The following is a 126,301-nucleotide window of genomic DNA, read 5'->3' as shown; positions in this document are numbered from 1 at the left end:
AGTGGGAGGAGTTGGATCTAGATCTAGGGGGTGGAGATGGGTAGGTTTAGATCCAGGGGGCAGAGACAGATAGGTTTAGGGATATGTAAAGTGGGAGGAGTTGGATCTAGATCCAACCTCGCCCCCTGGATCTTGTGTTCTGCAATGAGGACCATCTCGAAATTTCAGCGAATTTTTTCCTGGGAAAAAAGTTCCTGGGACAAATTGTTCCAGGTACTTTCAGTGGAAAAGTGGCTAATGAATAATTTTGTGACTCTTTCAAAGAGTTACATCATTATGCCAGTAGGTGGTGACTAGTGAGCATCTTTTTGAGTATTATGAGTGATTCTTTCAATCATACACTGACAAAGTCATTCAAAATCACAGAAACAAAACGCCTAACTAATTTAGAATACTAAAATGAAATAATTTAAAGGACAACAGCAAACAATATCTTGACACACTATCAATCAAAACAGTGTAAGATACTTTAAATTGCACTGTTTATTTAAGATAAATGACTCTTGGAATCAATTTAAAATTGAATTAAAAAATCTGGAATTGGAATCAAAACAGCACTTTTATGGTTCTGTTCCTCTCTTTCAGCGAAGGCCATTATCACAGTGTTCAATTTATACCAGAGTGAGTCATAACATCCATTGATTAGATTTATATATCTTTGGGGACAGTGCTTTGCTTCTATGTCTGGGCAAACTGGCATCTCTGCGCTCCAATGAAGTGGCACGCTGTCAGTTACCAACAGTTCCATTAATTAACCCATGCAGCATTTTGAAGCACTCATTCTGATGTATTGAATTTGAGAGGCGCCCTAGTGATCTTCTGTCATCTCATCACATGTTAATTTCATGATACTTCTTTATGCCAATAGCTACACACTCACACACAATAATTGACATTCTTCATACAGAGAGCAGCTATGAAGCAGCATTCCCTGCACATCCTCGCCCTGAATAAATTACCTCACACTCCATAAATTTTCCCAGATGTTAAGAGTCACCTTGAGAATAGCTCTCCGAATCCTATCAGTAGAGGAGGAGTGTGTGAGGAAAGAGAGAGAAATGGCTTGAGGCTTGAGAGAGAAAGAGGACAAGTCCAGCAGACAAACACAAAGTGAAGAAAACAAAGATTAGAACTGTAATGGGAAAAAAGCTTGTGTACACATGTAATCACAATACGGCTGCCAATTTAATGCATTCAATGTATTTATTTATACAGTACAAAAAATGCATTAAATAAACGGCAAATGCTCAGCCAACTGAGGAGGTTCGACTCAAAAAATCCACATCTCAAACTAAAACTAACAACAACAACAAAAATAAATAAAAAAGTAACACCTCAGCAGAAAATGCCCTAAATGAAAAGCATATTCTTGTAAATTCTGCAGTCAGGGTGCAAACTGTCATCTCTTTGAATTATATTCATTTTGGAGGTTTTCTCAGCAAATATTGATATGTGATTAATTAAGATTAATTATTCGGCATGTCACGTAATTAAATCGATTAGATTATTAAATCAGTTGACTTCCCTAACTCGCAATAAATCAGAGACATCATTGGAGACAGTGAGCTGCAAAGGAGTGTTTCTAATATATCCAAATATGTCCTCTTCATTTCTCATGCAAATAGAGCATGAATATTTCTTGGCAACACACTGGTACTAATTTATATCATGTCTTCCAGGGTTTGAACTTCAGCCCAGACCTTTAACCAGAGCATCACCACTACACCTCTATGAGGGTACAGCTGCTTATGAACTACAGAGGGTACATTTATAGGCCATAGTCAGAGTAGACATATTATTTAAGGGAACAGTTCACTCAAAAAAAAAAGAGAATTATGTCATAATTCATTATCATGTCATTCCAACCCTGTGTGACTTTCTTTCATCTGTGGGACACAAAAGGAGATGGTTAGCTGAATGTTGACACTGCTCGTTATAGGCTATACAATGAAAGGTTTTTTTGTTTTTTTTTTCTCTCGCAGTGATGCCATAGAAGAACTGTTTTATTTTTCCCAAAGAATCTTTCAGTGACTTTACAATTCTTACAAAAAAAATTTTTTTTTCTTAGTGTAATAAAGCAATAAGCCCCATGAAGCCATGGTTTACAGTGAATTTATAACAGCTAAGAGGGTTTTAGGCACGACAACACCCCTTAGTTGTTATAAATTCATGGGGCTTATTGCTTTTATAAAACGGTTACCACACAATACAAATATTAAAGCCAGAAAATATGTATCAATGCAACTTTCATGAAGTAAAATCACTAAAAGGCTTCCTTCCACTGGAAAAAATAGTCCCTGACCATGAACAGCAACAGAAGTTACATTTATTATGCCATTAGATGGCGGCAAAGATTTGCATGTCACTCAGTCGCAAAGACTTTTATATTGAAACTTGTTATGAACACGGAACAAGACGCAACTGACAAATGCTTTGATTAGAGCTGTCAGTGTCAGCAGGGCACAGGAAAACCCATTAAATGTTAAAAGGACAAGATATTGCAGCGGACATTCAAATGGATTTTTTATTATGAATATAAAGGAAAATGCTAAATCTGAATGCAGGTAATACACTCGGTCACTCGATATCTCTCTCTCACAATACTCTTCTGCAGCTTCAATGAACAAAATCAATTGAGAACAAACATATGTTTACGTTGCTAAGAGTGGTTGCTAATACAGATGCAGCAACATACACATTCAGTGGCGCAGGTGTGTAATGCAGTGTTTTCGGGAATTTTACAACGGCTTCGAACGCGGTTCAGCCAATCAGAATCAAGGGCCGGAACTATCCGTTTTATAAAGAACATTTTAATAATGGTCCGTGTACGTTTTGATAGTTTGTTTTCCAATTTGAAATGAAATACGCAGAAACGAGAAAACGGTCGTTTCCCGTTTTTTCGTTTGTTAAAAAAAAACGGAGAAACGAGATTTTGACTCGATTTTCGTTTTTTCGGGTCACGGATAGAAAACAGAAACACGACTTCAAAACTCGTTTTCCACACGTGGGCGGTCATTACACGCCCCTTTCAGCCGATTGGTCAATCAAATCTGAGCCAGTGACGTCATCTTCAGTTCGTTCAACAAAATAACAGTCCTCTGTCGCTATATCAGTAGATGTCATAAATCGGCTTTCTTCTGTGCAACCTAACGCGTATTTCACAGAAATAGTTTGCACAGATAAAAAAAGTTTAAAAAACCTACAGTAAATTTAATTAAGTCTGTTTTTAAGCTGTCATTGTGTTTTTAAAATGTAAAATGTAAATGCCTCTACATCTGTTACCAAGCGCATGACATCCTTTGGCTACTACCGCCGATCAATAGACTATAATGATAGACTATTCTCTATTATAGATCAGTGGCTACTGCACTCATTTTTTTTCTTATTTTAATGTTTTGTTTATATTTTATACATTTAAATTCAATCATTTAGCAGACGCTTTCCTTGCAGTAGACTATGCAGTCATATTAGAAAATAGGCTATCCACTAGGTGGCAACACCTAATAACGGTATCACCATCGGGGGGCTTTTTAGTTTTCCTTAGCTTATAAATGGCCATGCAGATTTTATCTCTTAAATTAAACACTTTTATGAACACAGTGAACATTATCATATGTCACAGTTTACTTGCTATCCTCACTTTTTCTGTCTTTCCTTCGCTTTTGAATGAATTAGCTATAAATGGCCCTGAACATTTTACTTTCAATTTCGATTTAACGGCTATTGGCGATTCTGCGTCAATTGCTTTAGTGGACAACAGCAAAACAAAAACTCTCGTATATTAAACATAGAACTTTTATTATCTTTGTAATTATTTTATTATCTTTTATCATCCTATTTTATTTTGTAAATATTCGTGGCTTAAACAGCGGGAAAACTTACTGTATGCAGTTCTGTGGATGTTTTGAAAAACTTAAACTAAACGAAAATTATTGTTGCCTTGTCAATATAATTTCTGTTTTCCCCCCCTGACTTTCAACTGATGCGATCATCGTTTCATTAACCGACAAGATTATATTAAATTAGAATTAAACGAAATTTGATAAATGTCTGTGAATCATTAAAAAAATCCCAGGGGTTTAGTTTTAGCCTATGAACAAATAGCAGAAAAAACAACAGAACATGAGGATTCATCATCATCACGCACCTGCCGCGCTTCTGTGAACGAAAAAAAAATGATTAAATTATATAAAAGGAATAAATAGCATATGTCTATGCACGAAATGTATTTCACTTAAGTAATTAACATATTACCAAAATGAAAGGGGAAAAAATGCGACAATATGAGTGTCGGTTCATTTTTGAGAAGTTCACAGAAAGGAAACTTTTTGTTTATTTTACGAGCAATGTTTTGTTTTTATTGTGAGTGTACAAAAATAATAGGCCTATTTAACCATTCACAGATTCGAATGGTGTTACATTGACCATAAATGTCTGAGTATTTTAAGTTGTTTCCGCTTTTATAAGAAAATTCCAGTGAACGCGTCGGCGCCTCACTCACACACAGCATCAGTTTTAGTAACTTGACATCACAGCCTGTAACTGTCAAAATAACATACATTCAACCAAATATGTAAAAAGTTATACTGCTCATTTTAAGTAGTCTGTGTAGGCTACAATAAAAGCGTTTAAATAATAAATATAGTTTAGCCTCCAAATCGTGAATATTGAAACATTTGGATTTGTGTCAAATTAGAGAGAACGCCGGTTTCTGTTTCAGTTCAGTTTTAAACTAATTCGTTTTGGCTTAACATTTATATATTATTTTTGTCATAACTAAAATAGCTATGTAGCTGTAATTTTGATCTTTAATGTTTGATCTTTAGATATTCCCTCAATCTTTTAACCAAAGGGTTATTAACATTAGCCTATATTCAGCAGGCAATGTTAGGCTAAATAAAATAAATAAATAGAGATGAGCTATTGTTCGTTTTTAAAAATTTCTTACACTACGTATTTATTGTGATTTAATCTATTTATTCAAAATAGAATAAAATAAAAACTGTAGTTTTTTTTTTTTTTTTAATCTGCGCTTTTCATCCGCTCCTCTGTGTGGGTAGTGCAGTTTCACTATGCATTACAACAGTCTGTGTGCTGATTAACATTTCTGAAATAAATATTCTGTGAAATACGCGTTAGGTTGCACAGAAGAAAGCCGATTTATGACATCTACTGATATAGCGGCAGAGGACTGTTATTTTGTTGAACGAACTGGAGACGACGTCACTGGCTCAGATTTGATTGACCAATCGGCTGAAAGGGGCGTGTATGACCGCCCACATGTGGAAAACGAGTTTTGAAGTCGTGTTTCTGTTTTCTATCCGTGACCCGAAAAAACGAAAATCGAGTCAAAATCTCGTTTTTCCGTTTTTTTTAACAAACGAAAAAACGGAAAACGACCTTTTTCTCGTTTCTGCGTATTTCATTTCAAATTGGAAAACAAACTATCAAAACGTACACGGACCAATAATCTGCTATAAAGAACCTTTTGTGCAATGGAAAGGTTGCATTGATGTTAAAGGGTCTGTGTACGTTTTGATAGTTTGTTTTCCAATTTGAAATTGGAATAAATAGAATAAATCACAATAAATAAGTAGTGTAAGCAATTTTGAAAAACGAACAATAGCTCATCTCTCTTTATTTATTTATTTTATATAGCCTAACATTGCCTGCTGAATATAGGCTAATGTTAATAACCCTTTGGTTAAAAGATTGAGGGAATATGTAAAGATCAAACATTAAAGATCAAAATTACAGCTACATAGCTATTTTAGTTATGACAAAAATAATATATAAATGTTAAGCCAAAACGAATTAATTTAAAGCTGAATTGAAACAGAATCCGGCGTTATAACTACCTCTCTAATTTGACACAAATCCAAATGTTTCAATATTCACGATTCACTATTTATTATTTAAACGCTTTTATTGTAGCCTACACAGACTACTTAAAATGAGCAGTATAACTTTTTATATATTTGGTTGAATGTAGCCTGGCTATGTTATTTTGACAGTTAACAGGCTGTGATGTCAAGTTACTAAAACTGATGTTGCGCGTGAGGCGCTGACGCGTTCACTTGAATTTTCTTATCCTAAAAGCGGAAACAACTTAAAATACTCAGACATTTATGGTCAAATATATGTAACACCATTCGAATCTGTGAAGGGTTAAATAGGCCTATTATTTTTGTACACTCACAATAAAAACAAAACATTGCTCGTAAAATAAACAAAGAAATGTTCTGCCGTCTCGGTTTCCTTTCTATGAACTTCTCAAAAATGAACGACACTCATATTGTCGCATTTTTTCCCCCTTTCATTTTGGTAATATGTTAATTACTTAAGTGAAATAAATTTCGCGCATAGACATAGGCTATTTATTCCTTTTATATAATTGAATCCTTTGTTCTCCGTTCACAGAAGCGCAGCAGGTGCGTGATGATGATGAATCCTCATGTTCTGTTGTTTATTCTGCTATTTGTTCATGTAGGCTAAAACTAAACCCCTGGGATTTTTTAATGATTCACAGACATTTATCAAATTTCGTTTAATTCTAATTTAATATAATCTTGTCGGTTAATGAAACGATGATCGCATCAGTTGAAAGTCAGGGGGGAAAAACAGAAATTATATTGACAAAGCAACAATAATTTTCGTTTAGTTTAAGTTTTTCAAAACATCCACAGAACTGCATACAGTAAATTTTCCCGCTGTTTAAGCCACGAATATTTAGGCTACAAAATAAAATAATTACAAACATGATAAAAGATAATAAAATAATTACAAAGATAATAAAAGTTCTATGTTTAATATACGAGAGTTTTTGTTTTGCTGTTGTCCACTAAAGCAATTGACGCAGAATCGCCAATAGCCGTTAAATCGAAATTGAAAGTAAAATGTTATAGCTAATTCATTCAAAAGCGAAGGAAAGACAGAAAAAGTGAGGATAGCAAGAAAACTGTGACATATAATAATGTTCACTGTGTTCATAAAAGTGTTTAATTTAAGAGATAAAATCTGTATGGCCATTTATAAGCTAAGGAAAACTAAAAAGCCCCCCGATGGTGATAACGTTATTAGGTGTTGCCACCTAGTGCCTACTTTCTAATATGACTGCATAGTCTACTGCAAGGAATGCGTCTGCTAAATGATTGAATTTAAATGTATAAAATGTAAACAAAACATTAAAATAAGAAAAAAAAAAATGAGTGCAGTATCCACTGATCTATAATAGAGAATAGTCTATCATTATGTATAGCCTATTGATCGGTGGTAGTAGCCCAAAGGATGTCATGCGCTTGGTAACAGATGTAGAGGCATTTACATTTTACATTTTAAAAACACAATGACAGCTTAAAAACAGACTTAATTAAATTTACTGTAGGTTTTTTTAACTTTTTTTTATCTGTGCAAACATATTTCTGTGAAATACGCGTTAGGTTGAACAGAAGAAAGCCGATTGATGACATCTACTGAGGACTATTATTTTGTTGAACGAACTGAAGATGACGTCATTGGCTCAGATTTGATAGACCAATCGGCTGAAAGGGGCGTGTAATGACCGCCCACATGTGAAAAACGAGTTTTGAAGTCGTGTTTCCGTTTTCTATCCTTGACCCGAAAAAAAAGAAAATGGAGTCAAAATCTCGTTTTTCCGTTTTTTTTAACAAACGAAAAAACGGGAAACGACCGTTTTCTCGTTTCTGCGTATTTCATTTCAAATTGGAAAACAAACTATCAAAACGTACACGGACCTTAAAGGTTCTTCACTGAACAATTGATGCCAATATGGAAACTTTATTTTTAAGAATGGTAGTGACTGCAGGGGGCTGTTGAAAAAGTACAAGAAGTGCCATAAAAGCACCATAAAAATATATGCCTCATGTACATTTGTGAAGAACAAACTGAAATCTAAGTAATTTGTGCATATATTGTGCAGATCTGGTGCATCAATGTATCAATTTTTGGGTGAACTAATCTGACGTGAAAAAATAGTTGTAATGTTTTGAGGTCCTAGATCTCATCAAATTGTTGTTTTTTAAATGGTTTCAATGATGACAATATTCAACAAGACTATAGTTTTATCCGTCACAGCCTAGTTTTCATCCATGACAAATTAAACATGGCGTCTACTCTGACTAATGTCTATATGGAGCTTCTTCTGAAGATTCCTGCTGATGTCAGCATTGATTGATCACCATTTGCATAGCATAAGCATGAAATCTAATTACTGCCCACTGTTATCATCTCTGAAGTCCACGCTCTCCGAGTTGAAAGCATCATAGGGTGGGTTCCTGGAAACCATTAGATGAGTGTTACAGGAAACTCTAATGTCTTTATTTGGCACTGATGCCTAATGCAGAGGCCACCAACTGTTTCAGGTCATGTGATGGAGCCTAACGCCAGGCGGACGTCCAGCTGCTCCGGGCCATTGGGCTTAATCTCTTGAGCATGGCAGACCGTTTACACGTAAGTACATTTACATACATACATGTGGGTGGACATGTGTATCTACTGATGGACTGGGGTGGGCTGAGGAGAACCAACGACACAAATCCTCCTCCCTTCAGCTTTCTGTTCCCATTTTATTCCAATTGACACACACGCCCCTGGTGTGATCATTACCAAGATCTCTCATTAAGAAAGGCTGTTTCAAGGTCGCCACCGAGAAGAATGTTATCTTCCGTTTCCTGATTAATTTTTCATTCCATGTCATGACATTTTCATTAACCTTTGTTTGGTAAAATTGAGTTTTTCATTAGGGTTATTCCAGTTATGCAGCACCTTTTTTTTCTTTTTCTTTTTTTACTTTTTTGGTCTACTCTGTTCTGATTGGTCATATGGCCCAGTCTGTTGTGACTGGTCTCCTCTGCTCTGATTGGTCAGATGTGCCTCATATGTGTGAAAAGTAATATTTGAAAAAGGATAATAGGGGCTCTTTAAGGAATATAATAGGATCAACATTACAGAGAACCATAAATATAGTAGTAGTCTTGTGACATCGTTGATCCGAATCATGATTCGATACGCTGATTCATTTGTGCTCCGATGCTTCATGAAGCAGTGTTTTGAAATCAGCCATCACTAAATAAGTCGTTATTTTGTTTTTTTGGTGCTCCAAAAAATATATTATTAAAATTGAACCACTGTACTCACATGAGCTGATTTAAATATGTTTTTAGTACCTTTATGGATCTTGAGAGAGGAAATGTCATTGCTCCCTATGTAGGCCTCACGGAGCCATCAGATTTCAATAAAATATCTTAATTTGTGTTCCGAAGATTTAGGAAGGTCGGGTGTGGAACGACATGAGGGTGAGTAATACATTTTCAGAATTTTCATTTTTGGGTGAACTAAGCCTTTAAATATTTGGTAGATTTTTGGGTGCACTATTCCTTTAAAATATATTACAAAGACAAGATGAAAAACCCTATGGAAGAAAACAAACAAACAAACAAACAATTAAACCAATTTCTCCAAAAGAAATATTGAAATAATTTTAAAAAGAAGCATCTTAAATATTCCTTCAGGTTTTTTTAATAGAAATTGATTCAAATTAATAAAGCAATAATTCAAAATTTATCCCAGCGTTCCGATTTGACTTACATGATTTAAAACCTGACATCTTAACGTTTTTTTAGACATAAGTGTAATTTTTTTGTCATTAGTATTCACTAAGTTACAGTTCATTTTCTGAGAACTATCAGATTGGAGTTGGTTCAGAGGGAGACGAGAAATCACGCATCATGTTAGTTTTCTTTATTTTACAAAAAGCACAACATTTTGTTTTTACTCTGAGTGTACACAAATGAAAGAAGATATTCCACAGATTAAAATGGTGTATAACTCTTAATTGTATGTGCAACATTGACGGAGTATTTTGAGTCTCTTTCACACTGATAAGAAAAAAACCACGGTGGTATCGCCGGCGATACCCTCAGACCTCAGAGTGTTAACTGTGAAAATTAACAAATGTGTTTTTTCAAAAACTGTGAGTTTAATATTTTATCCAATATATTCACAAGTATGGAAACACAAACATGTACTGCACAGCAATAATGACCTGTTACTCAAATTCTACTTCTGATTTTCACTCAGTTTCTGGTAAGGTACACTTGTTATTTAAGAATTCCCCACATTTAAGAAGTCAGTGATTAAGTGAGTAACACCCCGCCATTCATACACGTTCCATCCATTATGTCTCCCTCTAATTATTATAGCAGAGAAAAAATGAGGCCAGATTGTTTAAATGCTCATACATTTTTTTTTTTTTTTGCTTAATTTACAACTTTTAAATTATTCAAGTGTAATGAATTTAATAATAAATAAAAAAAATACAGAAAACAAATACCTGCTGCACTTCGGAGCTCCTAAAGGGACATGGTGAAGGAAAAATATGACATGGGAGGAAAAGATATACAAAGAAACTTAGAGTACGCTCACAAAGAACTCGGAAGTTTCTTGAGTGAATGCAAAGTGTCTCGGGAGAACACAAACATTTTGCGAGCAAATGCAAAGTTTCTTGGGGGAACCAAAAACATTTGCAAGAGAACACAAAAGTATGGAGCCCCAAAAGGGATATGGTGGTGGAAAAAATATGAGATGGGAGGAAAGAATATATTTCAAAACTTTTGCATTCTCTCACAAAAGTTTTGTTTTCCCCCGAGAAACTTTGTATTCGCTCACCAAACTTTTGTGCTCCCCTGAGAAATTTTGCAGAAAGGAAACATTTTGTGAGCAAACGCAAAGTTTCTCAGAGGAACACAAAACATTTGCAAGAGAACACAAATATACACTGACATATAATTTTTACTCAGATCTGATATATTTTTTTCCATCACCCTTAAAAGTTTCCATACAAAAGCATTGACATAGCCTATAAATAAAATAACAAATATCTTAATTTTAAGTGTATCAAAATAAACTACAAAATACAGCAAACTACTGTATTTTTGTATTTTAAAAATACTACAAAGGGAGCATGTAATTTTTTCTCAAACCTTCCATCAGTTGTCCCATTTGATCTATCCCTTCACCATTACATTGACTCAGTTGATTAAGTAAATAATGTTTGATAGCAACAGCTTTTCTCTGCCAGAGTCATGCAATAAATCTGACATATGCAACCAGTTAAAGGCACAATATGTAGGATTTTTAGATTAAAATATCCAAAAACCACTAGAACAATGTTATATATTTTGTTGACTTGTGACATTATCCCAAATGTTTCCAAGAATGCTTAAATCCACAGAAATAAGCAATTTTAACCATGCAGGACACGGACCGTGTCTGTGCGTCGCCTATCAATAACATCATTACCATCATTACCATTACCCATCATTATCCGGTTTTATTTTGTAGAAACCATGGAAACATCAAAGACGCCTTAGTATATTATGTATTTTATTAGACAGATGGGGAACTGTTTGGATACATTAATTGACAGAAAACTAATCATTGTTATATAGCTCAACACTGTAAATCTTTTTGTTTGAATCTTGTTTTCTTGATTTACCGTGAGTACCATGTTTTATGTTTTACCTCTGCTTACAGTAACGTTAATAATCTCATCCATGAACATGATTTCTGCCTGAGTCCCGTCCCAATTCTTTTCCACCGGCTGTAGACGTGAAGACAACACCTCCCATGATTCTGCGAAATCAAGGCGTCATCAAGCTGCGCATTTGTTTTGAATAAGTGACCTCTAGCGGCAAACATTTACATATTGTGGCTTTAACTGATCAAATATTCACAAATCCCTGTGATGAACGTTAGTTTTAAAGTAACCAACAGTTTAATGTTTGCAAATGACTCATAATTGTATTCTAATTTAGTTACTTGGTGTTTGGTAATGAAGGGCCTACTTTGCATCAGCAACACTGACTCAATGACAGACAAGTCATTCATAAGAAGACAACTGATGGCACCTGTATTCATAGCAACTAGTTAATCATTTGATTGTTAATCCTAAATATAGGGGGCTGCTGCTCATTATAATAGTTTTCAAGAACATTATGTAAATTGGTCAACTATTTAGACTAGGCTACCAAAACAAACACCAAAACTTAACACGAACCATTAAAAATTATAGCAATTTATGCTAAAAATTGATGGAAAGCTGGCAGCCTGCATGTTTCTTACCTTCACCACCTTCTTCCATATGGATCAATTTTCTGTTCTGATCTCAACAAGTCTCAGAGGCCGCAATTTTATGATGTCATCATGTAGACTTTTTACAAAGTATTTTACAGTATTTAAAAAAATACAAAACACTAAAGTATTTCGATACAAAATACAAAGCCATTTTCATCAACCCTATCAAATACAAATTACAAAATACTCTTTTGTATTTGAAATACGTATTTGAAATACATGTATCATAAATACTGCCCATCCCTGTAAATGGGGTCTTAAATGTTTTGAGCTTGTCCACTTTCGACCACTTCTAGAGGTAGTCCAAAAACGCATTCGACCAGATTACCATCGTAGTGGAAACACTCAAGTGGCCGAATGTTTTTGAAAAACTTTATAGGAAGCACGTTAGCCAGACGGGACTTAAAGTTTGTTGGCTGGAGATCCAAGTTTGGTTTGAAGATGAAAAGCCTACCAAGCACAATGTTCTCTCACCGTTCCTGATTTCTAACACACGCTCACAGCATTATTCTTGGAGCTGTCAGAGCAGGAACGAACGCTGATGCTCTCCGTATATTTTTGTTTCACTCACTTCAAAATTGAACACACACGCATTTCTGATCCTTTTAGTCATTGATTTCTTTCACAAGGCCAAACACAGCTGATGATACATGCAGGAGAAACAGCAACATTAATCTACTGTAATACACAGACTCATTGTTCCACTTCACAAAGTTTACAAGCAGGATCGGCTGGCTCACAGAGGTCATAAAGTGTTTTTGTAATTTAGGGGGATGAAATGAAACTGAACTCAGATGTGAAAGGGTTGAGCAAATCCCTGATTAAACTTATGCCATCGTTACATTTTCAGTAATGCTTTTGGATACATTTAGCCTACTGTTGCTCAAAGTTACGGTTAGGGATTTAAACAAACCCCAACCTAAGTATTAAAGTTTGATGCGTAACACCTCCAGTTGTGTTTGTGCTACAGACCTCAAATCATCTGGAATTCCTCAAGTAATGTTAGGCCAGATTTAAACTTGCATGACTATCATGGCTCAACATAATGGCAGTATGTTTGGCCATATTCCTCTGCCCTCAAATGCTGTAAGGATATAAACACGTATTTTATTTAAGAGTCAATTTCAGCCTCCTGTGGACTCGATGGCATCATAATAAAGAGGCGCTCAGTTGAAGGAAGTGACCTGCTCTATGAAGGACAAACATTCATTTTCTTCCCTCCTGGCATGATGTTAGATGAGAGGAGAGAAATCCCATTGTTTGTACTATGGGATCAACGTGACTCCCCCTTATCGGTGTTCCACCTTTCTGCCAGGATCTGAAATGGACTAATAAAAGGCCTCAATGCACAGAGAAAGAGAGATATAGAGAGAAAGAGGTAAGGATGGAAGAAGTGATAGGAATGAAAGGAGGGAAGGTAAAGTAGAACAGAGCAGAAGCTAAAACAGGCTGAAAAAGTGATTACTGAACATTTAACAGGTCTAGCGACTTTATGTGAGTCGAAACTGCTGTTCTCCCTGCAGAGAAATCATTTTGAGGGAAAGGTCCATTACAGTATTCATCCCTCCCTATCACTGCTAAATGATCAGACACAAATCTCCCATCATTCCCACATACCATTGACCTTCATCAATGGAAGCACATTTTTCCTCCTTTCACAACACAGTTTATGTGAATACAATATATTGTATTGTATTGTATACACAGGAATACAATATATTTTAAGGGCTTATTACTTTTTTAGAGGCATAAATCCATGTTTTTTGTGTTTGAAACTATCATCTAACATAAAAATTATATGTAAGCATAAAGTAAAAGCAAGTGTTAAAGGGTTAGTTCACCCAAAAATGAAAATTCTGTCATTAATTACTCACCCTCATGTCGCTCCACACCCATAAGACCTTCATTCATCTTCTGAACACAAATTAAGATGAAATCCGATGGCTCAGTGAGGCCTGCATTGACAGCAAGTTAACTAAGACTTTCAAATGCCCAGAAAGCTACTAAAGACATATTTAAAACAGTTCATGTGAAATCAGTGGTTTGGAGCGTGACTGCCACATGAACCACTGAAATTTCGAAACACTTATGACATAACAAAACCTCGTTTACTGAAATCACGTGACTTTCACACTCCGAACCATGATTCGAAACAAAAGATTTGTAAAGCTTTGAAGCTTCATGAAGCAGTGTTATGAAATCGCCCTTCACTAGATATTGTTGAATAAAGTCGTTATTTTGGGTTTTTTTTGGCTCACAAAAAATATTCTCATCGCTTCATAATATTAAGGTTGAACCACTGTAGTCACATGAACTGTTTTAAATATGTCTTTAGTAGCTTTCTGGGCATCTGAAAGTGTTAATTATCTTACTGTCAATGGAGGCCTCACTGAGCCATCGGATTTCATCAAAAATATCTTAATTTGTGTTCTGAAGATGAACGAAGGTCTTACGGGTGTGGAACGGCATGAGGGTGAGTAATTAAGGACTACTAACTAACTAACTAACTAACCTAACTAACTAACTAACTAACCCTGTTACCACATTTGATTTATTGACTATTTATTTAAATAGAATATTTAATTTTGATTATACATTTTTACTGCTAGAACATAAATTACACAAAAGTTTAAACTTTTCTAAAATAAACTAAAATAATTAATAAAAATTAGGGATGCACCGATACCGATACTAGTATACCAAGCCCATGTAGCCTACTTGTTTGTACTCGAACTTGTAAAAATACCCCCGATACCAAAGACCGATACCTCACGTGACGTAACTGACAGTATTTCCGTGCACACAGACACCGGCGGCAGAAGCAGAAACAATGTCAGCCTCAGGTGTGCGGAAATACTTCAAAATGAATGACGACAACCCACACATTGCAAACTGCATGCAAATCGCACTGAATGACAGACCAGAAGCGCTCTCTTGTGCACATGATCCTCGTTCTCTCAGACAGTGATCAGTTCTCCTTGCTCCTGAATGGTCAAATGCACAAATAGTTGTCAAAATGTCCATCATGTGGAGTATCTCACATAAATACAGTCGATTATGGCTTAAATTAATAAATGTATAGGCATCGATATTGGTATCAGTGAGTACCAGGAAAAAAATATCGGTACTCGTACTCTGTCCTTAAAAAATGGTATCGGTGCATCCCTAATAATAATAATATAAAATGAAATAAGAAATGTATTTAAATAGGCTTATAATCATCAGTTTTACATCCTTAGTTTACCATTAAGCACCTCCTTTCACTATTGGTTAAAAAAAGAAAATTCTTTATCTTAAATCATACTTATTTTAAAACTTTTCAGGCCCTGTTCTACTTTATTTGTGGAAAGTACACAGATTAACTGACAATAGCAATTTTGACTGACGGCACAAACTTGTGTCTAACGATATGAGACATCATGTTCTCTCAGACTGTTTGACATAAACAACATATTTGGTTAAACATGAATTGTGTGTCTGTCCTCTAGGCATTTCATTTTTATTCCATTGTCAGATTCAATGACAGATTTGTCATGATGATTTTTTTCTTCCTAGAAAGGGACTGTTACTATTATTACCTGCTCTATGAACCCTGAGACATGTGGACGTGGAGCATCAGACAGAGAAACATAAACATCATGCTCTGTCGTGTATTTTTATTGCTTTCAGACGACTAGGGTTTTGGGCTACGTTTGGTTACAAAATAGACAAAGTCAAAAATTTGGAATCATAAAGAATGTAAAAACAGTAATCTTGTGAAATATTACAATTTAAAATAACTTTTCTATTGTGAGATATTTCAAAATGTAGTAATGATGCTGAAAATTCAGCTTTGCATCACAGGAATAGATTCTATCTTAAAAATATATTACAATAGAAAACAGTTTTTTTTTAATTGTAATATTTCACAATTTTACAGTAGTTTTGATCAAATAAATACAGCTTTGGTGAGCAGAAGAGATGAACAAGAAGGCAATACCAAACACAATCTGTCCCACAGTCCTGCCTGGAGACACTGTTCCTGGGCAGCGGTTTTGTGCCACTCCACTTTCAGTGTCCAACTGAAGAGGCTTCTCACAAGCCCAATGCCCTAATTAAAATGGATGAACATTGCTGCAAACGGCCTGCTATCATCTGTCAAACTCTTGCCGTGCTTTGACAAGCAAAGTAGAAATAATTGCCTTTTAGTGTAATGCTACAAATTCCAGTTATCCAAGGTGAGGCGTGCTGGCGGTTCGAGTTGCCAGATTGTGTGGAACTAAATGTTGGCCGGCGTTTCTTTTCCGATCGGCAGCTGCTCAAAAAGCAAAGCCGTGCCCGCAACTCCTTTCCGTCTATCATAATCACGTTTAACTAGTCTAACGTTGATAAAATGTTATTCCCGGTCATAATTTTCTCTTAATTTATCCATCAATCTGTCGTCGTTTTTTGCCATCGCCATTCGGTGCAACATTTTTAGTCCGGGAAAAGTTTTACTGTGCAGGTGCCAAAACAGCACCATCTGTCTCCTCTCGACCACTGTTGGTGGCACAGAAAACAATATCCATCCATGCCACGTCAGGAGTGAGTCAGGACCACAGAGGGAGGAAAACATAAGAGACCATAGATCGGGTGGTAAAAAAAGTATGGTGGTCTAACTGGGCTGCAACACAGTATCCATATTCATTGTGATCTCTGAATTTAGAGATCAGTCAGAATGTTCAACTAGTGTGGTCAAACGTTTCTAACGTTTTTTAGTTTTAATATTTTAGCAGCAGTGAAATATTAAAGCTGCAGTCTGTAAGTTCCATCTCTGTTTGAAACCTGCAATTGCAGTGGAATTATCATCTTTACACGGGTTGTGCATCGGCACGGCTCCTCAGTGAGGATGAAGCTAAAGGCCCCGATATACTTCAAACGAAGTTCTTTTTCGTTTTTCATTTAGGGGTAAAACGAAGTTCGAAATGCATGACCAGCGATATGCTGTAAACAAACATCTGACGCCGCCCACGCTGCTGAGAGCGATGTTTAGATGAATATATAAATATGCGCTGTACACTTTCTTCTCAGTAACAAAATAAACACAACAAAAATGAGAAAACAGCAAGCATTTTTTATAGAAAGCATAAGAAAAGCGTCTGATCATAACAACGTGGGTATGTGAGCTCTGCAAAGTAGCACTCCAGTCACATCATGTTTATTTGTATAGCACTTTATTCAATATGATTATTGCTTAAAATCAAGCAGCTTTACAGTATCAAACAAAGCACAACTTCATTTTGTACTATAAAGCGGCTATCCAGTGTGTTCATGTTTTCACCCGCGGAGATCTTACCTCAATGAATTCAACACACAAAATAAGTCAAAGAAGCGTTCCACGCGAGTGAAGGCGGAGCCTCGGCGCACACCTCCTGTTACGTTATCGTCACTGACCAATGGTAATACGAAGGTGTTTTGCAGCTGGAGTTAACTTTTCCTGAAAGTTCTCTTTGGCAAGCCGTTTCGAACTTCCAAAAAGAACACAAAACGAACTTCGTTTTGGCCTGATTTTGTTCAAAATGACGTTACATCATTTCGTTCTTTGATTTCGTTTGAAGTATATCGGGGCCTTAACGTTTGTTTCTGTCAGTCACGGCACCGGTGTGGATACTGTACTTCAGAATCACAGATTGTAGTCTTGGAAGTATGACCAAAATAAGAATTTTCACTGGAAAATGTCATCTGAACAAGTAAGTAATATGTCTGCCACTTTTGTTTTGACCAACTGAGGAAAAAAGCATTACAATAAATCGCGCTGCAATGGTGATTAAATCTAACGATCGCTTAGCTCGGATCACGTCAAACCGTGCAAATGTACTTATGTACTTGCTCAAAAATTGATTTGGGATCATTTTTAACCAAAAAAAGTTCTAGACTACATCTTTAAAGATATATAAAATATATCAAATTAAATATATTTATATATAAAATTAAATAAAATTCAGTTAGAAGTTACAGTTACAAATAAATCACTTATAAAATGATCATAGAGGATTTTACTGTGCTGACATTGATGTTGAAAATAAAAATTCTGTAATTTATTACTCACCCTCATGTCGTTCCACACCTGCAAGACCTTTGTTCATCTTCAGAACACAAATTAAGATATTTTTGATGAAATCCGATGGCTCAGTGAGACCTCCATTGAGAGCAAAGCCACCAAACCGCTCAAGATCCATAAATGTACTAAAAACATATTTAAAACAGTTTATGTGAGTTCAGTGGTTCTTCCTTAATAATATAAAGCGACGATTTTTGTGCGCCAAAAAACAAATAATGACTTTTCAACAATTTCTACCAGAAAGACTCGGGAGGCAAGATAACATAACAATGATATTTATTACCAAACAGCAAGCAGAATATAAAAGGTTAACATTCTTTGGCGTAGGCCCCATCCGTAGCTCACGTCCTGAGGTTTGCAGACTTTGCGTTTCCTGCCTGAAGCTGAAGGCAGGGGCGTAGCCGACCCCCTGGAAGTATGGACAGGGACCATCCTGGTGGTGGTGGGGAGGATGGAGGTGGAGGTTGGCGTCAGCATCTGCGAACTCAGACATGTGTAAGTACCGATCTTTTATACTCCAAGTGTTAGATAATGATTGGTTAGATCTGAACTAATAAGTGACGTAACATTTGAGTCTTCCCGGCAGAACTTGCGCTAGAGCTTCATATCTATGATGGCCGATTTCAAAACACTGCTTCATGAAGCTTCAGAGCTTTACGAATCGAATCAGTGGTTTGGAGCACCAAAGTCACGTGATTTCAGCAGTTTAGCTGTTTGATAGGAGAACCGAATCACTAATTCGAAAACAAAAGATTCGTAAATCTCAGAAGCAGTGTTTTGAAATCAGCCATCACGAGATACTGTTTAAAAGGGGCTTAGGGATGTGTCACATCAAATTCACTGAACAATAATTTTCAGTGAGGAAATTTCTTGTGAGGAATGTAGACCTATAGTATAGTTTGTGCAATTAAACATTAAAAAAAATGTAGCCTACTGATTTGTCAGTACTGGTCTATAGCGCACTACCTGCAAATCTTGATATTCCTACAGGCTGTTCCATTTTGCTCCATCCAGCTGTTTTTGAATGCAAAACCAGCTGTGTGAACAGCCCATAAGAAACACTCCTGACCTCAAATCACACTAAATATTACAGTGCATTCTTAAGGGGAACTAGATGATTAATCAAATCATTAGGACATTCCAACTATGTTCAGCAGCTACAAAGAAGAACATGCTATTGACTCCAGTTCAAAGCAAGGCTGAGGGGTGAGCCAATACAGGGATCCTTGATACTTACTGGCGAACAGCTGTTGGGCAGCAGGCAAGTTTCCCCCCCCCGTGAGCATCTGCCATTGCAAACTGATTACCCAGGGGTAGAGCAGCCTGTGCCACCCGCTCCAGACTAATCACATCTGTTGCTTTGATTAAGAGGCGAACAAGCTCTCAGCCTGGTCCTGGACCACCGAGGGGCTCAAGACTCATGTGGTTATGAGAGAGTGCAGAAGAAAGGATGGACGGAAGATGAGAGGCAAAGACATGTCTGTGAGTGTCAGATGGACAAGACTGGAAGGAGAAAGGTGTAGAAACGGAAAGGATGAGGAACACATCACTAATAAGTGTCCTAACAAATCACACCATAATAAAGTGACAAGCTATAAATACTTGCACTTCGGTGTTTAGCCGAATTTAACCTGCAATAAACAAGTGACAAGAAAACTTTCTTTCTAAAACTTTTTTCTATTTTAATATATTTTAAAATATAATTTATTCCTGTGATGTCAAAGCTGTATTTTCAGCATCATTAGTTTTCATTGTTGTCACATGATCCTTCAGAAATCATTCTAATATACTGATTTTAACACATCCCTGCTGAAGAAAAGTATGGATTTCCTAAAAGAAATTACTATCTCCATACTTGTAAACAGTAGATTGAAAGGTATATATTACATTTTAATATTATAATAGAAAAGTACGAATAAATCACAACAATGACAGTAAAAATCTGCCAATTCTGCATTACCTTATATTCCTTATACTGTATATTATTTCAAACATTGTTTGCACATCTATTTTTTTTTTTGTCAATAAACCTTAATATTTTATACATTTTGTCTGTTTAAGTTTTTAAATTTTACATATAAATTTTATATTCTTCAACTGCCATTCCATAATAGGAACAAAATAGACTAATATTGACTAAAATGTTAATCCTGACTACAAAAAAAAAAGTAAAAATGTTAAAGAGGACAATATTATGCTTTTTAATGTTGCTGTTTGAGCATGAAAAAGGTGTGCAAAGTTATAAAGAACAAAGTCACTCTAAAATTCCCTGAAACACCTCAATATAGTCTTGAGTTTTCGAGTTTTCTTCCATCACAGTATTACTCAGTATTTAAATAATTCCCAACAAAGGCATATGTACAAAAAAATGGTAGAGGTTTATAGACCAATAGTATAGCATAGTGGTGGTAGGAAAATGTGCAAAATCCACAGATTTTGGTCATCTGAGACAAATTTTGAGAATCCTAAAAGATTCCTACAATCCTAGGCTAAAATATGTAGTCTTTGATCGCTAGTTTGACATGTTCACAGACAGCCGATTAATGACCGTTGCGATAAAATTTTACCTTTACCTTTTACATTCTGGCAGTGTCAGAAGATTTGGCACACAGTCCTGCAGTGTGACTTCTCCTATGACGAACGTCAAATTGACTTCATTTTTCAAGACAAGTCGTGATCAAAATTAACGCTAGAGATTTCTTTGTTAGCCACCATTTCAGTCCCGCGTGTAATGCAGCTCACTGTCATCGAACGTGTGTGGGTTGATGATGTAAAAGTTTTCAAAGTAACTTCCCGTTTTTAACTCGTCTTGACTGTCATACAGTCTGACATATAGGACAGCTGAGATCCCAGGGTGTGACATGAGGATCATGTTCTTACAGTCTGACAAGCAACAATCGTAAAGGACTATTATAAATCGCACAGTGTGCACCCAGCTTAAGAGAAAAACGTTTTGTTGTGCCTTTGGATGTCAGAATCAGAATGCAAAAAATATAGGCTTCATTTTTATAGAATACCACCGTTTAAGACGTTTATGTTTCAAGCCACAGACTAGACTGATGAAACCTGCAATGATTAGTCTAATACAAATTATTCACATATGCAGTTCAAAGGGGACATTCATAGCAGTTACAGCATGAAATAAAATTTAAAGCTATAACATTTTGCATAGATAACTTTTAGACAGCCTATAACATTTTTATTTCACAATTCTGACTTTTTTTTCTTGCATTTGCGTATTAAAGGTGCCCAAGAACCAGTTTTTACAAGATGTAATATAAGTCTAAGGTGTCCCCTGAATGTGTCTGTGAAGTTTCAGCTCAAAATACCCCATAGATTTTTTTTTTATACATTTTTTTAACTGCCTATTTTGGGGCATCATTAACTATGCACCGATTCAGGCTGCGGCCCCTTTAAATCGCGCACTCCCTGCCCCCCGAGCTCTCGACTACAATACAATGCATTTACAAAGTTCACACAGCTAATATAACCCTCAAATGGATCTTTACAAGATGTTCGTCATGCATACTGCATGCATGCTTCGGATCATGTGAGTATAGTATTTATTTTGATGTTCACATTCGATTCTGAACGAGTTTGATGATGCTCTGTGGCTAAAGCTAACATTACACACTGTTGGAGAGATTTATAAAGAATGAAGTTGTGTTTATGAATTATACAGACTACAAGTGTTTAAAAATGAAAATAGCGACGGCTCTTGTCTCCGTGAATACAGTAAGAAACGATGGTAACTTTAACCACATTTAACAGTACATTAGCAACATGCTAACGAAAAATTTAGAAAGACAATTTACAAATATCACTAAAAATATCATGTTATCATGGATCATGTCAGTTATTATTGCTCCATCTGCCATTTTTCGCTATTGTTCTTGCTTGCTTACCTAGTCTGATGATTCAGCTGTGCACAGATCCAGACGTTAATACTGGCTGCCCTTGTCTAATGCCTTGAACATGGGCTGGCATATGCAAATATTGGGGGCGTACATATTAATGATCCCGACTGTTACGTAACAGTCAGTGTTATGCTGAGATTCACCTGTTCTTCAGAGGTCTTTTGCACAAATGAGATTTATAAGAAGGAGGAAACAATGGAGTTTGAGACTCACTGTATGTCATTTCCATGTACTGAACTCTTGTTATTTAACTATGCCGAGGTAAATTCAATTTTTGATTCTAGGGCACCTTTAATATCTCCCAGTTCGGACTTTATAATTCGCAATTGTGAGTTCATCTGAGGGGGGAAAAGTCAGAATTGCGGGATATAAACTTGCAATTCTGAGGGAAAATGACACAATAATGAGTATATCTCACAATTCTGTTTTTCCATCTAAGAAATGTGAGAAATAAACTCGGATTTGCGAGAAAAAAAGTCAGAATTGTGAGATATAAACTTGAAATTAACTTTTTTATTCTTTTATTCCATGGCTTCCACAGACTGCTACTGCAGAACTGTCATTTTCTGCCACCAGGCAGGCTCCGCCCACAAAAACGTCATCGCTGTTTGAACACACAAAATTGGTCTATTAATAGTGTGTTGTTGCCAAGTGACATTTCCCAAACATGCTCAAAGTGCTTGACCAATCATAACACACTGATCCAGCTGACCAATCAGAGCACACTGTGCTTTTCAGAAGGAGGGGCTTCATAGAGACAGGAACTAAACAGAGCATTACAGACAGACTGGGTGGAGAGGTGCTGCAACAAAAATGTCAAATATGTGGAAAATAATGTTTTGTTTTGTTTTTTCATTCAAGCATGAAAATCTATTCTAGTAGACCAAAGAACTAAATCAAGACTTTGAAAAAGGTCATAATATGGCCTCTTTAAACTGTCAGCATGCAATGCTGCATAGCTCTGCTGACAGTAATATCGGTATCGGCATACACTTGTATGCACATGCACAGTGTGCATGAATGGTCATATGACATGCGTTTTCAGGTTGTGTATTGTAGATCAATTCTGAAACGCTGTGGAAACGCTAGTGTAGACGAGGATCATTTTCATTTTAAAATGCTGCTTTAAAACGAAAACGCACTAGTGTAAACAGGCCCTTAAGCACCCTGAAAATGGTGCCTAGAGATTCTTCAAACAGTTCTAATCAAAATAGTGCCTAAATTTCAATGAGGACAGAAAAATTATTTGACAATGGAAATATCAAAACACAGTCCTACAGTACATCAGCATGTGGTTGTTGTGGCAGACATGCAAATACTGCAGAGCTTTTAAACTGGGCTTCCTGCTCATGCCATCAAACCTCTGCAGATGACTCTCTTTGTCTCACTCCACTGGTCACCTGTTCCTGCTCACATCAGCTTCAGAACAGCCACTAAATAACATACTGCACAGAAAATGACGATCAATACCCAACCTCTGAGCTCTTAATTACAATGAGATCGAACGTCACCTGGGATGGATCCACAAATTGGATGCAGCTGTTCCCCCAAGAGCACTTATCAGTTCACCCACTTAAACCGTTGAAAATAAATAGCTGCTAACAGAATCAGTCTCTCCTATTAAACCGAAATTCTTTCTCAGCTCCCCTAAAGACCTCTTCAATTTAGAGGATTGAGTCAGCACACACCTGCCAGACTTAACGCTCTCGGGAAGAGACCAAAAAAAGGTCAAAGCGAAGGAAATTGGTCTCGTATGTGTTCTGACATGAGCGGTTATCATCCTCACCCCCTGATGAAGGCTTATTCAGTTAATCACTACATTAACTTGGCAGTAACGTGGTCCAGGACTGCGTTTATAGATCAGTATCGCTTCATGTACAGTTACTCATTCTCATTTAGTCGCACCAAACAAGGTCTTAATGAAGGCTGTTTCCTGTTGTTCACAAATGCTTCACATACTATCATTACTCTATGCTAATGTGTGAATATTGATTTTTAATTGATTCTCTGGAAATACAAAGCTTTGCATGCGAAGAGTAAACAAACACGTAATGATTAATTAGCCCATTATTGTTCTGTTTGTTTTAATTAGCTAAAACAGCATATTTCTGAGGGGGAAATGAGAAACATGCACACACATTTTTTCTAATTAAGATGTTTAATGCCATGTAATGAAAAAAGGTGATTTTACTGCACATATATATATATATTTTAGGGGTGTGACGAGACAGGTAGCTCACGAGACGAGACGAGACACGAGATTGAGTTCACGAGACGAGACAAGATTTTTACACAGTGTTTTTAAGAAATCCTCAAAGATGAAATACATGATTAGAAAAATATTCTGCAGGTGTATTTGAAATGTTTTAACTAATCATCTTGTAATTAATGTCATTTCAGTTCAACTTTCTGAGTGTGAATTATCATATGCAGTAAAAGACAACAATATTAAAGCACTGTAAAACATTTTGCCGCAAACTGGCTTCTGTCCTGGAGTTTCTTCAGACCTTACTGTACATGATTTATGAGCTTCTACAACTTTTGACCTCCTAACTGAACTCCTTTCCACAAATTGACCATAGAAATAAAGAGTATAAATAAAAATGGTAAAACTTTACAATAAGGTCTCATTTATTAACATTAATGTATTAACCAACATCAACAATGAGCAATATCTTTCTCTACAGTATTTATTAATCTTTGTTAATGTTAGTTAAACATAAAAATAGTCATTCATGGTTGGTTCATGATAGTGCATTAAGTAATGTTAACAAAAACAACTTTTGATTTTAACAATGTATTAGTACATGTTTAAAGTAACATTAACAAAAATAGTGTATAAGTATTGTTCTTCCTTAGTTCATGTAAAGTCAACTAACGTTAACTAATGAAACCTTATTGTGTTACCATAAAAATAAATAACAGTTTTCTTTTAGTCTTAAGTGCAATCAATAAGTGCAACCATAATCAAAGCCCACAGCCCAGCCTAAGATAGCATTCATATTGGGAGATATTTGTATTCATCAGGGAGCCGCTTTCAAATGCGGGGTATTGACATCGCGTTTGAATGCGCGCCCGCGTTTACTTTCACTTTCGCGATCGCGCGTACTCCGTGAATAGGGAGCGGCGGCGACCGTTATCCAACTGAATTAAATGTTTTTTTTATTTCTATAAAAAGCAAAACGACAGTGGAGGCGTTATGTAAACGTAGCGGTGACATATTCTTTCCTAAATTCACCCTCACACTATCATGAGACTGCTTTTCGCCTCGACGAGAAATCTCGTCACAATTTAATCTCGCGAGATCTCGTCACACCCCTAATATATATATATATATATATATATATATATATATATAGTTTCATTTTAAAGCAAATTATACGCATTGAATGTCATACTAAATATACGATAAAATCACTAGCTTAAAAAACACTTACGATTGACATTTTTATGAGAATTGATCCAACATTGTAATAAATATATCAGTACATCTAGATGGATTTGCCTATCCATTAAAGAGAGCAGCAACAGAGAAGCATCATATCGATCTGATGTAATTTCTTGAATGACAAAGAGTTAGTGAGACAGAAAGATAGAGGTAGGAATATTACTGGAGAGAGAAATTACTGCATCAGGGAAATTACATAATAGCCTATAAAAAAAGTGACTTTCACTCTAGTTGCTGCATGACCTTTTCTCAGACATTTATCTGACAGCATAAATCCCACTTTTATGTCAGTAAAGCAGAAATTGATATTTCAATTTTTTGGGAGAAGTATCCGTTCACAAAGTTTTGGATGAGTTATTGACAACGTACTCTTATACTGCCACTCTCAAAGAGAGGAGACTAAACTGAGCGATGTTTGACTCAAGAGCTTACTCTCCATACGATGCTTGTTGGTCAGTAATGCTATAAGTTTTACATGACTTGCTTGTGAAGTGTTGCGGTTAAGCAACAGAACCGAAGAGAACATGAATATGAACATGTTTGCATATGTGCCCTGCATATTTCATCTGCCCTTGACTCACAATAACAACCTCTGGTTTCAAATCTAATTTAATCTTATTATCAAGGGTGTTGTTTTTCATCCTGCAGACTCCTCTATTTAGGGACTAAAGCAAAACTTGCTTGCTGAGTTGTTTCGGACAATACAGATAATTCATGAATAATTAAAAAAGGGAGTGAAAGCTAATATTCATTTCTTTTTCTAAGAAATAAAATATGTTATATTATTTTATTTGGCTAGGATGCATTTAATTGGTCAAAAGTGACAGTAAAGACTTTTACATTTCCGTTTCTAATAAATGCTGTTCTTTTGAACTTTTTTACATGTCCTGAAATAACAGAGAAAAAGACAAGCTTTCATTTCTCACCATGTTGGATTTAAAACGAAATTAAAATGCATGCTTCTGTAGTTCTCTGAACACTGTCTTTGATGTGACCAAGGAAACACACTTCTCTTTACTCCAGCCCTCGTACAGCTCTTAAATGACTCAATGTTACAACTTTGTGCACAAAATTGTACTTTATCAATCTTTTGGCTGTAGCTTGTTAGTTGTAATAACTTGGAAGCCACATCACCATGATGTGCTGTCCAATCAGAATTAACCTAGGGCTAAATTGAACATATGCATGTGAGAAAATCAAGTGGAGAAATGAAGTACCAAATATTTAGACAGGGATGGCAAATGGAAAATGTTCTGTGTCCAATGAAAGCGCACATGCCATTTTCATTTTGATTAGTGAAGCTTGGTTACATATTTGAACAAGACCCATACATGTATTAATTTACAATGAAGGAGGGACGTGAATCATATATATATATATATATATATATATATATATATATATATATATATATATATATATATATATATATATATACATACATACATACCAGAATATCATAGAAACTTGAGCTTAAAGGGATAGTTCACCCAAAAACTTAAGGGGGTGTAAATGATGACAGAATTTTCATTTTTGGGTGAACTATAACCCTTTCATTTAAAAACATCTAGCAACCACATAGTAACATGCTAAATGACACTCAGAACACCTTAGCATTAGGGATGGGAATATTTAAGCACCTCACAGTTTAATTTGATCTGATTCCAAAATGATTGCATAGGCATCTCAAATTTAAAGGTGGTATAGAGGATGTTTTCGTCGACTGAGTTTTTGAAATGAGCGTTTGAAATGATACACATTTTACGACTAGCTAAAACATTCTGACTGTGCTCAACATACAGCGATAGTTTCCTGCTCCTGAAGCAGATTTATATACTTTCACATGGAATTTGAACACCGACTGTAATCGCAGACTGAACGCAACTGGCTCTGACTGGACGCGTTTGAGCGCGATCAGCCATAAGTATCAATTTACATTCATAATCGGCTTTACAATCGTTAAGCCGCGCTGTGTGCGCTTAGTGGATTCATTATGTCGGACTCACCTCATAATCTGCAGTTGTTACTCCTGTCTCCTGACAAAAACATTGCATGCGGCGCATGAAAGTTACTAGAGCGCGCAGCCGCGCGTCTCTCACAAGGAACGTCATGGCAGTGATTGACAAGCCAGAGGGCCAATCCGCGCACGTCTCTCACAATGGCAGTGATTGACAAGCCAGAGGGCCAATCGTTTACGCGATGATCGCGTAAACGATTGGCTGATGTTTTTAAGGCCCTACCTCGTGCACAGATGATGTATATTAATAATATTCCTTTCAGTGCACCTAATAAATAGTCTTTTATCACTTAGTAAAGACAGTTTCAAGTAATATTGCAAAAATGTATAAAACAAAACATCCTCTTTACCACCTTTAAGGGTACTGGCAAATTAAAGTATAAAGATTAGTGCAGTCAAATCGATTAATCACATCCAACATAAAAGTTTGTATATATATATATATATATATATATACACATATATACATATACATATATATATATATATATATACACATACACACACACACACACAGACATTACATTATATTTATTATATTTATATGCGATTAATCGTAATTAATCGATTTGACTGCACTAAAAATAATACAATAATTTAAACAAGACAACTACAGCATTTATATGTTATATGGTGTAGTACTACATAAAACTTAAAAGTTATATGAGGTAGAAGTTTGTTCCTATTTTGCACATAAAGTATGTCAGCACCCTAGCACCTATAAAAACAGCCAGAACACCCTAGCAATCCCATAGTAACATGCTTAATATCAATTTCAACACCTTAGCAACAGTCTTTGCAACACACTAGTGACAAGTTTTGCACAAACAATTACCACTCAGATTTTCTTCAGAAAATGTAAAAAATCTACAACAAAGAAACCAGACACCCAACATGCAGTGTGTGCTCAGAGGGCCACTTTTAAGTGTAGCTCTTGTGAACAAATTAAATTAGTCAGCTTGGCTCATGCTCTAGCTCAGGTTGAGTACCTCTGCCCTACAACCTTCTTGATCAGCTTTCCTTACGACTTGGCAACAAAACATAGGTTACAACAAGGTCGAAGCAAAAGCCCTGCATCAGAACTTTTCAAGGTTTTTTTTTTTTTTTTTTGGAGCAGTCAGCTTTGCTGAAACAAAGTTTTCAAATGCTGGTCCACAGCATCCCTATGAAACTAGAGGATAATCTATGGAATGGCAGGCTGTATTAGAAATGATTTAACCTGCATGTCCTCCTTTGGCCCTGGGCACCAATACAGAGTATCGGCTTCCACGAGGGGCAGAGGAGAAGGGTGGGCATAAATTTGCACTCACCATTATGGATGAAGTAGCAGACAAAGAAATAGAAGTAACGGATTTTCAGACAGGCAAACATTTAGCATTACAGTCATAAATAACACCTATAAAACAAGGCCTTGGCTCAGACTCTCAGAAGGTTCTCAACAAATCAACTTTGCAGATTATTGGTGTTGCAAGGGCACAGTTTGTCCACACACATAAACCCGTTTGACAAAAGTGTATTTCTGGTCTCAAGCAAGTATGGGCCAAGAAAAAGATGCTTAATGCTCATTAGAGCTGGGAATATTTAGGCACCTCACAATTTAAATGATTTCGATTTCCGTTCGATTCCAAAATTACTGTCGATGCATTTCAGCTTTTCAGATGTCAAATCATTGGAATGTGTAAAAGATACATAAAAGTTCACTACCATTCAAAAGTTTGGGGTCGGTAAGACTTTTTAATGTTTTTGAAAGAAGAGCAGAATGATAGCACAGCTGCGCATAAAAATATTGCAAAATACACAACATAATGAGATAGTTGGTGCACATCTCGCTGGCTCATCTGTGACCAGACAGCAAGTCTTTGTGATGTATCGAGAGCCACAGTATCCAGGGTAATGTCGGCATACCGCCACGTAGGACAAACCACATCCAACAGGAATAACTATTGACGCACGAGGAAGCTGTCTGAAAGGGATGTCCATGTACTAATCCAGATTGTATCCAAAAAACATAAAACCACAGCTGTCCAAATCACTGCAGAACTCAATGTGCACCTCGACTCTCCTGATCCACCAAAACTGTTCATCTGGAGCTCCACAGAGTCAATATTCACAGTCAGGCTGCTATAGCCAAACCTTTGGTCACTTGTGCCAATGCCAAACGTCGATTTCAATGCTGCCAGCAGAGGAAATCTTGGACTGTGGACAATGTGAAACATGTATTGTTCTCTGATGAATCCACCTTGACTGTGAAGGACGTGTATCTGTGATTCCCAAGAAGAACTGATGCTGTATTGGCCACAAAAGGAGGCTCTTACACCATACTAATAAATTACTGTATAGTGTTTCAGTTTCATTGACCAACCCCTGTATATTGACCACTATAGGATGTATTCTTAGCTTCATATAGCCACAATGTGAGTCTTTATTAAAGTGTAGATATTAAAAAAATAGAGAGGCCAGCAGAATGCTGGATATATTCTCTACTCTTTTTGTTTAGTGATCATTTAATCAAGTGTCTGTTAAAGGTCATATAGCTGGAGGTCACATGACTCACCTGCTCTGACCCGTCTACACTCTCTGCTCCGAATGAGACAGAAGGACCTTTCTTTTCTCTCTGCACATCGAATCACTGTAACGACTGCCGCTGCTAGTCTTCCAGCACTCTGCACTTCACACTTCCTGTTAATTACTTTGGTCAATCAACACCTTTCCGGGCCACTTCCTTCTAAAGAAAATCTTTGTCCTCATTCCCCACTACACTGGAGGAGAATGCAGATACTGAGAAGAATAACAATGCATTCTGTTTCTCTTGTCTCCATTGTCATCTTAAAGAAGGGCAAATGTACTACTTTACTGTTTAAGTAAATTTGGATGCCTTAGCATTGTGCAACTCACAGGACTCAACCTGACTATCAGGTGGGTATTTACTCACAGGTTAAGTCAAAATCAGCTGTGACACTGTTGAATTATAGCCGCCAGTGATCAAATGCTGGAGGAAATCATTATTGATGGCCGTGACCTCTTGAGAATGTCAGGCCAACAGTCTAATAAACCTGAACAACTGGCTGAGGGAGAGAAGAGCAGACAAACAGCCCATGTAATTCACAAAAGAGCACCTAAACAAACTGATGAGGACAGCCAGCCAGTCATTGGAATCAATGACTGGAATTTGCTGTCTGTCAATAAGGAAGACCTTTATCTACTGGCTTTTTCCACCAACATGCTCTGAGGAACATAAATTCATTCTCCTGGTTGTCATAAAACAGAACATTACGTATCCTCACATCTTGCACTATGCAATGCATTTTCATTAAACCTTTACTTTTACTTCACTACATTCCAAATATGGATAAAGGTATTCGTACCGAAAATTTTCAGTACACGTCTTTCAGTTCGGTACACAGTCGGGCTCCAAGTTCACTATGCACAGACTCGATACTCAAGATGTCAGCACCATATTGCCACACTGGAGACTTCAGTTACTACAACGGAAGAGAGTGAAGGTGCGTCATCCATCTTTTTTTTTTACAGTCTATGGTATGGAGTTGTAACCCATTAAGCACTTTTAACCACCATTAACCACCAATAATCACATTAAGCTCTGTGTTTTGTTACTTTTCGATAAGAAACCGTCTCATCCCTCAAATTCTGTCCATTTTATCATGAAATTCAAACAATAAATGCCGTTTTGTCGCTCTTTGATGTGGCGTGACAGATCGCTGTATAGACGCCTCATCAGTTTAAGCGGCAACGCAGAGCGCGAGTGAATGCAATCATTTCTTCCTCTTTAATAATAGTTAACAACTTACTAAAACATATAATCGCTCAATCACTGTTTCAACCGCTGAATAAAACAGTTTGTAAACAATGTGTCACGTAGCATTTACCTCATAAATACCATACAGTGTACACAGTTTGTTAGTTCGCTAGAGAAATTAACTCTTTCGCTACATAAATGCACTATATTAGCTTATATATTCATTATATTTTACCTGTCTTGATTATTTAAAGGTGCCCTAGAATAAAAAATTGAATTTACCTCGGCATAGTTGAATAACAAGAGTTCAGTACATGGAAATGACATACAGTGAGTCTCAAACACCATTGTTTCCTCCTTCTTATATAAATCTCATTTGTTTAAAAGACCTCTGAAGAACAGGCGAATCTCAACATAACACCGACTGTTACGTAACAGTCGGGGTGTATGCCCCCAATATTTGCATATGCCAGCCCATGTTCCCAACATTATGAAAGGCATTAGACAAGGGCAGGCAGTATTAATGTCTGGATCTGTGCACAGCTGGATCATCAGACTAGGTAAGCAAGCAAGAACAATAGCGAAAAATGGCAGATGGAGCGATAATAACTGACATGATCCATGATAACATGATATTTTTAGTGATATTTGTAAATTGTCTTTCTAAATGTTTCGTTAGCATGTTGCTAATGTACTGTTAAATGTGGTTAAAGTTACCATCGTTTATTACTGTATTCACGGAGACAAGAGCCGTCGCTATTTTCATTTTTAAACACTTGCAGTCTGTATAATTCATAAACACAACTTCATTCTTTATAAATCTCTCCAACAGTGTAGCATTAGCCGTTAGCCACAGAGCACAGCCTCAAACTCATTCAGAATCAAATGAAAACATCCAAATAAATACCATACTTACGCGATTAGACATGCTGCATGACGAACACTTTGTAAAGATCCATTTTGAGGGTTATATTAGCTGTGTGAACTTTGTTTATGCAATGATAGAGTCGAGAGCTCGGGAGGGGGCGGAGAGCGCGCGATTTAAATTTCTAATTATGCCTCAAAATAGGCAGTTAAAAAAATTAATTAAAAAAAATCTATGGGGTATTTTGAGCTGCAACTTCACAGACACATTCAGGGGACTTATATTACATCTTGTAAAAAAACATTCGATGGCACCTTTAATGCATATGTTTAATGTATGTTTAAATCTGTCATGAAAACAAGCTGTGTAATGAATATTTTAACATCGAATTGGAGTAGAAACAGATTTAGTTAATGTTAATGCAAAAACTGGCTTAAATGCAATTTACATATTTGCATACAATTTTTATGTCTGTTGATTATTATATCTAAAAATAATAGCAAATAATTTAATAATTTGGGCTCTGTTGTTAATTATAACCTTTAATATATTATAGTAATGTGCAAGAAAGTTCTCTCTGTATATAACTCACAGCATTAGCAGAGATAGATTTTTAAGAAAATTTTAATTATAGGCTAATTGAATTTATTTAAAGACAGAGTCACAATTTGTTCATTAAATCACTGTTTTTTTTTAAAAAAAAGAACAAAAGCAATTTTATGTTTAGTTTTCTACCTCCTGCTTTACTGAATACGTACCGAACCGTGACTTCAATACCGAGGTACGTACCGAACCGTCATTTTTGTGTACCGGTACACCCCTAATTCCAAAGAATAATATCTGGCTTTTATCTCAACTATATCCCTCAACTATATATCCCAACTCATGTCCCTCAATTCTCCGAAAAGCCAAGCCGATGTTGATTCTAGTTTTATTACAAACTCTATCGCGTTAAAACTGGTGATTCCCCAGAGCGTGATCCATGTCAACCTTTCTTGCATGTTGTGACAACTAAATGATGCCACTCCCACACCATACACACGCGTCAAAGTAGCCGGAGCAACTTTTCATTATTTACGGATGTGACAAGTCACGCACGGCCCTTTGACATATGTACTCAAAGTCCCGCAAAAACCATCCTGTCAGGCCTAAAACATAAAACACTTATAACAGGCTTACCATACTGAATCAGAGTGAGACAAAAACAAGTTTTGGAAGAAGTATTAATAATGCATTGACTTATTATTTAAATGTTTTTAATTTTGAACAAAAAAGTTACATAGTGTACCTTCAAAGAATGAATGAATGTGTACACATTTGGGAAATATCAATATGACCTATAAAAGAAGTAGAAGGAAAAAACAAATATGTGGAGATGGGCTGCAGGAATGAAAGGCCATTATTCACAGTTAATAACCAAAGTCTACCATGAACATTGACCTCAAAATGCAGTTTTTCTTTGTAAGAAATGGGGCTTGGAATTGATGCTAGAAAATTGCATTCGCCAACTGAGTGTGGAATTTTTGAAAAAAGAGCACTCAAGATGAGGGCAGGTCAGGATGACTTCAACTAAGAGCACCCTAGTAATGATCTCAAGGCCATGCAATTAAAGGTGGAGTGGTGAATATTGAACAGGAACAAGATACTACTGAGAAGCTGACAGGTTTATGAATGTCACAATCTGAATGTGGTGAAGAAGCCCCTTGGGACCATTAGTCAACTCCATGTCAATGAGAAGAGAATGTGGCCATCTTGTCTATATTGTGAGCATAATTTTCAAATTCACCCTTAAGAAGAGGGTGAGATCTCTAAAGAAAGCTAGTTAACCTTTCCTGGCCTTTCTATCTTCTCAATGGCCTCATAAAGACACGCACATACTGTATAGTATGAATTATTCCCTCGAAATACTTTCACTTGTCTCACTGTCAAAATCAAGTGAGCCAAGGTTACAGTTGTCTCATTAACTAACATTAAACGTCATTAGTAACTGGTTTGAGGTGCAGCAGCTGCATTGAGAAGCAATTCCAAGTTAATACTGATGTTAGTATGTTGCTTACAGGGTTGTGCAGCATTCAGAAATTAATGCTTTTTCTGAAAGAAGTTTAAAAAGGTTTTTATGTGCTTTAAGGCAATTATATTATATTAATGTATTTAGGGCCCGAGCACCGATGGTTTTGAGGACCCAATTGTAATTGCTTGGTCAATTCACGCTACATTTCACGTACAAGTATGAAATTCGGTCGACACATGTAACAGCCCAATACCTACAAAAAATTGGCTTTTGTGCAGCATTCCAGCAAATTTCTTATCTGCACTAGAGAACTTCGAACCGTTATCGTCCCAAAAGTACATCTCAGCTAGCAGAAACATATTTGACACAGGACCTGTTAGGAGACGTTGACATGAAGGTTTAATTGAGGCCAAGAATTGTGTTTTGACTGGCAATATGGGAGCTTTGATTCCAATCTCACATACAAGCTGGTGAAATTATATAAAACTATTAACATCTGGTGTTCCCAAAAGTGGGCTCAGGACTGATTTACTTTGTTTTTCTGTCAAATTATTGATTTATTTTGACAACCAATATACCTTTTGAAAGCGTTAACATTTTAGATCTGAAAACAGTCCAAAAAATGAATATACTGTATGTATTAATCAATCATCTGCTTAGAAGCCACTGAAATAGTCCTGATATTGCCATGCATGTCAGGCCATGTGTGTATTCTGGTCACTGAATACACTTTTTGCATAATCTTTCCTCAGAGATAGCAGGAGCAACACAACCTCAGCGAAGGATATAATCGAACAGATTAATAAGATCAGCACAAAGAGAGGTTAAACACAAAGGTTAAACGCTCCTTTAGAGGTGTGAACGTTACAATCAATAGATGCCCTGTCAGCATGTTGAAAACACCAATGGACACCATACTGTACATGAGATTAGAGAAGTTTGTAAAAAGCCAGTAAAAAAGTTAATCTGCAAAAACTCCTTCACATGATTGCTTCTATTTCAATGGAAACTCAAAAATTCAGCGTGATCTTGAAATACCAAATACTGCATACATTGTAAAAAGAGTTTTAAGTAAAACATTATTGGAGTATGTTAGTCTTTCAGTCTTTCTAGACAAAAATTGCACCTTTAATTCCATGTGCTGATGTTTCTTTGTAATTATATGTGTAATTTACTAGCTATTTTTGAGTAAAAATTGTTTCTACACCAATTTTTTTCAGTGTATATAGTACCGAGAATCTGTGCAGATGGAGAAACAACTATGCAGTCTGCCATGTACCATCAATACAGACGAAACCTGTCTTGTTTGCTTATTTAGGTCAAAACTATTAATATCCGACATGAGCTCGAGGCTGTCGCTTTGACCCTTCTGTCGGACAACATCAATCCAAATGTTTTCTCTGAAGCTGCACCAGCCCAGATGGAGGCCCTCAAGAGGAATGGGGAATCCAGGGATGAGGCGCACATAGACACTCTCTAAACTTCCCAAAGGTTTCATCTTGAATTTTTATTTTTATGTTGCAATTAAAGGTGATGACCTGACCCTGGAGAAATTCAGACTTTATAACTTTGTTCCCCAATAAGCCCAATAAGCTGCCTAACTACTCTCCATAGACTGATCCAAAAGGTTGGCAAAAACATTATGCTGCTTCTTTTGGCCAAAATGTAAAGTATCATTGCATGTGAGTTCTAAAATGCATATGCTTATTAGTGCCACATCATTACTTAGCAACATGCTCACTTTGTTGGAATCTAATTGCACTTCTTTTTAAGCTATTGACTGGCAGGTTTTGAAACAAACCTTACTTATTTAGGGTGGCAGATGTGTGTTGTTAACTAACTGCAGAGTACCAATTTACAGCGTCTGTAAATTGGTACCCAGTGTTTACAATGTCCAAAAACATTCTAATAGAGGATTTGATGGCTGGCAGCATTTAGCATCCATTAACACTGACATAAGAATGACCCACACAATGAAGGTCAAAATTGTACTGTCACAGGATGCCACCTTTCCAACAAGCCAGTAAATAATTGCCCTGTTACAGCCATCCCAGTCAACTGAAAGCAGTGTTAATGTAAACAGGAAACACTTAGGAGACACAACAGTTCAGAATGTCAACTGCAGTGTGCCAAAAAACACAAACAAATGGAAAAGGTTAAAACAGGAATAAATAGCCTGGTTTGGGGATGGCCTGATCTCAATCAGATGTGTTTTTGTGGGGGTCAAAGGGGGAAGTGGGGGAAGTTATACGTAATCAGATGACTTTTTTCAAGTAACTAATAAAGTAATGCATTACTTTTAAATTTACAGGAAAATATCTGAGTTACTTTTTCAAATAAGTAACACAAGTTCTACTATTTATGGACAGACAGCTCTCCTGTCTTCAGAAATCGGGATAGAAATCGTAAGTACAGAGGCGTTGAGCGCGCTGTGTGAACATGATCGTTATTGTAGCTCTAGACTACATGTGAGCATTTACTCATTCCACTTGCACAAAAACACATTAAGTATTCCTGAAAATAAATAAAAACAGTGAAATGCAAACTCAGAATATTACGCAAACCTGCAATAATATGGTAAATAACACAAATATACTTTATGTATTTAATCTCACTTTATTAACCAATGTCTTTGCTGCTGACCTTCGATGATCCAATTCAACAACACTTATAAGCAAAAATGACTTTAGATAAACAGCACATTTCTTTCTTTTTAATTTTTTTTTTTTTTTTCCTTCAGCCTGAAGCTTATTCATTTCACTTTTGTTGGGAAAGCGCCTTTTATATTTGTCAAAAATAGAATTGTTTTTTTGTTTTTGTTATAAAAATATTAAAAAGCAAGCCCAGCCCAGATGACCAAAAAGTAATGCAAAAGTAACATAAATCATTACTTTTCATTAAAAGTGATGCAATTAGTTACTTTTTTTGGGATTAAAGAAATATTGTAATGCATTACATTCAAGTAACTTTCCCCAACACTGCTGAAGACACATTGTTTTTCAAATGTGACGCTCCAAAAACAGTGTGAGTCATGATACAGGGGCCTTAGGGGCCGTTCACACAGTATGCATTTTTGCATTACACTATGCTATGTAAACGTGCAAGAAGGACTTGTCTGACTGATGTGTCACAGTCAAAACACATCCATCGTGTTTACATAGAAAAACAATGGAAAAGCAGCACAGTTGAAGGCAAAAATGCGAGATGCATTGTAGTGAAATAAAAAAAATGCAAGACCTAGAGACTTTTTTAAAAAAGTTGAACTTCTTTTAACTGGAATGACATGCTGCAAAAGATGCAAAATGTGAGCGCAATGGTCAAACATATCTGTCTAGTGCATATTTACATAGAAAAAGAACAGAAAAGCAATGGAAAAATCTGAAGACCTTGTTTTCTTCTATTCCATTGCTCACATCTCATGATTTTAAAGTCGAGAAGCAGGTCAGTGGAACGTGAAAAAAAAAAACCCTGCAAGGTCTAGAGATATGTTTTTTAAAAGTTGAACTTGAGTGCCGTGTTTTTAGAATGCTTTCAAAACCTGTGAGATGTGAGTGCAATGGTCAAACACGTACATCAAGCGCATATTTACATAAAAAAACAATAAAAGCAGTGCAGTTGAATGAAAAAAAGAAGCCCTGTGTGAAAGGCCTCTATATTCGGCTGCAAATGTACACACTTTAAAAGGAATTAAATAATGCAAATACTCTAAAGAGTTTTTACTGTTACCGCATTAAATCAATGAAGCAAAGGGCTTGATTTACCCATTTTATCATCTACTCTGTACATGAAATCAACCTGCTATGTAAAACCAGTTACATGACTCAACTACCAGTCAATGGTCAAGCACTGTGACAGGGCGTTTGAGTGAATGTGTGTCCTCATTGTCCATGCAGGACACATACGTGCATTAGTGCTGACAGCGAGCTTTATCACTGAGATCAAATGCAGCTCTCTCTTCCTCCTCCTCACTCTCTCACTCTCTCCACACCTCCTCTGATGCTTTAAGCACCTGATCCTTCTTTATTTCAGCTGCTGCTTTTTCAAGGGACCAAAAGTAATTGGACAATTGACTCAAAGGCTGCTTCATGGAAAGGTGTGGGCTATTCCTTCGTTACTTCCTCATCAATTAAGCAGGGAAAAGGTCTGGAGTTGATTCTAAGTGTGACATCTGCATTCAGAAGCTGAATCCACATCACGCAGTCAAAGGGAAAGGGAAAGAAAAACCCCTTCACAACATCCAGCCAAGTGGAGAACAATCTTCAGGAGGTAGGTGTGTCATTGTAAAAGTCTACAATCAAGAGAAGACTTCACTAGAGCAGAGGGTTCACCACAAGGTGCAAACCATCCATTAGCCTCATGAATAGAAAGGCCAGATTAGACTTTGATAAAAAGCCTGACAGTTCTGAAAAGCTTTCCTAGGATGGATAAAACTAAGATCAGCCAGAATGACAGGGAAAATGGAGAAGGCTTGGAAGAGCTCATGATCCAAAGCATACAACATCAACTGTAAAACATGGTGGAGGCAGTGTATGGGCATGCATGGCTTCCAGTGGGTCAGATTCAGCCGAATGCAGCAAAGATGACTGGACAGCACTTCACAGGCCAGATGGACAATGACACAAAACATACCGCAAAAGCAACCCAAGAGTTTTTAATGATAAAGCAGAGGAATGTTCTACAATGGCCAAGTCAATCACCTGGTCTCATACTGATCAAGCATGCATTTTACTTGAGAAGACAAAACTAATGGCAGAAAGACCCACAAACAAACAAAAACTAATGGCAGCTGCAGTAAAGGCCTGGCAAAGCATCACAAAGGAGGAAACACAGTATTTGTTGATGTCCATCCAGGTTCCAGACTTCGAGCATTCATTGCCTGCAAAGGATTCTCAACAAAATATTAAAAATTATTATTTATGATTATATTAATTTGTCCAATTACTTTTGAGCACCTGAAAATATGGGGACTGTGTATAAAAATGGTTGCAATTTCTAAATGCTTCACAGGATATTTTTGTTCAACCCCCTGAATTAAAGCTGAAAGTCTGCACTTCAATTTTATCTTGATTGTTTCATTTTAATTCTATTATGGTGGCATAAAGAGACAAAATTATGAAAAACTACTTTAAATGATTTTTTTTTCCCATCATCAATCTAAACTCCACACACCATAATGACAAAGCAAAAAACATTTGTGACAACTTTGCAAATTTATAAAAAATAAAAAAAAATAAAAAAAGAAGAAAAAATTACATTGCAAAAATACCATTTTTCTGGAATACTTGAAATGTAGCTCAGGAGCATGCCAATTTTGTAGATGTTACTACACTTTGAGTGGAGTTAACCTGTAGCAAATTCAGTTGAAAGGGTATGATTTGGAAGGGCACACACCTCTCAATAAAAGGTCTAACAGCTGAAAAGGAACTGCCTGTAGAGCTCAGCGACAGAACTGTGTCAAGACACAGATCTGGGAAGAACTACTACTATTACTACTACTACAAAAAAAATATATATATATTCTGGTGTATTGAGGTTTACAGTAACATGCAGCCTTCATACTCCTTAATGGAAGAAGTTTGGAACAACCAAGACCTGGCCAAACTGAACAATCAATGGAAAAGGGCCTTGTTTATAGTGATGACCAGGAAGCTGATGGTCACACTGGTTCGAACTCCATGATCATATATGGAGATGGGAGAAACTTACAGAAAGACAAACATCACTGCAACCCATCTGGGCTTTATGGCAGTGGCCAGACTCAAGCCTCTCCTCAGTGAGAACACATGAAAGCCCACTTGGAATTTGCAAAAAAGCACCTGTATAGGCAGGAACACACCAAGCTGACGCCGACAAACTAGTGGCGATGAAAGCAGACTGCGGGGTTGGCTCACGTCGGCAGCGTCTGTGTCCAGAATTGGCCTGACACACCAAACCGACACTCGACAACTGACGGCCAAGTAGCACGTCCATTCTGCGCCTGCGTAAGATGAAATGCCTTTCCGTACCAGCAGGTGGCAGTATCTGAACAGCCAATCAGAATGATCAGATGGCCCGACGGGCCGACGAGTTCCGACGGCGATTCAACATGTCGAATCAGTCGGAAAAAACCCAACGAGGACCAACTTCAGCCGACGGTGTGGAACACATTGAGAAAACTTAGTCGGCCGACAAACAAAAACTGCCCGGCGGCTGACCGTCGGCTTGGTGTGTTCCTGCCTTATCCTTCTCAGACTGTTAGAAACAAGATTCTCTGGTCTGATGAATCTCAGTTCCAAGCATCATGTCTGGAGGAAACCAGGCCCTGCTCATTACCTGCACAATCCCATCCCAACAGTAAAGTGTGGTTGTATCAGCATCACGCTGTGGAGGTGCTTTTCAAAACCAAGGCCTGGGGGACTCGTCAGAGTAGCCTTAATGAAATTAGCATTAATAAGCCTTAATGAAAACCTAGTCTAGAGCACTCAGAACCTGGGCCTGGGCTTTGAAGTTTCACCTTCCAACAGGACAATGACCTTAAGCACACAGTTAAGACAATGCAAGAGTGTCTTTAAGTGGTGCAGCCAGAGCCTGGGCTTGAACCCAATCGAACATCACTGGAGAAACCTGAAATGTCTGTCCACTGACGGTAACCATCCAACCTGACAGAGCTTGAGAGGGTCTGAGGAGAAGAATAGCAGAAAATCACCAAATGCAGATGTGAAAAGCTTGTCGCATCATACCCAAAAACAATTTTCCTGTTGAAAAAATGAACAAGATGATTACTTATGGAACCAGATTGTTGTGCTCGCTCTGACTGAATATAATCAAAAGAGTTTTGAAAATATGACATGTTGGTTATATGTTAAAGCTGCAGTCCACGATTTTTCCTCTTTGTTGCCATCTCTTGTTTGAAACCTGCGATTGCAGTCATATGTGGAGCAGTTATCTGTACGTGCGTTGTGCCTCGGCACAGCTCGTTAGCGCGGATTAATCTAATACTTGCTGTCGATCACCGCACTGGTGTGGATACTGCACTTCAGAATCACAGATTCTACATCTTGAAAGTATCACCAACATAAGATTTTTCACTGGAAAATATCATCTGAACAAGTAAGTAACATTTCTGCCACTTTTGTTCTGACCAACTGAGGAAAAAAGCATTAGGCCTACAATAAATCGCACTGCCAATGATGATTAAATCTAACGATCGCTTAGCTCGGATCATGCTAAACTGTGCAAATTATTATTACTGTTATACTTTGTTCTCAAATCGTTAATGTTAACAACATCAGCATTGCTATGACTATGTGTATATTAGCGTTAACTGTAGATTTCAATTTCTGTAGCCACTCCACAGTCCAAAGTCTTTTGCTTTTTGACTACGGGTGAATCTCCAGTTGTCACTGATGATTGTCATTTGGACCTTTCTGGATTAAAAATCCACCATCAAAATGATAAATTTAATTATTTCAGCTGCTGTGAGAAAAGGCTATAAATGATCTGCTACCAGCTGCGTCCTCACGTGATAAAACCGATTAGCCTGGACTCCTTCCTTTCTGTTTACGGACGTGATGTAATGACGCACAGACGAACTGCTGCATGCACAAATTTCCTGCGGAAATCCACCATGTCGTTCTTATTTTAAAACATTATTACAAGCTTACCGTTGTGAATCGAGCTAAGATAATGAGATTGTTTTGAACACTGGCTGGTTATGTACTTGCTCAAAAATTGATTTTGGATCATTTTTAACCAAAAAAAGTTACGGACTGCAGCTTTAAGAATGTGTTAATGTTTTTTGAAGATGAAAAAAATCTAGAAAGCATATAATAGTTTCAAATAGTCCAATCATAGTCAATGGTGGGGATTGACAAACTGCGTGAGGTGATGCTAAACAGTGAACAAACATCGATAAACTGAAGTGCTCTGTTAGCGGGTTAATTAACTCACCTAAACGCATTCTATAGATATAAGATTGTTCAGATATATAACCCAACATTAATGTAATATTACAGAATCAGCATCTGTTTGTAGTACAAGTGAATTTGAACTAGCTAAGTTAATTTGCTTGTCATGCTTGTCAGGTTAGTTCACCCAAAAATGAAATTTCTGTTATTAATTACTCACCCTCATGTCATTCCAAACCAGTAAGACCTTCGTTCATCTTCAGAACACAAATTACGATATTTTTAATAAAATCTGAGCCAGTTCTGTACACTCAATTGACAGCTATGCAAAAAGTGCTGCGTAACACGTGAGAATTAACCTAATTAGTTTGATGAATATTTATAAGCCTAAATTAAATCTGTTCATCATGCAATCAAGTCTCTTCAGAAAGTGGACTAAACCACTCATATGGATTAGTTTTATGATCTCTTTGAACTTTTTGAAGCGTCAAAGTGATAGTTGCGTAGACTGTCATTGGAGGGACAGAAATCGCTCATATTTTAATAAAGTAACCTTTATTTGTGTTCCAAAGATGAACGAAGGTCTTACAGGTGTGGGACGACATGAGGGTGAGTAATTAATGACAGAAATGTCATTGTTTTGGGTGAACTAACCCTTTAAGTGACATTGTGCTCTTTCTAAATCAACACACTATTTTTGTCCACTAATATTAGATGCCATTTTAGACAGTGAAATTGACATTAAAATGAATAATGACATGACGAAATACTGACTAAATGTAAAGGATATTTTAATCAAAATAAAAACATCTAAAAAAATTAATTCCACCCTTCACTCAAAAATTCATGGCTCAAACAAAATCTCACGACACTGCTGTAAATACGATTGTTCATAAGGCAGCACTGCTGTGTTACAGATACATGGTCCATGTGTGCTTGTATCTCGCCTGAGAGCACAAGGCTGGTTTAACTGTCTGGAATAAACACCAGCCTCATACCATCAATCAACGCTGAGAGCAAGTGCATAAGTTAATTCAACCCCATGCAATACATTTGTATAAAAACTCTCAATAAAAAACATGGAGCGGTCATATATAATCATAAAAAATAAATCTACTGATCTATTAATTCACTGGTTGGGAACAGCAAAATCAATAGTTCAGTTTAGTTATTATTTATCAAAATGAACAATTGACTAATGCTACTATAAACAGAAACATTAAGCATCAATCATTAAATTTACAACGCTTTGCAATATTATTTATTGGAAAAGTCATATAAACCCACTGATTTGATTAACAGGTGGACAAAGACATAAATCTTTCATGTGGCCAGCTGAAAATCACACACACACACACACACACACACACACACACACACACACACACACACACACACACACACACACACAAAGGGCTAGAGGTGTTAGTTCACCCCAAAATTAAAGTTTAGTCATCATTTACTCACCCTCATGTCGGTCCAAACTCATATCTGGCCTAATGAAAGTAGATAACGTCCATGGCTTTAACTCCTCAAAAAGACAGAAAGCACAATAAAAGTAGTTCAAGCAGCCATATTATCGTTTTATGTGAAATTTTAGTCGTTATTCAGTATTGTATCGGCCCCAAAAAATTATATCGGTGCATCCCTACATAAACATATGTTTGTTCTCCATTGATTTTGTTCATTGAAGCTTATTACATTATGTAGAAGAGTATTGTGAGAGAGATAGCGAGTGACCGAGTGTATTACCTGCATTCACATTTAGCATTTTCCTTCAGGTCAGTCCTGTGTTCATTTTACTTCAGGTCAGTCCTGTGTTCATTTTACTTCAGGGCAGTCCTATGTTCATAAAAAATAAGCCCTGCTGACACTGACAGCTCTAGTCAAAGCATTTGTCATTTGCGTCTTGTTCCGTGTTCACAACAAGTTTCAATATAAAAGTCTTTGCGACTGAGTGACTCGCTCATAAAGACAATCTTTGCTGCTATCTAATGGCGTAATAATGTAACTTATTTTGCTGTTCACTGTCAAGGACTATTTCTTCTAGTGGAAGGAAGGCTTTTAGTGATTTTACTTCATGAAAGTTGCATACATATTTTTTGGCTTTAATATTTGAATTGTGTGTGGTAACCGTTTTATAAAAGCAATAAGCCCCGTGAAGCTGTGGTTTACAGTAAATTTATAACATTTTATTTTCATTTTGGGGTGTACGGGCAACACATTTGAACTTAAACACCAATCTCATGGATCAGTTTGTCACTATCTGTGTTTATCAACACGTTCTGATAAAAAGCATTTTTAAACCACTATGAAGAATATGATTAAGATGGTTTTAATACAGTGTCATGTAGAGAAGCACAGTCATAAATCAAACAATGACACGTTGTCCGGGCTCTCGCTTTGCTGTACTCAAGCGGCAGCTGTCTCACAGTTGATCAATAGACAGTGAGATGGTCTGCATTAAAAAACGGCTGGTTTACAACACTATCTGGTGAGCTAATGTCCTTATGAACCTTTATTAAACAAAACGTCCATATTTTTCACTAGATATTCACAAGTCAAAAATATTATCTATAATATTCTATGCAGTTTAACCTTGAAAAAATAAAAAAATATGATGTATAAGCAAACACAAATTATGCTTGCATTAAGAAATCATTCAACACTTAAGATTCCTGTATGCACATTCTTCCCTGTACTTTCGTTCTAAAACACAGATTGGCTATAGTTGATGTTCTCGTCCCGTGCTGAACTATATTAAGTCTAGTTTGTGCAGCAGGTGTGGATCAATATCCTTCTTTATTCAATCAATAGATCAGAGCTTAGGACATAAATGAATGCAGGTGAGGCTGTACGTTCACGCTTATTTTTCTGACCCGATGGAAGACGTCCATCTATGAAACTGATGGATGGAAAGTTAAGCATCTGGAATTCTGGTCAAGACCTTCATGTCATTTTTAATGGGCAAATATAAGACATGCAATAAAAAACAGATGCAGAATAAGAAGCTTATTTAAAATAAATAAAAAATACATTATAGTAAAGCAAGGTCTTTGATGAAATAGTAATTGGCCTCTCCACCATTAGCATGTACTACAGAAAGCGAGTAAATTCGTAAAAATGCCACATTTCATCCAATCAAACCAGCGCTGCTGGTCCAGCAGGGTGAAAAGCAGCAACCTGCACTGTCTTTTCAAGCAGCTCTGAGAATGTGGTGTAAATTAAAGCAAATTAAAGTAAAATAAGAGGCATCATCAACAACACCACAGCCCAGTACAGACATAAAAAGACAGGATGTCACAGGCATGCTGGGATTAAAATTCAGAGGTTTATGGTCACAATAAAGAGCTAGACCTGTTTATTTGGAGAACTTTGGAAAAGATACAAAATTGAGAAAATGAAAATGTCCTTGAATATATGTTCACTGTTGTCCTCTAGATGATTTTTGCAGTGTTTACAGTCTATAAATCTGTTACTAATACCAGTCTAAAAAAATATACTACTACTACTAATAACTATAATAATCATATATATACAGTGCCTATAGAAAGTCATCATACCCTGTGAAAATCTTTACCTTTTCTCACATTACACCCAAGAAATTAAAATAAAGTCTAACTTTTTATTTAATTTTTTTTTTTTTTGAGCTCTATGTACACATTACAACCCTCATCATCAAAGTAAGAATAACATTTTAAAACATTCTGGAGGTTTTAAAAATTGCAAAACTAGAATAACAGGGTTGGAAAAGTCATCAGTCCCCTGATTTAATATTTCGTAGAGCCACCTTTTGCTTTTATTACAGCCATTAATCTTTTTAGATATGTCTGTACTAGCTTTGCACACCTAGATTGGGGAATATTTGTCTATTCTTCCTTGCAGAATTGCTCAAGTTTAGTCAAATTCCGTGATGAGTGGAAATGGACTGCTCTCTTCAAGTCCATCCACAGATTTTCTATCAGATTTAAAGAGTTAGTTCACCCAAAAATTAAATTTCTGTCATTAATTACTCACCCTCATGTCATTCTTAACCCATAAGAACATCGTTCATCTTCACAACACAAATTAAAATATTTTTGTTGAAATCCGAGGGTTTTTTTTATCCCCCATAGAAAGCAATGAAATTACTGTCATTCAAGGTCCAGAAAAGTATTACATCATTAAAATAGTCAACATGACTGCATGAGTGCAGTGGTTCAACCTTAATGTTATGAAGTGACGAGAATACTTTTCGTGCGCAAAAACAAAACAAAAATAACGACTTTATTTTTACTCTTGCCTGTCAGTCTCCTACTCAGTTGACGCAGTGAACGCAGTGCAACACTTTCATGTTTACGTCCGAACGCTGAATGTTCAGAATGCCAGAATGTTTTAAAATGTTATTTTCACTTTGATGATGAGGGTTATAATGTGTACATACAGCACAGAAAAGTTAGACTTTATTTTATTTTAACTTTATTTTTATATTTGACAAAAGGTAAATATCTTAATAATAATATTCTTAATTCTTTTGCAGTTAACCTGTCTTTTCTTCTCCACCTGTTTTTGTCTGACCCTGCTGACCCAATGAGCATTTTGCTGTCCATTGGTCATGTCTTAACATTCCAATTTCTAGTAATGCATTAGTATTGCATCCTTCCATGGGCATTTTATAATTTTTGACTTTTCAGTCTGAAGTCAAATCTCTTTTTCGGTTCATTTTGCTTGTAAAAGAAAGGCAGCAGCTACAACCCGAATTCCGGAAATGTTGAGACGTTTTTTTTTTGTTTTTGTTTTTTAATAAAATGAAAACTAAAATACTTTCAAATCACATGAGTCAATATTTTATTCACAATAAAACAGAGATAACATAGTAAATGTTTAAACTGAGAAATGTTACAATTTTTTGCACAAAATGAGCTCATTTCAAATTTGATGCCTGCTACAGGTCTCAAAGTAGTTGGGACGGGGGCATGTTTACCATGGTGTAGCATCTCCTCTTCTTTTCAAAACAGTGTGAAGACGTCTGGGCATCGAGGTTATGAATTTCTGGAGTTTTGGTGTTGAAATTTAGTCCCATTCTTGCCTGATATAGGTTTCCAGCTGCTGAAGAGTTCGTAGTCGTCTTTTGTTTAATGATGTGCCAAATGTTCTCTATAGTTGAAAGATCTGGACTGCAGGCAGGCCAATTCAGCACCCGGACTCTTCTATGACGAAGCCATGCTGTTGTAATAGCTGCAGTATGAGGTTTTGGATTGTACTGCTGAAATGCACAAGGTCTTCCCTGAAATAGAAGTCATCTGGAGGGGAGCATATGTTGCTCTAAAACCTTTATATACCTTTCAGCATTCATAGTGCCTTCCAAAACATGCAAGCTGCCCATACCGTATGCACTTATGCACCCCCATACCATCAGAGATGCTGGCTTTTGAGCTGAACGCTGATAACACGCTGGAAGGTCTCCCTCCACTTTATCCCGGAGGACACGGCGTCTGTGATTTCCAACAAGTATGTCAAATTTGGACTCGTCTGACCATAGAACAATTTTCCACTTTGAAACAGTCCATTTTAAATGAGCCTTGGCCCACAGGACATGACGGCACTTCTGGATCATGTTCACATATGGCTTCCTTTTTGCATGATAGCACTTAAGTTGGCATCTGCAGATGACACGGCGGATTGTGTTTACCAACAGTGGTTTCTGGAAGTATTCCTGGGCCCTTTTAGTAATGTCATTGACACAATCATGCCGATGAGTGATACAGTGTCGTCTGAGGGCCCGAAGACCACGGGCATCCAATAAAGGTCTTCGGCCTTGTCCCTTACGCACAGAGATTTCTCTGAATCTTTTGATGTTATGCACTGTAGATGATGAGATTTGCAAAGCCTTTGCAATTTGATGTTGAGGAACATTGTTTTTAAAGACTTTCACAATTTTTTTATGCACTCTTTCACAGCTCTGCCCATCTTTACTTCTGAGAGACTCTGCCTCTCTAAGACATCCCTTTTATAGCTAATCATGCTACAGACCAGGGGCCGTATTCACAAAACATTTTATCTTACCACTAAGAGTTCTCCTAAATAGCAGTAAAAGTTCTTAGCTAAGAGTTTTCTCTTAAAACCTATTCACAAAGCTGCTGAGACAAACTTTTACTAAGGAATAGAGAAAAGTCTTAAGCTAAGAGCAAGGGCGGGGTTGACCTCGTTGCTATGGATGATGTCAACACACTTACTAACTATGCCCACAATGATTGGCTGATGGGGGAGAAGTCTCTGTCAGCGATTTAATCATAGGGATATTTTAGAACGAGATATCATGTTTTTATATTCAAATAAAGGTTTTAAAATACAAATGTTGCCATATTCAAAGAAAGTTTTTTTTAATAAAAATGTTGCCATATTGAAATAAAGATTTTAAAAAGTAAGTGTCGCAAATTAATCTAGTACATGTTCAGTTAATTGTCCGCCTCTTACATGTCTGCGTCTCAAGAGATTGCAGAATTCAAGTGACAAATGATGCTTTATAAACAAAGTTTTGGAGGAGCGCGTTCAAACGGTCTATCTAATCAGCTCGAGTGGAGGTATATATACACAGACGAGAGCCGACTTGCCTTACCTCGACAGTTTTCTGCATCCCTCCGCCAACCCGCTCCTCACTCTTGGCTGGGATATGGGGCGAACTCTGGGTTTGGGCTAAATCAATTCCAAGCTTGGAGTCTGGGCAAAATAAATTCCAAACAAATTCCAAGATCGGAGCCCTCGATCCCCTTGGACAGCACGGCAAATACGCTTATAAATATATATATATATATATATATATATATATATATATATATATATATATATATATATATATATATATATATATATATATATATATATATATATATATATACTATTTGATCATTTGTAAGTGTGAACCCGTGAAAACAACTGCCACAGGTAATAGTACATTATTTATATATTTATTTATTTATTGAAAATTTATTTTTGGCATTTTATTGTATTCCATAAATCAAAATATGTATTGCATTTATGAAGAAAAGGTGCAGCACCCAGCTTTATCGCTATTGCCTCAATGGTGAACAGTGTCTTTAGGTGGATTAAGATTGTTTGTGATTTGGTCTTAGTGACTTAGGAGTCCTCTTGACTACTCCTAATGTTTCACAGCTTTAGGAGCTAGTTTTAGCGAGTCCTAAGTCACTAAGACAAAATCAAAAACAGTTCCTAAAATGATTGTTGGTGCCAATCCGCCATAGCAATCCACCCAAAGACACTGTACACCACTGAGGCAATAGCGATAGAGCCTTGGGTGCTGAGCCTTTTCTTCATAAATGCGATACATATTATTACATATATGTATTGCCATAACCCTGGGGCCGTATTCACAAAATATCTTAAGGCTAAAAGTAGCTCCTAACTTGCTGATTTATGAGAAACTCTTAAAAATAATGGGCTTGTCAGTCATAAATTTATGACTCTTCACAAAGGATACTTCACAAAGCATTTTAGCACTAAATCTAGCTCCTAAATCTGTGAAAAGTTAGGAGTATAGAGAGGACTTCCTAAGTCACTAAGACCAAATCACCAATCACTAACAATCCTAAAATGGTTCCGACCAAGACACTGTACACCATTGAGGCAATAGGCGATAGAACCTTGGGTGCTGAAACATAAAGGTTCATTTATGTACAGGCAAAATGCATTGAATGATGGAGAATATAGAGCATTGTGGTCAAGTTGAAAATAATGCCCCATCTTCTGCGTTGATAGCCTTGTCGGCAGCTTGGGTGACCCGAGTTCGAGTTCTGGCTCATGGACCTTTCCCAATCCCGTCACCCCTTTCTCTCTCCCACTTTTCTTCCTAAAGGCCAGAACACACCAAGCCGACGCCGATGAACTAGTGGGGACGAAAGCAGACTGCGGAGTTGGCTTACGTCGGCAGCATCTGTGTCCAAAGTTGGCCTGACACACCAAACCGACGGTAAACAGCCGACGGCCAAGTAGCACGTCAGTTCTGCGCCTGCATGAGATGAAATGCCTTTCCATACCAGCAGGTGGCAGTGGCTGAACAGCCAATCAGAATGATCAGATGGCCCGACGGACTGACGAGCTCCGACGCTGATTCAACATTTCGAATCGGCTGAAAAAAAGCTGACGAGGACCAACTTCAGCCGACGGTGCGGAGCACACTGAGAAAACTTAGTCGGCCGGCAAAGAAAAAACTGCCCGACGGCCGACCGTCGGCTTGGTGTGTTCCTGCCTTTATACTCACTGTCCTTTCATAATAAAAAAGACAAAAATGGCAAAATTAAACATTTGAAAAAAAATTTGTAAAAAATAATGTCCGATTACATGTGGCAGTTGTTTTCACGAGTTCACACTTACAAATGACCAAATAGAGTAAAAGAGTAAAATAAGTGTATTTGGTGTTCTGTCCGGGAGGATCAAGGGCTCCAAGCTCAGAGTTGAGCTCAAACCCAGAGTACTCCCCTGTATCCTTAGAACAGCCGAGAGTGAGGAGTTGGGCTGGTGGAAGGATGCAGAAATCTGCAGAGGACTGAGATAACTAGGTGAGTCGGCTGTGTATATATATGCCTCCTCTCAAGCTGATTAGATAGACCATTTGAACGTGCTCCTCCCAAACTTTGTTTATAAAACATCCAAGATGCAGTCATGTACAGACTGACAATTAGTTGAACATGTACTTGAACTCTTAGCCAAGAACTTTTACTGCCATTCAGTAGATCTCTTAGTGGTAAGATAAAATGTTTTGTGAATACGGCTCCTGGCTCCTGGTCATTTAAAGCCAAACAGAAACCCATTTGTAACACTTGGATGGCTCATTAACTCATTGGGGCAAATCTGCTAATTAATGAGATCAATAATTATTTAATCACTCTGCACACAAGCTGATGTTATACCCCACAGAACTAAAGTTTTAATGTTTCTCTTTTGATTCATTGACCTCGACTGAATGAAGACCCAACAACACAGTGTATTATTCCACATCAACTGGTGAAAACCAAATGAAGAGGACAGAAAAAACAGTTGTCGCATTAAAAGTAGTACCAAATTTCTGAAATTATAAATTTTTCATGCCATGCTTTCTCCAGAAACACTATCCAAGCCCAGACTGAAGACACCTGCCAGACAAACAGCCAACTCCTACCGTAGCTAAAGGTAGCTCTATTTATCAGTGTGGAAGAGGGCGCTAAGAATTTAGACTTTTTCCACACACAGCAAAACTTAAATACAGGAAGATTGGAGATTGACAGTTACAGACACAAACCTCCCTTTCTGTCTTGTGTTTATAGCCCGAGATACACTGTATGATTTTTGGCTGTCCCAGACTAAAGATTGCCATTGTGAAACAATTGTGGCGATTTCTGTGATCGTGGCTCTTAATCAGTGGTCCTATGTCGTACAGTGAGAGGTTCAAAGACGGCCATTTTCCCAGTCTTGCGACCAAAGATGGCTTACGATAGTTTTCTGACAGTGTCAGAAATTCACCGTGATCAACGCAGTGTGCTGTTACGACCTACATCCACTGACCAGCCAATACAAATATGACATGAAATCAGTGCACTAAACCTTAAAACTTCTTAACTCAAGCTCTTTTCCCCTTGTTCTTTCACTGCTTCCTTTTTATTTTCAGCACACATGAAAACTACAACTGCCAAGTGTGATTCAACATGGTCTTGTTTACCACTAGCACATACTGATAACATTTTATTTTTCTATTGAAACATCGTAGCCTACAAGTCAACAGGTGTCATCATCGTACATCATCGTCTTAATAGAGCCATGTCGCACAGTGTAATGATCTAATAGGATTGCCAAAATCATGCAGTGTATCCCAGGCTTAAGACAAACACAGCTTTATAGCCATGATATGCATGCCAAGCATAAACATTGGGCAAACTTTTCCTTCATGCTGCTCCTGCAAAACAGTAGGACTTTACTCGCTGGTCTTGAAATATTGCAATATCTGCAAAATATTGCAGTTACTTTCCCATCATAGTCCTCAAAGGAATTAAAATTAGGAAGAAATGTTTGAGCCGTGAAGTTCGGCGATTTGTTGGGCAAAACCTCACTTCAAAAGACAGGCCTCATGTTACCCACATCTTAATCATTTTAAACTAACCAAAGTATCTGTAAAAAAAAAAAAAAAAAAAAAAAAAAAAAACTTTTAGCAAACCTAAAAGATGGAGTTAACCAAGCAACCCTTTCAAAATTACAATTTTATTGTGTTACAAAGAATCTTCACATGTGTTAACAGTTAAATGGATACGGGTTAAAAGAGAACTGACTCCTCAGGGTCATCCTGGTTTAAGGTGGCGTCGACAGAACTGGACCCCTCAGCGGCATCAAGGCTGAAGGTGGCATTCACAGAACTGGACACCTCAGTGACCTCCTGGCTGAAAGTGGCATTCACAGAACTAGACCCCTCAGCAAGGTCCTGGCTAAAGGTTGCTTTGATTGAACCGGACCCCTCAGCATCATCCTGGCTGAAAGTGGCATTCACAGAACCAGATCCCTCAGCTGCATCCTGGCTGAATGTGGCATTCAAAGAACTGGACCCCTCAGTGCCATCTTGGCTAAAGGTAGCATTTACAGAACCGGAGCCCCTCAGCACCGTCCTGGCTAAAAGTGGCATTCACAGAACCAGACCCCTCAGTGGCATCCTGGCTGAAAGTGGCATTCACAGAACCAGACCCCTCAGTGGCATCCTGGCTGAAAGTGGCATTCACAGAACCGGACCCCTCAGTGGCATCTTGGCTAAAGGTAGCATTTACAGAACCGAACCCCTCAGCATCGTCCTGGCTGAAAGTAGCATTCACAGAACCAGACCCCTTAGTGGCATCCTGGCTGAAAGTGGCATTCACAGAACCAGACCCCTCAGTGGCATCTTGGCTAAAGGTAGCATTTACAGAACCGGACCCCTCAGCATCGTCCTGGCTGAAAGTGGCATTCACAGAACTGGACACCTCAGTGACCTCCTGGCTGACAGTGGCATTCAAAGAACCAGACCCCTCAGCGAGGTCCTGGCTAAAGGTTGTGTTGATAGAACCGGACCCCTCAGCATCATCCTGGCTGAAAGTGGCATTCACAGAACCAAATCCCTCAGCTGCATCCTGGCTGAATGTGGCATTCAAAGAACCAGACCCCTCAGTGGCATCTTGGCTAAAGGTAGCATTTACAGAACCGGACCCCTCAGTATCGTCCTGGCTGAAAGTGGCATTCACAGAACCAGACTCCTCAGTGGCATCCTGGCTGAAAGTGGCATTCACAGAACCAGACCCCTCAGTGGCATCCTGGCTGAATGTGGCATTCAAAGAACCAGACCCCTCAGTGGCATCTTGGCTAAAGGTAGCATTTACAGAACCAGACCCCTCAGCATCATCCTGGCTGGAAGTGGCGTTGACAGGACTGGACCTCTCAGTATCGTCCTGGCTGAAAGTGACATTCACAGAACCAGACTCCTCAGTGGCATCCTGGCTGAATGTGGCATTCAAAGAACCAGACCCCTCAGTGGCATCTTGGCTAAAGGTAGCATTTACAGAACCAGATCCCTCATCATCATCCTGGCTGGAAGTGGCGTTGACAGGACTGGACCTCTCAGTATCGTCCTGGCTAAAGGTTGCGTTGACAGAACCGGACCCCTCAGCATCGTCCTGGCTGAAAGTGGCATTCACAGAACCAGACCCCTCAGCTGCATCCTGGCTGAAAGTGGCATTCACAGAACCAGACCCCTCAGCTGCATCCTGGCTGAATGTGGCATTCAAAGAACCAGACCCCTCAGTGGCATCTTGGCTAAAGGTAGCATTTACAGAACCGGACCCCTCAGCATCATCCTGGCTGGAAGTGGCGTTGACAGGACTTGACCTCTTAGTATCGTCCTGGCTGAAAGTGGCATTTACAGAACCAGACCTCTCAGTGGCGTCCTGGCTGAAAGTGGCATTCACAGAACCGGACCCCTCAGTATCGTCCTGGCTGAAAGTGGTATTCACAGAACCAGACCTCTCAGTGGAATCCTGGCTAAAGGTGCTGTTGACAGGACTGGACCCCTCAGCAGCATCCTGACTGAAGGAAGCGTTGACAGGACCGGACCCCACTTCATTGTCCAGGCTGAATGTGGCATTAAAAGAACCAGACCCCTCAGCAGCATCCTGGGTGAAGGTTGTGTTCACAGGACCAGAACCCTCAGCGGCATCTTGGCTGAAGGTAGCATTCACAGAACTCAACCCCTCAGAGTTTGAACCGGACACACCGACCTGATTGCCTGCAGAAAGATAGAGAAGTCTCACTAATAACAATATAAACAGGTTACTATAAACTATTTACTTGTATAACAAGAGTATTTTATATTAAGAAACACAAAGATCTACAAACATTTCTCCATCTACTCTCTCAATCACTCCAGGAGAAATCTAAAGATTCCTCTTCAACTGAGGAGCAGAATACTAAGAAACAGACATTAAAAGATACAAATATGTACATTTACTGCAAGCAAATAAAAAAGTAAACTCACCATGCCATATCAGTTGGGGATAAAGAACCACCAGAACTATAAGTTTAATCAAACCTATTCTATAACACAAACTAAACACTAAGAAAGCCAACCTAACCATGAAAGCTAAAATTTCAAACCCACAAGGTTTTTAAGTAGATAATAATTTGTTTTCATTGATCTCCACTGAATGAAGACCCATTAACACAAAGACATATACTGTAATACACAGTATAAAGAGGACAGAAAAAGCAAAATGGTCCAAATATATAAGTGGCCCTACTATATTTTAATACATATTCATTAAACAGTAGACAAACAATACATGGAGGATTTACTACATCTCCACAGATTCTAATATGTAAAACCAGGGAAACTTTAATTCAGTAAGCATCCAGGCTTTCCATTAAATTTTCAGTTTTTGTTAGTTAGTGAAAGAACAACACTATCATGTCAAATGTAGTACATTTAAGAATGTACAGTATATTTATATTATACTGGCAAAAAAAATATGAAAATGTTCTTGCACACTTTATATATGAGAAATATTTTTGGCTGCGTAGATTCAGTTTATGAAACAAGAAAAGAAAAAGGAGAAATCCACACACCAGCACAGATCCATTAAAAACTACTTCACTGAAGATTAACATAGAAAGTGACAACAAAATACCAAAGTACACTAACAAAAAAAACATATAAAATTACATACATATCAATAACACCTCAAAATAGTATGAAGGAATTGTTCAAAACAGACAGGACACTTTTAAACAGTAACACCTGTCTGAAAACAGCCTACACTTATAACTGAACACTTATTTAGATTCCTTTTAATCCTGTATGTCTGTCAAAACTGTATTAACTGAAAATCAAGTGGTAAACAGAGTGAACAAAAATCCATCAATGCATACATTTGAACTGGGTGTTAATGATGAAACAACATCACGATTGTTTGTTAATGGGAAGACCAGGTGATGCAAATCTGTGCCACTGCTAATCTTTAAAATGCCTGGTTAGATTGGCAAACTGAATGGTTGAACCTGTGGTCAAAATGATTTCTTTACTTATTATTTTGTTGTATCTGTATCATCCATATAGTGAAGGTAATTTAATATGTTTAATGTGAAATTTTAATTATGGATATTAAAATTAGTTTTTCTTGTTAACCAAGTTTTTTTCTTTTTTTTCCCTCTTCAGTGTTCTGTTCCCCAATCAAATGTGATTTGCACGTGTCTGACTGGAGTGATGCTGGGCATGTACTACAAGAAAACAAAGGTTTGGTTGTGAATTATCTATCTTAATTGGCATAAAAACGTATGCACTTACATAATAATGGTTTTAACAATGTTGTATTGAAATTGAAGACAATCTACTTCCATGTTTATTTAAATGCTCTTTAGGACAGACTGAACATGATGACAACAAAAATCATTTTGAGAAGTCTAATTCTAAAATGAAGAAACCAAGTTTTAGGTCATCTGAGGAGTCTACTTTTAAACCTGAGAAGTTAAATGTTCTTGTGGAACCCAGTTTTTCCCTTCAATCTGAGAAGTTCAGTCCTCTATCCCGTTCTAAGCCAAGTTCTCCTCTCCCTGAGAAAACAAGAATTTACTTCTCAAAGACCAGTTTTAAACCTGAGAAACATAGTGCTCCCATGGAACCCAGCTTTAAATCTGAGAAACCTAGTGTTCCCATGGAACATAGTTCCTCTCCATATGAGAAGTCCAGCTCTCACCCTTCTGAGGAACCTAGTTCTAACCCTAAGAAACCCAGTTCCTCCCTCCAGTCAGTGAAGTCTAGCACTCTTCCCTTTGACAAGTCCAGCATTAAGCTTGAGAAACCTAGTGCTCCCATGAAACCCAGTTCCTCTCCATCTGAGAAGTCTAGCTCTCATCCAGAGAAACCCAATTCTAAACCTGAGAAACCTAGTGCTCCCATGGAACCCAGTTCTAAACCTGAGAAACCTAGTGCTCCCATGAAACCCAGTTCCTCTCCATCTGAGAAGTCTAGCTCTCATCCAGAGAAACCCAATTCTAAACCTGAGAAACCTAGTGCTCCCATGGAACCCAGTTCTAAACCTGAGAAACCTAGTGCTCCCATGAAACCCAGTTCCTCTCAATCTGAGAAGTCTAGCTCTCATCCAGAGAAACCCAATTCTAAACCTGAGAAAACTATTGCTCCCATGGAACCCAGTTCTAAACCTGAGAAACCTAGTGCTCCCATGAAACCCAGTTCCTCTCCATCTGAGAAGTCTAGCTCTCATCCAGAGAAACCCAGTTCTAAACCTGAGAAACCTAGTGCTCCCATGGAACACCGCTTTAAATCTGAGAAACCTAGTGTTCCCATGGAACATATTTCCTCTACATCTGAGAAGTCCAGCTCTCACCCTTCTGAGGAACCTAGTTCTAACCCTAAGAAACCCAGTTCCTCCCTCCAGTCAGTGAAGTCTAGCACTCTTCCCTTTGACAAGTCCAGCATTAAGCTTGAGAAACCTAGTGCTCCCATGAAACCCAGTTCCTCTCCATCTGAGAAGTCTAGCTCTCATCCAGAGAAACCCAATTCTAAACCTGAGAAACCTAGTGCTCCCATAGAACCCAGTTCCTCTCCATCTGAGAAGTCCAGTGTTAAACCTGAGAGCTCAAGTTCTCCTCTCCCAGTGAAAATGAGTATCTTCTTCTCAAAGCCAAGTTCTAACCCTGAGAAACCCAGTGTTCCTATGGAACCCAGTTCCTCTAAAAATGAGAAACCTAGTGCTCCCATGGAACCCAGTTCCTCTAAATCTGAGAAGTCCAGTGTTAAATCTGAGACCTCAAGTTCTCCTCTCCCAGTGAAAATGAGTATCTTCTCAAAGTCAAGTTCTAACCCTGAGAAACCCAGTGTTCCTATGCAACCCAGTTTGTCCCTCCCTTCTGAGAAACTCCGTTTTAAACCTGATAAACCTAGTGCTCCCATGGAACCCAGTTCCTCTCCATCTGAGAAGTCTAGCTCTCATCCTGAGAAACCCAGTTCTAAACCTGAGAAACCTAGTGCTCCCATGAAACCCAGTTCTAAACCTGAGAAACCTAGTGCTCCCATGGAACGCAGTTTCTCTCTCCAATCTGAGAAGTCTAGCTCTCATCCTGAGAAACCCCGTTCTAAACCTGAAAAACCTAGTGCTCCCATGGAACCCAGTTCAAAACCTGAGAAACCTAGAGCTCCCATGGAACCCAGTTCTAAACCTGAGAAACCAAGTGCTCCCATGGAACCCAGTTCTAAACCCGAGAAACCTAGTGCTCCCATGGAACCCAGTTCCTCCCTCCAATCTGAGAAGTCTAGCTCTCATCCTGAGAAACCCAATTCTAAACCTGAGAAACCTAGTGCTCCCATGGAACCCAGTTCTAAACCCGAGAAACCTAGTGCTCCCATGAAACCCAGTTCCTCTCCATCTGAGAAATCTAGTTCTAAATCTGAAAAACCCAGTGTTCCCATGGAACCCAGTTGTTTCTTTCACTCTGAGAAGTTTACGTCTCTTCCAAGACGTTTAGTGAACTTCAGTTGTAAACATAAACCCTCTGGCCTAATGGAATGCAACTCTTCCATCCTCTCTAAGAAGCTGAGCTTAAAACATGAGAAACCTAGTGCTCCTCCTTGTGAGAAATCTAATCTTGAACCTGAGAAGTGGTCATCTGTGAAATCCAACTTTAAACCTGAGAAACCCTCTGGGAAACCATTTTTTAGATCAAGGCCCTCTGAGGAGTTCAGTTCAAGCAGGAAGTCTCTTTTACCCTCTGAGAATCCTAGATTGTATTTTGAATCCAGTTCTCTCTTCTCCGAAACCTCAAGTTCTGTTCTCTCTGGACAAGTCAATTTTAGATCCTCTAAGTTATCTGGTTCTTTCCCCTATAGGAGTGCTTTACTACTGGAAGAATCCAATTCTCTTATCTCTAAGGTAAATGGTGCACTCCTGCTTGAAGAAACAAAGTCTTCCTGTGGTTCAAGACTACCAGCAAAATCCAGTACTCCCTGTTGACCCAAGTGATTCTGGAAAATCAAACCACTCATGTGTTGGTAACCAAATCTGAATTTGCCCAAGTTTTGAATGCCACCATTCCATGTGATTGATCTTTTTTTGTTTTTGTGTGTGTGTGTGTTAAAGACATGGCTGGAAAAGTACAGTTTTATAATTAAAAAAAAAAATGTAGTGGAGTGTTCTATGATTGGTTAAACAATTGACTTTTGTGATTGGCCATAATATCTGCATGTTGCTGCCAATGACCATGCTTGCAATCAGTGTGCTGCATCATAGAACTGATCATCAGAGCAGACCATTTCAGGTTAATTAACTAGAATGAACAGATTAAGGCTAAAAACTGTAACAGAACCTGCTACTTTAAAAGATGTGATAATGTATCTGAAATTATCCAGAATATTTTCTGATTTATTGTAAACTGTCTGTCTAGCCTGAAAAGAGACTGCATTTCCATCAACACACACATACTCTATTGTAGAGCTGCACAATTAATCATTAAATATGTGATCTTAATCTGAAATTACAGCAATTTGTCTGTCTAGTAAACCTTTGACAAGTATGATCACAGCGAACATTCAGATTGTGTTGACGCTTCACAAATAGAAATACTGTGTGGTTGAAAAGACTGTTACAGTAATTCAAATGATCAGAAGTACCATATTAACAAAACATTTTAAGGCTAAAAAGTAGCTCCTAACTTGCCAATTTAGGAGAATCTCTTGTGTCAGTACTAATTTTTTTGCTCTAAGAGTATTTCACAAAGCCCTCTAGCGCTAAAACTATGGAAGCATTTGTGTAGAAATCTTACATTTGAAATGTAATATGCAAAATGGCAATGCATTCCTGTATTTAAATTTACATTTTCCATAACCATATGAACAATGTTTGGAGCAAAGTGAACTCATTGTCATGTTCAAGAAAACAGTTTGAGATTATTTGAGTTTTGTGACATGGTGCTTTATCCTCCTGGAAGTAGCCATCAGAAGATGGTACAATGTGGTCGTAAAGGGATGATCATTTTCAGCAACAATACTCAGGTAGGCTCTAGTGTTTGTTTATATGATGCTCAACGGTTTTCGTTAAGCCAGCTTGGGCATTTCTGGTGAACTGTTAGCTGTCATTCTGTACATCGACACAAAACCATCATCAATGGTTGCCTTTTTAATTTTGTCTTTATATTTTAATGGAGTTATCACACTTACCTAATTTGCCAAAAAAAGTTTTATTGATTGCAATAAAGATGAAGCTAATGGGAATGTTTGAATAAGAAACATGGTGTCTGTAATTAGACACATACACACATTTTTACAGCACTTCAAATGTTGTTTTTAATGTGATTTGTAAAAACCGAACGTTTCAAGATGTAGGAAATACAACATTTGATAAAAAAACACTATTTAAAAATAAAAAGCACCAAGTAATTACCACTTTAACCATCAGATGGCAGCAGAGAAGCATTTATTGGCTCATATTAGATATTTCCTGTAATATTTTTAAGTTTCGCTTTTGAATAAATATTAAATTACATTATTTAATTACATTATTTACATTACATTATAAAATCAGTAGAAAATAAATATTTATTTAAAAATAAATGTTGTCAAGGTGAAGTATGAAGTGCTCACAAAATCCCATGAAAAACAATAACTTGTCTTGTGCACGAATTACACAGAATGGCAGCACCGTGCTTTCCCTTTATAATCACTGACAAGCTGTCAGTCAGTGCAGCGCATGATCAATAATTTCAGCACACTTGTGAAAACTCTCATTCTGTTCAATGAATCTTTAGAAGTGCACAATAAATCCTTAATTTACACTGTGTTGTGATAAATGAGTAAATGAGATAAATGAGTGATTAATCTTGTTGTCGAGACACCAACAAGTGACATTTCACTAGAAGTTTTCCAGCTGGTTTATATTACTGCGGAATGCTCTGTGCATAAAGTCCATTGGTATTAAAGGGGCCCAAAATGTGCCAAGAAAATATCCTGACCTCCACACCATCACACCACCAGCACCTGTTCACAACAGACCAAAGTGCTTTCTAAGATGTGAAACATGGGTTTACACATCACCAGATTTTGGGAACAAAAATTATTAATATTATTACTATTATTATTATTATTATTATTATTATTATTATTATTATAAATAACACTCATTAGTATCCGTATTAACTACACATCGTTTTATTAATAGGCCTATAAATGCATAAACAATAATCAGAAAGATAAAAAGAGAAAAACATACAGCCATACAGATAGAGACAGCTTGTCTAAATATTATTTCTATGAGTAAGAAACCGTTAGTTACGTATATAACTGTGGTTATGTGAGTAGTGGATGACTGCCAGGCGGCTATTAAGTCTGTTTTGCTGCAATGTGAAAAAAATCCTGCAAAACGCACCAGCGCGTTTTCCGACTCCAGAGAGTTAATATCGTGTGCCTGACCTCTGGAGTGCATGAAGTCAGCCTAGAACTGGTCCCAAAGGCCACAGCCACATCTGGAGAAACTGCAAGAGGGTAACATATCTGCCCTCCCATTTGTGATAGGAGGTCCTTCCGTGGAGGAATCTCCTATGGGGTCCCCCGTATGAGTGAGAGCAGAAGGGGAAGCTATGTCCGTGACGGCCACCGTGGAGCCACCAGGAGAACGCTGTGTTTCTCTCTCTGGATCCTGTCCAGTAGTGCATGGATGAGAGGAATTGGTGGAAAAGCATACAGCAATAGGTTTGGCCAGTTTTGTGAAAAAGCATCCTGCCCCAGTGGGCTGTCCTGATTGTGTTCCGAGAACCATAGATGGCAGTGAGTTGTATCTGCGGAGGTAAACAGATCCACGTGTTCCCTGCCAAATATTTCCCATATGCTCCTTACAACCTCCGGGTGAGGTCTCCAGCAGCCAGGGTTCAACGCATTGCGAGACAAGGTATCCGCTGTGCTGTTCTCCACACCTGCCAAGTGCATTGCTTTAAGAGAGAGAAATCTGGGATGCGCCCATGTCCAGATCTCCTGTGCAAGAGCAAGTAGTGCTGGTGATCTGGTGCCTCCAAAGTGGTTTACATGAAACAACGTGCATAGGTTGTCCTTGCGCACAAGTATATGACGGCCTTGTAGGACAGGCAGGAAATGTTTTAGAGCATATAGAACTGCCCTCATCTCGAGCAGGTTTATATGATCCTTTGTCCTCTGCACTGACCACTCGTCCCGGACTCCTCTGTGGTGCCAAACTGCACCCCAGCCAGTCTTGGAGGCATCTGTCCTTATTACTTCTCTGCGTGATGGAAGCTGTCCCATGGCTATTCCGGATAGGAGGAAGTTCCTTGACTGTCACCTCTGAAGAGCAGTCAAGCACTCTCGAGATATATGCACTTGGCAATGTCTGTGAAGTACAGGGTCTAAACGCAGAGCTGTCAGCCACATCTGCAGTGGTCTGACTTGAAGTTTCCCTAAAGCCACTACATTTGTTGCTGCTGTAAGCAATCCCTGTAGATGCAGTAAGATTAGGTAGGGCACTCGTGACCCTAGTCTCAGTTCCTTGATTGATGTCATTATAGCCTGAGCACGATCCAGTGGTAATGAGGCCATCATAGTCTGGGAGTCCAGTACCATCCCTATGAACTGAGACCTTTGTGAGGGTCTCAAACTGCTTTTCTCTTTGTTTACTATAAGCCCCAGAGCCTGTGCATGCCTTAAGAGTATGCTTGTATCATTGATGGCCTGTTTTCTCGAGGAGGCACACAATAACCAATCGTCCAGGTATGCCAAAATCTTTAATCCCTGAAGCATTAGGGGTGTCAGGGCTGCTTGGATGCATCTGGTGAATATTCTTGGAGCCAGTGACAGACCAAATGGAAGGACCCTGAACTGGTATATGGTGCACTTGAACGCAAACCGAAGAAGCCTTCTGTGTTCGGGTGTTATTGGGGTGTGAAAGTAGGCATCCCTAAGTCCACTGAGGTGAACCAATCCCCTCTGTGAATGCTTTGCAGAACATCAACAGTGCGCAACATGTGGAATGGAAGAATCTTTAAAAACTTGTTTAGCTGTCGGAGGTCCAATATTGGCTGCTGGCCTCCCCCTTTCTTTGGTATTATAAAATGCATTGAATAAAATCCTTTGACTAGAGCATGATGGTTCACCTTTTTCACCCAGGTACAAACCAGGTCTCGAACAATGGTGAATTTGGGCTGAGAGCTGAGAGGGGGCCGGTGACGAAATTGCAGCCTGTAACCTTCTGTCATTGTGAGTACAACCCACAGGTCCTTGATGCATGTCTGCCAGTGGGCCAGATGTTGGGCCATCAAAGATCCTGTCACCGGCCGTAGCGAGTCAGCGCCTCGCTTTTCTTGCCCCATTGTCAAAGGGCGGACGCTGAAGTGGGTACCGTGCCGGACGTCTCTGGGGGGGGCTGGCGTGGCAACCGTGCTCTGTATTCACGGTTAATAAATGCAGTGTTGGGGTGGTGTGACTGCCTGACTTCTCTAGGTTGGGGAAACTGGGAGAAGCCTGGGTAGCTAGCATGGCCACTGGGGGTCGAAATTGAAAGGTTCTACGCCCGCTCTCCTGTTGCCGTGTTTCAGCCAATGAGGCACGACAGTCCAGGGTATCTTTCACTGTTTGGCCTAACACATGGCCTGGAACAAGAGGTAAGGCCCGGATTGTGTTTCTACAAGCATCTGGTAAGGGTGTCTGAGCAAGCCATACTTGACGGCGGCCACGCAACAATGTGCCTATCAGCCTGCCTAAATCTTGAGCCATATAGCCCATTGTTTGCAATGCTGTACTCAAGAGATCCTCTTGAGTCCTCTCTTCTCCTCTGCCTGATAATGAGGTTTGCATCGCCAGTAGCAAGTGAGCCAGTGAATTAGAAACCCGGCCCACCCGTGTTGCTGTGTTGTGAGCCTTGACAATGAGGTCATCTGTGCATCTACATTTAGCACTGGGGCAACGTGGGTTTGGACGTAGTGCCACATCTGGGGAAACTACCAGTGCTGCCTCGCACAGTTCTACTCCAGGCATGTTAGCCAGCCCACTTTTCTCTGCCTCCTCCATATTTGACAATGTGCGTACTGCCAGGTTCACTCGCATTCTCTGTGAATCTGAACCTAAGGCTGATAAATATTCAGCAACAAAGTCTTTACAAACTGGCTCCGTGAAATCTTTTGTCGTTGTCGTCTTAAAGAGGGCACTGGATCCTGCTGTTTGAGCAGGTGGAGTGTCTAGGCCCAGTTTTGCAAGAGCTACACTTACAGTGCTCTGCAGCGGAACTGTATGGCTTTCCATAGTATCTTGTGATGTCTGTGAGCTGCCACTAAAATCCTGAGATGCCGTAGCCGACTGTGGCTCATTGGTCTGTACAAACTGTGCACTAGACTCAGGGTCTTGATGGACACCTGCTGGACTGTTCCGGAATGTATTATTTGATGCTGCTGTAGATATTATATCATAATCCTCATAAAATCTATCAACAGGCTCAGTATTTTCTGCTAGAACGCTAACAGGGTTTTTATTCAGTGATAGCAAGAGACTTTTCATCCGTTCCATGTCAGATGACAGACTTTCTACTTGCTGTGCTAGTCCATGTGTGGACTCTCAGTCTCCTCCTTTGAGTGGCGTTTAGCAGCTTTCTTCTTCTTATGTAAAGGCCTAGGCACTGTGGCTGTGGAGAGGTGGTACCTCTCCACCAGTAAGGCCATCTTGCCTCTGGGCCACTACATTATAGAACAATCCATACAAGGATTTGTGAGCGCCTCACGGAGGTGATTCAACCCTAAGCATGATGGGCATAGTTGATGGCCATCATACAGCTCCATTGCATTAGAGCATTGGCCACACTGTCCTAGTTCATCCATAGTCTCAATCAAAATACATAATCTTGAAGACTTACTATAATTTTTCTCCAAATAGATAATAATTTTAGACTATCTAATTGAAAAGAGAGAGAAAAAATAACAACAACCAAAAAAAGAAAAAAATATATAAATGCTACTAATAATAATAATTATTATTAATAGAAATAATATCTCTTTGATCACTCAATATTCCAAGAAAACTTATAAGCGTGGCTCAAGGGAAGGTATGCTACCCTTTCAGAATAGCCTGTTCCCAAGCAAGGCTCAAGGGAGGGCTAATATATTGATTACACAACACTGTGACAGTAACGCTCAAAGCAGAGCCGTCAAGCTAGGCTCAAGGTAGGACTGCTACATGATCTTACATACACTGCGTTCCAAATTATTATGCAAGAGACAAATCAGTAAGATTTCTGTACAATAAATTCTGTGCTCTAAATCACTCACAAATCTTATGATAATTCGATAATCTCCATTCAGTTTTCACACAATATTAGTTGTTTTCATGCCTTTTGCACAACATTGGACCATTTCATGCTTTTCATCTTCAGAAAGATCTTTCTTCCTCCCTATATTGCATGAGAACTGTGACTTGCTTAATAATGTGGAACAACCTCTAAGTAGGGTTTCCATAGATCTGGCAAATTATTTTGTCTGAGATTGATCCCAGTTATCTAAAAAGACATGGATAAATAAACAAACAAACATTTTCTTAGAAAAACTAAAATCTGAATGTTTACTGTACTGAAATCTTACTGATATGTCAATTGCATAATAATTTGGAACGCAGTGTACACACACACACAATGTGTTTCTTACTGTTAAGATATAATTCCGATCAAAGGGAGAATTGAAACGAAGAACAACAGCCTGTGGAGGACGAACTACTCGTAGGCTCCGACAATTAAGTCACCTGGCTGTGATTTTGCTCTGATCTGCTTCGTCGCGACAAAGAATACACTAACAAGAAGCGACACTTAATAAAACGTTCCACTGAAACATCGGCACCTAGCAGCGGCCCTGCATTTCCGCCATTTTGGGGTGAAAGCGAGTCGGCAGTCCACTAGTTTCTGTGGCAATGTCAGCTGCTTTGTTAAAAAAATGTACATTAAATCTGAAATCCAACCTGAATGATGACAACACAGAATAAAATACTATCACTAGTGATCATCAAATCCTTTTTACAGTTCATTTTACAGACTTTGTGTTTAAGTCTTCCCCTTTTTTCACAAAACCTTTGCTCTCTAGAAACCCAGCCAGTTTGGGTTAAAATTCTTTAAAAGGATTATAAACACTGAATTATTACCAATATATGAAATTAAATTAAGGACATGCATCAGAAAAATTGGGAATGTTGGCCAATAAATATATGAATATAACAGCTTGATTTTGCAGTGTTGTCTAATGTCCGCTAAAGCAAAAGTGTCCAAAAGTGTGAATTATGTGATAACGGACACAGCAATGCATCATGTATTATAAGATCGTTATGTTTGTAGCGTGATCCATTAAAACTTACAATATAGCCTATTTCAATTCAGACCTAGATATTATTACTATTGCTCCATTAGGTCTGAAATATATTGTTCGCTGCAAACATGATGATCTTAAATTTATTAATTATTAATTTACTATTAATAAATGTGTAAAGTTGCATAAAATGGAAATACTCAAAGTAGGCTAACTACGTTACCTCAGATGGTTGAATGGTTGGATTCCACAACTGGTAAAATAAAACATATATAAGACAATACAACATTTACTGTGGGAGCCATACAATTTACTGGTGACTTATTTTAAAAAACTGTTCTATTGCGCTTCTGATTTGGCAGTGAAATTCGCCGATTTTGGATGCATAAGATGTGAAGGATTCTATGGTCCGGTTAGTATTTTCACCCCATGATGGCGGCCGTGCTACTGGAGCGCTTTCTAGTGGCTGTTACCCAAAAAGTATCAAAGTGTTGCCTCTTGGGTTCTAAGCTCTTTGGTCACGAGAAGAGAAATGAGGAAGTCTGTTGTGTGACACGCCATATTATAACATCAGTGACGTCACTTCAGGTGTCACAAGGTGACATTTTTGGTATACAACACCATGCCGCCATGTTTCCAACACCGGGCCACGCCTTGAAGCAATGATTGACAGGGCGGGGCAGGGGACGTGATTGGCTTGGAATGCATTTTCAATTGCGCATTGAATTTTGATACATTCAGTGCGGGGCATTTAATGAAAGTGTCTTACCTGTGAGTGCAAATGCAATTAAGAAAAATAAAATTTAAATGGTCAATTTTTGCTTGAACATGTTAAACATATATAATCATTTCTGTAATACATTTTAATTTTAATTTTGCAACTTATACTTTTAACATATAAAACGTTAAAATATATGTTTCAACATATATGTTTCAACTAGTGTAGGAAACAGCAAATGTAAATTAAATTATTGAATTTGAATATTAATTTTGCTCCAAACATTGCACATGTGGTATGAAAAATGTAAATTTAAATACAGAAATACATTGCCATTTTACAGATTACATTTCAACTAATTAGTCCTCTTGATTATTCCTAACGTTTCACAGATTTAGGAGCTAGTTTATGTAAGCATTCGTGTAGCAATTTTCAATTTAACTTAGGTCACTAAGACCAAATCACAAACAATCCTAATGCCTGTTGCTGCCAATCCACCTCATCAATCCATCCAAAGACACTGAACACCATTGAGCCAATAGTGAAGAGTCTTGGGTGCTGAAACCTTTCTTCATAAATACAATAAATATTTTGATTTATAGATTTCAATCTACGATAAAACACGAAAATTAAATATTTAATAAATAAATAAATAAATAATGTCTGATTACCTGTGGCAGTTGTTTTCACAAGTTCACACTTACAAATGATTGAATAGAGAAAAAAAATACAATAAGCGTACTGTTGAGGCAAAGTGGGTTTCCCAAACTTTTAAATGGGGTTATTTGAATAAATTCAGTTTTTTTGGGCTTGTGGATTATATGTAAACATCTTTTATGTAAAATCTCTTACTCAGGACAGTACTAAATAAAAACAATTACATGCATTTTGTATGATCTCTTAAATTATTCACATTTTCAGATTCTGCAAGGGGTTCCCAAACTTTCGCATGCCACTAATTATATATATATATATATATATATATATATATATATATATATATATATATATATATATATATATATATATATATATATATATATATCTCAGAGTTGTGGAAGGTATTTTTTGCATATTATAAATCAGTCAAATGTGTCCACAAAGTATGTTACAATATTTAAAAAAAATATTCAATTTATTTTCAATCATAATGAATTGTACTTAAATGAAAAATGCAACAAATTATTTCATATAATTACCTGTCATTACCATCTTGAAGCAATGCAATATTAAAATGAAAAGGCCAAAAGTGAAAAAGAAAAGGTTTGTTTTTATGCCAAACAATCCTTTACATACACTTTGAGAACTTCTGAATTTATTAAATACTTTTCTTTATGATTTTTCTGACACAACAAACAGTATAATATAATACAATATAAAGAATAAAACAACAAAATGCATGAGTCAATCTCAAAGATCAAAAAGGGCTTCCATTTTTATTTTAACGAGACATTGGTGGACGTGATTGTCAAGTATATGAAGTAACTTACATGCAATGACGGGCTGCACAGAACAAACAAATCAAGAAAAAGACATTGAGACAGAAAGAGAGAGAAATTGTTATTTAGGTGAAAGTAGGAAGATCCCTGGAAAGAAGGCACATTTGTTTCCATTAAAAAACAAAACAAAAAAACAAAACAATATTTGGTAACAATATATCAACATTTCACACATGTGAAATGACTTGCTTTAGGGAGACAAGAATGCAAATGCATGTACTTCAGTCATTAACTGAATGCTTCTGCTCACAAACAAGATCTTAAAGACGTATTTCCCTTTAAATCAACAGCAGTTTGAACACAAACCCACAGCAGAAACAGTGTAAATTCAAGCGCAGGTTCTGATACGGTTCTCTTAGATCAGCAGACAGCGCTCTCACAGAGAGCAGCGATCAGTTTACAGTATCAAACACGTCACAGATGATCAAACGAATCAACCGCTGGCAAACAACACAAAGAGAAATGTGTCAAACTAATGAGTCAGATTCATGTTGCCATCCAAAACCTGAGGCAGACATGAGATGGACAGAGCAAAAATACACACACATAGAAGACATTAAAGGAACAGTTCAGATAACATTAAAAACCTGTCATCATTTACTGACCCTCACATCGTTCCAAACCTGAATGACCTTTTTTCTGCACACAAATGATGAACAATGTTGTTTGAACCCCACTAACGTTTATTATAAGAGCAAAAAGAGCCAAACCATTCTTCAATTTAACTTCTTTTGTGTTTTGCAGAAGAAAGTCAGTCAAACAGTTTGGAATGACATGAGGGTGATTAAATGATGAGAGAATAAAACTTTTTGGGTGAACAATTTTGGTAAAAAAGGTACCAAATTGTGCAAAATGCAAAGCAGGGTGGGAATCAGCTGCCGTACATTTGGATTTCAATTCAAGCCAAATTTAAGACAACTTCGTCAGAACTAAAGTGACATTAACAGTAATAACTGTGTGAGTGTGATCTCTCAGGCATGATGAGGTGCTCCATATTGATAATGATAAATATTTTTCTCTGTAGATCATGAGGCAGATGTGTCCATTTAATATCAGGTTTATCTTCCCTTCCTGCACCCCTAAGGGCCCGTTTGAGAACCCGTGAGCTTCCATAAGACGTCAGTACATGGAGAACATATGGATGCTTTCAATGCCTCTATCAATCTGCTGATGAACTGAGATTGAACTCCAGGTCTGGGCACATTATTCAGACAACCGTTGCGCTTGTGTCGCCATCAGTCAGCGCAGGAGACACGGCGAGGTGCCAGCCGCCCGTTACGAACGCCGGAAATACCAGCTGTGAAACGCTAACAATCTTGGAAGACGAAAACAAGGAACGATTATTGTCAGTCTGCTTGTCTTTGACTTGATGAATATTATGAATGTTTTTGGTGAGTCCAAAATAATAAAGAAACACGAGCTCGTTGTTTCTTCTTGAGATCTACGAAATTAGATGTCGATATGAAATCTGTCAAGAACAATGCCACATTTCACCCCAATATCAAAAAGATTTAAAAAAGGAATTATATGTTGTTTAAACAAAATGAAAGGCTATTTCTTAAAAAACACTTCGATTTAAGATGACAATGAACCACAATTTCCCCTTAAGTTCTCATTACTGTAATGACAAAAACTGTATAAATACATCACAATTCATAATATAATATAATATAATATAATATAATATAATATAATATAATATAATATAATATAATATAATATAATATAATATTATATATAAAACAATGCAAAATAATATTAATTGGGAAAAACTCATAAAATAATATTTAAATTTATATATATATATATTTAAATTGTGAAGTATTTATTCTTTATTCATAAGTGTAGTATATCTTTTTGCCTTTAATTTATGCAAATAATGTATTAATTTAAAAAATACAATCTTTAATCAGTGTATTATAGTATTTGTAGTAATTTTACTATATTTTTCAGTATATTGCAATATTAATCATTATTCGAAACAGAATCTGGGGCAAATGTGCTTAATTGTCATGTAAACACCACAACATATTCAAAGCTTTTTCTTCCTTAGTCAAAATAAAATATATTTTTATTATTATTATTTAATTATTTTGCTTTTGGGATGAAATGTAACCCAGGCATTTTTTCATGACATTCACCTAACTGAAGATTACACAAGGAAAAAAAACGACTTCAACTGAATTAACGTTTTGAATCTATTTTTTAAAAAATGGTTTTGTTGTATCCTGCCTTACAGAACATTAAAGGATTGTGGATTTGTGAGAGAAAAGTCTTACATTAATCCTTACTGAAGTAATGCCAAAACTTCTTTTGGTCCCTTTTAGACCCTCATTTAAATTAGACTGAATTAAATTTCAGCTAATGCCATTCTTTTAACACAGAACCAAGCAAACACCTTTCAAAAACAAAAACAAAAATGCAGCTTGACAAAACAAATCTGCTTTTATACTCAGTTCTTGGTTTCTGTAAGGACAATATTAGCTGTTACAAACATTAAGCAGAACGTTGCCCACAGTATCACAAACCAAACCCAAAAAGCATGACGGAAAGGTGACCGGTGCTTATTTACAGCATCCCTTCCCAACACGGGCTCTAAATGACGGCGACTGAAATATACCAGAAAGGCCGGGATGATATACTGAATGCCCGTTCCGGCATATGCTCCAGTAATACCCACAAGCGACTCCAGATCGTGAGTGCAGAAGGCCACGATAATGGGCGGCACTATAGTAATGAGTGGGAAGACGATACGGTCCACCACCCAAGGGTACGTGCCGCCATCCCGATGGAAGAGAGTTTTCCAGTTGTTGCGTAGTGTGACGGCTATTATAGGAAAGTTGGTACTAATGGTGAAGACAGGAAAGAGGCCCAAGAAGTAGCGCAACACTGGAATGCCCAAAACGTCGCAGTTATCTGTGAAATTTAAAGTGTACATGTCACGCAGCAGAGAGCTGTCGAAGCAGAATATGGCTGTGAGGGACAGCAGGCCGTAGAAGCACAGGATCAGGATGTAGTCGGCCATGACCAGGGCGCTCATGCGCTGCTTGTTGGAGATGGGCGTCACGAGTGAGGGAAGCGAGTGCTGGCACATGAATGAGTAGACACAGACCCCGAAGAGGTTGGGCACACCCGAGATCTGTGCCACAGATGGGTGGCCCTCACCGTGCCCCTTGCCAATACGAATCAAAGCCAGGATGATCATCATGGTGAATGCTGAAAGAAAGAGACACCAAGAAAAAATGGAATTAAATTCATGCACAATAATATAATATAATACAACATAATATAACATATAGAAACAAATGTAGATCTAGTGTTGTACATTCATCTCATATACAAGTTTGCCAAGTCGAGATGATTATTTGTTAACACTGGCCTCCTAAAGCCAGTTTTTAGGCATATCCGACTCAAATCCATTTAGGTTTTTTTTGTAGCCTCAATAGCCCAAAAAAAAAAAGAAGCATGAAATTAGATTTTTACTAAATCAATCCAAGTCTCATGGGGATGTGGCTTGAAATCCAGTTAAATTGGATTTTTGTAGATCTGTTTCAGCATGAACTGTACCGTTTTGTTTAGCTTTCAATGCCTCTAGTTTTGTCCCCATCAATTTGGGACACAACTAGATGTGGATATGGGGAAAAGTAAGGTCTCTATTGCTTATGTTGTGTGCTTTATGAGTTGCCATGATGGATGTGAGTAGAGGACAAATTTCTAGTTCTGGTCTGTCCACATTGACAGCTTGCTGCTCATAAACCGTGTCTACATTGGAAGCCAATGACGCAACAACTTGAATCTGTAAACACTGGCATGACGCAGTTTCAATGCATCCTGTGTTCACCAACCATGGGCCAACCAGCTGTAAATTAGACTTTTTAGCCATTTAATAGTAATGCATTGGTATAAAAAGATGACTTTGGGTCATTTTAGAATAGTGAATAATAGAAATTAATTGGTATAAAAAAGGGCTTTTCACACTGCGCTTAACCCTGGTTATCGTCGTTCTAAACACTGCTTTTAACCCCAGGTAAAGGAATGTTTCACACTTATAATTTAGAAGCGGGGTTAGCACCGCTTTTAGCCGGGGTTATGAAACACTGCTCTGGAGCAGGGTTAGCACCGCCTTAATGGCATTAACCCCACATTGCGGTGCCAAACTTGTACAGTGTGAAATGCAGTGTTAGAATGTTACAGCTAGACGCTTAGCAACCGACAACCAATCACGTACTCATATTTGCCTGCTTTGGACATTCACAGAAACACCGCACCTTGTATATAAACAGTAAATTCAGCTTTTGAGAGGAAAAAATGTCAAATGCTGACAGAAAATGCGACATTTGAGTGAAGAGCAATATGAGGATGCGCATTGCTAGAGCTTAGGTGACACCGCAAATATGCAAATAAGAACATTAACCCAGGGTTTAGGAATGTACAATGTAAAACGTCAGCTTATGAATTCCCAGTATTAATTGTTAACCCCAGGTAAATTATGAGCCGTGTGAAACGTGAAGCAAGATAACCCAGGATTCCATTTACCCGGGGTTTACAATGACTCAGGGTTAATTATTTCAAGTGTGAAAAGCCCTAAATTTGACTTTGGGTCATTTTAGAATAGTGAAACAGAAAAGAGACTTCTGGAACAATGAATGCACATACTTTATAACAACCAATGTAGACATAACATTCAAATTAATTGCATTGTCCGAACAAATGAAGAAACCAGTCTTAAAAGTTGTATAAAGTGTAAACTTTCCATCTTAAACCAAAGTCTTCCACCATGGTGCAAGCAAGCACTGTATTCGCACACACACACACGTGCGCGCCAATGGACATACATTATTAACACTGAACTCTGGGTTAGGTTTGACTAATTGGTTTGCACACAGAAACAGCCACAGGTCAGAATCTGCAAAAACCCCTTTTATTAAGCACCCTTATTATTAAGTCTCCTAATTCTAATCTTTTCGTCTCATTTAAGCTCTTAATATTGAATTTATAGAGGGAAAAAAAACATTCAAAATCTTTGTCTTTCTGTATTTCTAATCTGATCAATGTTACAATCAATGCTGAACAAAATGAGATTGTTAAGGATCTAATGGGCTGCTGGAAAATGCTGAGCTGGTTAGAATAGACTAATGACTCCTCTAGGTGGTGTTCCCTTCACAGACAACCAGGTAGAGCGAGGAACCGGGTGGTAAAAGCCCCAAAAGACTCCACCATTCGTTATCTCAAACATCTAGAGCAAGAAAGCTTCATGCTGCTCCTGGAGATCTTTATATAAAGATTTCAGGCAGTAATTTTACAGCAGAGCAAAGACATCATTTAATTTTATATAAAAAATAAAATACAGATTATAGCCCACTGACATGGTTATACTTTTATACTATACTCTACTGGTTAAACTTCAAATCCACAACAAAAGGGTAGCTGTTGAAGTCCAAAGTCTCAAAAGAGGCTGACATTCTTGTTGTAGAGTAGGGCTGGGCGATATATTGCAAAGCCACGCAATATCGGGTTCATTATCGCAGATGAATCGCCTTCGATAATGAACGCGATATTGCGTAGCTTATCAGTGATCTACGGCTCTGGCTATTAAATGCCGCTCCATTTGAAAGCAGGTGATGGCGATTTAGCAGTAAACAGGGAACCGGCTTTACTGACGAAATGCGTGTGACAATTGCATGCGATATATCGCCCAGCCCTATTGTAGAGCTGTGTCCTTCCCTCCTCCATAAAGTGCTAGATGTACCAGTCCTCATCCTCTTTACTAATGCATCACATTTCCAGGTAAAGGACTACATGTGCAAATGTTAGTAATCTGATTCAAAGGGGACAATGGATCAGGTCCTTCCGCACATGTGCGAGTCCGGCTGACGTGCAATTAATTGGAGGTGCTCCCGACAGCAGTTCTGACCCAAAGGTCTCCATTAACATTAAAGGTGTCTACACACATGCTCATTTAGTGTTAAAACAGATGCATTCTTCCTGGCAGGAGTGAAACATTCTGGCAGCAAACAAGGGGCAGAGTGCATGTCACACTAATCTCAGTCTATTAATCAAGGGCAGGTTGCATATAAGGGGAATAAATAATTCACTAGCTGCAAAAAGCAAACAACGTAATCAAAGTGATGCTGCAGTACAAGGGTACATGTCTCAGGACAGACCGCATACTGCCGCCCTCGAACTGAGCTGCAGTAAAACTACAAATTAACTCATTTCATGTATATAAATAACCAAATAACCATTACAAATGACTTTAGAAAGAATAAAGAGGGGGAAAAAAGCAGTGACAAACAATAAATCCATACAATAAAAGTCAATTCTCATTTTACACCAAATCTAGAGATGACTTAGAATGTCATGTGACCATACCAAAGCAATCATATGCAAAATTAAAAACAAATTACTGATAAATATAATATAATATAATGCATAATATATGTAAGCAATAAGGTACGAGAGGCTGTGCTGTATGGTGAATAAGTCACAGCTTAAGGCCGTTGTTAGGCACGACGTGAAGCGGAGCAACCCCTTCAGCCGTGACTCATTCATGATACAGCACTAGCCTCAAGTACATTAATGCTTTTATAAAACAGTTACAACACAATACAAATATTAAAACCAAAAATATGTAACAATGCAACTATCAAGAAGTAAACTTTCACCAAAAGCCTTCCTTCTGCTGGAAAAAATAGTCCCTGACCGTGAACAGCAACAGAAGTTACATTATTACACCATTAGGTGGCGGCAAAGACTGTCTTTATGAGTGTGTCAGTCAGAAGCGAAGACTTTTACATTGAAACGACTGAATTGTTGCGAACACGGAACAAGACGCAACTGACAAATGCTTTAACTAGCGCTGTCAGTCACGGGAAAACCCCTTAACTGTTAAAAGGAAAAGATAATACATCGGTCATTTAAACAGATTTTTTATTATGAACATAGGACTGACCTGAAGGAGAATGCTAAATCTGAATGCAGGTAATAAACTTGCTCACTCAATCTTTTTCTCACAATACTCTTCTACATAATACAGTACATTTCAATGAACATTATCAATTGAGAACATACAGTTTATGTTGCTAAGAGTGGTTGCTAAGGGTGCTGTGTAGTGATACATAGAACCGTTGGGTGTGTTATCGTGAATAAAACACATCTACTGACCAATCAGAATCAAGGACAGGAACTAACAGTTTTATATAATATAATATAATATAATTAATATAATATAATTAATATAATATAATATAATATAATATAATATAATATAATATAATATAATATAATATAATATAATATAATATAATATAATATACTGAATGAAAATAAAATTTTACTATAGTGTCCAAATGGAAATGTTCAAAAAGTACATGCTGAAATAATTTCATTTTCAAGTTTTATATTGAAAACCAACAAACAACAAATATATTAGTAGCACTATGTACTTTTTTTTTTGCATGAACATTAAAATAAGAACATAACATACTAACATGTGCAACATATTCAAATAAAGTTTTGACAAAAAAAATCTGCTTATCCTCTGTTTAAAATGTACATTAGTTTATTTTCCATCAACTTTATAACAGAGCACAAAAATTAGGTCTAATTTCCGCATTGGCAGGCAGAATGAAAACGTAAAACCTCTAATATTAAACTTGTCTTTACTGTCACTTTTGGTCAAATTAATAAAATCAAATAAAATATATACCCTAAATGTATTAAAAGTAGGCTAAATAAAAATCTCATTAACTTTATAACAATAGTGTGTGTGTGTATGAGGCGCATATTATATATATATATATATATATATATATATATATATATATTTTTTATATATATTTATATATATATATATATATATATATATATATATATATATTTTTTTTTTTTTTTTTTTTTTTTTTTTTTCCAATCATTTACTGAATATTTAGAATATAATATTAGAAAATCACATCTGCATGCTGTGGAAGTACTGTACAATGACAGACATGTCAGCTAAGAAAGGACAGAAAAATATATTGAACACAAAGCCAAAGGCACAACAACTGCAATAACAGGTAACCTTCATGTGCATTATGCTTAATATAGCAAAACAGATACGCAAGAGCTCAACTAGAGGACAAAAGTAGACATACACAATGATGGAACTGCAAATCATTGGAGGAAACGTCAGAGACAGCTAATGTAGCCGATGAACCAACCAGAGAGGGTACAAGCATGGATGGGATGGAGCGAGATTCAAAATGCATTACGCCTTTTCATAACAACTGCTCCGAAAGAATAGGAGAGAAAAAAAGAAAAAAAAAATCAAGGGCACACTTAATCCAAATACTCCTGACATCTCACGACACAACTCAAGTCATTGTATAGGCTCTTAACCTTCAGCACAGAGGCCTTTTGTTGTTTAGGGATGAGATGTGATTGCATCCCGGCACAGCGATTCATCACACACTATAAATTCCCTCAGTGTACATGCTGATGGCCATTGAAAATGCCACTGGTATCTGTGTCTTCAAGTCTTATTCATCATGATATGTTTGTATCTGACACCAGTGCCAGCAGAGCTCGGTTGGAAGACACCACACAGGTAGAAGGAGGAAAAGGACTAAATCAATTCATGCAGCAAAGTCAAACATGTCATGGCATTACAATCAAAATGACACTGATTGCTAAAGCTTCCCTATAGGGATGTGTTGGGCTTTGAAGGACACTCTTCATTAACAAAGCACCCATGAGATGTTGAGTCACATGACCAACTGTGACCATCAAGTGTGAATGGAGAACAATGATTGCTGAGAACATTAGGCAGACGTGAAAAACATCCCATCTGTGAAAGTATCATCAATCATTATCCATAAATTTTGTTATTTAGCTATCCAAAGCAATTTAAAGTAATCATGATTTTGTTTCTGGATCAACACCCTTGCTTGTTCTGGAACATTCCTATCAAACAATTATTTTTAGGTATATCAACAATTTCCACAAAAATATTAAGCAGCACAACAATTTTCAACATTGATAATAATAAGAAATTCTTCTTGAGCATCAACTCATCATATAAGAATGATTTCTGAAGGATCAGGTGAAGACTGGAATAATGATGCTGAAAATTCAGCTTTGATCACAGGACATTTACATTATATATATATATATATATATCTCAACATAATATTACTGTTTTTGATCAATAAATGCAACCTTGGCGAGCATAAGAGACTCCTTTTCAAAAATATATTATGACCGACATACAATTATGACCAATATTTATTTGTAAAAATTAATAAAAGTAAATACATAAAATTAAATTCATTTTTAAATACAAAAATATTTATATAAATAAATATTAGTAATAAAATATAAACATCTCACACTATAGCCATTATGTATACAGCTACCCGTAGGTTTAGAAGCATGCGTGTTTGACATGAATACAGTTTCAGGACAAACATGTCATACTATGGGGGTACAATGGTGATTGTCCCCAGATCAGCCTTCTGATTCAGTACCCAGCCCAGATCTTTAAAGGATTAGTTCACTTTCAAATGAAAATTACCCCAAGCTTTACTCACCCTCAAGCCATCCTAGGTGTACATGACTTTATTATGACTACATACATGACTATATTAACCCCCACTGGAGCCATGTGGAGTATATTTATGATGGATGGAGGCACTTTCTTCAGCTCATTCTTATTGATCCCACTTACTGCCATTACACAGCCTGGATGCATCAGGATATTTATTAATACGTATATCTATCAGAAAGAAGTCAGTCATATACAACGATGTCTTGAGAGTGAGTAAATCTTGGGGTAATTTTCATTTGAACGTGAACTAATCCTTTAACCCCTATACTACAGTCTATTCTGTGCTGCCAAAAAAAGTCACTTGAATTGATTTTGGACTGTCTTTGTGATATAGTTCTGTAAATTATTGAATTAAAATGCTCATGTGACGGAGGCTGAACACACAGCATACATACATCTCCCTAATCACCCAAACGTTATTCTGCACCTAATTTATAAAGTAATTAATGTTATAACAGAAACTCATTAAGGAGTCAAATGTGGGCATCAATACATAGCAGGCTTAAAAGAGTGTAAAATTTAAGACATCTATTTTACCACAGTTTAGACCAGAAACCCAGTAGAGAGCATCCAAAATATGGATTGCCAAAACCATTTTAGACCAATTGATGATCCTCTGAAATTTTCAAGCAAATGAGAGAGTGGTTTTATGGTCTGTTAAGGAAAGCAGTGTACGGTAGTTTGTAGCTTGTCCATATCGCAGGCCCTGCTAAATGAGAGACACCAGCGCATTTTCCTTGAGAGCAATTTTCAGGCTCTATGAGCTGAACCATTGCCTGCGGTATTCATTAAGGCACAGCTATATTTCAGAACACCTTGAGACTACACTGCTGCAGAAAATCCCACACTGATGCTGTTCCAGACCCAACACCTTTTACACTATATCTAACCTATAAAAACACTATAAAGTCTAATTCTCAATGGACGCCTGTTAATAAGGGAAAATCCCTTAACATTTAAATAGTACTGCTGCTATATCCTTAGTGGAAATGTTGCTCACTGTCTATTTGAAGTAGGGATGCAACTAATCAATAATATATTAAAAGAATAAAATAATAACTGACAGCAAATTTTATTACCAATTAATCAGGTCTGTGCACAGTGCACAAAGAACTTTATCTCGATGTCGCTTTACAGTAGTGGCAGAGGTCACAGAGGTCACTTTACATTTGATAGTTATATTCACATCTGTAAATGCTATAATTTCTGAGTATTTTCATTTCTTAAAAAGGTCATCCTGAAAACAAGCAAGTCTTACGTTAAAGGTCCCGTTTTTCGTGGTTTTTTGAAGCTTTAATTGTGTTTATAGTGTGGAATATAACATGTGTTCATGTTTCACGTGTAAAAAAAAAACAGTATTTTTCACATAATTTACTTATCTGTATACCGCTGTTTCCACTGTCATAAAAACGGGCTGATGACTTCCTTGTTCTATGAAGTCCCTCCTTCAGAAATACGTAACGAGTTCTGATTGTGCCAGCGGTTCCTGGTGTTGTGATTCGACAGCAGCTTCTGCTCCATCTTTCAAGAATAATCTTTGTGCAAATCCGGCATTAAACTGATTGAGATTGAGGAAGCTGTCCTCAGCAAAATGTGCTGCACATAGTTTTACATGTGGATTATAATTTTCGGGAACCGAGTTAAACATAAATTGTAACCATTGATCTCTAAGTACAGCGTCCCTGGGAAGGCCAAACAAAGGTGATTGGACTGCGGGATGAAAATAACAGCGTTTCGACGACATGGCGACAAACACACTCTACAAACGCAACTCTTGCTCTTCTCCGTGGGAGTGCAACAAGACCACGCCCCCTTTTTTGTGTATTCCTGTGGGCGGAGGTTAGTCAAAAAACTGTTTTAGTGACGTCATTAAAGAAGGAAGTAGAGGGATGTAGTCCAAACTGGCCGTTCGATGTAGGCGACTTCTGTTAAATAAAATATCTCGCTTGGCATTGAACTTTGAGCTTTACAATTTTACAGATTTTATTTATACTCTAACAACAACATTACACACTAACTAAAGTTTGAAACATGGGATCACGAAGAACGGGACCTTTAAACTTCAGCTTAATTGCTGCTGTTTGACACACTCATTTAAGCCCAAAGTAAACTTCAGCCATCCATGTTACGCACACTGTCCGTGTGACGGAATTTACAGCATCAGGAGGGGCCGCAGATGTCCGCGCACACAGTCCACATGAAGCTCAATTTTTTTGTTGAGAAGGTGCGCATACAAAAGCGCACATGTACAGTAAATGTTGAGATAGTCCACTAGGTGGCAATATGCAGCTATAATGTACTGAGTGCAGAAAGAGCGATATACAAATAAAAAAAAAACACTGTTCCAAGAACAGTAAACAAAGCAGCATATCATTTTCCATCATTTTGTTTTAACCCTTTAAGCCCTGAAGGCATTTTTAGAGTTTTTCTTTCTGGGTGACATACACAAATGTAAAATTATAGCAAGGAGAGTTAAAAGGTAATAAGGTAGGAGGACAATTCTGGTGAAGTTCCCCTACATGTGAGCTATATCTGGATCAAATTTTGTGGTGATAGCGTAAAGTAATCAAAAGTTACATCATTTGACCCCAAGGTAGCCTTTTTGTTTAGCCCTTGACACCCCCCAATGGGCATTTTTAAAATTGTTCCTCCATGAGGAATATCTCGTGATTGACGCAAGGGATTATGTTGATTTTGGATTCATTTCAATCAGGAGCATCCACTCTGAGTAATTATTTACATATGGGTCTTGCGGGGCTTCACCTGCAAAAACTCACTCAAGTTTAGTCAAAGCCCAAAACAATTACTTGTTGTATTCTACTCCGTGAGACCTTTCAAATGACATATGACACATGATTATCTGAGCTGTATGATGTTTTTCACATATTGCAGTACATAGTACAAAAAAGTATTTCATAAATTCTGATTTTTATTTTTACTGTAAGCTTTCAAATGACACCTATTTTGTGTAGAACAAGGCAGTAGTTTTGAAAAATATGATTATTAATTTTTTTGTATCTAGGTGGCGCCCACAGGCGGTACACTCCGGTTTAGAGGTACTACTCAGCACTCGATAAGAGTTGATCAAAATGCATGCATTAAAAAGCTGAAAAGCATTTTATGTTATTTCTGTCAGTGGTTGCTTAGTACAGTGGTTTTCAAACCTGTCCTGGAGGCACCCCAGCCCTGCACATTTTCTATGTCTCCCTTATCAGACACATCAATTTAGTTCTTGCAGTCTCTACAAATGAGCTGATGAGTTGAATCAGGTGTGATAAATGAGGGAGACACACAAAATGTGCAGGGCTGGGGTGCCTCCAGGATAGGTTTGAAAACCACTGGCTTAGTAATTTTTAATTACTACCGCCAGCGGTACACTTCAGGCTGGAAGGGTTAAGTTCTTTGCATGCAATGGCGGATTCGCTTCTTTTTTTCTTCTATTCTTCCAAACAAATGTCCTGTAAATGATACGACTCAGTGATGCCCTCTAGCATCTTGTAGAGTACAGAAAAGCAATTGTACTGCACACTTCGAACTAGTCCATCTGCACTCATCCACGGTTGAGTGTACTTTGAAAGCTGTGCATGAGACGGAGCACGGAAAATGAAGTATACAAGGCAGCATGTTTGAGCCGTTTTACCTCAAAGCAACTTGCACTCACGTACCTTAAAAAATGTTAGTGCCATTGTTTTCTCAAGATGCACACCAATAATGTTTTTTCTAAGGCATGTTTATAAAAGCTACTTAAATATCCTAAATGAACTAAAGACTGTTTGTGAAACCAGGACTTAATGTTCCAAATGCAGCATCAGAAATGTTGTTTTGTTATGCAAACTGTCAAAATTGCTGTGCCACTATTTTTGATCAAACAAGCAATTACAGTATTTTGGTGGCATTCATATGTGCTCTCAATTATTCTGAAATGGCGCGAAAGCAGCACATCTACACTTGGTTCTTTGCATCTATTGAATGATCACCTTTATATCTACGCATTTCTTTACATTACATTTATGCATTTGGCAGATGCTTTTATCCAAAGCGACTTACATTGCATCCAAGTGATTTATTTTTTTACTAGTTCATGAATTCCCTGGGAATTGAACCCATGAAATTGTTAGCGCCATGCTCTACTGGAAAGTATATAATGATGCAATGACATCTTCAACCTGAACAACACAGACTTGAGTCTTGAGCACCTTGATCTAGCACCATTAACAGTAATGCAGTCTCCAAGAAACGTCCTGTAGCCCACCACAGCAATGCAACATGAAGTCATTAATCTCCAGTGAGTAATCACACGCTTTGTCCGTTCCTCAACGTTCACACTAAATATGAATTAAAGCGGCAACCTCACTGACTCATTTCGCTCTTCATGTCAAAAGCTGATAAATGTTCTCTACTTCAGTGCTGAGAGGAGGTGATCCTTCCCATTTAAATTACCCCTGCAATAAAACTGCCCTTAAATAATGCATGCGAAGATCCAGAGCTTTGCATACAGGACGCCATATCTGTGTTCCTGATAAACAAGCCGCTTCATGCATTTCATACAAGTGGTTGTAAAGAGCTATTGAGAGTTTATGGGTTCTGAGACTGTTGAGGTCTTATATCTGTGCCTATATGAGTAACGACACACAACAAGCAGTATTAAGTCAAGTATGAGGCTGTCGTGATCATTGAGCTAATAATTGAGATCCACTTTCTGGTACGTAAGGTTCAGCAGAGTGACGGCGCTGGCGGTAGATTGGCATTGAGTCTAAAACACAAAGTAGCTCCCTTGGCGCCAACTGAACCAAACCCTACTTACCACATCTCATTTGACACAGGAGCAGGCACGGTCTCTCCTCCTGTGCATTATGGGTGAACAGGCACACAAGGGACGTGCCTGCTTGTCCTGCTGTCTGCTGTGAGTAATGACTGAGAGCAGAGAGGATCATGGGAAAAAGCACAAGACTGGAAAGGGTGAATGAAAAGAGGAAAAGATTTCATAGGCGACCAGTCAGCCTATTGACCAACCCATTGAAAAATCTTTAGAAATCTGCATGAGAAGTTTGTCTGGTTCAAATGAACAGAGAAGGATGGTTGCACTAATGTAGAGATATGTGGATATTCATCAATGAAAGGGAAAAATGTGGAAGAATATTAGAAAACACTGAGGGAATTCTGACAACTTGCTTTGGTTTTGGTGTAAAATAATAGCACTATATATGATTAATTGGTTAGTAAACACAGCATATAATGAATAAAAGTACACTCAACTGGTCATATTACAAAATAAACCCTAAGAGGATGGTGAAGGCCTGAAAGCATCTTGTATCACTCTGAAGGGGTTTATTTTGGGATAATGACTACTTGACAGTACATTCTCCTTGTTATTGCCAAATAAATTAAATGGACATGAGATATTGATTTGAGATCAAATTATTGTATTACATGGGAAGAAAGAGGCTGTGGACTGATACGAGGGACATGAAAATAGCGCCGATATGTAGGATTGCCAGGGACAACAGTGAAATATACAGTTTAGCATTATTATACAAATGCAGCGACTGACCAATCAGAATCAAGTATTTCAGAGAGCTGCATAATAAATAAACAGTTTTTCTGCAAAATTTATATAAAATATATTATATTCACTGCAAATGTTGGTCATTATAATATCTGTGCAGAAATATACTATAAACTAAACACATGCTTTGATATATATTGGGGATGTGCCTGAAGCTGAATACCTACTATGTTCGGAAATGGCGCATTCTACAGAGCCTCTAAAGGGACATGGTTTCACATGGTATATACAGGTCCTTCTCAAAAAATTAGCATATTGTGATAAAAGTTCATTATTTTCCATAATGTAATGATAAAAATTAAACTTTCATATTTTTAGATTCATTGCACACTACCTGAAATATTTCAGGTCTTTTATTGTTTTAATACTGATGATTTTGGCATACAGCTCATGAAAACCCAAAATTCCTATCTCAAAAAATTAGCATATCATGAAAAGGTTCTCTAAACGAGCTATTAACCTAATCATCTGAATCAACTAATTAACTCTAAACACCTGCAAAATATTCCTGAGGCTTTTAAAAACTCCCAGCCTGGTTCATTACTCAAAACCGCAATCATGGGTAAGACTGCCGACCAGAAGGCCATCATTGACACCCTCAAGGGAGAGGGTAAGACACAGAAAGAAATTTCTGAACGAATAGGCTGTTCCCAGAGTGCTGTATCAAGGCACCTCAGTGGGAAGGAAAAAGTGTGGCAAAAAACGCTGCACAACGAGAAGAGGTCACCGGACCCTGAGGAAGATTGTGGAGAAGGACCGATTCCAGACCTTGGGGGACCTGCGGAAGCAGTGGACTGAGTCTGGAGTAGAAACATCCAGAGCCACCGTGCACAGGCGTGTGCAGGAAATGGGCTACAGGTGCCGCATTCCCCAGGTCAAGCCACTTTTGAACCAGAAACAGCGGCAGAAGCGCCTGACCTGGGCTACAGAGAAGCAGCACTGGACTGTTGCTCAGTTTTGCATGTCATTCGGAAATCAAGGTGCCAGAGTCTGGAGGAAGACTGGGGAGAAGGAAATGCCAAAATGCCTGAAGTCCAGTGTCAAGTACCCACAGTCAGTGATGGTCTGGGGTGCCATGTCAGCTGCTGGTGTTGGTCCACTGTGTTTTATCAAGGGCAGGGTCAATGCAGCTAGCTATCAGGAGATTTTGGAGCACTTCATGCTTCCATCTGCTGAAAAGCTTTATGGAGATGAAGATTTCGTTTTTCAGCACGACCTGGCACCTGCTCACAGTGCCAAAACCACTGGTAAATGGTTTACTGACCATGGTATTACTGTGCTCAATTGGCCTGCCAACTCTCCTGACCTGAACCCCATAGAGAATCTGTGGGATATTGTGAAGAGAAAGTTGAGAGACGCAAGACCCAACACTCTGGATGAGCTTAAGGCCGCTATCGAAGCATCCTGGGCCTCCTTAACACCTCAGCAGTGCCACAGGCTGATTGCTTCCATGCCACGCCGCATTGAAGCAGTCATTTCTGCAAAAGGATTCCCAACCAAGTATTGAGTGCATAACTGAACATAATTATTTGAAGATTGACTTTTTTTGTATTAAAAACACTTTTCTTTTATTGGTCGGATGAAATATGCTAATTTTTTGAGACAGGAATTTTGAGTTTTCATGAGCTGTATGCCAAAATCATCAGTATTAAAACAATAAAAGACCTGAAATATTTCAGTTGGTGTGCAATGAATCTAAAAATATGAAAGTTTAATTTTTATCATTACATTATGGAAAATAATGAACTTTTATCACAATATGCTAATTTTTTGAGAAGGACCTGTATATATAAAAAAAAAAAAGATAGAAGGAAAAAATAGTATTTTAATGCTTTTGCTCGCAATTATCTAGTAATTATATTGAATATAATTTGCGGGCATCAGGGAGCCGCTATCAATATGCGGGGTATTGAAATCCCTTTTGAATGCATACTCACTATTTACTATCACTTTCGAATTTGCGATCACGCGTACTCCGTGTATAGGGAGCGGCGGTAGTGACCACACAATTTACAAGACAAGACATTTGTCAATGATGCTCAGGATCTGTTGTGCACCAAATTCTACGCCATCATCCTGTCAGTCATTTCTCCTTACTATCTTCATGTGATGTACTGTAATGTAACCGACTACCGCAGCAAGTCTAAGCATGTCCCTTTAGGGCTCCATAGCATATGTTTTTCATTTTCTGTGCCTTTACGAATTTGGATTTAGGATTCGGGCACATCCCTATTAGATATGACAGCTGTTGTCTACATAGTTTCCTCCTCAAGGATAAATACCAGTGCCTCAATCTATGCTGTTTTTTATATAAAATTAATAGTTCATGGATCACTCTGCACATTTAATGTCCAAATGTTTATGATAATGAGGGTCATACAAAGGAAACTAAAATCCTTGACTATTGCTGGATCACATTAATTCCAGTCAAGCTTTTCATTTGTTGTCTTTTTGGTTTTTTTTCCTAATGATGAGGGCACATGTTTTGTTTGTTTTGCCTGTGAATCAATTTTGTTCTGCCCAGAAACCGATTAACAAGTACAGCTGAAGTAACCCTTGCAGAATATCTGAATAACCTTGTACAAACCAATTGATTCTTTTAAATATGTTTAAATGTAAAAAAAAAAAAAAAAAAAAAAAAAAAGGAAAAAAGGAAAAAAAGATACATTTGTTGCAAAATGAGTTTTTATACTAAGCAAGGTATTTAAGTTTTTTTTACATCACTAGTTTAAAGAGTGAATTGAAGACATTTTAATACTTTAGTGCCCACAGATACCCTAGTTCTATATCTAAATGGCTCTAAATCACACTATAGACTAAAAATGAGAAGAATGCATTATCAAATAATTACTTCAGCTCTCTGGAGGTTCAGAACAGGCGAAGGAAAAACAGCAATAGAGAAAGATAAGAGTAGGACACATACAAAAAGATGACCACTTTTCTGCAGGGCACCAATGATATATTCCTGCAAAAAGAAAAAAAACTGCAGTACAAAGCAAACAGCAACCAGCTAGACCAGTGATGTCTTTTCCGATCAAGTGGAATCATACATAATACATACAACTGTGCAAATGACCCCATATTGATTCAAATGGCTAAAAGAACATGAACACGTCCTGGAAAAACAGATTGAGAAATAACAGCACTGCTGTGAAGTTCATCACCTGCATTCAGCAGTATATGTTGCTGAAGCAAGCAGGATGAGCTACTTCACCCCTCAGGTTATAGTGCCCTTAAATGGGCAATACATTAAAACACAGATGGCAGAAATATGGGTGCACATGCTAATCAGCAGATTTCTGTAGCCTGTCTATACATTTCTTGATACATAAATTTTGAGTAATTGCTATATGATGCTGCATAGCACCACTCTCCAAGCATTACCGAAACCAACACCTCTAGAACAACTGCCTTCATTTTTTGCCTTGTTAGTGCCTGTGGAGCTGTTAGGAAACATATCCAACCAACAATGACTCATTCACTTCTCATTGTGAATCAATGAGACAAAAAGGAGAGAAAGGAGAGCAAAAGGGCATATGGTTGTTTCTTTGAAGCTCTATGAGCACTGAGGTACAGGTACATGGTCTATGTTCTTGGTACATTGTATGTTTATTCACCACTGCATGCACATGGGAGCAGGAGCCACGATTCAGTGCAGCTGTGATTTGATTGGCTGGAGAGGATGGGCGGTTTTATTTTGGGCCTGTCATCTGGTAACTGACTGCCCGATCACGCCTGAGATGGCCTGTCTAGGCTGTCAAGCTGAAGTATGAGGGAGACATAAGGCGAAGGCATAGAGCGGGACGCATTTATGATGGACAGACCCTAGCTACAATGCTGGGGAGGGGAACAATGTACTAACCATGATGGCATACCTTTGAGAGGCAAGATAGATAGAACGATAGATCTATAGATAAAATGATAAATCGATAAATCAATAGAATTATAGATCTATAGATAGAACGATAAATTGATAGAACAGTAGATCTATAGACAGAACGATAGTTCAATAGATAGATCTATAGATAGAACGAATGAATGATAGATCGGTAGATAAAACGAACGATAGATAGAAAGCGTGAACAAATGAACGAACAAACAATAGATCTATAGATAAAATGAATGCTAAATTGAACAAATGAACAAATGATAGATAGAAACGAATTAATGAACGAATGAACAACAGATAGATCTATAGATAGAATGAATGAACGAACGCACAAACGATAGATCTATAGATAAAATGAACAAAAAATAGAACGAATGAACGAATGAATGATAGAACAAATGAGTGAACGATAGATAAACGAATGAACGAACAAACAAACAATAGATAGATCTATAGATGAACGAATGAACGAACGAATGATGGATAGAACGAATGAACAAACGATAGATAGAAACAAATGAATGAACGAACGAACAATAGATAGATCTATAGATGAACGAATGAACGAACGAATGATGGATAGAACGAATGAACAAACGATAGATAGAAACAAATGAATGAACGAACGAACGAACAATAGATAGATCTATAGATAGAACGAATGAAGGAACGAATAATAGATAGAATGAATGAACGAACGAAGGAACAATAGACCTATAGATAGAACAAATGAACGAACGATAGATCTATAGATAAAATGAACGATAAATAGAACGAATGAACTAACGAATGATAGATAGAACGAATGAAACAATGCTATATAGAAACGAATGAATGAACAAATGATAAATCTATAGATAAAATGAACGATAAATAGAACGAATGAACGAATGAGATAGAAATAAATGAACGAATGAACGAACAATAGCTAGATCTATAGATAGAACGAATCAATGACTAACGATAGATCTATAGATAAAACGAGATAGATAGATAGATTCAATTAATGCACTTGTCCTACAGATATTTTTGAAGCTTTCATAAAACCTTGTTACTTGCAGAAACATTTAAAACCACCATGTAATTTATTTTTAGTCCATTAGGTACATCTTGAATTCAATAGGCTACGTTTTGTTGCAACCCGATAACAAAAACATTATTTTTACATTGCATAAAATAAAAATCTATTTAAAACAAATAAAATAAAATAAAAACTGAAATAAAATAGTAAGCAACTTACCAATCCATCTCATTAAAGAGGTAAGGATCTGGAGGTATTTGGTCTTCTGTGCGTTAAAAAAGGTGAATGGCCCCAACAACAGTGTGAAGATACCCTGAAATTAAATAAAAACAGAAAACAAGTCAATGAAAGCATAAAAAAGTAGGAGACCAAGGTAAATCTCAGTAGAAATTCTGTGATATGTTGACCTTTAAATAACTAGCAAACTTGGTTTCACATGGTACACAGTAGAATATCCTACAAACATGAACATCAACCTGATGTAGACAGACCAACTGCACTACTAAATGGCCAAAATTAGTAGACATGCCTATTCTTGCCATAAATGAAGTGTATAGAATGGACCGGGATGCACATAACTTCACGAATGGTACGTTTTCCAATTCTAAAGAATCTGAGAAGCTTTTCTCTGAGCTCTGCAGGCACAGAGTCTGCATGGGCCTGCTCATGACTTATATGATACACATTTAATTTCTTTTTATGTTCTTCTGTGTAGGCAAGTAGATTCATGACTCATTTCTAATCAACTACATTGGGTTGAGTGTTGAAGAGAGACGTGCCAGGCTCTTTGATATGTATATTACAGACTTTAGCATCTTCACAGACAGCTGCAAGAAGAACTGGACCTCCCAGTCCTGGTGTGCATAACCATGCAAGTAAGGTTTTTACTCTGAACAGAAATGTCCAAATACTACTACCACTGCTACTCACATTTAATATACCTTTCTGTGTTTTTAAAAGATTTTTCCATCATGTTTGCTTATCAGCTTAAAGCATAGTTAATTTTTGGCATGGAGGGATCTGTCCTAAATACATGCCAAATGCCTCCAACCTGTGAAACTGCTCGTCTATTTTTAGGTGTTTTTTTTTCTTTCTCAATTTCCATAAAAAAAAACCCACAATCACTGTTAAAGCAAGAGGTTAAAATACATTTTAACATTCTGACTCATGTGTTTGTTTACCACACTGGTAATATTTTCTTAAAAGTAATCTCTAATCTGATTCAGCTGCCTCCTTCTGGTACATTACAGAAGCTCTGACTCACTATTTTGCATATGGTGATTTGGTTTTTCAGGACACTAGCATACAGATAAGTGCTATGTTTTTGAACACAACTGAATAAAAAAACTCACCCCTTTCATTTACAATCAAATCAGAAAAAAAAATGTCAATTTAAGTAAACAGATTTAATTTTGATTGAAACTGCAGTGTGTTAAACTGTGTTTTTGGCCATTAATTACATTTTTTTGACTCATTGTATTAAATTGTGTTTAATCTGACTCAGATTAATGGCCAAAAACACAATTTAACACACTGCAGTTTGTTCTAATTAACATTATTGATGGATGTCTCTCATTAAACGGTGACTAGTAAATCATCATGACACTATTCATACTTTATCTTGAGAGGTGAGAAGTGTCAGGGTTTTTGTATAGTCAGATAGGATGAGGCTGAAGATTACAGTCCATCATGATGCCTGAATGTCTGTCCTGATAAAAGAGCTGACAGAGAGCTTGTCAACAGCTAAAGCCCTGAAGGGACAAGTCAAAAGAGCAGAAGGCTCCAAATTCATATGACATTTCTATAAAGGGTTGTAATGGGACATGACACAATATGGTAGAAGTTAAACAGTAAGCAGGTGTGGACTCATATGATATATCAAGGAGAGATGTTGAAGATTTTAAACATCCCTTAAAGGGTTAGTTCACCCAAAAATGAAAATTCTGTCATTAATTACTCACCCTCATGTCATCCCAAACCCGTAAGACCTTCGTCCATGTTCAGAAACACAAATTAAGATATTTTTGATGAAATCTGAGGGTTTCTGAACTACACATAGGCAGCAACGGCATTGCACCTTTTGAGGTCCAGAAAGGTAGTAAAGTAGGCAGTGCTTCAACTTTAATGTTATGAAGCGACGAGAATACTTTTTGCGTTCAGCACTTCTGTGTTTACATCCAAACGCCAGCTCAGTATTGGCCGACGCAATACACGTGAGCACCACAACGCATGTGTGTGATGCTGACGCAGGAGCCGCACAAAGAGTATTCTTGGATTTCATCAAAAATATCTCCATTTGTGATCCGAAGATAAACGAAGGTCATACGGGTAATCAATGACAGAATTTTCATTTTTGGGGCGAAAGATAAAGAAGGTCTTTAACAGTCATTATAAATAAATAAATAAATAAATAAATAGGAGAACTATTTAAACCAAATAATAGGAGAACTGAGCAAGAAATCCACTTTGATAAATTCCCATAATGCATTTCTATCAAAATATAGTTATATCGAAGTGCATTCCTGCATCACTCCCACCACACAAAAATATACAGCCCCCGTCGTTTCATGGTGGTTGGCAACACACACAATCCTAACCATAAATATCTATTCCTGAGAAGAACTCCTACATTCCAGAATGGCCATAAAATACCATATGCTATCTCTTGTTGACAAATAAATAAATAAACAAAGAGCTCAGTTTCTTTATTGGAAGCAATGTCTAAGCTAACATACCACCCATTTTCAGTTCTGATGGCCGGGCCTGCTGTAGTTTCTTATTCGAAGCCTACCTTATAACATATGCCGCAGTTTCCGATTTGAAAAGGGACGCTGGCAGAAAGGTTGGAAACTTGACAGGAGCTCATCCACACATGCCAGGAGGGCAGAGCGATAGTAATGGATTTCCATTCCCTGACCCATTCTACGAGTGTTGTTGGTGCTGATAGTAAAAATGGTGCAACATTGGCACGCTGGTGCACAACGCATGCCAGGAAAGAACAACAGGAAGGAAGTTTGGCAATGGACAGGAGTGAAGGGAGAGATGGAGGGACAGGGCCAGGCAGAGAGGGCATCAGGGGAAGCAGAAAGAGCGAGAGCTGTGGGGTGCTGGGTGACTCAGACATGACATGAAGAGAGATAGAGAGGGACTGTGACATACTGTACTTGTTATCAGAACACAGAGCTCATTAACAGTCTAATAGTGTAAAATAGCCAAGCATGAGCCCCAAGCCACGGAAGTGTTAGAGCTGTTTGCGAAGGCAGGAATCACTATTATAGATTGTATTCAATGGTTTAATTATCATTTTTAAAATAACTGGATAAAAGAAAAAACGTTCAGCAGTGCAAAGAAATATTATGTCATGAAGCAGACTGTGGCTTATATTACTTGCTAGTGCAGAAAAATTGTGTCTGATATTACTTGCCAGTGCATTGTGGGAAAAACGGTATATTAGTGTGCTCAGGTTGTATACTGAATACTATGCATGCATACAGGGGGAAAACACTTTGTGCAAAATATAGATATTGTTTAATGCTGAAATATTGTAGTACATGTAGAATATTTGCACAATATTTAGATTTTTTTTTTCCTTTCTTGAAAAGGAATACGCACGCTTAATGTTGTTCTTAATATATTTTATCTTTTGGGATCAAAATATTGTTTCTGGGTAAACATTGAGTCAATTTCCATGTTAATTTTGACCTTTTGCTGGCCAAAAAAACCTGTGGTCACTGGGACATTCTGACAGATTTGGGTATATTCTTTCGGATGACTGTAATGTTCCTAAAGCAATATCAGATAACAAATTCAGCAATACTGAGCTCATCTAAAACCAACACTTGACTGAAATGAGATAAGGCAAAAAAATTAAATGAGAAAATGCAAAGGTAAACAGCTTGACGGAAGAGCAGGACTTGACTTATCGCATCAATATGAGTGAAATGAAACCAACAGTTGAGGACCGTTATTTGGCACCAGGAGATGCTGACAGTGTCATGGTGCAACACGTCAAATTCAGGATGACAAATATCTGAGCAATAGAGACATTACCATAACCATTTGAGTTTCCTTTTGAGTTTTGTGCAACTTGGGGCATCAAATGGAATTGCAGAAGTATGTACTTCACCCTTCAACATAATTGGGCAAAAGGTAGGACTCAAGAAACTGGCCAATCTATAGCCGCATTTCCACCGAAATTACCCGGAACAATTTGTCCCAGGAACTTTTCCACCCAGACCCGTTGCTGTCTGTGTTTCCATTGTGGTCTAAAGTACCTTGAAGATTAGGCAACTTGGTCCAGTGACAGGAATGCGTGCGTTCCAGTTCCAGCTGGATTTCGTCCTCCGCATAAAAGCGGTCCATCTGTTTTATTTTAACTCCAATGTTTATTTGAATAAAAATGGTTTTAAAAATGGTGGTTGAAATAAAATGCTGCCAGAACTCAACCAATCAGCATGTTCAGTGCCCAAGTCCAACCCCCGAAAATTCCTGAACTTTGAAGAAAAAGTACTACCTCGTGAGCAGGGACTTTCTGAGGGGGATTATTTTACCTGGAACTTTATTTAGACCCTGGTCCCTGCGGTGGAAACACACAGAGTACCAACCCCAAAGTCCCTAGCTTCTGTGGTGGAAACACAGCTTATAACACTTGTCATCGTCTGCTGGAAGAGTACAGTGAGCAAAACCAGTATATGGTTTTCTTCTTAATGTACTCCCCTAACTTCATACCAAGTGTGGACAGCTCTAGGGGACTTGTGTCTATGGACTCTAGGTTAGCCCATGTGGCGGCACAGAAGCAGGATTATAGCTCAACTGATAGTAACATGCAAAACAGGGATTATATTTCCAATCCCCACAGTGTCAAGATCCCAGTGGCATTTGTCTCCAGTGCTAATCTTTGTTAGACATTCTAGACATTATCAACAAAAGGAAAGCAGATATGTTGCTACTTCATCATCAGCTAACGGAACTTAAAGAGATTAAAGAATAAAATTTAACAATTTATACTCAGAACAGAACCATCAATACAAAAATAAACTCTCTAAAACTCTCTAAAAGTTAAAGAGACATAACTGTTTTAATAATAATAATAATAATAATAATAATAAAAAAAATAAAAAAAAATTAAATTTAAAAATAAAATTGTTAAATTATTTAAAAAAAAAAAGTATATTATTATTATTATTATTATTATTATTATTATTATTCACAAATACCATACCATGGGCGATTTCAAAACACTGTTTCATGAAGCTTCTAAGCTTTACGAATCTTTTGTTTCGAATCAGTTATTCGGAGCATGTATCAAACTGCCAAAGTCATGTGATTTCAGTAAACAAGGCTTTGTTACGTCATAAGTGTTTTGAAACGTTTCGAAATTTCAATGGTTCACATGACTTTGACAGTTTGATACACGCTCCGAACCACTGATTCGAAGCAAAAGATTCGTAAAGCTTCGAAGCTTAATGAAGCAGTGTTTTGAAATCGCCCATCACTAGATATTGTTGAAAAAAGTCATTATTTTGGGCACACAAAAAGTATTCTCGTCACTTCATAACATCAAGGTTGAACCACTGTAGTCACATGAACTGTTTTAAATATGTCTTTAGTAGCTTTTTGTACATCTGAAAGTGTTAATTATCTTACTGTCAATGGAGGCCTCACTGAGCCATCGGATTTCATCAAAAATATATTAATTTGTGTTCTGAAGATGAACAAAGGTCTTACGGTTGTGGAACGACATGAGGGTGAGCAATTAATGACAGAATTTTCATTTTTGGATGAACTAACCCTTTAAGCTCATTATACGTTACATTACCTGAACTTCCCACAAGCCTCTGACTTGCAGTTGACCTCAAATTTAAAGCCATTACTGTAAAACAGGCTAATAACTCAATACAACACACAACAGGCAGAATAAAGCTACAAAGCCAGTGTAAAAACTGTGAACCAATTATGACTCCATAATTGAGTTTTTTTTTCAGCTCATTGTATCTGTCAGGCTGAAGCATCATTAACCTCCAAAATGAGCTGCAATAAGCTGCCACAATTAAGAGCTCAATTAATGAATAAATGGATGCATAAATGCATTCAAGAAAGCAAAAAAAAAAAAAAAAAATAATGAAACCACAGCTTGACCCATCCTTCAAGAAGTAAGAAAAGCAATTAAGCCATTGTTTTAATTTGAGGTCAGCATATTGGCACAAATTGAACATTGGATTTAAACATAATACAAATTTATGATACACAACAACAACAACTGATTAAAAAAAACAAACATTTGCAATGAAATGAGCTTAAATAATCATTCCAAAGTCAAACATGGCACGGTCTAGAACAGATATTGTACGTGAGTTCATTACAAAATAGCACTGCTACTTAATTTAAAAAACAAACAAAAAAAAACACCTTACAGGCATCAGAGCCATAGGCCAGGGGTAAAGGACACTCAATATAAGGCCCCTATATCCCATGAATGAGACAAGTTCAAGTTCTGACTCATACAATCTCTCCCCAATGATTTCTGATGATCCAATAAACTAACCAGGCAAAACATTATATAAAAAGCAGCAAATATGCCCAGAACTCCAGGAAAGCTGAATGCTGTCAAGCGAGATCTTTCTGCATACTGATCTTTACAATAGCAGAAAACATGAATATTTGTTTGTCCCATTGGATTTCCATATTAATACAGGAAGTGTCATAAAATCAATGCTGCATCTGACTCTTTGGAGACATCACTGGCTTTGTCTGTTTGAATCTGACAGTAGGAAAGTCCAAAAGACCACCAACTGTTTTTATTTTGGTCCAGACACATTTTTCCTTATTGGTCTCCATCTATGATAAAATTTTCCAAAAATAACTGACAAAACCTAGCTAAACTGTACAGTGAACATTCATATTTAAAGCTTAAAATTAAGAATTGACTTCTTTCAAGACTCTTTAAATTACACACCACCAACTCAAGATTTAGGCTCAAAGAAAATCTTTTACATATGATCAACAAGTCTGTTGTAATAGGTCCAACTCACCTTACTCTAATTCATTTTGCACAATCTGTATTCTAACGGTCACAGAGCCAATAAATCACAGTGGAAGAGCTTGTCGTGAGTCAGGCGGTGTTCATTAAGTCTGGACAGTTGCATTACTCCGCCATTCATGGGTCAACAGCTCTTTCCTACAGGCCTTTGGTAAAAAAAATTATGTCTATATATTTTTAAAAAGAAACCATTCATCCATTTAGAGTCATTTACAGCATGGTTACACTGGCAACTATGGTGTGAATCAAAGCTGAAACCTTTCTAAAACAGCGGGAGCCACTGAGGAGCAGGACTAATTCTCATGACTTTGTAATACTGTGTCAAGTTCACCAAAGCACTTAGTTCTCTCATAACCATAGAGATCTCAGTTTTGTCCAGTTCAACAGAAGCTAAATAGAATAGGATCTTTTTCTCATCAGGATCGGGGCTGACATGACTTAACTATTAAGGACAGTCCCCCTGGAGCAAGTTGAGGATATGTGCCTTGATCAAGGGCACAACAGTGGTAGCTGAATTTTCACAAATGCAGTGTTTGAACATGCAATCTGTTGATTATAAGCCCAGATGTACAACAACAAAGCTTAACCACTCGAAAGAAAGAAAAAAGAAAATGGCTGCAAAAAAAAAAAAACTGACATTGTGATATTTTGTTTTTCTGCCATATAAAAGATATGAAAACGGAAAAGACAAGAAAAACGAAATGTAAAATGTAACAAAACATATAATCATACTTCAATTTGGTTCATTACTTATTGTTTGCAAACACAGTTATAAAAGCTGGATTACTTGTTATAATCCTAAAACATTTCATGTAAATGAGATTTCTTGAGTTTCTTAGGGTTTTTCAAACTTGAAATAGTTAACCCTGGGTCATTCTAAACCCTGGGTAAACAGAATCCTGGGTTATCTTGCTTCACGTTTCACACGGCTCACAATTTACCCGGGGTTAAAAATTAATCATGGGTATTCATAAGCTGACAATTCACATTGTACATTCCTAAACCCTGGCTTAACGTTCTAATTTGCATATTTGCGGTGTCAGTGTCATTGACTGGATAAACGCAGCATGTGACCTGTTTGCATAGCTTTAGCATTGCGCATCCTCATATTGCCGACTGTATTATCAAGTTTATACTGAATGGATATTTCAGACTATAAAAAGGTACAAATGAAACGGTGTCTTCTTCACTCAAATTGTCGCATTTTCTATCAGCATTTTACATTTTTCCGCTCAAACACTGAATTTACTGTTTTATATATAACGTGCAGTGTTTCCGTGACTGTCCAAAGCACATGAATATGAGGCACACTAATGATGCACCTAACACTACATCATTTCACACTGAAGTTTGGCACCACAATGCAGGGATAACACCGCAAAAGCGGTGCTAACCCTGCTCCGGAGCAGGATTTCATAACCCCAAGTAAAGAGCAGTGCTAACCCCGCTTCTAAATTACAAGTGTGAAATTTACCCAGGGTTAAAAGCGGTGTTTAGAACCAAAGTATGAAAAGCCCTTTTTAAGACATGATATGCACACAAACTACAATGAAAAAAATGGATATTTAACAAATAAATTCCTAAATCTGCATCACAAAAGGTCATGTCACTGTATAATGTACTCTGCACTAAATTAATCTGAAATCTGCTTTGTCAATAGAAGGTACGACAAACAAAAAGATCTTAACATGCATTCCATCAGACAAGCAGTGAAATAAAGCTCTATGCAAAGTAAACTATCATATCCACTGCCATCATCTCAAAACTTGTACTCCAAATATTTGTGTAAATCTAAAAATGGCCAAACAAACAGTAGTCTGAACCCCTTCAGGCAAAAAAACAAACAAACAAACAAAGAAACAAAGATCATGAAGGTATGAAGGTCAAACTAGTAGCTTCTGTGTTCAGGGTGACATACGGAGGGATGTTTTGATAATGAGACATCGGTTGTGCTTGTGGATTTCATTTCATGGAAATCACGTACAGCCTCGTCCTGACACCCACCGAGGAAGACCATTACATCATTCTGCGATGTCCTTGGACAAGATAACCAGCTTTTCCAAACCGAGAACAATATTGTACCCAGCAGGTAGCTCCCGGTGAACACACAAGCTGTTCAGTGGACTGAAGTTAAGCATGCAGAAATGGACTTATGGGAAATTAAAAGTAATTATAATAATGGGATACAGCGGAATAAGACAGAACAGAACCTGCATAAGCACAAGACACAAACCTTTGAGGTCTGCGTGTGGGTAGCAGTGCATGGTTATTTACTGTCTCTATAATATTCCAGTTTCTTTAGTGTAAATCTATGGGATTTTTCTGGCAGCAAGCACAGCTAATAACAAAATGAGACACATTAAAACGTGCTGACAGCTGTGGGATACTTAAAAGTGGTTGGGACCAGAACTGTCACTGTGACATCAACTACGCTATGTTTACAGCATTGTGACAGGTTCATCCTTGCATATCCTACAGAAGATATAAAGAGCTGTCAAGTGTGCAACAGACGTGGTATATCATGATCTTAACCCAAGGCTGAGTTTGTTTTATCTGCATTTACTTCCCCATCTTTCCCTTTAAGTTTATCTGCCACATCTTTTCATGGTCCTCCTCGACAACTCCTTCCCTGCTTGGCAAGAATCACCAGCGGGACTGTGGGTCAGCCAGTGTTTGCACTGGCACGATAGTCCCACAGTGGATTAGAGAGAGGACTCTTCCCCTGGTGGGCCACTGCTCAAACTCCTTATCCTGCTGAGCTAATATCCACTAAACCATCTGCGTTGTCTTATTCCTGCAGAGCCATCCACAGCATAAGAGCTTTCTAAAAGAGAGCTTCAACTACATCAACAAAAATCCACTGCTGTCAACTTGAGCTTTCAAATGTTTCAATATTTTTGGCAAAAGTAAAATGAACAGTCATCATATAGGAGAGTTTCTTTGAAAGCATGAAAGCACCAAGATGGAGAAAGTTTAAACAGTTGTAACATGTAGATACAGTAGACAATCTGACTCCCTTAAATGCATACCTCGAGTCTTTAGTGACCCAGGACGTCATCCACTACCCTCCTCCTCATTCATTTTTTAAAGTTAGACATCAACCTAAAGAGTATTCCTCATTCAATTCATTATAAACTATATAACAAGAAAAATATATATATATATATATATATATATATATATATATATATATATATATATATATATATATATATATATATATATATATATATATATATATATATATAAAAGAATGCCTGTTTTCCCATTCATTTTTTTGTAAAAATTGTATAGGGTCACTAATGACCCAAGGTGTGTTACAGTGCAAGTATATTTTTTCTGCACAACAATTAAAATTTTGATGACTGAATAAGTACAATTCACCTTTATTCCACATGGTGGAAATGTCTGATACAAAATGATGAAGTGACGTTTCACTCATAGTTAATGCAGGCAGAAAACAAAAGAATAGGAAGTATCATAAGCAAAACTTGAAATGGCTCTGTGATTTACTACAGAGCAATTACTGAACACAATCAAATATTAGTGTCACTGTCACTTGATGGTGGATCTGGTGAAAAAATTGAATTTTGATTGAAAATTGATTTTAAAGATGATAGTTTTGAGAATATGTTTAAGATCCTGTGGCGAGGACAGTGATGATGGTATAAAACATCTGCTCAAACTGAACCCTTTCAAGCTCCAAATGGTAACAAAATATGCTTTTTTTTATTCTTTTGTAATTGTTACTCTAATATCAGGAGAGTTTTATATTATTGTGACAGGTAGAGATCCATCCTTATTAGATATAGATCCGGGTCGCTAAAGACCCGAATATGTAATAATGATTGGTGAAACATTCATGCATTTAAGGGTCAAGCAATTAATTCAAAACAATAATAATAATAAAAAAAATGTTCAAGAAAGTCCCTGCAAGAGATGTTAAATCCTTTAAAATATTTAGCATTTGGTCCAAATAATGGTTCCTCAAACATATGTATAAAATAAAATGGTGCTGTATCTTAATTCACAAGCATGTTTTTCCCCCCAAAGATGAGAAAACACAAATTTGATCTTGCTACACTGGTTTGTGACCCATATTTCACAGAGCGAGCGAGAGAAGCAAATGCGTGTCCTAGGAGGACAGTCAATGGATACTGAAAGTTGTTGAAAGGATGGGCTCTTTTAAACATGTTATCCAGGAAGACAATCTCTACACTCAGTGGGCAGATTTCCTCACCAGCAGAAATAAAAAAAAGAATAGAAAAGAAGTTCATTCTGCCTCTGCATATACTACACAGACTTTTACATACTCATCCAAATTTCACCTAAATCATTTACTGACGCTACACTGCAAAATTGAGTCTATGAGAAAGCATCAAAGTTGTGAGGTCACAGCCCTAAGTACATTACTGATCAAAAGTTTTGGGCTGGTAAGATTTTTTTGAAAGAAGTTTGCATTTATTTGATCACGACTCCGTGCTTTCCTATCTGATCTCTATACTGTTCTATCCAATAAAATGAAAATTATCCCATGATTCACTCTCCCTCAAGCCATCCTAGATGTATATCATTATCTTTCAGACGAACACAATCAGAGATATATTCAAATACATCCTGGCTCTTCCAACCATTATAAAAGGAAGTGAACGGGGGGCATGTTTTATAGCCCAAAATAAATGCACCCATCAATCATAAATATAATCCATACGGCTCCAGGGGGTTAATAAAGGCCTTCTGAAGTGAAATGATGGGTTTTTGTAAGAAAAATATCCATATTTAAAACTTCATAATCTAAAATAACTAGCTTTCACCAGATGACCGTACACATACTGCGCAAGTCAACTTGCGTCAAATGAGTAACCCCCAGACGCGATGTATGACGCAGGATGTAGGAGTATCATAAGCTTAAACGCCTATCGCAGTTTAAACAAATGGGGCTGTGCAACAAACTCAAGCTCCTCTTCTCTTATATTGAAATACTCTGACATTTCTCTTTAAAATTTCTCGTTTTAGACTTCTAATGTGTGTCTAATTGTGTTTTGAATACTCTGCGCTTCTGCATTCGTCAATATGTCAGGTCAGAGGTTACTCTTCCGTCGTAAAAATCGATGAGTACGGCTGCATGCCGGAAGCTAGTTAGTTCAATTTATAAAGTTTTAAATATGGATATTTTTCGTACAAAAACCCATCACTTCATTTCAGAAGGCCTTTTATAACCCCCTGGAGCTGTATGGATTACTTTCATGATGGATGGATGCATTTTTGGGGGACTTCAAAACAAGCCCCCCCATACAATTATAAAGCTTGGAGGAGCAAGGACATTTTAAATACATCTCCAATTGTGTTTGTCTGAAAGAAGATAGTTATAAACACCTAGGATGGCTTGAGGGTGAGTAAATCATGGGATAATTTTCATTTTTTGGGTGAACTATCCCTTTAAATGCCCATCACATGACTCCTTGAGAAATGTAGCTTATCACTGCTTGGTACAAAGGATCCTCCTATCAAGATTGTTAAGGAAATTAGCTCATTTAACAAGGACCCATAGAATAAAGGTGATCATGTATAGCCATTAATCCAGCTTCCCCTTCAGAATAATTACCAGCCCAATGAGAAAAGGGAGGACACTTTCCCGTCCTTGATACAATTTACAGCCTCACTCCACATCACCCCTTCCATATATAAGCAGATCCATGGAATACTCTCAATACATTCCATAAATTAAATCAACAATGTCTTGGACTTGAACTCAAGTTTATCCTTTGAACTTTGGAGTGCTTGTTTGACAATGTTTCAGTCATAAGGTGAAGAGATACTCCAGTTCTTTAAAAAGCTCTTTAAACTGAACACTGAAAAGAATCGACAGCAGATGTCTCAGTCTCAGCCTTAGTCTACTGATCATCTTAACAGCTTCCAACAAACAACAGATAAAATGGCAGTTTTACACAGTGTGGACCCTTTACTGCTGATCAAAGCCACAGCTTGCTGGGCAGACAGGCCTGTTTAACTTGAGAGACAACAAAAAGATTCTGCCTTAGCCATACCCGTTTCAGACAACCCAAATAGATCTACTGAAGTGTTTCACAATTGACAAAACTGCTTAATTAAGAATAGAGAAATGAGTATTATTTTGCTTGGAGATGCCGTTTTTGTCCTTGTCCCTTAGTCCTGAGTTTTGTGTGTCATCCGTTTTAGAATTTAAAAATATAGCATTGCTCAGGGACAGCTGTTGAGCCAGAGTTCAAAAATAGCTCTTTGTTTGCTGTGCCACAAGAACGGCAAGTCCTGGAATAGTTTTTTTTTTTTTTTTTTTTTTTTAATGATAAGATAAAATAGTGACAGCAGTGATCTACATAACACTTAAAGGGGAGAAAAGTTTGAAGAAATGACAAGAGAATGAAATGAATTAAGCACATGCTTTTACATATACACTGTTCATTATAAGAACTAATCAATGAGTCATGAAATATGCAGTGTAAATTGGATCATAAATGTAAAAATTACTTAACTGCTCCAGGTCTTATAGTGTAGGATTATTCAGTGAATATATTTCAAAAGTACTCCCAAATCCATATGGCTATATTTAACACAGTAGCATGACGGTTTCACATGTAATGCTGTCTGAGGGCTTGAAGGTCTCGCACATTCAACAGTGACTGAGATTTCTCTGGATTCCATGAATGTTTCCACAATATTATTTACGCTTGATGCTGAAAGACCTAAATACTTTGCAATCTTTCACTGAAAAATCTGATTTTTGAATTGTTTGACAATTCTCTCATGACATTTGGCACAAAGTGGTGAGCCATGATCCATTTTTATTAAGTGTTAACAATGAGATTGTGGTTTTTATAATCAATTAACACTGCTTTTGTGATTTTTGGTGAATTTGTCACCAAAAAGTCATTCGGTTTAACCAAAATTTCAGTTTTACATAATGACACTTTTGGTTATACCGAATGACAATATTTTCAAACAACACTAACAGGCTGATAACTATCTAGCTAGCTAGCTAGCAAGCAAGCAAAAAGACAATTAAACATTTTATATTTAGTACAAGTTTTTAAAATATTACAACATTAACTTTTTTTATAACAGTTGTACCGAATGACCTGATGTTTCGGGACATTCGTATGAGCAAGAGAAAACGTGAATTTTTCAAATAGTTAAAAGAGTTACTTCGCTTCGCATCCATGTGGTCCTTTGCAGGTGTCTAAATGATGTCACATCCTGTCACATGATACTGACCAAATTACTTGATCCAAAATGGTCCCTTTATATGGGTTACTCCGAATGACATCAATGAAATTCATTTTTCCGGACATTCTTTCTCATAACAAAGCAACGACTTCTACGCATAATTTAAATACCATTTTGCACTGATAAAGATGTTATAAAATCATGCCAGAATAAAAATTATATACATTTATTTCATTTTAAGATATTTTAATCACAATTGAAATGGCTGTATTTGCCTTTGGACGGTTAAACCGAATGACCTTTAGACACTTCAAAATCTTTAAAATCTTTATATGTAGCAAAATATAATTAAAACCTTTTGGATTCAATAAAAGAGATCTAGTTGTACTACCTTACATACTTTGGATGTCATATCTTTGTTTTTTAATTATTACCAAGACCTTTGGACAAAAAAAAAAAAAAGACCCATCACGTCATTAACCCACATACGTCACTCGCCTATTCGTATCTCATCATATCTGTAAAAGTTTCTCCAGCTACAGTACTTTGTGTGGAGTGGGAGTGGCATAGTTTAGTTGTCACAATGAGTGAGGAAGGTTGAAATGAATCATGCTAAATATCAAACAGATAAATTATAACAGAGTTCATTGTAAAGCATTATCTACTGTGAAGGGTCATTTCATTATAGCTGTTGTAATGCAGAGCCGAAGCACAACCAAAACAATGTACATAGTGTACCTTTAAAGATGCAACTGCTCAAAAACTAAGTATTTACCCAACCAATTTGTGTAGCTACACTCACATATGCCTAGAATTGACTGCACTATTTCATGGCAACACTCATAGTTGGGTTCATTACAAAATCCATTACCTTTTCAAGCACCACTGCTTAGAAATAAAATAATATAATGAGCAAAGACAACTAATCATCCATCCAAACCCATCCCTACTATATGTCAGGGTAAAGTCACTGTCATACTCTGCTGAGGCAGGAAGTTTTACACAATGTGCAGAACGGCCGTTAAGCAGTACAAAGTAAAACAGCTGCTATAAAGGCCTTTGGGGAGATACGCAGTTTGAGAATCTGTAGTCCAGTACACTCCATTCCTGGAAACTCTTTGGCCGCATTCCCCTGAAGAAAGACATCCATAACATCCTTCTTTGTGTGTCACAGGTAGAGAAAGAACAGTGTCACGGTCTGCCACCCACTCAGGGATTATAGTGAGGCAAGGTGTTATGTGAAGGCATAATATGCCTCTTAATCTTCCCTTTTTCCTTTTCTAAAGCTTATGCCATGAGGCTGCACTAATGTGTCAAACATCAATCCCGCCGGCCACGGGGGGATACAACTGACCACTACTCTCAAATATTCTCAGGCAGACCACGTACTGTTTTGAGTCAAAGTCAAGACACACCAAAAGGGAGAAAAAACAAATGCATCTGCACTACAGTAGCTGTAGGGTCATAATTCACTCTGTCCGCAAAAGGCAGGTTTCAAAATTAAAGGTAGCGTGATGATTTAGGAATACATATAATAAAAACACTGTAAAGACATGTTAGAAGGACATATGGGCACTTAGATTCAATTCAATAATCTGGAATATTTCCTAGAAACATGACGTCCCAGCAGACAACCAAAAAGTGCCACGAATGCATTTCAGATGATTTAAGATATAATAACAGGTGAAACTGTTAGATCTCCTCATTTTTCTCACATCATGGCGCCTGTAATAGATTTGCGCTACGTCTCAGCAGCAGTCTCCTTAATAGGACGGGAGATAGATTTGGCATGTTCAGCACTGATTTAGAACGCAAGGCCAGATAAGTGAACAAGGACTCTGGTTAGACTGACTAGCTTGCTTTGATTTGAAAGAAATGTACAGAGTGCCAGTGAGGAACTGCTAATTAACGAGGCAATTAAAATGCAATCAAAGCAATGAACTAACATCAGTTAAGTGTTCTTGGACAGGGCCAAGTATAAACTGAAACTGAAAACAAAGTAGTGCCAAGATGGTGGGGATTTATGTAAATGTCACTCATTTGCATGCAAATGTGACCTGACATTTTTGTGATCATGTTAAAACACTGAAGCACCAATCTGTGTTTAATTTTGCTGACATGGTAAATTTGATGGCATAACCTCAAAGGGTGAATCTCCCAAGGAAAATGTCTGGGTCGTATTTCAACTCAAAATTAAAAAAAAATAAAACAAAAGTTAAGAAATGTTAATGTGCAAAGAAAATATTCCTATAATCCTATTTTAGACCATTATGCATTTTTAAACACTCATTTTTCATTCTCATGACAAATATGCACATTTCCCCCCAAAATTCTCATTACAGAAATGCAGAAAAGTTCCCACTCATTATTCTCTTTTAGCAATGAAAATTATACTGTCCAAACACATTTTTTTGTATGTAATGTTTTAATGTTTTGTACACATTACTTTTGTACGTTTGACTAAATTGTTTGCTTATGTTTTTTATTTATTTGATTGTCTATTGTTTGCTTGTGTTTATGTCTTTTATAATGTTAATTTAAATAATAATTATAAATAAATATTTAATAAAGTGTCCGTCAAAAGATTAAGTGAAAGTTACATTATTACGCCATGGCGGCAAAGACTCTCTTTATGAGTGCATCAGAACAAGGAAGTTGTTTTAGTGCCGTGGGCAATCCCCTTAACTTTTAAGGCACAAAGATATCGCTTTCCTCAGCGGACATTCTGAATGGACAAACTGATTTTATATAATGGATATAAAATTATGGATATCAACCCGAAGAATGAATGCTATATCAGATGCAGGTAATACACTCATTTAGTCGATCTTTCTCTCATAATACCATAATACAATAAGCTCCAATGAAGCGACTCAACATTCCTTCGTTATTAGTTCTAAAGTGACGCTTTAAAATTAATAACGGAGGCTTGGGCTCAACTGTTAAACTGCCAACTTGACATTTGAATCCATGGCAGAAGTAGCTCTGCACAAAAGAGTTTTTATAGACACTCCCTTGTTGCCGAATGTATAAATATATTACTGTATATTATGACATTAATGAGACTTGGCAAGTGCTTGATTAAATGGCCATGGAAGACAACATCCTATGGCACAGATTCTCCTAGTCTGATAAAACTCATAAAGTTGGTGGCTCAGACACTTGTCCCCTTTGGACATTCCTCAGACTCAAAATTGGGCAATTTTCCTTCCTCACAACAACAGAGACAGTTGGAAGTGAAGATGAGAAGAAGAGAACAGCCCCAGCGACACTCAGTTCATAAGCCAGTCGGATTAATCTTTCATAAAAAAAATAAAAATAAAGATGCTTTATTTAATAGCATGTCCAGAAGGAACATGATGATGACCTTCTAGTCAAAAAATTCAGAGTTTGGGAATAGAAGATATAAGTTGTTTCTTCTAGCTTCCTAAATGATCTAATAAACTAAACTCAATTACAGCAGATACACAACATACATAAAGACACAGCATGTGACATCTTAAAACTCAACACGGGATGACAAACCAAGCATGAAGGGGAATAAAGATCTGTAAGGCAAGCAAATATTGGCACACGTATATATTCTAAAATCAGCATAATTTCCTGTGGTTAACATGCAGTAAGAGGCTTATCCAAGCGATGAGATTTTAAAAAAGCTGAAACAATGCTTTTTATTGGCAGATGGGATAGCCACTTCTCTCATTTCCAGGGATGAAGGAGAGTGGTGCAGAGCAAAATGAATCAGCACATCAATCACTGTTGCGAAGCTAAAGTCAAGGAGGAAATCACACCGGCATCTTGTGCTGTAGCTCTATGTGAATTTCAAGGGCACGCAAGAGCCTCCTGATACACGGTGGGGCGAGGAGTCCACAGAGATTACGCAGAAGTATTAAGTGTCTCGTTTGTCTTTCTTACCTTCAGCCTTCAGACGCTGTGAGTCCAGCACCCTGCCGAGGCATAAGTGCTGCCAACGAGGTGCGTATGTTTGACTGTGTAGCGGGTGCTATTGCGCTCACCAGAAACATTCTGTAGGCGTCTTTGCGTCTTACAGGGCCCCAGCATGAGTCTGTGTCGTTGTATTTCACACTCCCAGCACTGCACGAGTGATTCCCACTGCGAGAAGGCAAACAATTAGATACTTCTGACATCTGCGAATCGATTTCAGGAGTTTATAAAGTACCATAATATATAACAGTTTGCAAATCATATTTGATACAACAGTCTTTAATGGCTCATACAATATGATATAGGAGAATATAACTGAATTATAAACCAAGCAAATATAAAAATTCAAAACCATTCAAAAAGTAAAGCTGGCGTTTCATTAATTAAAAGGATAGATAGCCCAAAAATGAAGATTGTCATCATTTACTCTCCCTCAAGATGTTCCAAACCTGTATGAATTTCGTTTTTCTGCTGAACAAAAAAGAAAGATATTTTGAAGAATGTTAACGAACAGATCTCTGAAGGCACCATTCACTTCCATGGTATTATTTTTTCCTACTATGGAAGTCAATGGTGCCCCAGATCTACATGGTTACAAACATTCTTCCAAATATCTTCCTTTGTGTTCAACAGAACAAAGAAATTCATACAGGTTTGGAACTACTCAAGGGTGAGTAAATGACCGAATTTATTTTTTGGGTGAACCATTGCTTTAATGTCTAGAACAAGAACAAGATGAGAGATTTTGAACTCACCATGTTACCTCCATCAGTGATACTGGTACAGCGGCGGCATAAATCGCCAGGTCTCCGTACAGGTACACGATTATGCAGATGTAGAACATGTTGACACCAACTGCAAAAAGAAGCATCAGGTGTCATACTGAAGATTCATGGCTTTACATAAAACATCACTTCAAATACAAACATGCAGAGAACATGAAGATGAGCAGCATCATTCCCAAGAAGATTCCTCTGATGTTCCTCCCCAACACTCTATAGCCACTAAACATACGAGCCGTATAAATCATTCTAATTAAAGAAGCAAGCATTTCATTATGAAATTCCCCCCTGCTCTTCTCTTCATTAACCCCACACTCCTCTTCACCTGTTCTTCCATCCATCCATCACTCAGTCCCTGCCAGTTGGAGATGAGATGGAGAGCATTCAGGAGGAAACACAGACCGGCTTCACCACAACACACATTCATCATTCACCGTCAAGCTCCTACGAGGATCTCAAATGGTCCAGCCAACCAATCAGCTCATTAATTACTCTGAAGTCAACTAGAGCTAACAGACTATTTAAACTAGATTTAAATAAAGTAAATTTATGATATAACTCTTTTATGAGCTTAATTGAGTCATCTTTCCCTCCACATAAAAAAAGCAGCAAATGTTGCCGTCAGTTCCAGTTCATTTTACGAAGACGAGTGGCGAAAAGCTGGCAGAAAACATGGGAAATTATGAACGCAAAGTCAGTTGCAGTGCTCTTTTTACAATTTTTTTTATAAAGGAGAAAAAGTCCGATACTTGAAATTTAGAAATATTGACATTTCTTAACTCTCTGGTCCTCTTTGTTTAGGGGTTGAAATTAATACACAATTTTTTTCTTATACATGTTTAAATTATTTGTTCAATTAAAGCAGTATTCCATGTTAAAATAGAGACAATCCATTTAAAATCCAATTTTTTGAAGGTAGATTAGTGCCATCTGGTGGGAGTAAAAAAATAAAAAGTTATGTAATGCCATGGTTTAACCACTAGATTCCAATATAGTTCTATGCATACAAATTCTCTAGTGTTTTTCAGACATAAATACTTATTTTTTTATTAAGTTGTAGATTTGTATTTATACTTAGACATTCTCAAAGACTACTTTTTGTCAAGGTTTAGATTTTTTTTTTCTTCTATTTTGCACCTCTTCATTGTTATGCACTTTTTTCTGCACATTGGCTGATCTGTAGTTTGTACCACCAAAAGATTCTCTGAGCTTATGTATTTTTACGTATTTCTCAATTTCATATGTCGGTCATTTTTTGACTGTGAAGGAGCCAAGTGTGACTTTTTTTTTCTTTTTTTCAACCCTTTAACATATCTGAATCATGACCATGATTTTTTTTTTTGTGTTCACATATCTATTGCGACAAAAGTCACCAAGTGTCACCCAATTCCGATGAAGCAAAACAAATGTAAAAAATTCAAAACGTACATTTTTTCTGTTACTTTTGACTGAAAAGGACCAGAGGGTTAAAAAGAATTTTTTACACAATTTCACTGAATTTAAATCCAACCTTCTTGCTTTACTAGGCTACAATACCACTGTTTTTGTGTTAACATTTAAATGTAATAAGAAAGTGATGCACTGATAATTCAAATTGATATAGCTGATAACCAAGGAATATGTCATATGTATTAAAATTATAGACTTTTGTCTAAATGATGATAATAATAATAATAATAATAATAATAATAATAAAAATCAAAATCAAACTCTAAAAAATCAAAATTGACCGTTTTAAATGCCTAAAGTGAATAACATTAAGTGAGGTAATCTAAATGTAAAGATTTTGGAGAAAAGAGTATGCACAAATTAAATATGGTTCAGTTTCTTCCTTCAACTCAAGTCTATAGGATTTTGATCCATCTTAAAAATGTCACTTTTGAAAAGTGATATCAAGCCTCTCCTCAATGAGCAAAAACAACATGTAGCATAAACAGTTCAAGACGATCTACACAAGAAAGTGTAACAGTTAGGGTTAGGAATTTCAAAGAATTCACATTAATAGCAAAAGTAATAGTCTTAGCAAGCACACCTAAAAACAAAATCAATCATGAGCTAATCTATCTCCTCTGTGGCATTATCAGAAGCAGTCTTCTAATCAACCTGTCAGTGGGAAGGTTACAGTCACTGTGAGCAGCCCAGATAAACCAGCAGCCATGAAGAAACCTGTCCACTGATGAAATTACAGGAGCCAGGCTTCCTGTTGTTCATTTCAGAACAGAGCGGATTCACATTCTGCTTTAAAAGTAACTGAACCCAAAGAGTCGCTGTGTGTACTTTCTGTAAAAACAACCTCCCACCTGCCTCGACAATCCTAAAGTCCATTCACAAACATTAAAGCCTTTAATTACAAATCATTTTGGCGTATAAAAGCCTGCAGTTTCTTTCCGCTGAATGGCAGCTCATGGATTGATCACCCCCATTACAAAGGCTGCGTTTAGCAATTGCTCTAGGATTAAAAAGACAGCAAGTCCTAAGACATTAGGGCAAACAAGAATTATATTTAAAGCTAAAGTCAATACTAAAGTCACACTAAGTAAACTAATCTCCTTCACAATGAGTTATGCTTCCATTTAATACATTTACGATCAGAGTCTGCTCAGATAGTTATTAGTTTCTCCCAAGTGCAACTCCAAATTGGCCACTTCACTCCATTCTATGCTGGGAAAGGTCAGAGCACACACAGAGAGCTATTTTAACACATCACACTTAATAGAATAACAAAAGTCGACAGGGCGAGTATGTAACGTCTGTGCCGAGAAAACACAAAGCTCTGAAGCTACAAGTGCGTGCTTGTGTTTACCAAACGTGAGTGTGTGAAGCGCATAATAGGCGGTGCTGGTTTGTTGGAGGGTGTAACAAGTGCGCCACCTAGTGGATAATGTTTGCCATCACATGCTGTGGATGTATGGAACCAGGGTCAGAAATGAACTTTTCCATTAAGGGGCTTTTTTTCTTTTTTCTAAGGGCAATTTTTATGGTTACTGTATCTGTGTTATCTTTTATGTTAAATACTATAAAACTGGATTTGATGGAAGAAACTGAGCCATGTTTAATTTGTGTATGCTCATTTCCCCTAATTTTTACCTCACTTAAAGTTATTCATTTTAGGCATTTAAAATGGTTGAATTGTATTTTTTAGAGGTTTTTTTTTTTTTTTTTTTATCATTTAGACAAAAGTCTAGAATTTTAATATGCCATTCATTGTTTATCAGCCATAACTATATCAACCCAAATTTGAATTATAAGTGCATCTTTATTATATTTAAATGCATTTACAAAAAGAGTGATATTGTAGCCTAGTAAAGCATCTGACATGGGATGTTTATTCACATTAACTGTTTATTGTTGCTCAAAAGGTGGCGTACATGCATTTAGACTGAAATTTAAATACATAATAAATGCATAAATGTAAATTTAATGACAACTGCATAATGTTGCATAGTGTAAATATCCTACATGAAGTATATAATTTATAAAATTTAAAAAAAAAAATCGGAATTACAGGGCAGAACTGAAATTATAACCATTATTGTTGTATGATAATGATTATTAATGTTGTTTAATAGAATACATTAAAAAAAAAAAATTATATGTGTGGAAAAACGTCTCACCATAAATTCTTCTAGGCTACACAGACAAAACAAGTTAAAAATGGTTTCTGAATTAGTTTATTGCCTTTTTATGAGTTAGAAAATCAAGACTTCTCATTATCTTAGCAGCATGAAGAACGAAACGGTTCTTCAAACTGGGAATAAATTAAATACAGAAAGCAAGCAAAGAAAGTTCCCCGTCACTTTAGCCTAGCGCAAGGTCACCGAGTTATGCCCTCTCGAAAAGCTCCCGTTATAAACACAGAAGCTGCGAGTAGATGATAACATTTTCTACACTGCAAAATTAATCTCATTTACACTGTATCTGCACTTTGATGTTTATGTACTACGGCTGAAATGTGTGTGATTGGTTATAACACTCAACACTTCAAAACATGTGTAAACGAAATCTTTGATGCAACATGAGCAGATCTAACTGTAATGCTGCAATCAACACTTTATTCAGTTTCACTTTAACCACGATCATCATAATAGAATTATTGTAATTGTACAAGAGCATTTTTGTTCATTTCTGTGGCATTTTTGCCCCAAGCCCCTGTTAATTTCCAACCCTGAATGGAACAGAGAAGCAGGCCAATTCTGATGTCCGTCCTTTGCTTGATAGTTGGAGAAGATGCCAAAAGCAATGCTGTTGAGATATTGCAAGGCTGCTCAGGGCATTGTTGAGTCAGCCTTTGTCTAGTGCAGCTTGTGAAATGATGCTTAGGAGGGCAAGAATCCTGAAAATAGGAATCACTATACACCTCGGTTTGTAGTTCAAGGTGAACGCGTCTTCTTCATATTCATCAAGAGATTCTCATTACCTGGGTTCTCCATCTTTAAGTAAGCCTCTCGTTTCCTTATATTAGTGTAGATAACAGATCTACAGTGAGGTAATTACAACCAAAAGCAATTTAACTAGTTCTAATTACACCCCATTAGCAGCAAATAACCTTGTTCACTGTTACTGAACACTGAAGCAAAACTTGACCTTCAGAAGCCATCATTTAAGGCCTGTTTAATAGCCTTATAAAGCTAAATGTCTTAACAGAGATTACATTGTAGTGCATAATGACGCAAGAAGTCTTACCTTTATTAAAAAACATGGAGGCCATTTGTCCCATCTCGACTCTCTCGACAATGTCAAAGTGGTCTATATTCGCGGCACGCTCTGTAACATCAGATGACAAAACCAATAATGACCTTGAGAATTTGATCTTGGGTAACACTGCAAACCATTATACTAACAAAGACAATACAATGCAAACAGCACTTACGGACAGAAAGAATGGGCCGTGTCTCGACGGGTTCTGATCGTCCCCGGATAATGACCTCATCATCTGAATAGTCCGAGCTGGAGTCGCTGTCATTAATCTTATAATGGTTGTAACAACAAAATTAGTTTATTTACTAATGCTAGGCCCTAAACAAACATGCTCACAAACAAAAAACCCTACACTTTTCACATATGTGAGAGCAAGCATACAGTACACGACTGTTCAAAACTTTTTTTAAATACTTTTATTCACCAAGGTAGCATTAAGCAGCCTTGGTGAGCATAATGGGCTTCTTTCAAAAACAGTAAAAAATCTTACCAACCTCAAATGTTTAAAGGCTTGAAATATAGCTTGTTTCACTTTTATGGTGAACATTCAGCCTAATTTTTTTTTTTTTTTTTGATTTTAGCAATCTTATAAGATCATTACTTTATCTCACTGTGCGACATGGATCTACTAATCTTGGGTACAACATGCATATGGACTGTACAATGAGGACACCTGTTGACTCGTAGGCTACGATGCAAGTTTCTATAGAAGAATAAAACGTCATCAGCAATCACTAGTGGTAAACAAAACACCATGTTGAATCACACTTTGGCAGTTGTAGTTTTTATGTGTGCTGAAAATAAAAAGGAAGCGGCGAAAGAAGAAGGGAAAAGAGCTTGAGGCAAGCAGTTTTAAGGTTTAGCGCATTGATTTCATGTCGCATTTTTATTGGCTGGTCAGTAGATGTAGGTCGTAGCAACAGATACACTGTGCGTTGATCAGGCTGAATTTCTGACACTGTCAGAAAACTATCGTAGGCTATCTTTGGTCGCAAGACCGGGAAAACAGCTGTCTTTGAACCTCTCTCACTGTACGACATAGGACCACCGATTAAGAGCCACGATCACAGAAATCGCCACGATTGTTTCACGATGGCAATCTTTCGTCTGGGAGAGCCAAAAATCGTGCAGTGTATCCCGGGCTTAAGACAATGTTACATATGACAGAGAGGACATTGTAGAAGAACAGGTTTGATTATTTCCTCAGTTATATAATGCGCAGTTTAATGTGATAAAAACGAGGTACCATTTGTCATGCTACACTGCAAAATCGGTTTTGACATGCTTATTCAGTATAAACACATTATATGCACAACATATGCTGTTGCTGAAAAGAGATCATCTATTTAAATAAGAGTATAAACATTCTGATGTTATAGTTGTGTAGGCCATTATATAGGATTTCTGTTTTCTGTTTGATCGGGTCAAACTGACTAGAAGCATTGGCCTCGTTCTAAGCATACGTCAAAGCTGTTTTAGTACATCTGCCCTAAATGGCCCTGTTTCATTCACTAATAGGTCAGTATCATTTAAAGTTTCAAATTTCTGGCTTGATTACCTGCAGTGGGACGTGTAACATTTCCATGATCAGTGTAATTTTCATAGGGAATACCCTAAAACTGAATAAGAACATAGTGTTCAGGGTAACCAGGGTAAACTGGTGACGTCACTAACCTCTTCCTGTTCTCTCCTCTTCCAGCGCAGCTGGGCATTGGCAGCAGCCATGGCTTCAATCACAAATGTGGTGGTCATGAAACTGAGAGAAGACAGGAAAGTTAAAAACTTCATATGTAGCATGTTTAAAAAAAAAAAAAGAAGGAAAAACAAAATGCAGACAAAACAATATACAGAGCTGGTATCAGGAACGAAAATCCTTAAAAACAACAAAATAAACTGACCATCATGATTTTGCACATTATTTTAAAGCTGAAGTCTGTACGTTTTGCCTCTTTGTCATATTTTCATTAAAATGTCACACGTTTCCCCACCTGAGACGACTTTTATGTTGTGCTGACGTAAATAAGGTTATGTGAGTGGAAAAAATAATATTAACTGAAAAAAACTACTTTAAGCAGAAAGAATTATTTTAAAAAGTCTGATTCAACGGCATGCAAAATAAAAGTTTGTTTCCCATAATATATGTGTCTACTGTGTATATTTATTATGTGTGTTTATATATATATATATACAGTACAGTCCAAAAGTTTGGAACCACTAAGATTTTTAATGTTTTTAAAAGAAGTTTCGTCTGCTCACCAAGGCTACATTTATTTAATTAAAAATACAGTAAAAAACAGTAATATTGTGAAATATTATTACAATTTAAAATAACTGTGTACTATTTAAATATATTTGACAAAGTAATTTATTCCTGTGATGCAAAGCTGAATTTTCAGCATCATTAATCCAGTCTTCAGTGTCACATGATCCTTCAGAAATCATTCTAATATGCTGATTTGCTGCTCAATAAACATTTATGATTATTTTCAATGTTGAAAACAGTTGTGTACTTTTTTTTTTTTCAGGATTCCTTGATGAATAGAAAGTTCAAAAGAACAGCATTTATCTGAAATACAAAGCTTCTGTAGCATTATACACTACTGTTCAAAAGTTTGGGGTCAGTAAGAATTTTTATTTTTATTTTTTTGAAAAGAAATTAAAGAAATGAATACTTTTATTCAGCAAGGATGCATTAAATCAATCAAAAGTGGCAGTAAAGACATTTATAATGTTACAAAAGATTAGATTTCAGATAAACACTGTTCTTTTGAACTTTCTATTCATCAAATAATCCTGAAAAAAAATATTGTACACAAATATTTTGTACAATTGTACACATTAAATGTTTCTTGAGCAGCAGATCAGCATATTAGAATGATTTCTGAAGGATCATGTGACACTGAAGACTGGAGTAACGATGCTGAAAATTCAGCTTTGCCATCACAGGAATAAATTACTTTGTGAAATATATTCAAATAGAAAACAGTTATTTTAAATTGTAATAATATTTCACAATATTACTGTTTTTACTGTATTTTTAATTAAATAAAAGTAGCCTTGGTGAGCAGACGAAACTTCTTTTAAAAACATTAAAAATCTTAGTGGTTCCAAACTTTTGGACTGTACTGTATATATATGTATATATATATATATATATATATATATATATATATATATATATATATATATATATATATATATATATATATATATATATATATATATATATATATATATGTGTATATATATATATATATATATATATACACACACACACACACATTTTATATATATATAAATTATATATATATTACACACATACATGCATTCATTTAAGAAATATTTACATGTATGTACGGATATTTATATATTCTACATAAATATAAATATTTTATGTATAAAAATATTTTTGTTAAATATACACATGCATGTGTGTATTTAAATATACAAAATAAATATACACATACTGTATAAAATGTAAAGACAAACTTTTTATTATTTATTTATACTTTTTATTAATCGTTTGACAGCACTAGTGCATTTAAATGGAAATGATTGAATATCATTCTTCCTTGTGTTTATTTCATGAAAAACAATGTGGAATAAACCATCCATTTGTTTCCGACACTGGGATCCTTCTGAAGACTGAACACGAGCTGTTTAAACTGGACGCATTTTAGCGAAAGTTCTTTCACTTGTCCAATTTGTCCTGTTGTCAGCTGACTCAAGCGCGTGAAGTATGTCAGAAAGTGAACACGCATCTGTATATCGTTGATTATAATGGGTTCTATTTGCTTTTGACACGACGCTCACATCTAGTGTAGGCAAATGTCAGCCGTTAAGCGACTGAACGCTGGTAGGCGGGGCATATGGTGCGATGATGTACAACTATTCGACGATGTCTTGTTCTGGAGGCAGTCATATGCAAATGTATTTGCCTGTGACATGTCATGAATCCCTCAATATCAAAATGAGTTGTTTTCGGAGGTTGACTGAATAAATGCTTTGTTTACAATAAGGAGGACATTTAAGATATGCAACTTGCAGGATGTTTTAATGGTACAAAGACCTCTTATATGTCAAAAGATCAAGGCAGATTTGATTTCTCATGTCATGACCCTTATGAACTATATCACTCAGTCCTACTGTAAAATATGAGAAACTGCATGTCATCTACATAACATCAGTTTCATTTGGACATTTCCTCTCATAACCTGTATTTAAAGACCGTTGCTGTCTGCTCCCTTTCCTCTGGATTTTCATTGATATACAGCTCCATCCTGTTTCATCTAAACACTCATAACTCTCCCCTGGGCTCTGTCAGTGACTCAGACAGCTGGCAGGTTGGCAAAGGTGATAAATGTGTTTTGATGGCCACAGCACCAGCGGCAGCAGTAACAGGGTTGAGAGGTCAGCTAAAGATGAGCGAGTGACAGAGAGAGATAGCATGCAAAGAAGACCAAAAGAAGACATGCCATGCTCTTATTGGACACAAGATGAGATAGAGACAGAATTACACTTCTCAAATTCATGCCCTAACTACACACAAATTAGAGACCTATTCTAACTCCATTTGGCAAACCACCACAAAGAGTATCAATGGAAATCTAATACGAACAGCCTCCTAAACCTGATATGTCAAAACTCAAAATAATCAAGCCTAGCATTAATAAGAAAACAGCAACCAGTAGAACGCAAACACCAAGAAGAAAATAAAAAATACTTTTACTTAGGGCTGGGCGATATATCGCATGCGATTCTCAGGCGCATTTCGTCAGTAAAGCCGGTTCCCTGATTACCGCTAAATCGCCATCACCTGCTTTCAAATGGAGCGCCTTTTAATAGACAAAGCCGTAGTTCACGGACAAGCCACGCAAAATCGCGTTCAGTATCGAAGATGAATCGACTTCGATAATGAACCCGATTTTGCGTGGCTTATCAGTGAATTACGGCTCTTTCTATTAAAAGGCGCTCCATTTTAAAGCAGGTGATGGCGATTTAGCGGTAATCAGGGAACCGGCTTTACTGACGAAATGCGCGTGAGAATCGCATGCGATATATCGCCCAGCCCTACTTTTACTTCTCAAAGTAATAATAACAATAGTCTTAGAGGCAGTATCAGCAAACAAAAAAGGATATTCTTTAATCAACAATATATTATCCCGGACGAGCCCCCAATGTATGTTACGTCCCAGTCTAGGGGCAATGTGGAGTAACATAAACGAAGAACGTCACATAAGGAAAGCGTGGATTCCCATTTCCAAAGCTTACATAGTGACTTGTAAATGAAAAAAAAAAAGACTGAATGCTCCTACAATACATGAAAATTCACGCTTTCCTTATGTGACGTTCTTCATTCATGTTACTCCACGTTGCCCCAAGACTGGGACGTAACACAATACAGTTTGATGACATCCATACAAACGCATGAATTGGTTCTGTTTATTATAACAATGTGCTTCAGTTTTGTCATCTGCCGCTTTAAATGCTTGAGCTCTTTAAAGCAGAAAGGAATCTGATTGGCTGTCAAGGTGTTTATTGTTCATTAGCTGGAAAAAAATCATTGTGAAAGTGAATCCAACGATAATGTTTCTCTGTGCCATTTTTGTTATAGTTGTGGTGTGGACTTTCACATTTAGAAAGATTTTTTACAACTAAACTATCTTTATTGTTATCCTTATAGTTATCGTCCTTCATTGTGAAAGGGCCTTACTGCAGCACTTTGTTTGCCAGCAAAAATAAAAGGAATAGTTACATTTTCATTTGATTCTCTTTTAAATAATTAAATAATCATTAAAAAATTAAAGTGTTAACATGGAATCCCCCCCAAAAAATAAAAATAAATGGAAAACATAGAATTTGGGAAAAATAAAAAAAAGATTACATTTTGATTACCCTACATTTTGTTATATAATGCACACTAATTCAGACATTTTGGAGTGTCACTTGAGGTCACTGTTTCTTATTTTTATCAATTATTCCCAAAATATGTGCAAAGGATACAATACTTATTGTAATAAATATAATGAATCATTGATCCCATTACAGTGTGTGTGTGTGTGTGTACTATTTACCAGTGCTTTGGCAATGTAGACCCTTGTTTTATCATGTAATTTAATGGTAAATTACCGGTAAATTACCACTGAGAGATCATGTGTGAACAGGACCTTTTCAAAAATACCGGTAAATCAGTTCTGCTATTTTCTCAGTATGAGAAGTTGTAACATTACCAGTAAATTACTGGTATGCTGCTGAGTGTGAACAAAGAATGAAGATATCCAGTATCCGCATGTAGGAGGTCAGAACGTACTGACATAAGATGTCTGCTTTGGACCAATTATAAAGCTCTTTGTAGCCAACTACACTGCTTTTAATTGTTTTTCTATGTAAAGATGTGCTAGACAGACGTCTGACTATTGCGCCGTGTCTTATCATCCATATAGATGAACAAAACATCTATTTCCGATGATTGACACACACAGAGTTTACCGGTATTTTGGTACTGAAATGTGAATGGTATCTTACTGGTAAAAAGACGGAACACCATTGTTTGTGTGAACGGCACGTTTGTGGATCTACTGGAAAACTCGTTCTGGTAATTGTACAGTAATTTACCGGGATTGCTGCATGAAAGGAGCTAGTTAATACACTTTTTTCAATGTAAAAAGTCTCAAAAAGTCTCTTCATACCAACTCATACCAAGCCTTAATGGAGAAAAAGAGAGAAAGAAAGAGAATGCGATGGATTTTAAAAATCCTATAGGGAGAGCATACCTCATAAAAGCCAAAAATGAGATGAGGGAGACGCTGACTACCCAGCCAGCTGCTGCAAAGGCCTTGGGCATGGTCAGGGCACCAGTGCCAACAATAAGATTGAACATGTACACCAGGCCAACCTACATAAACACAAAACAGACATGTCTATAGCGGATTCAAAGTTTTCAGAGATCACAGATAAAAAAGAAAATGTATAACAAGCACTTAGGTTTTACAATGCACTGAAATGTTATCACACAAAGGTCCCATTATGTATCAGCTGTCCTGCAAAGATGACGTGTCTGGAATTTTTCACTATCATGCATTTCAATTAGCTAATGTATGTGATGATTCATTTGAGCAACACTGCATTTCCTGCCACTTGAGTGCACAAACCACATATAAATCAATAAAGTCCACTGAAAATTAGTCATGAGCTTGACATACAGTATGTACTGTTAATTCCATTAAAAAGTGATGAGCATTTCTCTTATGATTACCTAAAAATAAAAATGCTTCCCTTTAACTAATGTGAGCAAAACAAAGTAGGTAAAGGACATACTGTACATTCACTCAACTTACTTCAAGCGTATTGATTTAGTTTGGATTATTTTAAGTAGTTTATTTTCAAAGAGCTTGTAAATGAAAACCAAAGTATATTTTGGTATTTGGAAGCAATTTTTGCATTAAAAAACAAATTTGGAGGCTCTTATTTATATCTTGAACTGTCTAAAAATAAATAAAAGTGGGTCCTAAAGACAGTTTAGTTATATTTTCGTTTAATTCAGTTTACTTTGAATTAGTTTTCACTCTTTGTCTGTTAGTTTTAGTTTAGGTCAAAAATTAATGTGTTAAAGACTTTGTAAAAATATCTTTATTGTTGTTCAATTTGACACATTTAACACAATTAATTTCATTTACAATTTAATTCCGTCTAGCCATTTTCCCAGACTGTCAGACAGGAAAAGGTGTTCAAATAAAACGCAAGGCTACATTCCAAAAATACATGAGTATGGATTATGCACAGCTTTCTGCTGATTTGAGTCATTAAAACATGCTTCTCCTGGTTCCATGCGCTTTCATTTCCTCTTTAAATGAGTATCACAAAGTGTGTGGTTCGAATCACATGACTCCAAGTGACATAAAGGCACATAAGGAACTTATGACAACAGTTATCTTGCATTATTTGGTTATCAAAGTCTGAAAAACGGTGAAAAGAGAAGTACATTCAGGCCAAAATTACAGTCATCAAATCTTGAACTATTTCATGAATGCAGGTAGGCAGCCTTTCAATACAGAGCAAAAGAAAACACATCATGACATGATAGTTTTCTGTACTATGATATTGTCACAAGACTTTTTCTAAGGACACAAAGAGCTGAGTGTGCAGAACGGTTAAACTGACCAGTGTGATTAGGCAAAGTAGTTCAAACAAGTTAATCAATACCTTCTCCATCTACAACTACTTGCTTAGTCAGAAGTAACGTTAATACTTACAAATGGTGAGTAAGGCTCCCCTGTTTCTGTAATGCCTCCAGCCATCTCGAAGAGAAAAACACAACTCTCAAACCTGAAATTTTACAACGCCGAGGAAAGAAAAGACTGTTTTAATATTTAATACACTGCAATTTTGCCAAAGGCACATAAGAAGGCTAGTGTAACATGACTAGCATCAACCGTTGTTTGTGTTTCATTTATATTCACTCAGCTGTCACAGAATATGACAGATTTAATAAGTATATACTAGATTTTTTCAATGTTCAACTGCTTTATGTGACTGTTTTACTATAGCAAATATATCATATCCAACTTTATAAAACCATTATTTTGATAACAGAAAGATATGGCTCACCTGTCGTCAAGTGAAGTGATGTCGTTAGGAAAGCACGAGACTGTTTTCTTGTAACGTCTTCACTTTCAGCAACGCAGCTCGCGAGCAAATGCAACGTAATAACAAAGCAGACCGCATCGTGCACACCTCCCCATTATTTTATTAACTGTTAGCGGTTAATTAAGACAGGCTGCAGAAGTTCCTCTGTTTCAGACAGAAATTCCATTAAAATTAAAGAGTAAACAGGACGTCAGCAGGAAACTGTTCCTGATAAAGGGTGTGGCGTAGCAGAGCGGAAGTATTCGCTGATTGGCGGAATTGTGGTGACGTTATGAAAAAGACGCTTTGACGTTCGCAGTATGGAAGCAAATAAGATATTTTTTTTATCATATTGTGAGTTATTCACTAATTTAGTAAGCAAAGCATCATTTCGGAACGTGGTTTACAAAAAATATATACATTTTATCCCTTAATTATACTGACGATTCAGTCCCTTTCAGATTGACCCCAAACTTTTACAAAGCGATTGCATAAGGAAATATACATTTTTTATATGATAAACTATATCTTTTTTTTTTTTTTTACTTCTTATCTATGCCTCTGTTTTTGTGGATATTTTGTATTTTTTTTTTACTTATTTATTGCACAATTACTTAACTATGCCATACATTGGCTTATGAAAAATTTATTTTTAATGAAAAATCACTTTAATGATGAGCTTAATTAAATCTAAATTGTATTTGGACATTGCTCATGTGTTAGGGATAGAATACTACCATCTACAGGTTTGTGGAAATCTTTAGGAATTATAGTTTAAGAAAGAAAGTGCAATGAGCACATATATCCAATAGAGGTCAATCTTTTTTTTTTTTCACTTCATGCTTCAACTTCTCACAACTTTATGATATAATTTGTGAACATGCTTGTTCCACGCTGCCTTTGTGCTCTAGTATTAGTCCTTCATTTATGTATGGAAATTGTTCAGATTTATTTTTAAATTTTATTATAAAGATTTTAATTTCTATAAAAATGTTCTCTGTTGCAGTCACACATGTGTGTCTCTGTGTGTCTTTGTTTTTCTGTGTGTGTGTGTGTATGACAGAACGTTTGTTCGACTTTGTGTTTATGGTCAAGGACCAGACCTTTATTTACATGTAAGATTTTTCAGATTTAGGCCAGTTTTGTTGATTTTATTTGCCAATTTCTATAAAAATGCTCTCGGTTGCAGTCACACACGTGTGCGTGTGTGTGTGTGTGAAAGTTCGTTCCACATTGTTTATGGTCTAGGACCAGACCTTTATGGAAATGTAGAACATTTATACTATGGATAAGATTTATACTAGATTTATTTTTTTTGACAAATGAAAGAAAAAAAAAGAAAAAAAAAAAGTAATTTTTTTCATTTTCCCATTCATTTTCAATGTGGGGTCAATCTGACCCCAAGTGACTAAATCAGTGATTTTTTATATATATATATATATATATATATACACACCTTTAGAACAACCAAATCAAGTCCAGATTTTTTTGTGCATGTTTAGATAGATTTAGGAAATGTTACAGAGTCTCATGCCCAAGATGAAGGGAACACTTTTTAAAAACGAAGGAAACTGTCAGTGGGGTCAGATTGACCCAAGGGACCCATTAAGGGTTAAACATCTGATTAAAATGGTCAACAGTGCCGGACTTGTAGCCTATTTAACACACTAATTAATGCTGATCGCAAAGGTTTTGTGTGTCAAGACAGCCAGCCTAACTAGTTCTCACGTAATTCTTGAATGTATAACAACTAGGGGTGTGACGAGACGGGTATCTCACGAGACGAGACGAGACTCGAGATTGAGTTCACGAGACGAGACGAGACAAGATTTTTACACACTATTTTTACGAAATCCTCAATGGCGAAATACATGACTAGAAAAAATATTCTGCAGGTGTATTTGAAATGTTTTAACTAATCATCTTATAATGAATGTCATTCAGTTCTACTTTCTGAGTATGAATTACCATATGCAGTAAAAGACAACAATACTCAAGTACTGTAAAAGGTTTTGCCACTAACTTAACTGACTGACTTCTCTTCTGTAAGATTTCAATCTCTTCAGACATTACTGTACATGATTAATGAGCTTCTACAACCTTTGACCTCCTAACTGAACTCCTTTCCACAAACTGATCATAGAAATAAAAACAGTATAAATAAAAATGGTAACACTTTACAATAAGGTCTCATTTATTAACATTAATGTATTAACCAACATCAACTAACAAGGAGCAATATATTTGCTACAGTATTTATTAATCTTTGTTTATGTTAGTTAATAAAAATAGTCATTCATTGTTAGTTGATGACAGTTCACAGTGCATTAACTAATGTTAACAAATGAAACCTTATTGTTTGTGCTTAATAAGATTAAGAGAAAACTGTTATTCATTTTTATGGTAACACTTTACAAGTTGAAACCATAATCACACTCTCTCAATATTCAAAGTGCAAATAAGACCAACTTTTTCTTTGATACAGAGCTAAGAGATGGTTACAGCTACACTTCCCAGCCTAAAATAGCTTTCATATTGAGAGATATTTGCATTAATCAAGGAGCCGCTTTCAAAATGCGAGGTATTGAAATCGCGTTTGAATGCGCGCGCGCGTTTACTTTCACTTTCAGCGATCGCGCGTAACTCTTTAAATATGGAGCGGCGGCGACCGTTATCCAATTGAATTAAATGTTTTTTATTTAAACACAAAGCAAAAGGACAGTGGAGGCGTAACGTAAACGTAGCGGTGGCATATTCTTTCCTAATCATCCTAACACTCTGTCATGGCAACATCACGAGACTACTTTTCGCCTCGACGAGAAATCTCGTGACACTTTAGTCTCGCGAGATCTCGTGACACGAGATCTCGTCACACCCCTAATAACAACCCAAAATTATTAGGTAATTTGCAGATTATATTAAGTGGGGAAAGCGGTTTCAGTTGTCACACCCTATAAATTAAAATGATTTGGCATTCAGTAAAGTATAGAGAAATGTTTTGCCATTCAATATAGTGAACAAAAACACCACTATACGTGTATGTTTGCATGTTTGTTCATGCAGTTTTGCCACAGCTTCCAGTGAGTCTAGAGGCCATTTTGTCAGCATCTGGACAGCTAAAGTTAAAAATCAGACCACAATTTGTTTTAATTTGACAGAAAATGTTTATTTCCCCATTCAAAGAATTTAAAGAAAAGGTGATTACTGAAAAACAAGTCAACATTTAAAAAAAAAAAAAAAAGAAAGGGGGAGGAAAAGCAATGCTTCAGCAGACTTTCTGAAAATCATAAGCTAAATGCATTTGTCCTTTTTAATCTGACTAAATAAAAATTCTTTAAACAAAAAGAAAATCAAAAAGTAAAAAAAACTTTTAAAGTCTAAAAAAATCTTTGTGCATGTGCACAAAATAAAATATATTAAACAAAACTATATTAACAAACTTAAATCAATGTTAAACAAAAACGTAAAAAAAAAATAAAGTAAAAATTAAATTAATTAAAAAAAAAAAGATAACATGGTTTTGGAGGAACACAGGACTGCTTGGCAGCATATTGTTATTACAGTAACAGGAGCAAAGTCATCCTTGCACTTATTTAGAAATTTGTTGCTTTTCCAATTCTAAATACTTAACAGCATGATGTTAAAATAGGACCACACAATTTTCAATATCCATTTTTTTTTTTAAATCTAAGGTTAAACTTCAGTTTAATTAAATCTTAAAGTAGGTCACATCCCATTTTAAACAAAAGTTGTTTTCAAAATCTTTGAAATAGTCTAAATGTTGGAATATAGGCTTTTACAAAAAAAAAAAAAAAAAAAAAAAACCCTAGAGGGTGGAGCAGCTTAAAAAAAAAAAAAAAAAAAAAAAGTATACATTATAAAAATGAGATTGTCAGAGCTAGTGTTTAATGATGAGAGAAGAAACCTTAAGATGCAATTGTCTTTTCGTAGAGACGAACATGCATATTGCTTTAGCAGGCATTTAAAACCAGGACAACACCTTAAGCATGATCAAAAGAACTAATAAGAAGGGAAAAAGATTTGGGAACCCTTTCCTAAACCCCATCAACAGAGCAGTGTACTTCCAATTACATTATACCTAATGAATCAAATGACATTTTTCTATTTTCATTTAACTCCTGATTACCTATACTGTACATTCACACAATTCATCAGTCTGTCTAATAGAACAATTGCATATCGTGTAGAAGAATCTTACCACATTATATGCTAGAACACAGGCTAGATTTGTTTGCTAAAAGCACACCCAGTGTTAAATCTAAGCTCATTAAACAAACAGCCTTTTCTCTCATGTGCTAATTCGATTGTCCTTACACAAGCCAAGCATTCTTACTATAACCAAAACAGCCTTCATAACTTGAATAGATTCCCATCCTTGAGGGGGAACCTGACAGTCCTTATTTGAGAAAGTGCTTATCAATAACGCCAGAAACTAAAGCTCCTTAATAAGTATAGTTAATTACCTCCCTATCGATTATTTTAAAAGCAGCGATCTCTACAGTGAATTCTTGTTGTTGGGTTTCTTAGCTCAATCTTTACATGTGATGTTTGCAACATGAAAGGAATAATGCTTAAATATAGATCGCATCGATCGAACTGGAAAGAGATTACTTATTAGTTACTTTGTAAAGAAAACTCACTGCCTTTCTTGCTATGCTTGCTAAACAAGACTAGGTATCCGCTTAATGAAACATCATGTGACCTTCGTAAAATCAGCAACTCCGTTATGGTTCCTTTACCGGCTACAGCAGAATTATCAATACATAAAATAAGCAGTTTCTTCATGGAATGAAAGTATAGCTCAATGTAATGTTGCTGCGGAAAGAAATTAAGCAGGCAGAAAATACAGAAATATGTACTTATGTCATAATGATTGCATGCTTTTGTCATTAGCCAACACTTAAAACTTGTTAAACATAATTACCAGTAAACTAAGAACTTTTAAAGTGAAAGTGCACCCAAAAACGAAAATTTGCATAAAACATAAAAGTGGATAATGACTACAGCATTAAAAATGCATAAGAATGCACAAAGGTAAGAGTTAAGCACATCTTATGTTAAGATACTTAAATTTCAGCCCGTTTCTTGAACAAACCATCGCATGGCTTCAGCAGACTTGGAAAACACTGCAAAACTACTTTTAAATGCTAACATTAGGAGATATAATCCACTTTTTTTGTTTTATGCAAGAGTATTATGTTAACCAACATCTCAAAAGATGAGTTACACATAGTTTTGAGTGACGCAAAGGTGAAACTTTTCCTTTTTGGGTGATCGCTTTAAGAAAAAACTAAATTTGTTCAAGCAGTCTGCCTTAAGCATGTATGCCGCTTGTTGCATTTTCCGTGTGTGTGTGTGTGTGTGTGTGTGTGTGTGTGTGCTTTTGGCATCTAGCTGAGAAGCCATGCTTTGCTAAGGCTGGACTACTGAATGGCGTTGTTTTGTCCAATAAGCAGCTGGTGAATCTTGCCTGAACGATCCCTCCCTCCCGATCAAGATCCCTGAGCTTCAGGTTTCATTCCTGTTCTGAGCGAGTAAGAAGCCAAACTGTGACAATATAAAGGTTGATTTCACATTAACTCTCTCAAATCCTCTTTCACACAGTCGGAGGAAGTGGGATCACTCCAGATCACAAACCGTCACACGTCTTTGGCTCCGACAGCAGGTGGTTCCCACAAACAGACAGTAACCCTCCCGTAGATTTGACCTGCATGTAAAGAAAAAGGTGGCTCAGTGTTTCCACTGCTTTATTT

General features: G+C 37.0%; 3 protein-coding genes and 2 long non-coding RNA genes across 6 annotated transcripts in view; 2 read left to right on the top strand and 3 right to left on the bottom strand.

Moving 5' to 3' along the window:
* The first annotated feature begins 17,599 nt into the window (after nt 1-17,599).
* Nucleotides 17,600-21,532, top strand: LOC125264253. The gene is made up of 3 exons (XR_007184041.1): nt 17,600-17,861; nt 18,560-18,727; nt 19,223-21,532. It is a non-coding gene; the product is annotated as an uncharacterized LOC125264253 (long non-coding RNA).
* Nucleotides 18,590-44,025, bottom strand: LOC125264260. Its single transcript, XR_007184044.1, has 3 exons — nt 43,886-44,025; nt 43,601-43,664; nt 18,590-18,709 (listed from the first exon to the last, which is right to left on the bottom strand). It is a non-coding gene; the product is annotated as an uncharacterized LOC125264260 (long non-coding RNA).
* A 10,954-nt stretch (nt 44,026-54,979) lies between these two features.
* On the top strand, nt 54,980-58,809 carry LOC125264242 (zonadhesin-like). 2 transcript variants are annotated; one of them, XM_048183467.1, is made up of 3 exons: nt 54,980-55,732; nt 55,827-55,904; nt 56,035-58,809. In XM_048183467.1, exons 2-3 carry the CDS (start codon nt 55,875-55,877, stop codon nt 58,636-58,638), a joined length of 2,634 nt encoding a protein of 877 aa, XP_048039424.1. In that variant the 5' UTR covers nt 54,980-55,732; nt 55,827-55,874; the 3' UTR covers nt 58,639-58,809. The 2 variants fall into 2 exon arrangements, with proteins under 2 accessions (XP_048039424.1, XP_048039414.1); XM_048183457.1 differs by having other exon boundaries at nt 56,030-58,809.
* A 9,275-nt stretch (nt 58,810-68,084) lies between these two features.
* Nucleotides 68,085-120,791, bottom strand: tmem104 (transmembrane protein 104). The gene is made up of 10 exons (XM_048183444.1): nt 120,510-120,791; nt 120,155-120,227; nt 118,676-118,797; nt 113,577-113,658; nt 112,075-112,171; nt 111,888-111,968; nt 107,178-107,277; nt 106,494-106,590; nt 88,455-88,548; nt 68,085-71,389 (listed from the first exon to the last, which is right to left on the bottom strand). Exons 2-10 carry the CDS (start codon nt 120,197-120,199, stop codon nt 70,626-70,628), a joined length of 1,482 nt encoding a protein of 493 aa, XP_048039401.1. The 5' UTR covers nt 120,200-120,227; nt 120,510-120,791; the 3' UTR covers nt 68,085-70,625.
* A 2,876-nt stretch (nt 120,792-123,667) lies between these two features.
* The window catches only part of tnpo2a (transportin 2a), a 19,460-nt gene continuing 16,826 nt past the window's right edge, over nt 123,668-126,301 (bottom strand). Inside the window, exon 25 of the mRNA XM_048183418.1 lies at nt 123,668-126,255. The gene's annotated coding sequence lies outside the window, so the exon portion shown is untranslated. The remainder of the gene's footprint in view (nt 126,256-126,301) is intronic.

The sequence above is a fragment of the Megalobrama amblycephala genome, linkage group LG1 (genome assembly GCF_018812025.1).
Source record: "Megalobrama amblycephala isolate DHTTF-2021 linkage group LG1, ASM1881202v1, whole genome shotgun sequence".
Lineage (NCBI taxonomy): Eukaryota > Metazoa > Chordata > Actinopteri > Cypriniformes > Xenocyprididae > Megalobrama > Megalobrama amblycephala.
Note: the sequence above shows the minus strand (reverse complement) of the source record. Positions and strands in the feature narration are given on the sequence as shown.

Coding starts and splice junctions, on each gene's coding strand:
- LOC125264242 (XM_048183457.1), top strand. CDS start 55,660: ATGGTTGAACCTGTGGTCAAAATGATTTCTTTACTTATTATTTTGTTG. Junction 55,733..55,826: donor GTATCATCCATATAGTGAAG/GTAATTTAATAT, acceptor TTCCCTCTTCAG/TGTTCTGTTCCCCAATCAAA. Junction 55,905..56,029: donor TGTACTACAAGAAAACAAAG/GTTTGGTTGTGA, acceptor AATGCTCTTTAG/GACAGACTGAACATGATGAC.
- tmem104 (XM_048183444.1), bottom strand. CDS start 120,199: ATGGCTGGAGGCATTACAGAAACAGGGGAGCCTTACTCACCATTT. Junction 112,172..113,576: donor AGAGGAGAGAACAGGAAGAG/GTTAGTGACGTC, acceptor AACCATTATAAG/ATTAATGACAGCGACTCCAG. Junction 71,390..88,454: donor CTCTTTAATGAGATGGATTG/GTAAGTTGCTTA, acceptor TCTTTCTTTCAG/CATTCACCATGATGATCATC.